The 144,179-nt window shown below is 46.3% G+C and overlaps 1 protein-coding gene across 1 annotated transcript; it reads left to right on the forward strand.

Moving 5' to 3' along the window:
• The first annotated feature begins 25,545 nt into the window (after positions 1-25,545).
• PLEKHO1 (pleckstrin homology domain containing O1) lies at positions 25,546-76,576 on the forward strand. The gene is made up of 6 exons (XM_073567060.1): positions 25,546-25,892; positions 44,554-44,700; positions 70,386-70,526; positions 72,616-72,720; positions 72,950-73,051; positions 73,950-76,576. The coding sequence occupies exons 1-6, from the start codon at positions 25,866-25,868 to the stop codon at positions 74,646-74,648; spliced, it is 1,221 nt and encodes a 406-aa protein (XP_073423161.1). The 5' UTR covers positions 25,546-25,865; the 3' UTR covers positions 74,649-76,576.
• The last annotated feature ends 67,603 nt before the right edge of the window (positions 76,577-144,179 follow it).

Below are 144,179 nucleotides of genomic sequence, written 5' to 3' on the forward strand. Positions count from 1 at the left end.
ACCGGCCTATAGTTGCCTGGGTCCACCTTCTTCCCCTTTTTGAAGATAGGAACAACATTTGCTCTTCTCCAGTCTTCTGGCACTTCTGTTCTCCAAGAATTTTCAAAGATTATGGAGAGGGGTTCAAAAATTTCTTCTGCTATCTCCTTCAGTACTCTGGGGTGTAATTCATCTGGACCTGGAGACTTGAATTCATTTAGGTTAACTAAGTGTTTCCTCACTACCTTTCTGTTTATAGATATCCTGGATTCTTCTATTCCCTTAATAGGACAGTGAATAACAGTTGATGTTACATTTCCTTTCTGAGAGAAAACAGATGCAAAATAGGAATTTAAAAGTTCAGCCTTCTCAACATCCTGTCTTACCATTTCATCATTTTCATCCTGTAAAAATCCTATAGCATCTTTGACTTTTCTTTTACTTTTGACATATCCCCAAAATCCTTTATTATTGCTTTTGACATCTCTTGCAAGCCTCAATTCATTTTCAGCTTTACATAATCTGATTTGTGCCCTGCAGGTTCTGCAGACAGCATTATATTCTTCTTTTGATATGCCTCCCTCTTTCCATTTTATAAACATTTTTTTCTTCCTTTTTAGCATGTGCTTAAGTTCTGTGTTCATCCATCCTAGCTTCCTTAAATGATTCCTATTCTTCCCTCTTTTCGGAATTGTTAACAACTGTGCTTTGAGAATTTCATTTTTCATGATTTCCCATCCTTCCTGGACATTTTTGTCTTTAAGGATATCCAGCCATTGGATCCCTCCAATTCTCTTTCTGAATCCCTTAGAATCTGCCTTTCTGAAATCTAACCTTGACGTCTGAGTCTTCACAGGTCTTCCGCCTCTAGTTATCCAAAATTCTAAAATAGCATGGTCGCTACCTCCTAGGGTCCCAGCCACTTTTACCTCCTCAACCATTTCCTCCCTGTTTATAAGGATTAGATCCAAGGTAGCAGTTCCCCTTGTTTTCTCCCTTACCTTTTGGAAGATAAAGTTGTCAGCAAGAGAGGATAAGAATTTCCTTGACCTGTTAGTTTTGCCTGAGAGAGATTCCCAACAAATGTCTGGATAGTTGAAATCTCCCATGACAACTATGTCATATTTTTTGGAGAACTTGGCCATTTGATGCATAAAGAGTTCATCCATATCTTCAGCTTGCACAGGCGGCCTGTAGTGAATGCCTACAATGGTGTCCTTTCCATTGTTCTGTCCTTGTATTCTTACCCAAACAGTTTCCACAGAACTCCCAGTCTCTGAAGCTTCAATCTCTGTGCAGATATACGCGTTTCTAACATACAATGCGACACCCCCTCCTCGTTTATCAAGTCTGTTTCTTGCAAATAAGTTGTATCCTTCTAGTCTTGTATTCCAGTCATGTGTATTGTCCCACCAAGTTTCAGTGATTCCAATGACATCATATTTCTTTTCCTGTGTTAGTAGTTCCAATTCTCCTTGTTTGTTGCCCATGCTTTGTGCATTAGTATAGAAACATTTTAGTTTGTGATTGGTTTCTCTTTCTCCAATATTTTTATTAATTAGATTCTTTTGTCTTTGTTCTTCCTTTCCACTTCTAATAGTAGAGTTCTCAATAGAATTTGTCAGGTGTATGGCTTTTTCTGGTCTTTTGCTTCCCTTCCCATGTTGTTCTAGTTTAAAGCTCTCCTTACAAGTGTAGCAAGGCGACTTCCAAATACATGCTTTCCAGTCTTCGTAAGGTGCACCCCATCTCTAGCAAGTAGTCCATCGTATAAGTAGTTCACTCCGTGATCCAGAAATCCAAATCGTTGCTGACGGCACCATCGACGTAGCCAGTTGTTCACCTGCAGAATCTTATTCCACCTCCTTGTTCCATGGCCATCCACTGGGAGGATGGAAGAGAAGACCACCTGTGCTCCCAGTTCTTTCACTTTCTTGCCTAAGTCTTCAAAGTCTCTGCAGATGGTTTCCAGGTCGTTTCTTGCGGTGTCATTTGTCCCCACATGTAGTAGCAGGAATGGGTAGTCATCTGTAGGTCTGAAGAGTCCTGATATCCCGTCAGGCACATCTTTAATTTTTGCACCTGGAAGACAGCACATTTCTCTTGAAGTTATATCCGGTCTGCAGATAGCGGCCTCTGTTCCTCTCAATAGGGAATCCCCCATGACCACCACTCTCCGTTTCTTCTTCACAACATTTTTCTTTCTCCATCCAGGAGGACTCTGAAGGCGTACAAGGTTGCTGTTTGTTGGCAAAGTCTTATCCTGATGTATTTCTTCATCGTTTTCCTGCGTGAGAGCCTGGTACTGGTTTCTGAGCAGTATGGGTGCTGACTGCCTCCTGATCCTCCTGCTTCTCTGGGTCACATGTCTCCATTGCGCTGTTTCTTCAGGTGCACTTCGAATTTCTTCTCTTTCTGTAACATGAAGAGATATTTCTGCTCTGTCCAAGAACTCTTCACCTTCCTTAATGATCTTCAACGTAGCTAACCTCTCTTCAAGATTTTGCAACTTTTCCTCCAACAGGGACACAAGCTTGCATTTGTGGCATGTGAAGTTTGGCTTTTCCACTGGTAAATCTGTGAACATGTAGCAAGAAATGCAGCTCACCAAAAGTCCATGGCATAGGGAAGGTGGATGGGGGGATGGGGCAGATCCAGGGTGGGGGCCATAGAAGTCCATGGCATATCATAGTTCTCTTTCTCACAGTCTATGACATTCGCTCACATACTGCGATGCTATCTCCCCTGCTCTCTCTTCTTCCCCCAGCAGGATATATGTTTTCTCTTAATCCTTCATGGTGATGAAATCCAGGAAGAGATGTGAGTCTCCTGAAGTGAGTGTCCCTCACTGCTGAGTATTTGGAGCAGTGTAGCAGGAAGTGGGTCTCATCCTCCAGGGCCTCCTGGTCACAGTGTTGGCACAGTCTTTCCTCCCTGGGCTTGTAGCTCTGCCTGTGTCGGCCGGATTCGATGGCCAGACTGTGGGCACTGAGTTGATATCAGCTCAGGATCTTGCGGTCTCTGGGGTCTGGGAGTTTCTCCAGATATGGGGCCAGTCTGTAGTCTCTCCGTAGACTCCGGTACATGGTCAGTTTCTGTGAGCTGATAATGTTGTTCTTCCAGTCACTTACGTACCTCTCCTGTCCTTCGTCTACCATCTTCCTGATTCTGGCTTTTGTCAGGTAGTTGTGATTGGTGTTCTGGTCAGGTTGGATTTGGGTGAGCTGTTCCAAGGGTCCTGGTTTTTCTGCTTCCCCTACATGTGTCAGGGCTTTAGAGCGATGGGAGCCTGGATTGCTCCTACGTAGGTGAGCCCGGAATGACAGTGCCCTCTTTAGAACCGTTAGGTGTAGAGGGAATCTGCCCAGCTCCGCCCGGCAAGCACTGTTGGAGGTGCTCCGATGGACTTGAAGACGGTGCTTGCAGAATTCCAGGTGGAATATTTCTGTTGGGCTGGAATCCCACCATGACCAGTCTGGGTAGGTGTGAGGACCCTTGACTTCGCTGCCATACAGGAGGATTGGGGCGATGATAGAGTCTAAGATTTTTAACCAGACCCTCACTGGTGGCTTCAGATGGTAGAGTTTCCTTCGGATGGCATAGAAGGTTTTGTAGACCTTGTCTTTCAGGGTCTCTATGGCTTGTTTGAAGCTCCCGGACCAGTGAATCTCTAGGCCCAGGTAGGTACAGTTAGGTCCATATATATTTGGACAGAGACAACATTTTTCTAATTTTGGTTCTAGACATTAACACAATGAATTTTAAACAAAACAATTCAGATGCAGTTGAAGTTCAGACTTTCAGCTTTCATTTGAGATTATCCACATTAAAATTGGATGAAGGGTTTAGGAGTTTCAGCTCCTTAACATGTGCCACCCTGTTTTTAAAGGGACCAAAAGTAAATGGACAGATTAAATAATTGTAAATAAAATGTTCATTTCTAGTACTTGGTTGAAAACCTTTTGTTGGCAATGACTGCCTGAAGTCTTGAACTCATGGACATCACCAGACGCTGTGTTTCCTCCTTTTAGATGCTCTGCCAGGCCTTCACTGCGGTGGTTTTCAGTTGCTGTTTGTTTGTGGGCCTTTCTGTCTGAAGTTTAGTCTTTAACAAGTGAAATGCATGTTCAATTGGGTTGAGATCAGGTGACTGACTTGGCCATTCAAGAATATTCCACTTCTTTGCTTTAATAAACTCCTGGGTTGCTTTGGCTTTATGTGTTGGGTCATTGTCCATCTGTAGTATGAAACGACGACCAATCAGTTTGGCTGCATTTGGCTGGATCTGAGCACACAGTATGGCTCTGAATACCTCAGAATTCATTCAGCTGCTTCTGTCCTGTGTCACATCATCAATAAACACTAGTGACCCAGTGCCACTGGCAGCCATGCATGCCCAAGCTATCACACTGCCTCTGCCGTGTTTTACAGATGATCTGGTATGCTTTGGATCATGAGCTGTACCACGCCTTCGCCATACTTTTCTCTTTCCATCATTCTGGTAAAGGTTGATCTTGGTTTCATCTGTCAAAGAATGTTCTTCCAGAACTGTGCTGGCTTTTTTAGATGTTTTTTTTAGCAAAGTCCAGTCTAGCCTTTTTATTCTTGATGCTTATGAGTGGCTTGCACCGTGCAGTGAACCCTCTGTATTTACTTTCATGCAGTCTCCTCTTTATGGTAGATTTGGATATTGATACACCTACCTCCTGGAGAGTGTTGTTCACTTGGTTGGCTGTTGTGAAGGGGTTTTTCTTCACCATGGAGATTATTCTGCGATCATCCACCACTGTTGTCTTCCGTGGGCGCCCAGGTCTTTTTGCAATGATGAATTCACCAGTGCTTTCTTTCTTTCTCAAGATGTACCAAACTGTAGATTTTGCCACTCCTAATGTTGTAGCAAGTTCTTGGATGGGTTTTTTCTGTTTTTGCAGCTTAAGGATGCTTGTTTCACCTGCATGGAGAGCTCCGTTGACCGGAGCAAAACCTTCCTAATGCAAGCACCACACCTCAAATCAACTCCAGGCCTTTTATCTGCTTAATTGAGAATGACATAACGAAGGGATTGCCCACACCTGTCCATGAAATAGCCTTGGAGTCAATTGTCCAATTACTTTTGGTCCCTTTAAAAACAGGGTGGCAAGTTAAGGAGCTGAAACACCTAAACACTTCATCCAATTTTAATGTGGATACCCTCAATTGAAAGCTGAAAGTCTGAACTTCAACTGCATCTGAATTGTTTTGTTTAAAATTCATTGTGGTAATGTCTAGAACCAAAATTAGAAAAATGTTGTCTCTGTCCAAACATATATGGGCCTAACGGTATATTTGTCCATTCCTGTAAGGGCGCAGTTGTTGAGGACAAATGAATGGTGCTGGTCTGATTTTCTCTTTCTCTTCTGGAACACCATGATGTTGGTTTTCTTTAGGTTGACCGGTAGTGCCCAGGTGGAGCTGAATTTCTCTAAGATTTTCAGGTTGTCTTGGAGGCCTTTCTCGGTTGGTGACAGAAGCAGCAGGTCATCTGCATACAGCAGGAATTTGACTTGAGCATCATGGAGGGTAAGACCTGGTGCTGTGGAAGGTTCCAGAGCGGTAGCCAGCTCCTTGATGTAAATGTTGAAGAGCGTTGGGCTTAGGCTGCAGCCTTGTCTGACTCCACGGTTCTGCTGGAAATAGGCTGTACTTCTGCCACTCACACTCACACTGCAGAGGTTCTTGGTGTAGGAGCTTTTGATAACATCGTAGGTCTTTCTTCCTATTACGCTCTCCAGCAGTTTCAGGAATAAGCATGGGTGCCACACCGAATCAAAGGCCTTTTTAAAGTCCACGAAACAGGCGTATATCTTCCCGTTCTTTGTATTGTGAACGTGGCTCTGAATGAGGCTGTGCAGGGTATAGATGTGGTCAGTGGTGCAGTGGTTTGGCATGAACCCTGCTTGGCTCTTGCTGAGGACGTTGTGCTCGGTGAGGAAACTGAGGATCTTCTTGTTCAGTATGCTGTTGAACAGTTTTCCCAGGTTGTTGCTGACACATATTCCTCTGTAGTTGGCAGGGCCAGACCTGTCCCCATTCTTGTGGATGGGTGTGATGAGGCCTTGATTCCAGGTTCGAGGGAAGTAGCCGGCACTTAGCACAATATTGAAGAGTTTTAACCATTGCGGCCTGTATTTCTGGTGTGCTGTACTTCAGCATTTCTGGTAGGATTCCATCCAGGCCACCGGCTTTTCTACATCTTATGGAAGAGATTCTCTCTGCTACTTCCTGTAATGTAATAGGTGTATCCACGGGGTTTTGGAATTTTTTTTACTTTTTCCTCCATTGCTTTTAGTTTTGCCATTATGCTTTCCTGTTCTTGGCTTAGTTCTTCCTTTGGAATGTCTTTATAGAGGTCTCTGAAGTACTGGAGCCAGATGTTGCCATTTTGGATATGGATGTTGTTTTCCTTGTCTTTTGTGCCCATGTGGTTCCATAGCGCCCAGAAGGAGTTGTCTTGGAGGGCATCTTGGAGTTGGTTAAGTTTGGTGGAGATGTATCTTGCTTCTTCCTCCTGATTATGGTTTTGTACTGCCTTTGTATGGTTTCATAGGCTTCCCTCAGACCTGGGTGGTTGGGGTCTCTGTGTTTCTTGTTTGAGGCTGTTCTCAGGGTCTTCCGTACGGCTTTACATTCTCTGCCAAACCATCCATTGATCTGTTTTTCTTTTGGTCTCTTGTAGTTGACTTTTTTAAGGTCGGACAGTCTGGCCATTGCATAGAATATATTGTTGAGGTCTTTTGCAGCTTGACTCACTCCCTTTGGGCTAGGCTGGTACTCGTAGATGTAGAAGTGGTGGAGCTTCCGCTGTATTTCATGTCTGCTGGGAGCCTCTTTATACTTTAATGCCAACATTTTGTGCCATTTATAGGATGGAGGCCGGGTGAAGAGGCCGCTCTGCTGTGGCTTTTGAGTGGATGGTTTCTCTGTAGATTTCAAGTACAGAAGTTGGCTGTGGTCTGACAGGTGCGTTTGTGGGAAGACTATGAAGGCGCTGATATTTGCCAGGTTCATATCTGTAATGGCATAATCTACTACACTTCTCCCTACATGGGAGTTTAGTGTACACCTCCCTAAGGAGTCTCCTTTGGTTCGTCCATTAAGAATATGAAGTCCTAAAGTTCTACATATGTTTAGGAGCTTTTTACCACTTTTGTTGACTGAACTGTCATAGCTGTTTCTCTCTGTGAGTGCTGAGTCTTGGCCGTCATTCTCTGCTCCAAATATGTAGATGTTCCCATCTGTGGTCAGGAAGTTGTTTTCTCTCCCTGTTCTTGCATTGAGGTCTCCAAAGATGAGAACTTTGCCCAGGCCCTGATAGTGGGAGGCTTCTCTTTGTAAGATCTCAAAGCAGTCTGGATTGAAGTAGAGTGACTCTGGTGGTGGTATATAGGTGGCGCAGAGATGGATATCAGACTGAGAGGTGAGGATTGAGCTGCTGATCATGATCCATATGTGGCTGCCTCCTATCTTCACCGGTCTGATGTACTGGTGGGTGCCTCTTTATACCAGATCAATATTCCTCCTAAGCTCCGGCCCTGTTTGATGTTTTTATTTTTCAGGGCAGGGGCAGAGATTTCCCTGTATCCGATGGGCACCAGAGATTCGTTTTCGGCTCTGGTCCATGTTTCCAGGAGGATCTGAATGTATATATTTCTCAGTCTTTGTATAAAGTCAGGGTCATTTGTTTTACATCCAAAGGCTGAGGTGTTGAGACCCTGAACATTCCAGCTGCTGATTGTAAGTGAAGTCATTTTTCTATATATCTTGGGTGTATATACCTTGTAATGAGTATGGCTATGTAGGACAAACTGGATTTCTGACTGTTTTGTAGATGTGCTTGGTTCCATCCTGTCACATTAGTTTCCTGCACACTGTGTTGAGCAGATTCAATAAACCATCTCAGACAGATGTCTGTCCAGCTTCTGTTTGAAGACTACCATTGAAGGAGAACTCACCGCCTCTCGTGGCAGCCTGTTCCACTCATTGATCACCCTGTCAAAATAGAATCATCTAATTTGTACCTATGAAGGGGTTCATTTCAAAGGACCTGCATGTACCCTTGAAGGGGTCCATTCTTGAGGACCTGCACGTACCTATGAAGGGGGTCAATTCTCGAGGACCTGGACATAGCTATGAAGGTGTCCATTCTTGAGGACCTGCACGTACCTATGAAGGGGTCCATTCACAAGAACCTGCACTTACCTATGAAGGGGTCCATTCTCAAGGACTTGCATTTATCTATGAAGGGGTCCATACACGAGGACCTGCACATACTTATGTAGGCATTCATTCTTAAGGACCTGCACATACCTATGAAGAGGTCTGTCCTCGAGGACCTGCACGTACTTATGAAGGGATCCATTCAAGAAGACCTGCACGTACTTATGAAGGCATTCATTCTCAAGGACCTGCACACACCTATGAAGAAGTTTGTCTTCGAGGCCCTGCACGTACCTATGATGGAGTCAATTCTGGAGGACATGCACATACCTATGAAAGGGGCAATTCTCAAAGGGCTGCACATACCTATGAAGGTGTCCGTTCTTGAGGACCTAAACATACCTATGAAGGAGTCCATTCTCGAGGACCTGAATGTATTTATGAAGGGGTCTATTCTCAAGGACCTGCATGTACCTACCAAGGGTTCCATTCTTGAGGACCTGCACGTACCTATGAAAGGGTCCATTATCAAGAACCTGCACGTACCTCTGAAGGGGTCCATTCCCAAGGGCCTGCACGTAACTATGAAGGGGTTCATTCTCGAGGACTTGCATGTACTTAGGATAGCATTCATTCTCAAGGACCTGCACGTACTTATGAAGGCATTCATTCTCAAGAACCTGCATGTACATATGAAGGGGTCCTTTCTCAAGGCCATGCACGTACTTATGAAGGCATTCATTCTTAAGGACCTGCATGTTCCTTATGAAGGGTTCCATTCTTGGAGGAGCTACACGTACCTATGAAAGGGTTCATTCTCGAGGACTTGCATGTATCTATGAAGGGGTCCATTATTGAGGACCTGCATTTACTTGTAAGAAGATGAGCCAGGACAGAGTCAGTGGTTCCCAGTACACTTTGGGGCCAGAATTATCAGGACTGTCACCACTGTTGCCAGGGACGATTCTTCTGAGTGAAGAGGACCTTTGCACTGGACAGCAGGGGGCGGGGGTGAGATAAAAGGTGCTGAGCATGGGAACGGGGGAGATTTAGCGGGAAGGCGACAAGAGAACAAGGAGAAGGTTGACTCCATCCCCACTGCTCCGACTGCGAACGCCTCAACTTCTGCGTATTGAGTTACCAACTGACTGTGTCCTTACTGAACTGTCCCCTGATGTTCCCATACCGGTCGGGTCCTTCTCGCTCCCAGTGAAAGATAATTTTACTCGCTCTGTTCATAGCGAGTCTGTCGGAGGTTCGCACGCTGCTGCAGCCTGCGAGCGTGCATGCTGTTCGTGTTCTGCGCCATTCCAGAGGAATCAACAAAAGAGACTGTTTCTACACTCCAATGACAGTCCATTTCATTCCTCCGTAACAGAGCCAGAGACATTGTCCACGATCTACGACGCCGGTGGGAGATATTCCAGCCTCTCCCCGACAAGAACTGCAAGCAATAAGTTACCTCTTCCGTACACCTTTTTCCCATATATTGTGTTCTTGTTCAAATTCTGTTGTTGCGCTCAGTGTTCCTGTGGTATTTCGTTTTTGATCTCATCTCCCTGTGTGGAGTATTCCTTGTACGTCAATAACCTGTTTTAGTAAATCCTGTTAACCCCTTCTCTGCATTGAATGAACTTCACTCCAGTACCCTTTACATTTTGGCGTAGTCGTCAGGATGCAGTCTAATAGCACGTAGGCGGCAGAATAGGCAGCTGGGCCCAGAACCAGTATCTCCCTGGGAGCCATGTTAAGTAACTTGCCTAAATTTACAGGGTCCAATACTATGCTGTGGAGCTGGACGGAGCGCATGAGGGGCATGATGAGAATTCACCCTATGACCCCTGCGCTCGAGGCCGAGGTGGCGTACCCCCGAGACAGTGATACATTTGCCAAAGTACTTCAAATCTTAGAGGCGACCCATGGGGACCCCACTGACGTAGAACTTAGGACTCGCCTGTTTAACCGCAGGCAAAGAGAGGGGGAGGCGATTATGCAGTACATGAATGCGCTGCAAGAGTTACCCACTGCCATTGCTAGAAAGGACGGAGTGGGGATAGGGCCGGCAGATGTCTTGTTGCGTGACGCTCTGACCAAGCAAACCCTGAGAGAGCGGGTGCACGCGGACCCTCGTATCACTTTTGCTGACATAGGAAAAGAGGTCCGCTTACATGAACAGGAGCAGAGGGTGACGGTCCCGGTAGGGAAGTTCTAGAGTGGTGAAGCAGCAGTGAAAATAGTTGCTGAACCCCAATGGGTTGAAGAGATGAGAAAGGAGCTGGTGAATATTCAAGGGGAATTGGCTCAGATGAAGGAGAAAGTTGAAACTGGTCAGTACGCAGCCGGGGGCCAAGGTGATGCAAATGCCTGTAACGATACCAGAAGGTTCCGCCGACAGAGGCCCTTCGCTTGCTATAACAGTGGAGAAGTAGGGCATATGGCTAGGGAATGTCCATGGAGGAATGGACCCTGGCCACGCCATCCGTTAAACTAGAGGGCTCCGAGCCTGGCGGACGTCGCTCGGAGCCAGAATGGAAAGTAAGGAATAGTGAAAGTCACACAAATCTGGCGTCTACGTGCCCGCTGGTCTGGTTTGAGCTCGATGGTCGAGCCGTGCGCTGCCTGGTGGGTACTGGGCCTCAAATAACCACGATGCCCAAAGCGTATTTCCGTCGACATTTCCCAGAGACTCTATGGCCTGAGTGGGGCCTGGTAGTAAAGCTGATGGTCGCAAATCACTTGCCCATCCCAGTCGCAGAGGTTGTGCGGGAGAGATCTTTGACTGAAGGGTATAGTGCTGACCCTGGGGGAAGCCGGTCATGGTCATACAGTCACCCTGGGGATGAACATCCTGAAAGAGTTTGGAAAACTGCTCATCAATGAACCTTCTTCATATTTGTCCCTGAAACAGTGGAGTCCGCATACCCCCAGAGACAAGTGTTTCAATGGCTGGTTCGTACAGCTGGAGCCCAGGAAGCCTCTAGTCATGGGGAAACGTTAGGGAAGGTGGTTGTGCTGACCTCCACTATACTCCCCCTACCTCCAGGACAGACCGTTCTGACTCTTCCAGTCCGAGCACATGCCCCGCTAGAGGGGGTAGAAGTACAGTTGGAACCCTCTATAACTGAACAATTGCCTGCAGGACTCTTAGTGGCATGGACACTGGCCGTTGTACGTGAAGGGACGGTGCCTGTATGCTGCGTTAATCTGATAGATCAGGAAATTGTCATCCCACACTGGGGTGAAGTGGCGCGGATAGTGGGTATGCCCGAAGAAATCATAGCATCCCAGGCCATACAGTTGGCAGTAAATCCAGAAGACCTGTGGTCAGTAAAGGTCACCACTTCTTCGACAACAGGACCTCAATATGTCCAGGAGGGTTGGCGCATACTAGATCAGATGCGCGCCGAACTATCTGAACTTACGCCCACTCAAGTACAACAGGTGGAAGCGTTACTGGGGCGATACAAGTCTGTGTTCGCGAATCATGAGGATGACTTTGGCTGCACTATGGCTATTACTCACGAAATACCAACAGGGGATACAGCACTCATTCGAGAACAGTATCGGCAGATTCCCCCTCAGTTATGTCAGGAAGTATGAGAGATGCTTGGACAGATGCTACAGGCGGGCGTCATCAGGGAGAGCTAAAGTCCGTGGGCAGCCCCCATTGTGTTGGTGCGAAAGAAGGATGGGACACTGAAGTTCTGTGTAGATTATCGTAAACTCAACGCTTGCTCCGTGAGGGATTCATACCTTCTGGCCCGGATTGAGGAATCTCTGTCTGCATTGGGGAAAGCCAAATTTTTCTCGATGCTGGATCTCGCCAGTGGCTACTGGCAAGTGCCCATGACGGAGAAGGACCGGGCGAAGACGGCCTTTATACTACCTATAGGCCTCTTTGAATTCAATAGGATGCCATTTGGCCTGGCCATGCCTCTCAGAAGACCCCATACAAGAGGAAGAAACACCTGAGATTCCTGAGGTGGAGCCTCCCATGATAGAGGAAGAGGAAGATGAAGAAAGTCCAGCGCAACAACCTGAGGATACGTCTGCTAGTCGGGGCCCTGAAACCCTGGAAGAAAACGTTACGGCGGGTACAGACCCAACTTTGCCTCCACTAGGACAACCTGGTGTGGTCACGCGGGAAAATTCCACTATTCCTTCCAATCTACCTCGCTCCGTACGCACCACAGCTGGACAACCCCCCAATCGTTACACCCAGGACCAATTCATTTGGCAACAAGTCGCTTAGACAAACAAGCAATGGTCTAGTGTTTCTCAAGATGCCTCATCCATGGAATGGTCAATGAAAAGAGAGGGGGTGTAAGCAGATGATCCAGGACAGAGTTAGCGGTTCCCTGTACACTTTGGGTATGGAACTATCGGGACTGTCACCACTGTTGCCGGGGGACGATTCTTCTGAGTGGGGAGGACCTTTGCACTGGACAGCAGGGGGCGGGGGGGAGATAAAAGGGGCTGAGTGCGGGAACGGGGGAGATTTGGCGGGAAGGGGGGAGATTTGGCAGGAAGGCGACAGGAGAACAAGGAGAAGGTTGACTCCCTCCCCACTGCTCCGAAGGCAAGCGTCTCATCCTGTAGTGCCCTGCGGATTGACTTACCAACTGACTGTGTCCTTACTGAACTGTCCCCGGACGTTCCCATACCAGTCAGGTCCTTCTAGCTCCCATTGAAAGATAATTTTACTTGCTTTATTCTTAGCGAGTACGTCGGAGGTTTGCATGCTGCCGCAAGCCTGCGAGCATGCATGCTGTTCGTGTTCTGCACCATTCAAGAGGAATCAACAAAATAGACTGTTTCTACACTCCATCGCACTCAAGCCAAGCGAGTCTGGATACATCGGCACGGTCGGGAGACAGTGCATTTCTTTCCTCCGTAACAGAGCCAGAGACATTGTCTACAATCTACGACGCTGGTGGGAGATATTCCAGCCTCTCCCCAACAAGAACTGCAAGTGATGTTACCTCTTCCGTACACCTTTTTCCCAAATGTTGTGTTTTTGTTCAAATTCTGTTGTTGCGCTCAGTGTTCCTGTGATAGTTTGTTCTCATCTCCGTGTGGAGTATTCCTTGTACGTCAATAACCTGTTTTAGTAAATCCTGTTAACCCATTCTCTGCCTCCGGCTCTTCACTGCATCCAACGAACTTCATTCCAGTACCCTTTACATACTTATTTAAGGGTCCATTCTCAAGGACCTGCACATACCTATGACAAGGTTCGTCCACGAGGACCTCCACATACCGATGAAAGGGGCAATTTTCGAAGACCTGCACGTAGCTATGAAGGGGTCCATTCTTGAGGGATATGCATGTACCTATGAAAGGGTCCATTCTTGAGGATATGCATGTACCTATGAAGGGTTCCATTCTCAAGGACCTGCATGTACCTATGAAGGGGTCCATTCTCGAGGACCTACATGCATCTATGTAGGGGTCCATTCTTGAGGACCTGCACGTACTTATGAAAGCTTTCATTGCTTTCAAACTCCTTGAGCAGTACGTCCATGCTGAACTTTCCTCTCACTTTGCATCTAACTCGCTTTTCGACAACCTACAATCTGGCTTCCATCCCCACCATTCCACTGAAACTGCCCTGACCAAACTTACTAATGACTTACTTACAGCCAAAGCTAACAGACAATTCTCTATACTCCTCCTTCTAGACCTTCCATCTGCCTTTGACACAGTTGTCCACTGCCTCCTACTACAGATCCTCTCTTCCTTTGGTGTCAAAGACCTTGCCCTATCCTGGATCTCCTCATACCTTACCAACCGCACCTTTAGCTTTTCCTACTCCCATTCTACCACCTCATCTCGCCCTCTCTCTGTTGGTGTCCCTCAAGGCTCTGTCCTAGGATCCCTTCTCTTCTCAATCTATACCCTTGGCCTGGGACAACTCAAAGTCTTATGGCTTCCAGTACCATTTATATGCTGATGACACTCTGATCTACCTCTCTGGCCCAGATGTCACCTATCTGCTGTCCAGAATCCCAAAGTGTCTATCAGCCATATCCTCCTTATTCTCCTCTCGCTTCCTCAAGCTCAATGTGGACAAATCTGAATTATCTTTCGTCTATCTCACATATCTTCCCTACCTGATCTATTTATCACAATAAATGAAATCACAATTTCCCCTGTCCCAGAAATCCGCTGCTTCAGAATAACCCTTGACTCTGCCCTGTTCTTCAATCCACACATCCAAGCTCTTGCCACCTCCTGTCGTCTCCAGCTCAAAAACATTTCCAGAATCCATCATTCCTCAACCCTCACTCTACCAAAATGCTTGTGCATGCCCTAATCATCTTCCGCCTCAACTACTGCAACATCCTCCTCTGTAGCCTACCTTCTCTCTCTCACCCTTCCAGTCCATCCTTAACTCTACTGCCCGACTAATTAATCTCTCTCCTCCCTACACTACTGCTTCCCTGCTTTGCAAATCCCTTCACTGGCTCCCAATTTCCCAGCTTATCCAGTTTAAACTACTAACACTGACCTACAAAGCCATCCATAAACTTTCACCTCCATATATTTCTGAACTAATCTCTCAATATCTTTCCTCACGTAATCTCCGGTCCTCCCAATCACCTCCAAGATTTCTCCTGAATATCCCCCATCCTCTGAAATTCTGTGCCCCAAAAGGTCCGGTAATCCACCACATTTGGATCCTTCAGACGGAACCTGAAAACCCAACTCTTCAAAAAGCTTACAACCTGTAACGACCACGCGGCCACCTCAACACCATAGGAGCTACTGCAACCCCCGAACTTCATTCCCCTTCCCCATAATCCTGTAGAATGTAAGCCCGCAAGGGCAGTGTCTTCTTCCCTCTGTACCAGTCTGTCATTGTTAGTTTGTTTACTGTAAGTGATATTTGTACTTTGATGCAACTCTGTCTCATGTACAGCACCATGGAATTAATGGTGCTATATAAATAAATAATAATAATTCTCAAGGACCTGTACGTACTTATGAAGGCATTCATTCTCAAGGACCTGCATGTTCATATGAAGGAGTCCGTTCTCAAGAATCTGCACGTACCTATGAAGGGATCCATTCTGGATTACCTGCCTATACCTATGAAGTGGTCCATTTTCAAGGACCTGCTCGTACCTATTAAGATGTCTGTTCTCGAGCACCTGCACATACCTATGCTTCTCACAAAATTAGATTATCATCTAAAAGTTAATTTATTTCAGTTCTTCAATACAAAAAGTGAAGCTCATATTTTATATAGTCATTACAGAGTGATCTATTTGAAGTATTTATTTCTGTTAATATTCATTATTATGGCTTACAGCCAGTGAAAGCCCAAAAGTCATTATCTCACTAAATTAGAATACTTTATAACACCAGCTTGAAAAATTATTTTACAATCTAAAATTTTGGCCTTCTGAAATGTATGTTCAGTAAATGTAATACTTGGTCGAGGCACCTTTTGCATCAATTAGGCCAGGTACATACTACGTTAAGGCAGCCCGTTCAACGCATAGTGCTGCAGCCCGCATCCGAGTCTCCGTCACTGAATGATGGATGCGCCCGACAATGAAGGTCAATGGCAGCGTTAACGGACTGCGTTACGCCGCGGTGTGACGCAGTCCGTCTAACGGACTGCTTAAACGCAGTGTGACCCCGGCCTTACTGCATCAGTGCAGCGTGACATAGAGGTGATCAGCCTGTGGCACTGCTGAGGTGTTATGGAAGCCCAGGTTGCTGCATTGTTGGGTCTGGTGTCTCCCTCTTGATAATACCCCATAGATTCTCTATGGCTGTTCTGCCTTCATACACGTTGATATGGTGTGCAATCTAGCATACAGCATAAACCACCTTCTATCTTCCAAAATAAGCAGACCGTTCTCTGTAGTCTAACTTGATTATTGGTGAAGAGTATAGAACATGCGGTAAAACTATAAAGAATACAAACGACATGGGTAAGTATTGGGCAGATGATCACACAGCTAACACAAGTACAGGAAGTATACAGTGTGATGCAAACTTTACATGGAATACACAGGTGTCTAATTGCATCTACTGAGCACTAGCTGCTAAACAGTTAATAACATCTCTGTGCAACACTACATTGCAAGAAAAGATATTACTCTTACCAGATATGCTTTAGCAGGATAATGAACTCAAGTAGGGGAGTTACAGGAGTACAAATAAACAACGTGTGTCCTATGAAATACACAGAAGAAAATGGCATCTTCCTCATTCCAGAATACATTGCTTCAATCCCACAATGCAAAACTCTGCTATTAAAGGGAATCTGTCACCCCATTTTTTGAGTATCAGCTGCCGGGACCGCCATTGAGGGCTTATCTACAGCAGTCTGTAATGCTGTAGATAAGCCCCCGATGTAACCTGAAAGATAAAGAAAATGAGTTAGATTCTACTCACCGGGGGGGGGGTCCAGTCTAGAAAAACCACAAAAGAGGAAAAAGTCCTCCAATATTCAAGAAAAACCAATAACATGCAGAGATGCTTACTTGTCTAACTAGGCCTCAATACAAATGCACTAACAGGGTGCAGCGGACCCAAGTAAAATGGCAATAGCACAGGTGCAATAATACCAAATGAGAAAGCCAGCCTTCAATCAGGGATTGGCCGTGTGGCACACCAGTGCAAAAAAATATAATCTGTATGTATCAATGTTCACACAAAGAATGCAGAGCATCTGGTTTGCAGCCTATGGCGGGCTGCCCAGTGCCAACTATAATGCATCCTGGGTGAACAGAGGCCACAGTTTACAGAACCATTTGGGCCCAACTGCACCCTGAAAAAAATATATAAAGTGCACAAAAATTTATCAATATATGTAAGGTATTGGTTGATATTCTGCCCATAATACGCAAGCTGGCAACTCGCGTCAAGGGTCCTTACACTTACCAGTCCAACTCTAACATAAAAACCACAAAAAGAGGAAAAAAATCCTCCATTATTCAAGAAAAAACAAAAAACAGGCAGAGATGCTTACCTGTCTAACTAGGCCTCAATACAAGTGCATTTGTATTGAGGCCTGCCTGTTTTTGTTTTTTTTAAATCAGGTATTGGTACTTTTGGCAGTGGGGACAGGTGCCAAGTCCTGCTGGAGAATGAAATCTCCACCTCTTAAAAGCTTGTCGGCAGAGGGAAGCATGAAGTGCTGGAAAGCTTCCTGGTAGATGGCTGCGCTGACTTTGGTATTGATAAAACACAGTGGACCTAAACCAGCAGATGACATGGCTCCCCAAACCATCACTGATTGTGGAAACTTCACACTAGGCCTCCAGCAGCTTGGATTGTGGCCTCTCCACTCTTCCTCCAGACTCTGGGACCTTGATTTCCAAATGAAATGTAAAATTTACTTTCATCTGAAAACAACACCTTGGACCACTGAGCAGCAGTCCAGTTCTTTTTCTCCTTGGCCCAGGTAAGATGCTTCTGGCGTTGTCTATTGGTCATGAGTGGCTTGACACAAGGAATGAGACACTTGTAGCCAGAGGCTTATCTAGGCTTCCTGGCACCCGGGGCAAGAATTTGGTTCGGCGCCCCCCCACTCCAAATCCCCCACACATTAACCCCATCCCCACTCCAAATCCCCCACACATTAACCCCATCCCCACTCATTAACCCCCATCCCCACTCCAAATCCCCCACACATTAAATAACCCCCATCCCCACTCCCAAATCCCCCCCACACATTATGTACCCCCCACTCCAAATCCCCCACATATTAACCCCATCCCTACTCATTAACCCCCCCAAACAATAACCCCCATCCCCACTCATTAACCCCCCCGTCCATACTCCCAAATCCCCCAACACATTATGTACTCCCCCACACATTAACCCCCATCCCCACTCATTAACCCCCCAGACATTAATTCCATCCCCACTCATTAACCCTCCACAAATTAATTCCATCCCCACTCAATAACCCCCATCCCCACACATTAACCCCATCCCCACTCATTAACCCCCATCCCCACTCATTAACCCCGCACACATTAACCCCCATCCCCACTCATTAACCCTCCACACATTAACCCCATCCCCACTCATTAACCCCATCCCCACTCATTAACCCCCCACACATTAACCCCATCCCCACTCATTAACCCCCATCCCCACTCATTAACCCCCCACACATTAACCCCCATCCCCACTCATTAACCCTCCACTCATTAACCCCCATCCCCACTCATTAACCCTCCACAAATTAATTCCATCCCCACTCAATAACCCCCATCCCCACACATTAACCCCATCCCCACTCATTAACTCCCATCCCCACTCATTAACCCCCCACACATTAACCCCATCCCCACTCATTAACCCTCCACAAATTAATTCCATCCCCACTCAATAACCCCATCCCCACACATTAACCCCATCCCCACTCATTAACCCCCATCCCCACTCATTAACCCCCATCCCCACTCATTAACCCCCCACACATTAACCCCCATCTCCACTCATTAACCCCCCCACTCATTAACCCCATCCCCACACATTAATCCCCATCCCCACTCATTAACCCCCCCACACATTAACCCCCATCGCCACACATTAACACCCCCCATCTTCGGTGGTTTCTTCAGCTCCACATTGGAGCACACTTACCACCAGTGCTGAGCGTTCACTCTGGGCGCCGGGAGTGACGTCAGCAGCGTGATCACATGACATGTCACGCTGCTGACGTCGCTCTGGCCCGGCGGTCAGAGCTACAATTGTACTGGCGTCTATACAGACACCAGTACAATTGTTCCCTGGGAGCCGGCACGCGCACCTTCTCTGCGCCAGCTGTCAGCTTGACAGCTGACACAGAGAACCGCCGACTCTCAGGCCAGGGGGGCGGCGGAACGCAGCCGCCAGGGAGGACACTGCGGACCGCTGCATTAGGCGGCCCGGACTGCGCCCCCTGCCGGCTGCGCCCGGGGCACCTGCCCCGGCTGCCCCCCCCAGATACGCCCCTGCTTGTAGCCCATGTCCTGGATACGTCTGTGTGTGGTGGCTCTTGAAGTAATGACTCCAGCAGCAGTCCCCTGCGGTTTTACACCTCTACTATGTTAAAGGTGTGAAACTGCAGCGGAATCCGCAGAAACAATTGACATGCTGTGTCAGCACAGCGGTTTTAAAACCCATAGGGTAACATGGTACTGTATCATGTCTGCGGAACCGCAGCAGAATCCGCAGCGTGTGCACATAGCCTAAGGGATAAACGTGTAAGAGAGCCAATGGCTGACATTATTGTGAAGAATATTCAGAATTGAGAGTCCTCAGGGTATGTGCACACTTTGCGGTTTCTGCTGCGTTTCCGCAGCGTTTTTGGCTCTGCAGAAACGCTGCAGATTCTGCTGCGTTGTACAGTACCTTTATTTCCTATGGAAATAAAAAAAAGCTGTGCACATGCTGCGTTTTTTTCCGCACGGTTTTGCTGCGGTTTTCAAAACGCAGCATGTCAATTGTTTGGTGCAGAAACGCTGCAGTTTTAGGCCATGTGCACACGATGCAGATTTGCAGCGTTTCCACAGCGGATTTTACCGCGCAGAAACGTTGCATATCCGCATTGTGATGTACAGTACCTTTAAGGCTGAGTGCAGACGGGGTTTTGAGCCCTGCGGATTTTTCCGTGCAGAATGGAAGAAATCCGCAGGTCAAATGACCTGCATTTTTCCTGCGGATTTCTTCCATTTTTCACGCGGTTTTCATGCGGTTTTCCATTGCGGTCTTCTCCCTGCGGATTTAGTGACAGGGGAGATAGAAAACCGCACAAAAGAAATAACATGCTGAGGATTTTGTACCGCAGGAAAACCGCGCGGAAAAATCCGCAGCGTCTGCACAGCGTTTTTTTTTTTTCATTCATTTTAAAGGTACGGTACATCACAATGCGGATATGCAACGTTTCTGCGCGGTAAAATCCGCTGCGGAAACGCTGCAAATCTGCATCGTGTGCACACAACCTTAAATGAATGAAAAAAAAAAACGCTGTGCAGACGCTGCGGATTTTTCCGCGCGGTTTTCCTGCGGTACAAAATCCGCAGCATGTTACTTCTTTTGTGCGGTTTTCTATCTCCCCTGTTACCAAATCCGCAGGGGGAAGACCGCAATGGAAAACCGCACAAAAACCGCATGAAAACCGTGTGAAAAATGGAAGAAATCTGCAGGAAAAATGCAGGTCATTTGACCTGCGGTTTTCTTCCATTCTGCACGGAAAAATCCGCAGGGCTCAAAACTCCGTCTGCACTCAGCCTTACACCTCATCCATTATGAGGTGAAAACCGCAGGGCAAAACCGCAGAAAAAACGCAGATAAACCGCAGATAAACCGCACAAAAACCGCAGCACTTTGTCATGCGGATTTCCTGCGGTTTTCTCTTCAAAATCCGCAGAGACAAAAAACTATGTGTGCACATACCCTCAGTGGTTGATACCTTTTAATGGCTAACTGAAAAGATAGACCTGAGTAGTCTGGAAAGCTTGCAATGTGTTACCATCTTTTCAGTTAGCCATTAAAAGGTATCAACCACTGAGGACTCTCAATCCTGAATATTCTTCTATCTACTGGCTAACACGGTACAAAGATATACATCTTTCCTGTGACGTTATTTTAGAGACAGTCTGAATATTTTGAGCCTCGACCTGCAGTTCATTGGGGGTATTCTTTCTCCCTAGGGTCAGGGTCGTGTGACCAGGCCCGGATTGGCAATATAACTAACCGGGCATTTTCCCGCTGGGCCGCTGTCACGTGGGCCGCGGGCATCTGGCCGCTTGCCAGCTGCTGCGGCCACTGTTGCTCCTGCCGCCGGCCCTCTGCGGGCATGGCGGTGATAGTTTCAAGTTCCTCCCGCACTGCAGGGAGATAAGCCGCCACGCCCCCCCACGCACCCCACGCACCCCACGCACCCCACGCACCCCATCCTCGCCTTAGCATGAGACCCCCCCCCAGCCACTCACAGCGTCGCACTCGCTTGCCTGCTCGCTCTGTTCGCAGGACCTGTGATGAGGTCACAGGAGGGGAGGAGTCAGGGGGTCACATGATCAGCAGGAGCCTTTGTCCAGACCCCCGATCATGTCACCCCTGACTCCGCCCCTCCTGTGACCTCATCACAGGTCCTGTGCGCTCAGCCTTGCCTCTACCGTCTGCAAGACTCTGCTTTGCTGTTGTCATGGTGCTGGTTGAGGTATGTATGTGTGGGGTCAGGATTTACAGTGTGGATGTAGCAGAGCTGTGTGTGTACGAGGTGTACGGAGCGGAGCCGTGAGTGTACGGAGCGGAGCCGTGTGTACAGAGAGGAGCCGCGCGTGTACGAGGTGTACGGAGAGGAGCCGCGTGTGTACGAGGTGTACGGAGCGGAGCCCTGTGTACGAGGTGTACGGAGCGGAGCCGTGTGTACGAGATGTACGGAGCGGAGCCGTGTGTGTGTACGAGGTGTACGGAGCGGAGCCGTGTGTACGAGGTGTACGGAGAGGAGCCGTGTGTAAGAGGTGTACGGAGAGGAGCCGCGTGTGTACGAGGTGTACGGAGAGGAGCCGCGTGTGTACGAGGTGTACGGAGAGGAGCCGTGTGTGTACGAGGTGTACGGAGTGGAGCCGTGTGTACGAGGTGTACGGAGAGGAGCCGTGTGTAAGAGGTGTACGGAGAGGAGCCGCGTGTGTACGAGGTGTACGGAGAGGAGCCGCGTGTGTACGAGGTGTACGGAGAGGAGCCGTGTGTGTACGAGGTGTACGGAGCGGAGCCGTGTGTACGAGGTGTACGGAGCGGAGCCGTGTGTACGAGGTGTACGGAGCGGAGCCGTGTGTACGAGGTGTACGGAGTGGAGCCGCGTGTGTACGAGGTGTATGGAGAGGAGCCGCGTGTGTACGAGGTGTACGGAGAGGAGCCGCGTGTGTACGAGGTGTACGGAGAGGAGCCGCGCGTGTACGAGGTGTACGGAGAGGAGCCGCGCGTGTACGAGGTGTACGGAGAGGAGCCGCGCGTGTACGAGGTGTACGGAGAGGAGCCGCGCGTGTACGAGGTGTACGGAGAGGAGCCGCGTGTGTACGAGGTGTACGGAGAGGAGCCGTGTGTGTACGAGGTGTACGGAGTGGAGCCGTGTGTACAGAGAGGAGCCGCGCGTGTACGAGGTGTACAGAGAGGAGCCGCGCGTGTACGAGGTGTACAGCGAGGAGCCGCGCGTGTACGAGGTGTACAGAGAGGAGCCGCGCGTGTACGAGGTGTACGGAGAGGAGCCGCGCGTGTACGAGGTGTACGGAGAGGAGCCGCGCGTGTACGAGGTGTACGAGGTGTACGGAGAGGAGCCGCGCGTGTACGAGGTGTACGGAGAGGAGCCGCGCGTGTACGAGGTGTACGGAGAGGAGCCGCGCGTGTACGAGGTGTACGGAGAGGAGCCGCGTGTGTACGAGGTGTAGGGAGAGGAGCCGCGTGTGTACGAGGTGTACGGAGAGGAGCCGCGTATGTACGAGGTGTACGGAGCGGAGCCGTGTGTACGAGGTGTACGGAGAGGAGCCGCGCGTGTACGAGGTGTACAGAGAGGAGCCGCGCGTGTACGAGGTGTACAGAGAGGAGCCGTGTGTACGAGGTGTACGGAGAGGAGCCGCGCGTGTACGAGGTGTACGGAGAGGAGCCGCGTGTGTACGAGGTGTACGGAGCGGAGCCGTGTGTGTACGAGGTGTACGGAGCGGAGCCGTGTGTACGAGGTGTACGGAGCGGAGCCGTGTGTACAGAGAGGAGCCGTGTGTACGAGGTGTACGGAGAGGAGCCGCGCGTGTACGAGGTGCACGGAGAGGAGCCGCGCGTGTACGAGGTGCACGGAGAGGAGCCGCGCGTGTACGAGGTGCACAGAGAGGAGCCACGCGTGTACGAGGTGCACAGAGAGGAGCCACGCGTGTACGAGGTGCACAGAGAGGAGCCGCGCGTGTACGAGGTGCACAGAGAGGAGCCGTGTGTACGAGGTGTACGGAGAGGAGCCGTGTGTACGAGATGTACGGAGCGGAGCCGTGTGTGTGTACGAGGTGTACGGAGAGGAGCCGTGTGTACGAGATGTACGGAGCGGAGCCGTGTGTGTGTACGAGGTGGAGCCGTGTGTGTACGAGGTGTACGGAGAGGAGCCGTGTGTATGAGGTGTACGGAGCGGAGCCGTGTGTGTGTGTACGGAGCGGAGCCGTGTGTACGGAGCGGAGCCGTGTGTACGGAGCGGAGCCGTGTGTACGAGGTGTACGGAGAGGAGCCGTGTGTACGAGGTGTACGGAGAGGAGCCGTGTGTACGAGGTGTACGGAGAGGAGCCGTGTGTACGAGGTGTACGGAGAGGAGCCGTGTGTACGAGATGTATGGAGCGGAGCCGTGTGTGTGTACGAGGTGTACGGAGAGGAGCCGTGTGTACGAGGTGTACGGAGAGGAGCCGTGTGTACGAGGTGTACGGAGCGGAGCCGTGTGTGTGTACGAGGTGGAGCCGTGTGTGTACGAGGTGTACGGAGAGGAGCCGTGTGTATGAGGTGTACGGAGCGGAGCCGTGTGTACGGAGCGGAGCCGTGTGTACGGAGCGGAGCCGTGTGTACGAGGTGTACGGAGAGGAGCCGTGTGTACGAGGTGTACGGAGAGGAGCCGTGTGTACGAGATGTACGGAGCGGAGCCGTGTGTGTGTACGAGGTGGAGCCGTGTGTGTACGAGGTGTACGGAGAGGAGCCGTGTGTATGAGGTGTACGGAGCGGAGCCGTGTGTGTGTACGGAGCGGAGCCGTGTGTGTGTACGGAGCGGAGCCGTGTGTACGGAGCGGAGCCGTGTGTACGGAGCGGAGCCGTGTGTACGAGGTGTACGGAGAGGAGCCGTGTGTACGAGGTGTACGGAGAGGAGCCGTGTGTACGAGGTGTACGGAGAGGAGCCGTGTGTACGAGATGTACGGAGCGGAGCCGTGTGTGTGTACGGAGAGGAGCCGTGTGTACGAGGTATACGGAGAGGAGCCGTGTGTACGAGGTGTACGGAGCGGAGCCACGCGTGTACGAGGTGTACGGAGAGGAGCCACGCGTTTACGAGGTAGACGGAGTGGAGCCGTGTGTATGGAGTGGAGCCATATGTGTACGGGATGTGCGGAGTGGAGCCAAGTGTATACAAAGCGGGCTTTTCCCACGGACACAGGAGTACACGGCGGAGCCCCGAGGAGCATTTTAAAACACACACATGACGTTCCACCTGAAGTGATGTGCTGGAAGCTGACCGGAAATGAGATAATTTCTTGAGGAGATTGTGACGCAACCAGGAATGCTTCAGATCCATCACCGTGTCCTCCTCCGACAGCGCAGACAGCAGGATCGCCTTGTAATCGGGGATGCCGGCCATGTGAGTGGATCATGATAGGTCCTGCACCGGGAGGCTCAGGTGGGCACTACAATGGGAGCCGGGCTGCTATAGTATCTTTGTAGAATCTTTCTTTATTTCTTTTTCTTTCTTTCTCTGTTCTTTCATTCTCTGTTCTGTCTTTCCCTCATTTTCTTTCTCTCTCTGTTCTTTCTTTCTCTCTCTGTTCTTCCCCTCTTTCTTTCTTTTTCTTTCCTCTCTTTCTCTGTTCTTTCTTTCTTTTCTTTACTTCTTTCTTTCTCTCTCTGTTCTTTCTCTGTCTCTCTCTGTTCTTTCTTTGTCTCTCACTGTTCTTTCTTTCTTTCCCCTTTCTTTCTCGCTCTCTGTTTTCTTTTTTCTCTCTGTTTTCTCTCTTCCTTAGTGCCAGTCAGTGTGCCCATAATGCCAGCCACTGTGCCCTCAGTACCAGTCAGTGTGATCAGCAGTGCTAAATGGGTGCGATTAGGTGTGGACATGGGTGTGACTAGTTGTGAAATGGGTGTGGCTGGGCGCGGCCAAAATTTGCAGCGGCGCGCTGCACGCAGTCTTTGTCCCTCTTTCCCTTCTTCAAAAGTTGGGAGGTATGATAGAGGCAGCTATGACCAGGGGGTCTGGTTGCCCAATAGAGAGCAGTTCTGCCAGGAATTCTGTCACCGTGCGTACAAAAGGGGACAGAGCTTTGGGAGGAGTACTGTACCTAAAAGCAATAAATAGGACTGAGCTGAAATACTGGGCACAGCTCTGACTACATGTTATATAGTCGTGTTAATCTCCTCTCACTTCTTGTAAACTACAAGTGTACAAAGATATTATATAGTCACCATGTGACTAGTGGGCCTGTGTAACTTCAAATGCCAGTGCTGAATTTTAGTCCCAGTCCGGCCCTGCTGTGACAGTCAGCCAGAGAATGATGCGTTTGTCGTAGTCACCGTGTGTTGGTGATCGATGGCATTGGTGGATGCTGAAGGGTTCCATGGGGCAGGTTGGGGAGGGGGTTTCTTCTTGTGGTGGGGATGACCGAGAGTCTGAAGGCATGAGGGGGCCTCTGGACTCCACAAGCCCCTCTCCTCCTCCAGTTTAGAAGAAGGGGAGGTGAAAATGAGAAACAAAGGAGGAAGCCTCCTCACGTGTGGTCATGTAGTGTGACATCAGAGCTGCCTTCCATAGCTGGAGCTGCTGCTGCACAGCGGAGCAGAGAGGGGGCTGTGTGCTGGGACAGCTCTGGCTGCTGGAGAGGCTGCTGCACGCACTGACACCAGATCCTCCTCTGTCTGATCTGCACAAGCCCAGGAGCCAGGCTGCATTACACCCACTCTGCAGGAGCCACACACCCTGCCCGCAGCCTGGCACCCAGAGCAGCAGCATGAAGAAGAACATCTCTGCAAAGAGGGTAAGAGGGGCGATGCAGAATATTGTGGGGGCCTCTCTGGCCTGCCACCAAGGGATGGATACCTGCACCCAGCTGTGTATGTAGCAGCAATGGAATCTCTATGTATCTGTGATCACTGCAAACAGCTGCACTGGAAGCGTGTAGGACTGGGGACAGAGCCGTGTATTCTGGGGTCTATATGTCTCTGGAGGAGCAGATCCTTGTATTATGGGGTCCCTATGTCTCTGGAGGAACAGATCCTTGTATTATGGGGTCCCTATGTCTCTGGAGGAACAGATCCTTGTATTATGGGGTCCCTATGTCTCTGGAGGAGCAGATCCTTGTATTATGGGGTCCCTATGTCTCTGGAGGAACAGATCCTTGTATTATGGGGTCCCTATGTCTCTGGAGGAACAGATCCTTGTATTCTGGGGTCTATATGTCTCTGGAGGAGCAGATCCTTGTATTATGGGGTCCCTATGTCTCTGGAGGAACAGATCCTTGTATTATGGGGTCCCTATGTCTCTGGAGGAACAGATCCTTGTATTATGGGGTCCCTATGTCTCTGGAGGAACAGATCCTTGTATTATGGGGTCCCTATGTCTCTGGAGGAACAGATCCTTGTATTCTGGGGTCTATATGTCTCTGGAGGAGCAGATCCTTGTATTTTGGGGTCCCTATGTCTCTGGAGGAACAGATCCTTGTATTATGGGGTCCCTATGTCTCTGGAGGAACAGATCCTTGTATTATGGGGTCCCTATGTCTCTGGAGGAACAGATCCTTGTATTATGGGGTCCCTATGTCTCTGGAGGAACAGATCCTTGTATTATGGGGTCCCTATGTCTCTGGAGGAACAGATCCTTGTATTCTGGGGTCTATATGTCTCTGGAGGAGCAGATCCTTGTATTATGGGGTCCCTATGTCTCTGGAGGAACAGATCCTTGTATTATGGGGTCCCTATGTCTCTGGAGGAACAGATCCTTGTATTATGGGGTCCCTATGTCTCTGGAGGAACAGATCCTTGTATTATGGGGTCCCTATGTCTCTGGAGGAACAGATCCTTGTATTCTGGGGTCTATATGTCTCTGGAGGAGCAGATCCTTGTATTTTGGGGTCCCTATGTCTCTGGAGGAACAGATCCTTGTATTATGGGGTCCCTATGTCTCTGGAGGAGCAGATCCTTGTATTATGGGGTCCCTATGTCTCTGGAGGAGCAGATCCTTGTATTATGGGGTCCCTATGTCTCTGGAGGAGCAGATCCTTGTATTATGGGGTCCCTATGTCTCTGGAGGAGCAGATCCTTGTATTATGGGGTCCCTATGTCTCTGGAGGAACAGATCCTTGTATTCTGGGGTCTATATGTCTCTGGAGGAGCAGATCCTTGTATTTTGGGGTCCCTATGTCTCTGGAGGAACAGATCCTTGTATTATGGGGTCCCTATGTCTCTGGAGGAGCAGATCCTTGTATTATGGGGTCCCTATGTCTCTGGAGGAGCAGATCCTTGTATTATGGGGTCCCTATGTCTCTGGAGGAGCAGATCCTTGTATTATGGGGTCCCTATGTCTCTGGAGGAGCAGATCCTTGTATTATGGGGTCCCTATGTCTCTGGAGGAGCAGATCCTTGTATTATGGGGTCCCTATGTCTCTGGTGGAGCAGATCCTTGTATTATGGGGTCCCTATGTCTCTGGAGGAGCAGATCCTTGTATTATGGGGTCCCTATGTCTCTGGAGGAACAGATCCTTGTATTATGGGGTCCCTATGTCTCTGGAGGAACAGATCCTTGTATTATGGGGTCCCTATGTCTCTGGAGGAGCAGATCCTTGTATTATGGGGTCCCTATGTCTCTGGAGGAACAGATCCTTTTATTATGGGGTCCCTATGTCTCTGGAGGTTCAGATCCTTGTATTATGGGGTCCCTATGTCTCTGGAGGAACAGATCCTTGTATTATGGGGTCCCTATGTCTCTGGAGGAGCAGATCCTTGTATTATGGGGTCCCTATGTCTCTGGAGGAACAGATCCTTTTATTATGGGGTCCCTATGTCTCGAGGTTCAGATCCTTGTATTATGGGGTCCCTATGTCTCTGGAGGAACAGATCCTTGTATTATGGGGTCCCTATGTCTCTGGAGGAGCAGATCCTTGTATTATGGGGTCCCTATGTCTCTGGAGGAACAGATCCTTGTATTATGGGGTCCCTATGTCTCTGGAGGAACAGCTCCTTGTATTATGGGGTCCCTATTTACAGGGGTCTATGTGTCTCTGTATGAGCATATGCTTGTATTATGGGGTCTATATGTCTCTGGAGGAGCAGATCCTTGTATTATGGGGTCCCTATGTCTCTGGAGGAACAGATCCTTGTATTATGGGGTCCCTATGTCTCTGGAGGAACAGATCCTTGTATTCTGGGGTCTATATGTCTCTGGAGGAGCAGATCCTTGTATTTTGGGGTCCCTATGTCTCTGGAGGAACAGATCCTTGTATTATGGGGTCCCTATGTCTCTGGAGGAGCAGATCCTTGTATTATGGGGTCCCTATGTCTCTGGAGGAGCAGATCCTTGTATTATGGGGTCCCTATGTCTCTGGAGGAACAGATCCTTGTATTCTGGGGTCTATATGTCTCTGGAGGAGCAGATCCTTGTATTTTGGGGTCCCTATGTCTCTGGAGGAACAGATCCTTGTATTATGGGGTCCCTATGTCTCTGGAGGAGCAGATCCTTGTATTATGGGGTCCCTATGTCTCTGGAGGAGCAGATCCTTGTATTATGGGGTCCCTATGTCTTATGGGGTCCCTATGTCTCTGGAGGAGCAGATCCTTGTATTATGGGGTCCCTATGTCTCTGGAGGAGCAGATCCTTGTATTATGGGGTCCCTATGTCTCTGGAGGAGCAGATCCTTGTATTATGGGGTCCCTATGTCTCTGGAGGAGCAGATCCTTGTATTATGGGGTCCCTATGTCTCTGGAGGAACAGATCCTTGTATTATGGGGTCCCTATGTCTCTGGAGGAACAGATCCTTGTATTATGGGGTCCCTATGTCTCTGGAGGAGCAGATCCTTGTATTATGGGGTCCCTATGTCTCTGGAGGAACAGATCCTTTTATTATGGGGTCCCTATGTCTGGAGGTTCAGATCCTTGTATTATGGGGTCCCTATGTCTCTGGAGGAACAGATCCTTGTATTATGGGGTCCCTATGTCTCTGGAGGAGCAGATCCTTGTATTATGGGGTCCCTATGTCTCTGGAGGAACAGATCCTTGTATTATGGGGTCCCTATGTCTCTGGAGGAACAGCTCCTTGTATTATGGGGTCCCTATTTACAGGGGTCTATGTGTCTCTGTATGAGCATATGCTTGTATTATGGGGTCCCTATGTCTCTGGAGGAGCAGATCCTTGTATTATGGGGTCCCTATTTACAGGGGTCTATGTGTCTCTGTATGAGCATATGCTTGTATTATGGGGTCCCTATGTCTATGGTGGAGCAGATTTACAGGGGTCTATGTGTCTCTGGAGGAGCAGATCCTTGTGGGATCCCAATGTCTATGGAGGAACAGCTCCTTGTATTATAGAGGTCTCTGGAGGAGCAGATCCTTGTATTATGGGGTCCCTATGTCTATGGTGGAGCAGATTTACAGGGGTCTATGTGTCTCTGGAGGAGCAGATCCTTGTGGGATCCCAATGTCTATGGAGGAACAGCTCCTTGTATTATAGGGGTCTCTGGAGGAGCAGATCCTTGTATTATAGGGGACACTGTGTCTCTGGAGGAACAGATCCTTGTATTGTGGGATCCCAATGTCTATGGAGGAACAGCTCCTTGTATTATAGGGGTCTCTGGAGGAACAGATCCTTGTATTATGGGGTCCCTATGTCTCTGGAGGAACAGATCCTTGTATTATGGGGTCCCTATGTCTCTGGAGGAGCAGATCCTTGTATTATGGGGTCCCTATGTCTCTGGAGGAACAGATCCTTTTATTATGGGGTCCCTATGTCTGGAGGTTCAGATCCTTGTATTATGGGGTCCCTATGTCTCTGGAGGAACAGATCCTTGTATTATGGGGTCCCTATGTCTCTGGAGGAGCAGATCCTTGTATTATGGGGTCCCTATGTCTCTGGAGGAACAGATCCTTGTATTATGGGGTCCCTATGTCTCTGGAGGAACAGCTCCTTGTATTATGGGGTCCCTATTTACAGGGGTCTATGTGTCTCTGTATGAGCATATGCTTGTATTATGGGGTCCCTATGTCTCTGGAGGAGCAGATCCTTGTATTATGGGGTCCCTATTTACAGGGGTCTATGTGTCTCTGTATGAGCATATGCTTGTATTATGGGGTCCCTATGTCTATGGTGGAGCAGATTTACAGGGGTCTATGTGTCTCTGGAGGAGCAGATCCTTGTGGGATCCCAATGTCTATGGAGGAACAGCTCCTTGTATTATAGAGGTCTCTGGAGGAGCAGATCCTTGTATTATGGGGTCCCTATGTCTATGGTGGAGCAGATTTACAGGGGTCTATGTGTCTCTGGAGGAGCAGATCCTTGTGGGATCCCAATGTCTATGGAGGAACAGCTCCTTGTATTATAGGGGTCTCTGGAGGAGCAGATCCTTGTATTATAGGGGACACTGTGTCTCTGGAGGAACAGATCCTTGTATTGTGGGATCCCAATGTCTATGGAGGAACAGCTCCTTGTATTATAGGGGTCTCTGGAGGAGCAGATCCTTGTATTATAGGGGTACCTGTGTCTCTGGAGGAGCCAATCCTTGAATTATATGGTCTGCTGTCTCTGGAGGATTATATTCTTGATTTAGAGGGTCCCTGTACCTCTAGAGGAGCAGATCCCTGTATGATGAGGGTCTTGAGCCTCTGGAGGAGAAGATCTATGTATTATGGGGGTCCCTATGTCTCTGAAGGAGGAGATCCTGGTACTATGGGGGCCATGTGCCTATGGAAAAGCAGATCCTTGTATTATAGGGGTCCTGTGTCTCCGGAGAAGTAGATCCCTATATTATGAGGTCCTGTGTCTCTGGAAGATCAGATCCTTTTATTATGGAGATTACTGTGTTACTGGGAGGACAACATACTTGTATTATGGGGGTCTCTGGAAGAGCACATCCCCGCATATGAGGGTTCTGTATCTATGGAGAGCAGATTCTTGTATTATAGGGGTCCGCTATCTCTGGAGGAACAGATCCTGGTATTATGGGGTCCCCTGCATCTCTGATGGAACATATGACTGCATTATGGGGTTCTGTATCTCTGGAGTAGTAGATCCTTGTCTTAGTGAGGCCCTGAGTCTTTGGAGGAGCACATCCTTGTATTATTAGAATCCGCTGTCGCTGGATGAACAGATACTCGTATTTTGGGGCTCCTGTGTCTTTGGAGGAGTAGATCGTTGTATTAATCGGGTCCCTGGATATCTGGGGGAGCAGATCCTTGTATTATGGGAGTCCTGTGTCTCTGGAGGAGCAGATCCTTGTGTTATGGTGCTCCTGTGTCTCTGGAGAAGCAGCTTCCTGTATTATGGGGGTCCCTGTGTCTCTGAAGTAGCATCGTATTGTATTTATTTGTGGGTCCTGTGTCTCTGAGCAGATCCCAGTAATATAGGGATCATGTGTCTCTGCAAGAGGAGAGCATTGTATCTTGTTGATCCTGTGTCTGTGAAAGAGCAGATCTCTGTATTATAGGGGGTTTCTGGAGCAGCAGAGCCTTGTATTATGGGGGTCCTGTGTCTCTGGAGGATGCGATCATTGTAGTATGGGGTCACTGTGTCTCTGGAGTAGTAGAGCATTGTATGTATTTTGTGGGTCCTTGGTCTCTGGAGGAGCAGATCCCTTTATTAAGGGGGTCTCTCTGCCTCTCGAGGAACATATCCTTGTATTATGAAGGTTCCTGTGTCTCTGGAGATGCAGATCCCTGTATTATGGGGTCCTGTGTCTGGAGGAGCAAAGCCTTGTATTATGGGGTCCCTATGTCTATGGTGGAGCAGATTTACAGGGGTCTATATGTATCTGAAGGAGCAGATCCTTGTATTATGGGGTCCCTATGTCTCTGGAGGAGCAGATTTACAGGGGTCTATGTGTCTCTGGAGGAGCAGATCCTTGTGGGATCCCAATGTCTATGGAGGAACAGCTCCTTGTATTATAGGGGTCTCTGGAGGAGCAGATCCTTGTATTATAGGGGACACTGTGTCTCTGGAGGAACAGATCCTTGTATTATGGGGATTCTGTGTTTCAGGAAAGCAGATTATTGCATTATGGAAGTCCTTGTGTCTATGGAGTAGCAGATCCTTCTATTATAGGGGTACCTGTGTCTCTGGAGGAGCCAATCCTTGAATTATACGGTCTGCTGTCTCTGGAGGACTGTATTCTTGATTTAGAGGGTCCCTGTACCTCTAGAGGAGCAGATCCCTGTATGATGAGGGTCTTGAGCCTCTGGAGGAGACGATCTATGTATTATGGGGGTCCCTATGTCTCTGAAGGAGCAGATCCTGGTACTATGGGGGCTCTGTGCCTATGGAAAAGCCGATCTTTGTATTATAGGGGTCCTGTGTCTCCGGAGAAGTAGATCCCTATATTATGGGGTTCTGTGTCTCTGGAAGATCAGATCCTTTTATTATGGAGATTACTATGTTACTGGGAGGACAAGATACTTGTAATATGGGGGTCTCTGGAAGAGCAAATCCCTGCATATGAGGGTTCTGAATCTATGGAGAGCAGATTCTTGTATTATAGGGGTCCGCTATCTCTGGAGGAACAGATCCTGGTATTATGGGGTCCCCTGCATCTCTGATGGAACATATGACTGCATTATGGGGTTCTGTATCTCTGGAGTAGTAGATCCTTGTCTTAGTGTGGCCCTGAGTCTTTGGAGGAGCACATCCTTGTATTATTAGAATCCGCTGTTGCTGGATGGACAGATACTCGTATTATGGGGCTCCTGTGTCTTTGGAGGAGTAGATCTTTGTATTAATGGGGTCCCTGGATATCTGGGAGAGCAGATCCTTGTATTATGGGAGTCCTGTGTCTCTGGAGGAGCAGATCCTTGTGTTATGGTGCTCCTGTGTCTCTGGAGAAGCAGCTTCCTGTATTATGGGGGTCTCTGTGTCTCTGAAGTAGCAGAGTATGTCACTGAAGGAGCAGATCCCAGTAATATAGGGATCATGTGTCTCTGCAAGAGGAGAGCATTGTATCTTGTTGATCATGTGTCTGTGAAGGAGCAGATCTCTGTATTATAGGGGGGTCTCTGGAGCAGCAGAGCCTTGTATTATGGGGGTCCTGTGTCTCTGAAGGATGCGATCATTGTAGTATGGGGTCACTGTGTCTCTGGAGTAGTAGAGCATTGTATGTATTTTGTGGGTCCTTGGTCTCTGGAGGAGCAGATCCCTGTATTATGGGGGTCTCTCTGCCTCTCGAGGAACATATCCTTGTATTATGAAGGTTCCTGTGTCTCTGGAGATGCAGATCCCTGTATTATGGGGTCCTGTGTCTGGAGGAGCAAAGCCTTGTATTTTGTGGGTCTATTGTATTGTAAGAGGAGAACATTGTATTTTATCTGTCCTGTGCCTGTGGAAGAGCTGATCTCTGTATTATGGGGGTCTCTAGAGCAGCAGAGCCTTGTATTATTGGGGTCCTGTGTCTCTGGAGGAAAACATGATTGTAGTATGGGGTCACTGTTTCTCTAGAGGAGCAGATCTCTGTATTATGGGGGTCCTGTGTCTCTGGAGAAAGAGAGTGTTGTATTTTGTGGGCCCTGTGTCTGTGGAAGAGCAGTTCTTTGTATTTTGGGGGTATCTGGAGCAGCAGAGTGTGTATTAAGGGGGTCCTGTGCCTCTAGAGGAGCAGATCCATGTATTATAAGGGTCCTGTGTCTCTGGAGGAACAGATCATTGTACTGCGGGGGTCTCTTGTGACTGTCGAAGAACAGATCCCTGTGATGTATCCTGAGGAGCAGATCACTGTACTAAAGGGTCCCTGTGTCTCTGAAGGAGCAGAACCTTGTATTCTGGGTGTTCTTTGTCTCTGTAGTAGCAGATATTTGTATTATGTGTGCCCTGTGTCTCTGGAGGAGCAGATACGTGTATTATGTGGGTTCAGTGCCTGTGGACAAGTAGATCCTTGTACTATGGAGGTCCCTGTGTCTCAGGAGGAGCAGATCCTTCTATTATGGTGGTCTCTATCTCTGGAGGAGTAAATCCTTGTACTATGGGGGTTCTAGGTCTCTAGAGGACCAGATCCTTGTATTATGAGGGTCATCTGCCTTTAGAGGAGCAGAACCTTGTATTATGGAAGTTCCTGTGTCTCTGTAGGAGCAAAACCTTGTAATATAGACGTCCTGTGTCTTTGGAGGAGCAGATCCTTTTACTATGGGTGTCTTGTGTCTCTGGAATAGCAAATCACTGTATTAAAGAGTCCCTGTGTTTTTGAAGGAGCAGAACCTTGTATTACGGTATGTGGATCGTGTCTCTGGAGGAGAAGATCCTTGTACTCTGTGGGTTCTGTTTCTCTGGACGTGCAGATCCTTGTACTATGGAGGTCCCTGTATGTTTGGAGGAGCAGATCCTTGTGTTGTGGGGGGTTCTGTGTCTTTGGAAGAGCAGATGACTGTATCAAAAGGGTCCCTGTGTCTCTAGAGAAGCAGATCCTTGTTTTATGGGGTCATGTGTCTCTGGAAGTGAAGATCCTTTTAAAATGGAGGTCCATGTGTGTTTGGAGGAGCATATCCTTGTATTATGGGAGCCCTGTGTTTCTGGAGGAGCAGACACATTCATTATGAGGGTCATGTGTCTCTGAAGGAGCAGATCACTGTATTAAAGCTTCACTGTGTGTCTGCAGGAGCAGATCCTTGTTCAGTGGTGTTTATGTGTCGGAAGAGCAGATCCTTATATTATGGGGGCCCTGTGTCTCTGGAGGAGCAGACACTTTCATTATGAGGGTCATGTGTCTCTGAAGGAGCAGATCCTTGTACTATAGGGACCATGTGTCTTTGGAGGAGCATGTCCTTGCATTATGGTCGTCTCTGTATCTCTGGAGGAGTAGATCCTTGTATTATGGGGGTTCTATGTCTCTAGGGAGGGGCAGATCCTTGTATTATGGTGGTCCTGTGTCTGTGGAGGAGCAGATCCTTCTATTTTGGTAGTCATGTGCCTCCTGAGGAGCAGATACTTGTATTATACATGTTCTGTATCTCTGGAAGAGCAGATCCTTATATTCTGGAGGTCCTGTGTCTCTGTAGGAGCAGATACTTGTATTGCGGTTTATGTATCTCTGGATGAGTAAATCACTGTAGTATAGGGGTTTTGTGTCTCTAGATGAGCAGATCCTTGTATTATGGAAGTCGTGTATGCCTCTGGAGGAGTAGATCCTTGTATTTTGGGGGTTCTGTGTCTTTGGAGGAGCAGATGACTGTATCAAGAGGGTCCCTGTGTCTCTAGAGGAGCAGATCCTTGTATTATGGGGATCATGTGTCTCTGTAGGAGCAGATCCTTGTTCTATGGGGTCCTGTGTCTTTGCAGGAGCAGATCCTTGTACTATGGATGTCTTGTGTTTCTGAGGGAGCAAATCACTGGATTAAAGGGTCCCTGGGTCTGTAAAGGGGCAGATCCTTGTACAGTGATGGTCCTGTGTCTCTGGGGGAGCTCATACTTGCATTATGGGGTCCCTGTGTCTCTGGAGGAGGAGATCCTTTTATTATAATGGTCCTGTGTCTCTGGAGGAGCAGGCCCTTGTATTATGGGAGTCATGTGTTTCTGTAAGAGAGGATCCTTATATTATGGAGGTCTCTATCTCTGGAGGAGTAGATCTCTGTATAATAGCGGTTCTATGTCTCTGGAGGAGCGGATACTTGTATTATGAGGGTAATGCATCTCTGAAGGAGCAGATCTTTGTACTATGGTGTCTTTTGTCTCTGGAGGAGCAGATCACTGTATTAAAGGGTCCCAGTGTCTCTCGGTGAGCAGACCCTTGTATTATGGTGGTCCCGTGTCTCTGGAGGAGCAGATCCTTGTATTATGGTGATCTCTGTATCTCTGGAGGAATGGATCCCTGTATTATGGGAGTTTTATGTCTCTGGAGTAGCAGATCTTTGCATTATGAGTGTCCTGCACCTCTGGAGAAACAGGTCCTTGTATTATGGGGGTCCTGTGTCTCTAGAGATGTAGATCCCTGTATTATGGAAGCCCCTGTGTCTCTGGAGAAGATCTTTGTACTATGGGTTTCTTTTGTTTCTGGAGGAGCAGATCAATGTATTGAAGGGTCCCTGTGTCTCTGAAGAAGCAGAACTTTGTATTATGGGGTCCTGTGTCTCTGGAGGAACAGATCATTTGTCACGCGGCGGCTGCCGCACACTCCTTCCCTTACCTCCCCCCGGCCCCAGCTCACCCGCTCGCCGGTGGCCTCCTCGCTTCGGCGCCGGCTGCTGCGGGCCACGACGCGGTCTCTCCCGGCCATCCTTCCTCGGCCGGCGACCGTCTCCGTCCGGCCCTCTGGATCGCGCCAGGTGCGCGCCCCCGATCCTCCTCCTCGGCGGGCGCGCGTCCACTCTATGGCCGGGCGCGCGCTCTCCTCCTCCTGAGGACGCGCGCCTCCTCCTCCAACTGGAGGTCACGAACCGGAAGGCCTCCCACTTCCCTATATCAGGCCGCCTCCTCCTGCGGGCGATGCCTGACTATCACTAGACCTTGCTAGTGACTCTGGCCCGCTCTCCTTGTGCTTCCCTGCCTCCTGACCTTCCGTTACTAATTCCTCCTTGTTGTCTCTCCTAGGCTCAGTGTCTCCAAGCCGTGCCCGTCACTTCAGTGTCTCCAAGCCGTGCTTGTCACTTCAGTGTCTCCAAGCCGTGCCCGTCACTTCAGTGTCTCCAAGCCGTTCCCGCCACTTCAGTGTCTCCAAGCCGTTCCCGCCACTTCTGTGTCTCCAAGCCTTGCCCGTCACTCCTGTGTCTCCAAGCCGTGCCGTCTCTCCTGTGTCTCCTAGCCGTGCCCGTCTTTTCTGTGCCGCCAAGCCGTGCCCGTCTGTCCTGTGTCTCCAATCCGGATCTACCTGTCTGTCCGCTGAAACGTTCCCTGGGTACCAGCTGCCGTGGTGATAGTTACCCGCGGGCTTGCCCCATACACTCCCTGTATAGGGGGTGGTCCACCTGGTCAGCTCGCCCTCGGGAGGTTCGTTGCCACGGTCTAGTGGGTCCACCCCAGGAGTACCTTACAGTATAGTCAGGCCATGGATCCCGCTGGTACCTCGACCCCGACCCAAAAGGAACTTTTGTTCCTTCGTGAGAACCAGGCGAGGATCATGTCGTTCCTCAAATCGATGGAGTCCCGACTGTCGTCTTTGCAAACCTCCGATCCGGGAATTGCCTCCCAAATCTCCGGCTTACAGCATGAACTGGCTCAGCAGCGCGACACCCAGGCCCATATTTTGAATTATATAGCCTCTGTAGATAACCGCTTACTAGCCCTACAGACGGCAGCCGCTGTCCCGGCGCCTGTGGCAGTTCCACACTCCTCCCCCCGATTGGCCAAACCCCCACGCTATAGCGGAGATCCCAAACTCTGTCGGGGGTTCATTAACCAGTGCCAGTTGCATTTCGAGTTGGCACCCCAACAGTATCCTTCCGACCGGGCCAAGGTGGCCTTTATGATTTCCCACTTTGAGGGTGAGGCACTGGCCTGGGTAAATCCCTTGTGGGAGCGTGATGACCCGATAGTCTCCCAGCTCGCGACCTTCTTGGAGACCTTTCGTAAGGTCTTCGATGAGCCCGGTCGCCTGGTCTCCGCCACCGATTCTTTATTTTGCCTTCGCCAGGGTACCCTCTCGGTGGGACAGTACGCCATCCAGTTCCGTACGTTATCCTCTGAGCTTGGGTGGAACAATGAAGCCCTGGTAGGGGCTTTTTGGCGTGGCTTGTCGGTCCGAATCAAGGACGAGTTGTCAGGCAGGGATACACCCACGTCTTTGGAGGATCTCATCTCGCTGGCAACACGAATTGATCTGCGTTTCCGGGAGCGTTCCCGCGAGGTCGCCAGGGAGAGAAGGCCCACTCGTTTTTCCCCTCCGACACACAGCCCTCCACGCTCGCGGTCCTCCGCCTCGGCCGCAGCTCCCGAACCCATGCAAGTGGACCGACTCAGGCCCGCGGAGCTACGCCGCCAGGAGAGACTCGCTCATGGTCTTTGTCTTTATTGTGGCAGCGCCTCCCATCTCCTGCGTTCCTGTCCTGTGAGACCGGGAAACTCCTCCGCCTAGGACAGGTAAGAGAGGCCTCCCTAGGTGTCGTTGATACCTCTCTACCCCTGACCCTTTCTGTTTTGTTTCTCCTGGGCTCCAAACGTTTTTCGGAGATAGCCTATATTGACTCAGGGGCTGCTGGAAATTTTATCCAACTCGAGGCGGTGAAGAGATTAGGGATACCTGTCAGGTCCTTGGAGGTTCCCCGGCAGGTAGCCTCTGTCGACGGCGTTCCCTTGCGCGAGGCCGTTACCCTGGTCACTGAAGAGCTGGAGTTACAGATCGGGGTTCTGCACTGTGAAAGGATAGCCTTCTTCGTGCTGCCGTCTTTGTCCCACACCGTGCTCCTGGGCCTTCCGTGGTTGCGGATGCATGAACCTGTCCTGGATTGGCGGTCCGGAGACATTCTTCGCTGGGGCCGCTTCTGCCAGACTAGATGTCTCCGTCCAGTACAACCCCTCAAATGCTCGTCTCCTGTCTCGGGCCCTGCGGAGTTGCCTTCGGCTTACTGGGCCTTTGTGGACGTCTTCGATAAGAAGGAAGCAGAGGTCCTTCCACCGCACCGGCAATATGATTGTCCTATCGAGCTTGTTCCTGGTTCAACCCCGCCCCGGGGGCGGATCTATCCGTCGAGTCCACTCGAGTCCCAGGCCATGACCGAATATGTACAGGAGAATTTGGCTAGGGGCTTCATCCGGAAGTCATCTCCCGCTGGAGCTGGGTTCTTTTTTGTCAAAAAGAAAGACGGGTCTCTGCGCCCCTGTATTGACTATCGAGGTCTCAACGAGATTACCGTTAAGAATAGATACCCTCTACCTCTCATCCCCGAGTTGTTCGACCGGCTACGTGGGGCGCGAATCTTTTCTAAAATGGATCTCCGTGGAGCCTACAATCTCATCCGTATTCGCTCCGGAGATGAGTGGAAGACCGCCTTCAACACCAGGGATGGACACTACGAGTATCTCGTCATGCCCTTTGGGTTATGCAACGCTCCCGCGGTCTTTCAGGAATTTGTGAACGACATTTTCCGAGACCTTCTGTATTCCTGTGTGGTCGTGTACCTCGACGATATCCTTGTCTTCTCTCCTGATCTGTCCACCCACAGAAGAGATGTCCGCCGAGTACTGTTCCGTTTGAGGGAGAATCGCCTGTACGCCAAATTGGAGAAGTGCGCCTTTGAATAGTCTTCTCTTCCATTTCTAGGCTATATCATCTCCGACTCTGGCCTGCGTATGGATCCTGAGAAGGTCTCTGCCGTGCTTAACTGGCCACGTCCTCAAGGGGTGAAAGCCATTCAGCGCTTTCTCGGCTTCGCAAACTACTATCGGCAGTTCATCCCTCATTTTTCCTCTTTGACTGGCTCTATCTCGTCTTTGATCCGTAAAGGAGCCAACCCGCACGTCTGGACCCCTGAAGCAGAGGGAGCCTTTCTATCTCTGAAACGAGCATTTGCCACGGCTCCCGTACTCCATCGCCCTGAGGTCAACAAACCATTCGTCCTCGAAGTAGATGCATCCGCGACTGGAGCTGGAGCGGTTTTGTCTCAAAAGTCTTCTTCTGGTAGGCTCGTTACGTGCGGTTTCTTTTCCAAGTCATTCTCCACCCCAGAGCGGAATTATTCCATCGGAGACCGAGAACTGCTTGCCATCAAGTTAGCCCTAGAGGAGTGGAGATACTTACTGGAGGGTCCGCACATCCCTTCACAATCTTCACAGACCATAAAAATCTAGCTTACCTTCGGTCTGCACAAGGACTCAACCCTCGGCAAGCCAGGTGGTCTCTGTTCTTCGGTCGATTCGATTTTGACCTGCATTTTCGTCCAGGTAACAAGAACCTCAAAGCCGACGCCTTGTCCAGGTCCTCTCTTTCCACAGATGTCGAGGAAGAACCCGCGCATATCTTGGACCCATCCAGGTTCATCACCGTGGCACCGCTTTCTCTCCTCGCAACCCCACCAGGCAAGACTTTTGTTCCGGAGAAGGACCGAAGACGAATCCTCCACTGGGGTCATGCTTCCAAGCTGGCTGGTCATCTCGGCCATAAAAAGACACTTCTCCTGGTGTCCCGCTATTACTGGTGGCCGACTCTTTCCCAGGATGTCCTGGATTTCGTCGCCTCCTGCCTCTCGTGTGCCAAGATCAAGGTGCCTAGGCAGCTGCCTTCTGGTCTTCTACATCCGCTTCCAGTTCCCTCGTCTCCTTGGCAACACATTGCCATGGACTTTATTACGGACCTACCCTCGTCTGCCAACTGTACTGTCGTCTTAGTGGTGGTAGATAGGTTTTCTAAGATGGCACACTTCATCCCTCTTCCCGGCTTGCCATCGGCCCCAGCCTTGGCGAAGATTTTCGTTCAGCACATCTTCCGTCTTCATGGACTGCCCCAACATATTGTTTCAGACAGAGGAGTCCAGTTCACCTCTCGCTTCTGGAGAGCCCTATGCAGATCGATGCATGTCACCCTCGACTTCTCCTCTTCTTACCACCCACAGTCCAACGGTCAGGCTGAACGAACGAATCAAAGTTTGGTGAATTACCTCCGGCATTTTTCTAACATCCACCAAGATGACTGGTCTGAACTACTCCCGTGGGCTGAGTTCGCCTATAATAATCACGTCAGTGAGTCTTCTGGCAAGTCCCCTTTCTTTGTCGTCTACGGTCAACATCCTGGTGTACCTCTATCGGTTCCTCCGGCCTCGGGTGTACCGGCGGCTGATCTTCTGTCCGGTGAATTCTCCAGGATCTGGCAGGAGAGAAAGACCGCTTTAGAGTTGGTACGTAACAGGGTTAAGAGACACGCAGACAAGAGGCGTCTGGATGTCCCGCCATATCACCCAGGTGATAAAGTTTGGCTAGCCTCCAAGTTTATTCGCCTCAAAATCCCGTCCCATAAGCTGGGTCCCCGCTATATTGGACCTTTTGAGGTCTTGTCCCGTATTAATGATGTCTCCTACAAACTACGGCTTCCCGCCTCTCTCCGCATCCCTAATGCTTTTCATGTGTCTTTGCTTAAGCCAGTCATCTTCAATCGTTTCCTTTCTAAGGCCCCTCACTCACCTCCGCCTGCCTCTGCAGACGATGTATTTGAGGTTAGAGATATTTTGGCCATGAGAAAGCAAAAAGGCAAAACCTTTTTTTTGGTTGATTGGAAGGGTTTTGGCCCTGAGGAGAGGTCCTGGGAGCCCCAGGAGAATATCCAAGCTCCTCGAATCTTGGCTAAATTTTTTTCCGCTCTGCGGAGGGGGGCGCGTAAGGAGGGGGGTACTGTCACGCGGCGGCTGCCGCGCACTCCTTCCCTTACCTCCCCCCGGCCCCAGCTCACCCGCTCGCCGGTGGCCTCCTCGCTTCGGCGCCGGCTGCTGTGGGCCACGACGCGGTCTCTCCCGGCCATCCTTCCTCGGCCGGCGACCGTCTCCGTCCGGCCCTCTGGATCGTGCCAGGTGCGCGCCCCCGCTCCTCCTCCTCGGCGGGCGCGCGTCCACTCTATGGCCGGGCGCGCGCTCTCCTCCTCCTGAGGACGCGCGCCTCCTCCTCCAACTGGAGGTCACGAACCGGAAGGCCTCCCACTTCCCTATATCAGGCCGCCTCCTCCTGCGGGCGATGCCTGACTATCACTAGACCTTGCTAGTGACTCTGGCCCGCTCTCCTTGTGCTTCCCTGCCTCCTGACCTTCCGTTACTCATTCCTCCTTGTTGTCTCTCCTAGGCTCAGTGTCTCCAAGCCGTGCCCGTTACTTCAGTGTCTCCAAGCCGTGCCCGTCACTTCAGTGTCTCCAAGCCGTGCCCGTCACTTCAGTGTCTCCAAGCCGTTCCCGCCACTTCTGTGTCTCCAAGCCTTGCCCGTCACTCCTGTGTCTCCAAGCCGTGCCGTCTCTCCTGTGTCTCCTAGCCGTGCCCGTCTCTTCTGTGCCGCCAAGCCGTGCCCGTCTGTCCTGTGTCTCCAATCCGGATCTACCTGTCTGTCCGCTGAAACGTTCCCTGGGTACCAGCTGCCGTGGTGATAGTTACCCGCGGGCTTGCCCCATACACTCCCTGTATAGGGGGTGGTCCACCTGGTCAGCTCGCCCTCGGGAGGTTCGTTGTCACGGTCTAGTGGGTCCACCCCAGGAGTACCTTACATCATTCTATTATGGTGGTTCTGTGTCTCTGGAGGAGCAGCTCATTGTGTTAAAAGGTCCCTGTTTCTCTGAAGGAGCAGAACCTTGTATAATGGGGGTCCTTGTATTATGGGGTTCAGTGTCTCTGAAAAAGCAGATGTTTGTATTATGGGGGTCCTGTGTCTCTAGAGATGTAGATCCCTGTATTATGGAAGCCCCTGTGTCTCTGGAGGAGAAGATCTTTGTACTATGGGTTTCTTTTGTTTCTGGAGGAGCAGATCAATGTATTGAAGGGTCCCTGTGTCTCTGAAGAAGCAGAACTTTGTATTATGGGGTCCTGTGTCTCTGGAGGAACAGATCATTGTATTATGGTGGTTCTGTGTCTCTGGAGGAGCAGCTCATTAAAAGGTCCCTGTTTCTCTTAAGGAGCAGAACCTTGTATAATGGGGGTCCTTGTATTATGGGGTTCAGTGTCTCTGAAAAAGCAGATGTTTGTATTATGGGGGATACTGTGTCTCTGGAGGAGCACATCCTTGTATTATGTGAGTTATATGTCTTTGGAAAAGCTGATCCGTGTATTATGAGGTCTCTGTGTCTCTGGAAGAGCAGATCCTTGTATTATGAGGGTCCTGTGTACCTGTATGAGCAGATACTTGTATTATGGAGTCTCTGTGTCTTTTGAGGAGCATATCCTTGTATTATGGGGTCTTGTGTCTTTGGATGAGCAGATCTTTTGAGTGTCTTGTGTCTCTGGAGGATCAGTTCAACGATTAAAGAGTCCCTGTGTCTCTGAAGGAGCAGAAACTTGTATTATGGGAGTCTCATGTCTCTGGAGGAGTTGATCCTTGTATTATGGGGTTCTTTGTCTTTGAACAAGCAAATCTTTGTATTATAGGGGTCCAGTGTCTCTGGCGGAGCAGATCTTTGTATTGTGGTGCCCTGTGTCTCAGGAGGAGCAATTCCTTTTTTATGGGGTTCTGTGTCTCTGGATGAGCAGATTCTTATATTATGGGGATCTCTGTGTCTCTGGAGAAGTAGATCCATGTATTATGGGGGATACTGTGTCTCTGGAGGAGCAGATGTTTATATTATGGGAAGCCGTATGTCTCTGAATTAGCAGATCTTGTTTTATCAGGGTCGGGTTTTATGTCTCTGTAGGAGCAGATCCTTGTATGGAGGTCCAGATCCTTGTATTACGGGGGTCCTGTTTCTATGGAGGTACATATTTGTATTATGGATGTCCGTGTGTCTCTGGGGGAGCAGATGCTTTTATTATGGGGGTCTCTGTGTCTCTTGCAGAGTAGATCATTGTGTAATTGGGTCTCTGTGTTTCTGGAGAAGTAGATCATTGTATAATGGGGGTTCTGTGCCTCTTGCGGAGTAGATCCTTGTATTATTGTGGTCTTTGGAACTGGAGGAGAAAATTCTTGTTCTATTGGGGTATTGTGTCTCTGGAGGAGCAGATCGATGCGCTATCGGGGTTCTGTGTCTCTGGAGGAACAGATCTTTGTGTTATGTGGGTCCAGTGTCTCTGGAGGAGCACGTCTTTGTATTAGGCTAAGTGCACATGTTGCAGAAATTTTCTGCTCAAAAACCTGAATCCCTTCCCAGAAACCGCACGTATTTTTCCGCTTGCGTTTTTTGCGCGGTTTTGCTGCGTTTTTGATGCGTTTTTTTTCCACAGCGGTTTAAAACCGCATGGAAGAGGCCTAAAACGGGGAAAATCCGCAAAATTAATGAGCATGCTGCGTTTTTTACCGCGATGCGGTTTTTTCGCGGTAAAAAGCGCATCAATGTGCACAAAAAGTGCAAAATGCATAGAAATGACTGTGCAGCTTATTTTTAGCGGTTTTATAGCGAAAACCGCGGTAAAAACCGCTAAAAAAACGCTGTGTGTGAACACAGCCTTACTGTATGTTGATCCTGTTTCTCAAGAGGAGAAGGTTCTTGTACTATTGGGTCCTGTGTTTCCGGAGGAGCAGATCCTTGTATTATGGGGATCATGTGTCTCTAGAGGAGAAAATTCTTGTTCTCTGGGGATCCTGTGTCTCTGGAGGAGCATATTCTTGTGCTATCGGGATAAGTAGATACTTGTATTATGGGGGCTGCAGTTCCTTGCACTATGGGAATCTTGAGTCTCTGGAGGGGAAGGTCCTGTTATTATGGAGTCCTGTTTCTTGGTGGAGCAGATCCTTGTAGTATGAGGGTCTTGTGTCTCAAAAGGTGCAATGCCTTGTATTAGTAGGGTCCTGGCCTAACATCTTCATTATCTATTTGTCTATACACTGCTTCTCCTGTGTTATAATCTCATTTTGTCTCTCATTTTTTTTAATTAATAATCTCATTATAGCCTTATTTTCTCTCTTCTATGTGTAGGGCCCTCTGGATGGGAATCAGGCCCCCAGCCAGCCGGAGAAAGTGGGCTGGATTCGAAAATACTGCGGGAAAGGTATCTTCAGGGAGATCTGGAAGAACAGATATGTGGTGATAAGGGGAGATCAGCTCTACATGTCCGAGAAGGAGGTAAAGACTTTATATGATCTTCAGAAATTAATGGACTGTCTATGTGCCATGGTAATGACTGCCTGGTGGGCTGATACAGGATTTGGATTATTCTGTGTTCGGTGACACTTTATCTTCCCTATAGATTGTAAATTCTTTTGGACTATGTTGGTGGTCCAAAATGACTGATGGTTGCTATGACCTGAATACTTTGGTTATTGTCGTGCCTTGTAATAATTTAGATATGGTTTCATGTGGCATTGCTACTGCATTATGATAAAGTATAGGAACTGAATATGGCTCCGTGAGCTCGTCGTCTGTGATGTAATAGGTTTACGGATTTTTATATTTGATGTTTATTTGGAGGGGATCAATGCTAATTGTCCTTATGCTGCTTTTTCTGGAAATTAAAATGAGATTAGATTACAGGATGAGAGACAGGGATGGGGAGGTTGACCACACATGGTAAAAAAGATATGATTCATTCTTTATGTCCATATTAGGTGGCGCTCACTTTAGTTTTGTGACTGTGCCATCACAATCAGTACAATAGAATATGCGAATAGTACATTGTTCTTGGGGTGCAGTGAAAAACACGCAAAAACGAGGACAATATGCAAACTCTTTGGAGATGTCATCCATAGTAGGATTCGAAACCAAGACCCCAGTACTACAAAATCATGCTGAATGAGTGGGCCACAGTGCTGTGGTCTGATGCTACCTTAAGGCCTCTCAGCTGGAAGGAGACAATCTAATTTTATCCCCGGTATCGCCATGAGGCTTGTTTTTATTAAATCTAAAACCCCCTTTTGCATTAGAGAAAAAGTTGTCCTTACTCATCAATTCCGGTAGGATTGTCTGCCAAATTTCTATTGGGGTCTCCCGACTCTACCTCAATAGATGATCGAGCATGTTGAATTTGAATGCCCAATCTTTTTTTGCTTCTCACTTCCCATGCAGAATACAAGCATGATTAGCAGAACTGAGTGTTCATGTTTAGGTCAGGAGTGATAGCTGGCTATGGAAAGAATGTTCATGGAACAACCATCATAGGTTTATGTGCACCTTCAGTGTGCCATTCGTTGCAGTGTATGAATATTTACAGTTGAGTCCGAGTAGGCACCTTTGCCGTATTCATTTTCTATGTGACTGCCAAAAACAGCTGAGTATAGTGCTCTGCTGACACCACTAGCACCATAGGGAATGAATCGAGTGGAGGTTCATATGGTCGTAGTTTGCACATTTACGATGATTGGCCCTTGTGAATTTAGCTCTGATTGACTTCTTATAGTGAAATCCTACAAAAAACGGAAGCATATGCCAAATTTTCAGAAAAAACTTTAACACATTCACATTTATTAAACATTCATATTACTATACACTTAAAATGGTAAGGATACAGAACAAAAAACTGCGAGCACAGGGTATTTTCTTGTGGAAACCCCCCCCCAGGAAGAAGTTTACGCGAAACACGCGTCGGGGCACCGTGCAGCAACCACAGGTCATGCATTGCCTACCCTATTAAGCCTCCCTTCTTGATTGTACTATCTGTTCATCTGCACTGCGCAGTATTACATGCCTTCATATCATGCCTACTATATGAAGCACATAGCACTTTAGTAACCTAGACTAAGTGTTTTTGTATTGGCTTGGCTTTCTGCACTCTGCAGCATCTATTGTCTGTTTCCAGGCTGGGGTATTTAACCCTAATGTAGCATTATTTGCATTTTTCAACTTGGAACAAAAGGATTTGCCAACTAACCCTAGTGCCTATATATTTGTACTATTAATCCTAGTATATATATATATTTTTTTTTTTTTTTTCCCTTACATCTTTTTCTTCCATATTGTTGAATCTATATCAGTGCACTAGGAACTTTAACAGGCTATGAGAATATGATTGGTCGATATCCCATATTTGCACTTTGCAGTTTTACTCTCCTCTTAACCTGTGGTATTCAACCTTTTGTATGTACTTTGACACCTTTCTTGCACTATGTACTAATCAGCTAAAGACAACAGTTTAATACTTTAATATGAATAACATGATCATTAATAGGATGGCATGAGATCAGTCGAGGGGTCTTCCATGGGTTTAATTAAATTAATAATGGCTACCAACTAATTCACTCTCCCTTGGAATACCGAGTACTATTTACTGTTTTTGTGATCTATTAACTTTTCATATAGAGTTCAGACTCATCTAAAAACTTTTTTTGACTTGATTACAATACCCTGTGCTTACAGCTTTTTTGTTCTGTATCCCCACCATATTAAGTGTATTGTAATATGAATGTTTAATAAAATTTGTTAAAGTTTTTTCTGAAAATTTGGCATATGCTTCCTTTTTTTTGGAGGATTTCATTATTTCGAAATGCAAGCATTCAAGGCCTGTTAATTGGTGACTTCTTATAGTGTTTAGCACTGCGTTCCTGACCTGTGTAGAAGAACCATTTCCCTAGAAAATTGCTGCTATGCCTTTATTTAGAAACTTGTTAGAGTTTGACTAGCTTAGGAATTGGTGGCAAATTTCAAGAGCATTAAAATTTGTCCTTTGTATTGATTGGAGATGGCACAAAAAGGAAGCAGTGAATGAAACCACTTATCTTGACCTTCTGATAACATTTCAGACAAATGTATATCTGTCAACATTGGCAGGGCAAATTTGGAAAGCAATGTGAGAAGAATTTGATTGGAAGTCAATGTCCATGTTGTTCAACAATGTTAAAGGGAATCTGTCACCTATTTTTTGGCCTATAAGATGCGGATGCTGTAGATAAGCCCCCAATGTAACCTGAAAGATAAGAAAAACGAGTTATATTATACTCACCGGGGGCGGTGTGGTCCGGGTCCGATGGGTGTCGCGGTCCGGTCCGGCAACTCCCATCTTCTAGCGATGATGTCCTCTTCTTTGCTTCCCGTCCCGGCTCCGGTGCAAGCGCACTGCTCTGCCCTGTTGAGGGCAGAGCAGAGTACTGCAGTGCGCAGGCGCCGTGAAAGGACAGAGAAGCTCAGCGCCTGCGCACTGCAGGTCTCTGCTCTGCTCTCAACAGGGCAGAGCAGTCCGCCGGAGCCGCGACAGGAAGCAAAGAAGAGGATGTCATCGCTAGAAGATGGGAGGCGCCGGACCGGAACGCGACACCCATCGGACCCGGACTGCCCATGGGTGAGTATAATCTAACTCGTTTATCTTATCTTTCAGGTTACATCTGGGGTTTATCTACAGCATTACAGAATGCTATAGATAAGCCCCTGATGGCGGTGGCCACATCTTGTAGGCCAAAAAATAGGTGACAGACTCCCTTTAAGTAGAGCCTTCACTAGTCAATAATAGTCCGATATGTTGGTAGTTGTGAAAATTTCACTTATGATCCAGGAAAGATGTATATCTTTGTACCGTGTTAGCCAGTAGATAGAAAAATATTCAGAATTGAGAGTCCTCAGTGGTTGTTACCTTTTAATGGCTAACTGAAAAGATGGTAACACATTGCAAGCTTTCCAGACTACTCAGGTCTCTTCATCAGGTATGCCAAACCAGACATCCGCTTTAAGACTGTGAAAGTAGTAAACTTCCTAATCTTAGTGGTGGAAAGGGAGCGTGGAGTGATGGGGTGACACGTGTTGTTTGGGGTTGTCAAAATTGAATTGAAGCATACTGTATCATTACCCTTCCAATTAATAACTTCAGGTGACAGTGTGCCCATGCTTTTTATTCAGACAGGGGATTGCCCTCTTGATGAAACCTCTCTTCTATAGTCAGCGTTTTTTTATATTTGTAGGAACGCCCACATTACTGGCTCCTGCAGTGCGCCCTTTCGCTTAGTTGAATATAATGTTCTCTTTCGCTCGGCATTGTGCTTGTGAATGCATGGTGCCTTGGCACATTAAGCCGTCTTTTATTTCAGGTACTTGGAAACCGTCCAGAGTATGTGCAGGTGTGTGTAATAATTTGTGCAGGGTACCGGCCTTGTACATTGTGAATATGGGAAAGTGGTACGAGTCAGCAGATTTTGAGGGACTCCATTTCTGGTGGTACTGGGTAATTGCACATAAATCTATTCATACAGTGGCATGTAAAAGTTTAGGCACCCCTGGTGACATTTACTGTTATTGTGAACAGTTAGGCAAAAAATATATATTTTCATTTTTTTTATTTTAAAAATTACAAAATGGAAAATTAACCAATGCAAAAGTTTGGGTACCCTGCATGGTTAGTACCTAGTAACACCCCCTTTTGCAAGTATCACAGCTTGTAAATGCTTTTTGCTGCCAGACAAGAGTCTTTCAGTTCTTGTTTGAGGGATTTTCATCCATTCTTCCATGGACAATTCTTCCAGTTCTGTGAGATTCCTGGGTCATTCTCCATCTTCTGCTATTTTGAGGTCTAGCCACAGATTTTCAGTGTTCAAATCAGTGTACTGTGAGGGCCAATGTAAAACCTTCAGCTTGCGCCTTTTGAGATTGTCTGTTGTGGATTTTGAGATGTTTAGGATCATTATTAGTGATGAGCGAGTTTGCTCGTTGCTCAGGTGGTCTCCGAGTATTTGGATATGATCGGAGATTTAGTTTCAGTCGACGCAGGTGCATGATTTGTGGCTACTTGACAGCCTGAATACATGTGGGGATTGCCTGTTTGTTATGAAATTCCCACATGCATTTAGGCTGTCAAGTAGCCACAAATCATGCAGCTGCGGCAACAGAAACTAAATCTCCGTGCACTTCCAAATACTCAGAGATCACCCGAGCATGCTAGGGAAAACCTGAGCAACGAGCATGCTCGCTCATCACTTATCATTATCCATTTGAAGAAGCCATCCTCTTTTCAACCTCAGCTTTTTTACAGATGGTGTTATGCTTGCATCAAGAATTTGTTGAAATTTCATTGAATCCATTCTTTCCTCTACTCATGAAATGTTCCCTGTGCCACTGGCTGCAACACAACCCCAAAGCATGATTGATCCACCACCATGCTTAATGGTTGTCATGATGTTCTTTTCCTGAAATTCTGTGCCCTGTTTTCTCCACTATAGGGCAGCGGGGTGGGTGCAGTGTGACAAGCAGTGACCACAGGGAAAGTTCACAGCAAAACGTGTTTAATGTAAAAAAACTCACACAAGTGTACAGCACTCGGAGGATCGCAGCCGGGAAACGAGACAGTCCATAAATGCATCCGGTTACCGAGGGCAACTGCACCACCGTATCCCGCTGTGGGGCGCCAGGAGTTCACTCTGCTGGGCTCTGTGTGACTCTCATACAGGCTGAGCTTTTACAGAGCCGGCTGCTCTGCTCGCTGCAAAATTCCACTTTCACTGACACACCCAAACCCTGCTTCAGGGGTATTTACAAACAACCTGTGGTCGTAGGCCCCATGGAAAACCTGACACGGAGGAGGAAATGGACCAACCCCACTACCTTCCTGTAGTCCGTTTCAAAAATAAAAGCCCAGGACAGGTTTTCCTAAATCTGCCTTGGACAAATAGCTTAAAGCCAACACTCTCTTTTATTCTGCATTGCAACCACATCTATACCTGTGACTGCAATGCACTTCCATGGCCTTAATACGCTTCTGATCGCATTTTGGGAACACATAGCGACATTCGCAAATAACACCGGTCGCTGACTCACACCACACATACCTTTGATGATTGTGGCCAAAGAGTTCTATTTTAACCTCATCAGTCCACATGACTTGTTTCTAAAATGCACCATGCATGGTGAGGATGCAGGAAAGGTTTTCGTCTGATGACTCTTCCATGAAGGCCATATAAGTCTCTGAACAGTAGAACAATGTACCACCACTCCAGATTCTGATGCATCTTTCTGAAGGTCTTTGGCAGTCAAGCGGGGGTTCTGATTTTCGTCTCTAGAAATCTTACAAGCAGCTTTCACTGAAATTTTGCTTGATCTTCCAGACCTTATTTTGACCTTCACTGTTCCAGTTAACTGCCATTTCTTTCTTTGCTATCTTATTATTGCCTTCTATTTTGTGGGCCTCCACCACTTTCATTTAAACTGCTATATAGCAGTTTAGAAGAACCCATGGCTTCTGTTTTTTGGCACAAGGTTAGAGGAGGCTGGGCTTTTATAAAGCTGGGAAATTTGCATCACTAGGCCTTTCCTAACGACGATAGTGAACAAACCATAACCCTAACAGACTAATTAAGGTCTGAAAGCTTGGTCAAAGTTATGAGTACACAAATATCCAAGTGTGCACAAGTTTTTGCTTTGGCCCATTTTCCTTTTTGTAATTTTTTAAAATGAAAAAAAGTTAATCTTTTTTTGTTGTTACATAAAATACAAAGGAAACGTGTGTCATCTTTAACTTTGGATGGCCTTTTAGAAATCATTTCATCTTCAACTTTCTTAACTGTTCACAATAACAGTAATTTTGGGCAGGGGTGCCAAAAATCTTAGATGGCACTGTAGATACTGCAACCAAAGATGGTTATTGTCTTGACGAGACTGAGACTTGGTGTTTATTATCCCCTTTTCACAGTATAGCCACTAAGGATACACTCCCTATCACCTACATTTCTTTCATTGGGATTTTTGTTTCCATATCCAATTTGTCTCTGGAGATGTGATTTTTGTTTTGCGAGTGGTGCCCATGAGATATCGGCTTGTGGCACATTAACTTCATAGAAGCTGTGGCTCATTCATACTCATTCTCCATGTCCTTCTTGCCTCTCAAATGAGTGATTAGACAATGAGGTTCATCTTAGGACGGAGCATGATGTTATAAGAAACCTTTTCAAGCGTTGGATCTTGGTGATTTCAGCAGTGCCCAGAAGATTTGCTAACTTTTCCAGAAGTTTTGGACGTCTTCATTTTTTCCAGATATCTTCCTTTTTGTTATAAACGGTTTTAGTAAAACCTTTGTAGTGTTATTTCCTATTCTTAGAGGTTTATTTGTTTATTTTTTCTTGATATCAAGACAAAAATTGGTCACTATAAATGTTTTTGTGTTTTTATTTCTTGCTTAATATAAAATGCTCAATCTAGACCTGTGGGTTGATGTGTTAGTGAGCTAGATCTGCTGTCGTGTAGTCCTTCTTTGTGCACCATAATATCATCCAAGTCTTTGATTTTAACCTTCAAAGGCCTGGTGTGCTTGTCTACAGCGTTTCTATAAATTCTCAAAACCCTCCAGAATGCAAATCAGGGAATATGTAGGTGGGGAATTACTCACTGTGTAATTGAAAGAGGATTATGGGAAATCTGAAACCTCACTTGAAGCAAGAAAATTCCCAAGTGTCTATGTGAGTTTCCTTTTAATCTAGGGATTTGTGCAAATCAGTTGCTTTCGTAATCCTGTTTCTTCACGTTAGTATTATCGCAATCTATTATTTTGATATACCACCATATATAATTAAAAAAGGCATGTCAGGGGTCTTATATGGAAATTCAAGATGTCTATCAAGACATTTAGCCAACCAGTTCTTAGGTACAGTCACTCACTTCGATCAATAGTATTCACCTGTTGTACCTGTTTATAGACAGGTGACATCCTATATGGTCCCCATTATGGTTCCCCAAAGGCCATCACCAGTTATTACATGAAAGGCGCCAAATGAACATACGGCACACGGTTTCTCCCCTACAGCCCTAAAAACTGCATTTCGTAAGTAAATCTTAACCAAAAGTTTTTTTAGCAGTATTCATCTAATGCTGAAGAGCCCCTTCAAATTTTTTTTAAGCACCCTAGTTCTATCTTTATATAGTCATGTTTTTCCCACCATGGAAGGGCAAGGCCAGTAATATCCCGCTTTGGAAAGGAGACGTCCTGCTCGTTTACAAATCTACCAGCCGCCGCTGTTTTCTGAGTTCAGGGCTTCAGGCTTGAATGTTCCCACATGTACCTCACTTAATCCGTATGTGAAAGCTTCTTTGCACTGCGATGACATCACCTGTCACTCAGCTATAGATAGTTACTGCACGCTGTGACTTTCTCATGTGACCTAGTTACTAATGGATGTCTGCTTTTTTGTCTTAATGCGTGACTGACAACAAATGCAACGCACAAGGTTTATTAACATGAGTACTATAAAAAACTACAGGACAATAAAAATATAAAAAAAGTAAAAAAAAAAATACAATAAAAATACAAAACGTGCTTGAAAGCAGTTATATTGGAGCCTTTATTTCTATTTCCTGGTTTAGATTTTTTTCAGTATATTATAGTATTTATTGCTTTCTCGTTTTTTGTTGTAAAAAATAGATGATTTCCAAAAGTTTTAAAATATATATATATATACATTTACATTTTTAGTCTATGGGGTGAAATGCATTGTAAATCCACAACACAATCTATAGCAAAGTTTTTTTTTATTGAGTTGAGTAACTTTCCCAAGTAAGCCTGAGGAACACATTAGATTAAATTTAGATGAATTTTCCATTTTTGGTTGGACCATCCAACCTGATTCACATGAGGGGTCTCTCGAATCTCCCACAACAGAAACGAAGAGAGAGGGTTTTGGCAGCTTAAAATTAAACATCTGATCCTTTTCTTTTCAGGGAAATTAACCTGTCAACCAGCAGTATCTGGCAGCGACTTTCTTTTCTCTCCCCTTTGAAAACATATGAACGCTTGGCTGAGCGTTCTTGTGTATGGAGGGGTCATAGCTATCTCATACAGTGGGGCAAAAAAGTATTTAGTGAGTCAGCAATAGTGCAAGTTCCACCACTTAAAAAGATGAGAGGCGTCTGTAATTTACATCATAGGTAGACGTCAACTATGGGAGACAAACTGAGAAAAAAAAATCCAGAAAATCACATTGTCTGTTTTTTTTTCATTTTATTTGCATATTATGGTGGAAAATAAGTATTTGGTCAGAAACAAAATTTCATCTCAATACTTTGTGATATATCCTTTGTTGGCAATGACAGAGGTCAAACGTTTTCTGTAAGTCTTCACAAGGTTGCCACACACTGTTGTTGGTATGTTGGTCCATTCCTCCATGCAGATCTCCTCTAGAGCAGTGATGTTTTTGGCTTTTCGCTTGGCAACACGGACTTTCAACTCCCTCCAAAGGTTTTCTATAGGGTTGAGATCTGGAGACTGGCTAGGCCACTCCAGGACCTTGAAATGCTTCTTACGAAGCCACTCCTTCGTTGCCCTGGCGGTGTGCTTTGGATCATTGTCATGTTGAAAGACCCAGCCACGTTTCATCTTCAATGCCCTTGCTGATGGAAGGAGGTTTGCACTCAAAATCTCACGATACATGGCCCCATTCATTCTTTCATGTACCCGGATCAGTCGTCCTGGCCCCTTTGCAGAGAAACAGCCCCAAAGCATGATGTTTCCACCACCATGCTTTACAGTAGGTATGGTGTTTGATGGATGCAACTCAGTATTCTTTTTCCTCCAAACACGACAAGTTGTGTTTCTACCAAACAGTTCCAGTTTGGTTTCATCAGACCATAGGACATTCTCCCAAAACTCCTCTGGATCATCCAAATGCTCTCTAGCAAACTTCAGACGGGCCCGGACATGTACAGGCTTAAGCAGTGGGACACGTCTGGCACTGCAGGATCTGAGTCCATGGTGGCGTAGTGTGTTACTTATGGTAGGCCTTGTTACATTGGTCCCAGCTCTCTGCAGTTCATTCACTAGGTCCCCCCGCGTGGTTCTGGGATTTTTGCTCACCGTTCTTGTGATCATTCTGACCCCACGGGGTGGGATTTTGCGTGGAGCACCAGATTGAGGGAGATTATCAGTGGTCTTGTATGTCTTCCATTTTCTAATTATTGCTCCCACAGTTGATTTCTTCACTCCAAGCTGGTTGGCTATTGCAGATTCAGTCTTCCCAGCCTGGTGCAGGGCTACAATTTTGTTTCTGGTGTCCTTTGACAGCTCTTTGGTCTTCACCATAGTGGAGTTTGGAGTCAGACTGTTTGAGGGTGTGCACAGGTGTCTTTTTATACTGATAACAAGTTTAAACAGGTGCCATTACTACAGGTAATGAGTGGAGGAAAGAGGAGACACTTAAAGAAGAAGTTACAGGTCTGTGAGAGCCAGAAATCTTGATTGCTTGTTTCTGACCAAATACTTATCTTCCACCATAATATGCAAATAAAATGAAAAAAAAACAGACAATGTGATTTTCTGGATTTTTTTTTCTCAGTTTGTCTCCCATAGTTGAGGTCTACCTATGATGTAAATTACAGACGCCTCTCATCTTTTTAAGTGGTGGAACTTGCACTATTGCTGACTGACTAAATACTTTTTTGCCCCACTGTATATATGAGCAAAACAAGTTATCTGCTATCAGTTGGAGAGCGGGCAACTTGCAGATCGCTGAGAGTCACCCAATTGGAACCTCAGTGATCCTGAGATCTGGGCTCTAAATTCCTTAGTTGGAACACGTTCAACTTCTGTACCATTCATTGTCTATGGGACTACCAGAGGAAGCCGAGCGCAGTATGAATTGGTAAGAAAGAAAACATCTGCACGCTTTCGTAAAAATGGGAGGTATATTATGGGGCCATAGATTTTTATGAGCACTGTAATAAGGATGTGTGCATGAAACCTTTCGGTCTGTTTGAGACGCTCTGCTATAGTTGTGACATCCGTGTAATGATGCTTAAATTTGGAACAGTAGATTTCTGCAGTTGGAGCTTTACCGAGGGGCATTTCAATGTCATCCTGTCCTCCCTGTTTTTGCAGATTATCGAGGATTGTGGTTATGTAACATACTGTAGACCCTGGAGCTAATCATGGTGGCACTTGCGGAAAGGAGTTGTCCTGTCCAGTCTAAAAGCGAGGGACAATTTTCAAATTGCTTTAGAGGTCTTCCTTTTGGTGCATGTTCCTGTCTAAACCCTTCCACGTATCATTGCACCTACGATTCCTGCTGATAGTTAATCTTATAATCTCAGTGTACAATACCGAATGAGATTACTCTCTATAGAGGAGTAATGTGAAATGAAACCTTGCTTTTAAGTCTCTTTTCCTTCCCGTTCAGCAGCTTTGCTCCCTGTTGTGCAGGATGACTAGATCAGTTGAGTGGGCTCCTTAATGAAAACATATTCTCCCTTCATACTGACTGTTGTATAAACTTCCCAGCCCCCTGATGGTGACTAATACGAGAGATTCTGTTCTCTCAACCGGGCAGGGTTTACATTCATTCTTCATCAGAAAATAAGAAATTAAGAGGCTGCAAAACATGATGACTATTTCTCCACAAATAATATAGTCATCGACCCTAGATACCACAAGAGTCCATTATGTGGTCCAGAATTTAGGACCGTGATTATTAGCCCAAATGCATTCAAACCTATTTCTTTTCATCTCCTTAGAAACAAGGCCCGCTGTTGGGAATCGTTAAAGACACGATCATACACTTCCTAGGCTAAGTTTCCTTGACTAGTTTAACAATATTTCCACTGCATAGTGGTCCAAGGAGTGGTGTGAAGAATTTCCAACAGGTCACTTATAGCATTTTTCATGAAATGGTGTTTAGGAAGAAAAAGTTCTATGGTCTTGGAAATTGGCAGAGATCCAATTTCAAGGACTCGACCACCATGATGTTTTAATGAGTTCCAACCTAAGAGATTTCACCACCCAGAACGTCACTGCCACAATCTTTTAATAAGGTCCAACCTCAAGAAAATCACCACCCAGGTCTGTTGTTAAAACTCAAGCACAAGAACTTCACTGGCATGATCTGTCGAGTTCCAGTCTAAAGGACTCCACCGCCATCATCTGATAAGGTCTGACCTAAAGGAGTTCACCACCATAATCTGCAAGCACAAAAACTTCACTGGCATGATCTGTCGAGATCTAGTCTAAAGGACTTCACCGCCACCTTCTGATAAGGTCCGACGTAAAGGAGTTCGCCACCATAATCTACAAGCTCAGAAACTTCACTGGCATGACCTGTCGAGGTCTAGTCTAAAGGACTTCACCGCCACCTTCTGATAAGGTCCGAAGTAAAGGAGTTCACCACCATAATCTACAAGCTCAAAAACTTCACTGGCATGATCTGTTGAGGTCTAGTCTAAAGGACTTCACCGCCACCTTCTGATAAGGTCCGACCTAAAGGATCTCACCACCATAATCTACAAGCTCAAAAACTTCACTGCCCTAATATTTCAATGAGGTCCAAACTTATGGATTCTTCTTCATGGAGTAAGTATCTCCAAGTACTTGGTTTTGGCCATCCTTATTAGACAAAATATCTGTAAAGGAATGAGATTTTATATTCTCCTGTTCCTGAATATGTAAACGAAATATAGGAAGTGTTTGCTTCCGTTCTCAGCTTGAGTACCAGATGAGAATTCCCCTAGAATGTACACTTGCTGGATAACATTTTCTGATACTTTCTATAGAGTTAAAACAAGAGGATGGAAGTGTCCCGGGACTGACGCAACTCCAGCGCTGTTACTATTTTTTTTCTCCAAAATTACTTCCCAGAATGAAGCTGCTCTGTGCCATATCAGATGGTTACACTTATTTTTCAGACATTTACAATTCTTTACCTCCAATCTGCCAGGTTATCTTTGGAGAAGACATTATTTTTCAGACACGTTGAGCGATAACAAAAATTACTGGCAATGGTTGACACTAGGGTATCCCTGTAGCGTAGCAGGGTCCTGACTGGGGCTCTAAATAGTCTCTTGGTCAATAATGGATCCCAGATTTTCATTAGACGGAAATAGGACAGATCAGTGTCTTCTGGGCTTATATGACATTATTGACCGTTTCTGAGAGCCTTTTCCCTACTGGGGCTGTACAGAGGGTCACCAAAGGTCATGAGCCTTAGCAGGCCTTTTGGTGGGGCCAAATAAGGTATAACTTTTATCGGGTGTTTTTTACTTGTACAGTACATTATGCATTATCAGTTTGCTATTTTTGACTTCCTATGAAACGTACAATTTTTTAGTCACCAGTTGAACACATTGTGATTTGCCAAATACACGTTTGCAAAAATCTTGGTAACTTAGAAGGCAACAACCACTGATTTGAGGCTTAGTAGAAAAGTAGAAGTCAAAAGGAGGACATAAACAGATCCAGCATTTTGTGGGTTAAAAGCTATACAGTTGATAATGGGCCCCCCAGGACTGTCTGCGGCTGACAATTTGAAAAGTCTGAGCTCCCAGAGGCCAATAAAGGGTTCCTACTGCCTTCCCAAAGGTCGAGCAGTCAGAGAGGCTTGTCACGTCTCAAAGCATGTCCTACAACAGCTGTGGTCACAATGGCTGCATTGTATGGTGACAGAGACACCACATTGCTATCTCGCGGTACCCATCTTCATGATGTCATATAATTACTATCACTCTGATGATGTCATGCATATACCAACATGGCTCCTTATTATAATATTAGATACCCAAAGATTAGTCATTGTTCTATGGGAGGACGTTTTCACCAGTTCGTGACGTGTACCGAGCCTTGTATTTTAGGCAATGCTCCCTCAGAAAATTAGCGCTCATTCAAATTAGCTTTCATCCAGAGATAGATACCCAACAAGGATATTAGCCGAGTGACATTCGCAGATGTCTGTCTTTTAGTTTATTTTTGCAGCAAAATCTTCCTGCGTCAAAGGAAAAATCACAGCAAAAATGTGAATTTACATGTGGAAAATAAGCTAAAGAATTGACAGGATCATTTTTCATCTTCTCCTTGACTATTTAGCCTGAACATATACAAAACAAAGTGGTTTTACAATAGAAATAAATAGGATTTTTTGAATGAATAGGTTTCTGAAAAGATTTTTCAGACTCCTTTTTTTTTTATGACGATCCATTTTAAAAAAAAAAACTGTGTGAATGTACCCTAACTAACCCTCAGCTGTGGGAAGCATTAGGTCTTCAGACCCTGGAGGTAAAAGTTAGATTTGGAGGCTGCGGCATAGAAGGAGCTGGAACTGAACCATGTTTTTCAGCCGTTCACTGCAGATTTTCTGAGATGCTTTGCGGATTTGTTGAATCCTAAAATTACTCGGAGCATTTTGTCCCATCCCTGCCTGTAATGCAGCACTTTTATATAATAATACGCCTCGTCCTTCTTGCATTCTCCATTTGTAGCATACAGTTTCTATCTTTTGTTCCTCATTCACATGCTAGCAAGGTCAGGGTAACTGGATTTTTCTTTCTTTAATAGATGAACAGAACCGAGATGTGGGGGAGGGGGAACCTTCAGCTCATGAGAAATGACCGGGGAAGGATGCTACCCGGATTCCAGTGAATTTGTTTTGTCCTATTAAGAAATGGGGGGTTGAAATGTCTTCTGGAGTCTATAGGCGACATTGCTATACTTCCAGGTTGTATTATGTTATGTAGGGGGCTGGGAGCCTGAGTATATATGGTAGTAGCATTTAAGACTGTGTGTCGTAAGCAGTGCCTTCCCGCCTCCCACCAATCCCGTAATAACAAAACACCGACAAGCATGGATGGGTTGAACAGGTCGGTCACAGTTTATTAATAAGCAGAGAGAGGCAAGTACAATTCGCAACGGACTCAAAGCTGTGGGCCCACGACCGCTGGGCACGTCGGCTGATGAGAGGTTACGAACCTTGCCGCCCTCTACACTACCGCTGTGACAGAATAACAAGATAATGTGAATAATAAATTTGCACAAAACCAAATATGTATATATATAATTTTTTTTTTAAATATACATTTTAACAACAGTCGCTCCGCACCTCTGCTAATCTACAGTATAAGGGAGGGAGGGTGGGACAAAAGCTTCTAGGTATCACCCGGGGAGGAAAGAGAAAGACCCCCACCCCGGCACCTGAATTTATCCCCTGAGGGTGTGGCCGGACGCCCCTTCCTCTCTCTTCCCGTTGGTCAGTGGGGCGTCCTAATTATGGCATCACCTGGGGGGGGAGTAGTGGGAGGGGGAGGCACTGCACGGAGTTCGCTTCTAATCAAATCCATGGGGGCTCTACAGTCAGAGGCACGATCCTTAAGCAGTACCGTGCCTGCCAGACTGCAGTGCCCCATAAACACTATGAGGCAGAGAGTGCTACATACATACTAGCCTACCAGACATTGAGTGCCTTTATTAACAGTTTCAGAGTGCCCCATAAACACTACGAGGCAGAGAGTGCCACATACATACTAGCCTACCAGACATTGAGTGCCTTTATTAACAGTTTCAGAGTGCCCCATAAACACTACGAGGCAGAGAGTGCCACATACATACTAGCCTACCAGACATTGAGTGCTTTTATTAACAGTTTCAGAGTGCCCCATAAACACTACGAGACAGAGAGTGCTACATACATGCTAGCCTACAAGACATTGAGTGCCTCCATTAACAGTTTCAGAGTGCCCCATAAACACTATCATATAGAAGGTTCACTTATAAACATTGTGAAAGTACCCCATAAACCCTACCAGTACTCTTCTAAATAGTGTCAGTGTCCCAGAAACACACCTAGATAGAGAGTGCCCTTCTAAACAGTGGCAGACTGCTCCATAAACACGTTTTTTTTTTTTTTTAAAGATCTTAGATATAAATGAACAACATATGCTAAACATTTTTTTTCTTCTAATGGTTTGCAGTTTTCCTTGAAAACCAAGCATTTCCTCACTTTTGGAGTACGCTTTCCGATCTTGCTAAAAATTGTAGCTGAGGCGTACGTCTCGTGAGATATACGGCGGCTGCGAGCGTCTCCCCAGTGACGCGGGGCTTCACAGGCCGCTTTGATTATGTCTGGCGGGAGAGCTTTGTTCTGAGGTTCACACCATGGAGAGAGATCACAATGTTCTGCATTTTAATCAGATGGATTGGGATGGTTATCTTTTCGCTGCCCTACTTTACCAAAGAACAGTTCACTTCACTTGCTATAAGCAAACCACATTAAACAAAGTAAAAAGAAAATCGCGGATGGTGCAGCTTCTATAGGTCCCTGGTGTGTAGAAACCCTACTGATCCCTTTCTACTAAGCGGCGCTGAGGATTCACCTACCCATATTATCAAGGAAATCATGATGCGTGTTGATTTACGAAGCACCAAAGCCAATGACCCTAATCTTCAGGACAATCCCAGGGTCCAGACATGCCTGACTGAGAAGGCTGTGTGGTCCTCTGAGGCGTATTACACAAGGATATATCAGCTCCATGGGCTGCATCACACGTGAATGGCTACAAATCATTTTTTGGGGGATTGGTATTCTGTTAAAGATTGCTGTTTGTCCTAATTTTTTTGCAGCGGGTTTAGGGACTTCCATATTAGGCTGAATGAGGGATTTCATTTGCAGACGACCAGTGAAGCGCTGTTGATGCTTGCGTAACGGTTTCCGAAAGGAAAGGATCAACTTTTGGGAAAAGTAAAGAGTGGACTGTGGAAAACCCACAACAATAGCTGTATAAATTAGACTAAGGCTGTGTGCACACGCTGCGGAAAAGGTGCGGATTCATCCGCGCGGATTTTGTACAATCCGCAGGTGAAACCGCAGGTCAAAAGACCTGCGGTTTTACCTGCGGATTGCTCTGCGGTTTTGCCCTGCGGTTTTTCATCTCCTCAATGGAGGAGATGGCAAACCGCAGGAGAATCCGCAGAAAGAATTGACATGTCAATTCTTTCTGCGGATTGAAAACCGCAGATAATCCGCGCGGAAAATTCCGCACCGTCTGCACTGCGGTTTTTGATTCCCATAGGGAATCATTGTACTGTACACCGCAGAAAAAACTGCTGCGGGTCCGCAGTGGCCAAAACCGCTGCGGAACCGCAGCAAAATCCGCAGCGTGTGCACACAGCCTAAGGTGAATGGCCTATTTTTTTATTCTTTATGTCTGACAGTTTGGTTGCTTTTTTATAATCTGACGAACAAATTGCCTTTGCCATGTGCTTGTCGACCAGTAAGTCAATAGCAACAAATGAACACAATTTGTTCCCTACAGTGGCTGTCCAAAAATAATTTTTAAAGAGCTAAGACCCCCCCCTAAAAATAGAAGTGATAGAAACCTTCACCGGTCCCCCACAGCTTTGGTTTTGACACCTACCAAGTCCCCACTAGTTCTTTGTCCCAGAAATGCACTCTCCGCCGATCACAATCCACTTCAGCCACGGATTATCAATGTGTGGAGATCAGCGTTCTCCGAGTAAGCCTAAAAATTAGTGGTGTTTGGGATCAGGGAGAGTCAGCAGTGTTTATTTTATTTTATTTTTTTTTTCAGTGTGAGCCCCTTTGAAAAGGTTTTCAAGTTTCAGCAAACCATTTTTCCCCCACTGCTGTTTAAAAAAATGTAAAAAAATTCTGTGTTTTACTCTACCTCCCTGGTTCCAGTGCCGAGTCTACACCACTGCTCCCAAAAATTGGGTTCACTGGATGAGCTGCTGTCCCGTGATCGATGTCAGCCCTGGAGAAACTGCAGCAGTATTTTGTGAAAGTGGAAAACCCCTTTTATCCACTAGAAATCCCCTTTTAAAGGTTTTTTTTTGTTCATCTCTCTGATTGACTTTAGTCTTCTTACGTCTTGTAGGATTTATGAGATATTTCCTGAGTTCTTACTTTACACACAGTTCAAAGAAGGAAGTTAACTGTTGCACAAAGTTGCCCACAAATCATACTATCGTCCAAAAATAAACTGTTTGCCCATTGCCTTCCTGAAATCTGACAGAAGAGACTTCCCATTTCTATGCGTGTGTCGGTCTATTACAAGTAGCTCCATTGATTCCATGGTGCTGTACATCAGTCGGGGTTACATCAAAATACAAATATCACTTAGAATAAACAAACTAACAATCACAGACTGGTACAGAGGGGAGAGGACCCTGCCCTTGCGGGCTTACATTCTACAGGATTATAGGGAAGAAGACAGTAGATTGGAGGTTGCAGTAGCTCCGATGGTGTTGAGGTGGCTGTGTGGTCATTACAGGTTGTAATCTTTTATGAAGAGATGGGTTTTCGGGTTCCGTTTAAAGGATCTAAATGTGGGGGATAACCGGACGTGTTGGGGCACAGAATTCCAGAGGCAGAGGATGGGGAATATTCGGGAGAAATCTTGGAGGCGATCAGGTGAAGAGCGAATAAGTGTGGAGGAGAGAAGGAGGTCTTGGAAGGACCGGAGATTACGTGAGGGAAGATATTACGAGATTAGTTTGGAAACATACGGAGGAGAAAGGGTATGGATGGCTTTATAGATCAGTGTTAGTAGTTTAAGCGTGATACGCTGGGAAATTGGGAGCCAGTGAAGGGATTTGCAAAGAGGGGAAGCAGGAGTGTAGGGAGGAGAGCAGCGCTGTGGAGTCGGTAAGCTAAACCTGCGACTCCGACTCCGCAATTTCCCTTACACCTGCTTTACGACTTCAACTCCAACTCCCACATATATTGCTTATATTTAAGTGAAAAATTTATTGTAGTAAAATGTGAACATCAGACATTTAATCATTTCTATGATATAATAATCAAGATATTTAGATAGAACATAATATTTATTGGAATACAACTTTAGAACACAAAAAACTAATAAATTGTAAATATGTAATACGCTATGTAATATCGATTACATATAGATATATATATGTTGTGTGTATGTATATATATATATACATAAATATATATAACACTATGTAATAAACTATGTAAGTGGCAAAAAACAGTTTTCAACAAAAACATACTAAATAACATTTGTGCAGTCTATGAATTTGTCCTAAGAAATAGAAATGCCTCCATCAGATCCTCCTTCATAGTTGACCTAAAATCTGACCTAATAATTTTAAGGCCAGAGAACAACCTCTCTACACTAACTTGGGTTGGAGGCAAAGCCATAACCACATGGGCAACATCTCTAACAATTTCCAGGTGTAAATTAATTGCCTCGTGCACAGTCAGTTTTGATGAACGGTTGAATATTTCTATTTCTTTGAGAGCAAGTGAAACATTTTGCTGAAATATGGTCAATCTGCTTGCTATAGGAGATGGAGTGAAATCTTTTTCCTTGCGGCAACGCTTTGCCTGCTCCATGTCATGCAAATACTTGTCAAAGTCAAACACCTCATCTGATGAGGATGAAGATATGGCAGCAGTAGCACTGTCAGGACCCAAGTCCTCTTGCGCCTGGCAGTCCTCCTGTAAGCCACTCATCTTAACTGCTACCTCAGTCAGAGCTTCTTTTCCTTTAGTAAGCTGTTGATCATCAAGCAGTATACGATAACTTGGGTCCGCATAAACAGCTGGCAGAAGAATTTTATTTTCCAATAGCTGTGTCTCTCTCCGTTTCATTGCAGCAGAAATGCCATCTGCGATTAAACCTCCTCTTTGGGACAGGCAAAATAGCAAGTTCTTCCACTCCCTTATGAAAATGTCAGGAGTTAAATCCTCATCTTGTAATTTTTTAGTCACTGTAAAGGGGTGATTAAGCAATTCCTTCAATTCAGCCACCTGTGTCCATTGACCTTCATTTAGGGTTACCTGAGGGTTCGTCATATCTATAAGAAACGGTTTTAGTTCAAGCAATCGCTCAATCATTAAATAAGTGCTGCCCCACCGAGTGGATTGATCGACAATTGCCCCTTTCCCAGCACGTCTCTTCAAGATGGAATCAATTTTAGGGGTTCTGGCGGCAATAACCAATTTCCTCACTTTTCCAATCAGGTTTCCAGCATGTCCCTCTTGCAGACTATAGGCCCCGTCACACAGCCATATCACCAGCGATATAGCTGATTTTGTGACGCCACAGCGATCTCGCCAGTGAAATCGCTGTGTGACATGGATCAGCGACCGGCCCCCCTGCCGGGTATCGCTGATCGCGCTTGAACGTTCTGGGCCATTTTTTGATCGTTGGTCTCCCGCTGGCCAGTGCGCATCGCTGCATGTGGCAGCGAGAGACCAGCGATCAGCGACGCTGGTTTCCAAGTTAAACAGCGGGTAACTAAGAGCCACGCGGCTCTTAAATACCCGCTGTTTACATTGGAAACCAGCTTGCTCTCTGGTCCTGATCGCTGGAGGGGCTGTCTATGTGAAAGCTCACCAGCGACCAGCTAATGATGTCCCAGCGATCCCATCCACGTCGGATCGTTGGTGGGATCGCTGGGACATTGATACGTGTAACGGGGCCTTATCTCTTATTGCCAGTTGCAGCGTGTGCACAACACAACACCTGTGATGAATATGAAAGTGTTTTGAAGCACCTTCAACAAGATCATCTATTTCTAAAGTATAATTTTGCTGTTCTTCTGTTGTAATATCTGTTTGTTCCTCAGTTACATGAACAGCACTGTGGCCTTCCATCTCAAACATACTGAATCCTAAATTTTCTTCTAGCTATTCTTCATTACTCTCATTCATCAGTTTAATTGTACTTATCATGTTAGAAGCATTGTCCGTTACAATAGTAAGAACCTGTTCTTGTGTGAATGTAGCCTTAGATCAGGAATAGAACAGCCATTTATAGGACATTTCATAACTTTCCCAAATTCCTATGAAAAAATATTCTGCACATTCTGCATTGAACTACTGTACCCAATTTATTATATATTTTAGGAGTCGGAGTCGGTCCATTTTATACCGACTCCTACTCCACTAAAATGAGCACGGACTCCGACTCCACGACTCCGACTCCACAGCCCTGGAGGAGAGAGATTAATTAGTCGGGCAGCAGAGTTAAGGACGGACTGGAGGAGTACAATATTAGAATAGTATTAGAAGGTAGGCCACAGGGGAGGATGTTGAAGCGGGAGATGATTAGGGCATGCACAAGCATTTTAGTAGATTGAGGAAAGGACAGATTCTGGAAATATTTTTGAGCTGGAGGCGACAGGAGGTGGCGAGAGCTTGGATGTGCGGTTTGAAGGACAGTGCAGAGTCAAGGGTTACTCTGAGGCAGCGGATTAGCGGGACAGGAGAAAGTGAGAATTCATTTATTGTGATAGATAGATCAGGTAGGGAAGGTATGCGAGTTGGATGAAAGATAATTAGTTCAGATTTGCCCCCATTGAGTTTGAGGAAGCGAGAGGAGAAGGAGGATATGGCTGATAGACACTCTGGGATTCTGAAGAGCAGAGAGGTGACATCTGGGCCAGAGAGGTAGATCTGAGTGTCATCAGCATATACAGTATATGGTACTGAAAGCCATAGGACTTCATGAGTTGTCCCAGGCCAAGGGTATAGATTGAGAGAAGGGGTCTAAGGACAGAGCCTTGAGGGACACCAGCAGAGAGGGGGTGAAATGAAGAGGTAGTATGGGAGTAGGAAACACTAAATGTGCGGTTGGTAACGTATGAGGAGATCTAGGATATGACAAGGTCTTTGACATCAAACGAAGAGAGGAGTAGTAGGAGGCAGTGGTCAACTGTGTCGAAGGCTATGAATCAAGATGTCACCATTGGCACCTGTTATTAGGGTGTCTAGATGTGTAGGACCCACCCTCTAAGATAAGAACAAATCTCCAATAAAAATAAGTCCCTGTGTCATTGTTTTTTGTCAAATTTTTGAAAATGCAATTCGGTTATATTAGTGTTTGGAAAAGCTGAGTGAGCAGGTAATGTTTTGGTGCCAGATATCTCCTCTAGAGTCAAGGACTAGAGCTGTTTTGATGGAACGAAGGAGCTCTACGCTGGTGGAAGTAGTGTAGTGAATGATTTGTCATCCCTCGATCTTCTTCTCGGGAGCAGTTTTTATTTATTTTTCACACATCTTAATCTACTTCCTCTCCTTGTAGTGTTCATAAATAGCATCAGATAATCTTGCAGTCTTTAAAGAAGGAATGTAAAGCTCCATATAGCAGCTGACATGGGTTTATCACCACATTTACTGTTCAGGAGTGAAGCAGGATCTGACAGTAGCTTTGTGACTAGAAAAGGTAAATCATCTAGCACTTCACGATAAGAATATATAGTGGTCAACACATCCTGAGCCTTTTCAGTTGGTGTTGATTGAAGACCATCTCCAAGTATGTTCTCTGTGATTAGGTAGTCTGTTATTCACAGTCTCTGAGTAAACTTTGATTCCTGCTTGTCTTTTAATCTATACAATGTCCTTTTGCATCTGATACAAAAATATTTCTCAAATTTGCCCTTTCCTCAACTTTGAGTGACTGAAAATGTTAGCACATGCCCTTATCATCGCCCTTCCAAACTATGGCAACATCCTTTTTTGTGGTCTTCCTTCTAAAACTCGTTCACCCTTCCAATTCATCCTCAACTCTCATCTACTACCAGTTAGTCTTAATAATGGCTCCTTTTCCTGTATCTTGCCATGAGATAACTGTTGTTTGCCCACACCTTTCTCCCCTAGTCTGGTTGAATAAGCTGAACAATTGTTGTTTTTTTGATGGCACCACTTATTTTGGAGGAACCAAAATGATCTCATAGTAAAAAAAAAAGGGAAGAAAGTTCCAGCGCCAGGAATGGAAAATTAAAAATCCATTTTATTGTGCCAATGCATATTAAAATTCCAGCAGGTACAGCATATCAGTCGGATGACTGCAGAACAACGCGTTTCGACGCCTCAGGTCGAAACGCGTTGTTCTGCAGTCATCCGACTGATATGCTGTACCTGCTGGAATTTTAATATGCATTGGCACAATAAAATGGATTTTTAATTTTCCATTCCTGGCGCTGGAACTTTCTTCCCTTTTTTTTTACTATTGATTGACTGCCTAGTCAAATCCGTGCGCAGGATTTGGATCCTACCAGCAAGGCAGTGCGGTGAGCTGGATTATTCTGTTCTTTTACTTCAAAATGATCTCATGGTTGAAGTTGAAACCTGTCATATTTCATTTTCCGCTTACAGTTATAGACATTTATTCTTGGGCCAGCCATTAAAGTCCAATGGCTGTCTTTCATATACATCTCTTCAAAATCAGTATTTCTGGCTGTTGTTTGAACGATTGTTTAGTTTTCGTAGGACATGTTATCTACAACAGTAAACTTGCCCATATACAGTATAGTAGATAAAAGTCGGGGCAAAATGTGTCAAGACATGCTTAGGTGGGTCCCAATTTTCCCCCTATATCAGATATCAGGGTAAAGTATGAGAAGACATGGATTTCAACATGGATTTTTGTTCTTAAATAGGCTGTTCAATGAGCAGCATTTATAACTTTTCCATGGGCTAGGTGGTAATTGAATTGACTAGGGTCACTTGCAATGGAGCAAAAGTATGAATTCATGACTACCACTCAATTCACTGTCTTTAGGAATAGTTGCTGAATTTCACCAAAGGCTACATCTACGTTTATGTGGCATTCTATGGTTTTCTCTTTCCCTGTTAGATACGTGGTGTAGGTGGGAGATAGGGAAATCAGATAGTAAACCCCATAAGAAACAGCTACTGATAGGAATCATGAAGAAAATCTGTATATCGCTGCTGGATATACCTGCGCTATACAAAAAACTGGAAAAACATACTTGGTGGTAATTAGGTTCTTCCAATGGGTATCCAGGGCAGCACGGTGGCTCAGTGGTTAGCGCTGCAGCCTTGCAGCGCTGGGGTCCTGGGTTCGAATCCCACCAAGGACAACATCTGCAAGGAGTTTGTATGTTCTCCCCGTGTTTGCGTGGGTTTCCTCCGGGCACTCCGGTTTCCTCCCACACTCCAAAGACATACTGATAGGGAATTTAGATTGTGAGCCCCATCGGGACAGTGATGATGATGATGTGTGCAAACTGTAAAGCGCTGCGGAATATGTTAGCGCTATATAAAAATAAAGATTATTATAAAGATTATTATCCTGTGGATTGTATTAAGGCTTTAACCTCCCACTACTCCATAATAGCTTAGGCAGAATACTTTGATCCATTTAAAGCCATAGCATCTCCAAGTAAAACCCGTCTCCGACTAATATTTGTAGCCGGGAAGGAAGAGGTTAACACGACATGTGCTTTCTCGGAAGCTCCATTTGGAAACAAATGCTTTATTGATGGACTATTGACTGGTACCCCAGACATACAGCTGTGCTATCATGAGATCAACAAGGGGAGGGGAAGTTTCCCAGGATGCTCTGCTTCCTCCTATCCCAGCACACTAATTATCTAGCAAAGCTTGTTTATACAAAAGACTGCGTCCCGCAATCAAGGATGGAAACTGATGATTACCTTGTCAGGTCCTGTCATTTTTCATTTTGTCTTCTACATTAGGGCAGGAATAAGAATTATCTTGAAGGGCATGCTTGGCGCTCGTTGGTGGGTAGGTAGCGTGCGAGCGTTCATGACTTCAACTGATGTTTTTCTGAGATATATTTTCTAGGATAGGTTATCCACGTGTGACCTATAAGTGTCCACGTCGCTGCCAAACCAGACAACGTCACAGGATATGTATTAGTTGATATGTGGGGTAACAGGGGTCGGACCTCCTCAAACTTAGATCTCAAAAATCTTTTCTAAACACTATGACTCTATACAAAGGCATGCGCAGATTGACATGTTATCTCAATAGACCACCAATCTCTGGGGCGGAAAAAATAAGGGCTAAAATTCAGGTTTCCTCAGACTGACCATGGACTCAGTAGTCATTAGACTATGTCCACAAGATATGCTGGAAGTGAAAAGACTAAAAAACCTTGTAAACATTACATGAAAGTCGGTCAAAATTGCAGATTTCAGGAAGGTGGAGCACTGACCATCTACTGTGTTAGAGGGCCTCCCAACTCAATGGGCAAAGGGGAGAAAGGGAAGAATCCTGAAAACAAAAGGATTGGGAGTTTGTATTTCAACTCTCAGATTCTTTTGGTTTCATAGAAGATAAGCCGCTGATAGAGAAGTCTGGCAGTCATTTTCCCCTTTCTGCCTATTAAAAACACTTGAATGGTCAGCTGAACCGAGTGTCCATGTGCATTGGAAAGTTTTGGCCAAAAATGCAATTTCAATAGGATGGTCCACTGACCAACGAATGTCTCTGGGTATAGGTATTGGAGCCTCCCAAATGAATAAGGGGAAAAAAGCTGCCAGTGGCTATGTGCTCACTAAGTTTTTTTGAGGGGTTTTTGGAGTAAGTAGAAAGTGAACAGGAACTCTCCGTATCCTCATTAGAACTCCACAAAAACTTGGAGTTTCTGCTCCAAAGAAATAAAAAGTCTCCCTTCATGAAGGGATTTGCATCTCGTCTCGTAAACTTGAATGGGTCTGGCTGCAGCCGTCCTGCACAGTGGGTAGTCAGGGCATGCCACCACTTTATAAGATGGAAATATCCCTTTAAGTTTGCAGTTAGAGACAACAATGTAGGTGGAACAGGTGGTCTATTATAAAAATGTGCTTTTTAATATCTCCTCAGTGAATTGTATAGAATTTAGTCTAGTACAACATTTTTTTTACAGATTTAACCCAAACTCTTGTTTGGTGATTCTTGCCAGGCCACACAAGGAATAGAAGCATGGGCGTCATACAAATGGGCCACACACCGCCCTGTAATGAGAATTCCTGTGGCTGACTACCAAGACCTTCAGGGAGACAGAAACCAGAATACGCCGATATAGTCACAAATTACAGGGAAATCTTCATTGGGGCCAGTGGGATCTAAATACATGATGGGAACCCTGAATGAAAACAAGTACAGATCAAGAATGGAGCAGATGTCTGTAGTACACATGGACACTCAGCCCAGTCAATCGTGCATGTGTTCACAATAAAGAGAGGGGGAGAAAGTTGCGATCAGAACCTTCAGTCGAGAACTTCCTCTGTAAAGCCAAAAGGATGAGGCATGTAGAAATCCATAGGATAGGAGAAAAATGTCTGATAGCCGAGCTCTGAGCAGCTTTCTCCACTCTCCTCTACAGCCTCTGCTCCTCTGATAAATCTTATGATGTCTTCTTAGGTAAAGGATGAAAAAAACGGACAAGAAATTTTTGATCTGAGCGATTACGAGAAGTGTGAGGAACTGCGGAAATCAAGGAGCCGATCTAAGAAGAATCACAGTCGTTTTTCACTTGTTCGATCAAAGCAACCGGGAAACACGGTACGTAATGTCGCTATGTAACTCACTCACTGCAACTTTTCAATATGTTTTTCAGTTGTTCACCTCCATGAGTATGGGACTGCATCCGAGTGCAGTCTGATTTTTTTTCATGCACCCGACTCTTTCTGTCCTCAAAAAATCACGGACATGTGAGCAAGCCCTATAGACTACCATAAAAATAGTGGAACATGGCACTCCTATAGATGGTGCTCAAGTAGGATTCTATCCAATCCAAATTTATAACCGTTCAGTGTGTGGCTCCCCCCGCAGTGTTTACTGCTTTACTACAGCGTTGTCGTGCACATTTAACCTTTTACATGTTTATTGATTTGGATTGTCTGCACTAAATAAGAACTGGAAGCAAAAAACACAAATATCCTGAGCTAAAAAGTAAAAAATATACTGCAAATAATGCATAAAGGTAATAATAATAATAAGGGTATTTAGTAAACATAATTTTGATCTAAATAATGCACAAGCCATCCCGCCACGTCACAGCAACCCTTGTGGGACAGTCCCTACTCTAGTATTTAAAACCTTTTCACTTGCCAAGTGGCGTGAATGTGAACAAGGGTCGAGCGGCTGAACCACTAGTAACAGTTTAGGCCAGACTGGATGGCTTTCCCAGCTCAGAAAGAGGGCGGTCACACCCATATATGCACTGAATGCACAATGAAATGAATAAAAAACAAATCTGAACTGAGAAAAGTAAGTTAATGTGTATGCACAATGTAAGTGCATATTAACACATGACCATTAACCAGAGAAAACACTACATAAAAACTGTTTATTGCATTTACTATCTCAGTGGCAAGTTATCTATATTACTATAGATTACCATAGGCACGAAGAAAAACACAGATATCACTCGTACACAAAAAACGAACATGTGAATCAGCCCTTAGTAGGGCTGCAGTTTGTTGCAGCTCTTGTGATGGCGATCACTGCAGACATCTATCAGCACTGTAGGACGTGCTTTCCACAATCGGCACTGTTCGCTCTGTTTTGCTGGTGGTTATTCTGTGGGAGGAACACTCCCGTCTCTGTATTGTCCTTTTTTCTAATTAATTTGCTGGATAATATCTGCCGTAGTCAGCACACGAGACAGAACGGGCAGCTGTTGTTATTGCTGGATCATTTCTTCAGTCGGGCGCTCTTATCCCTTTTGGCTCTCTTCTTGTTGGAATTATTTAACTCCTTTACCACTGACTGACGGTGTCCATCTGGTTCTCCATGATTCTTTGCAGGATAATGTACTATAGATATCATACTTGTGATGGTTTCAGTGACGCTAAGTGTGTTGTTTGCGAAATAGGATATCCACCTTTGAGATCATGGACGTTAACGGAAAGCGAACCCATGGGAGTGCCCTTTTCGAAACACCTTTCCCTATCCCAGTAGTCAACCTTGATACAAATCATAGATGGCATTAAAAAGCTGTTGAATCCTTCCCGATTTACAGGCGCCATGGAGTACAAACTGGCTCCTTCATTACAGAAAGTCATGTTTACTTTGAAATGCTATTCTAAAAAAAACCTGAAAAATGAACCAGGAATGGGGAGTAGACTCCAGTGGGACTTTGTCTTGCCAACCTTAGCTTCATCAACAGGTCTCTCCCTTTTCACAAACAGGGAGAGACCTGTCAATTAAGATGAGCTGGATCGGAGGATCTTGGAAGGAGCTGCCCACTGAACTGCGTTCCCCGTTCCTACCATGTTTTTCTGCAGCATTTCAGAGAAAACAAGGATTTTGTAATAAGGGAGGTGGTCATCATTTCATGTTGTCCGTAGATCACTTTAAAGAGGTAGTATCGCAAGTAGAATAAAGAAGACCTTAGCTAGGACTGTTACATTGAATAGCCATCTACTAAATACATTAGTGATTGTCTGTTCATAAGGGGAACCACAAGCGGGGTACTTTCCTTTATGATGTTCATATGGCCTGGAGGGGCAAACGGACAGATTACATCCTTTTAAGACCATGTCTTTAACGTATCCCTAATTCATCATCTGATGTTGTTGTATCGTGTCCTCTTACATTAAACCACCAATATTTCAAGTAAAATAACGGGAGCTCTTATTTTTATCAGGCACCAAATCTGATCTTCCTTGCTGTCAGCCCCGAGGAAAAAGAATCTTGGATCAATGCCTTGAACTCTGCGATCACGCGAGCCAAGAACCGCATCTTAGATGAGGTAAGCAGTATCCACCTGGGCTGCGTCCATGCAGATGGCTTCTCTATGTGCTCAGTGTTAACAATCCCTACATCTGCGCTGGACCCCACACATGGAAAATAGGAATAAAAAAAGGCAAGATTTTCCATTATTTCTTTAACCCTTAGGCATAATCCAACGCCAGCTTTTGTCACTTTGGGGTTTGGTATTGTTATGTATCCTAAAGGAATTTTTCATATTGTTACAATAGGTCACAGTAGAAGAAGATAGTTATTTGGCCCATCCAACCAGAGACCGAGCGAAGATACAACACACCAGACGTCCGCCGACCAGGGGTCACCTCATGGCTGTGGTATGTATTAAAATTAAGGATGTGACTATTTTATAAAGAGACCCCCCACCAATCGCTAGAATGGGGGGACCTAAGACACCCTTTTGAATGGAGAAGTGGTCAAGCATGGGTCAGATGAAGATATCCGAGCACCGTACTTAGCTATCTCCATCAGTTGTTGGATTCAAATGGTGTTCATGAGACCCCTGTGTTTGTGATGGGTGAAGGTCCTAGATTTATGTAAGCGATATGATAGTGTAAAAATAAACAGGTTGGGGGATAGGAATAATCTTATTAATCATAGGTAACATGGTCTCCGTGAACAGTCCCCTCAAATATCTTGGCGTGCAACCATAAAAAAATTATGGTTATGAGTCTCTGTCTACTAGCAAAGAAGAAGACCCTCATTACTTAGCATTATGACTGCAAATAACTTGGCAGATTGTCACTAGGAAATCACAACTAATTATTAATAATGAGGAGATTATTAGGACTTTTTTACTGCATGTTTTTGTCTATGCTTGATATTCTGTATGTGAGTTTTGCACCTTCTGCTTTTCTCTTTGAGCTGTCCACATAGCATAATAACTCATCCCAGGTCTGAAGGGTCAAGTGGTATTAATGCTTTATCTAAAACAAGTGGCCTCCTAGGTCAACACGTGTACAAATTGGGGTCATTAAGGCTTACAGTGGCCTCTGACCTGTCATTTGGCCTTTGATGCAGATGCCCTCTCATCTGTAAATACAGAAGTCTCCACTTCTCATGTACTCAGTGTCATTGTACATGGCAGGTGTCTGGTCTGTTTAATACATGGACAAGCCAAACAACCCTATTCTAAGAAAATCAGCAACACGCAAGTTTAGGTGTAAATTGTAAGGTCCACCATTGCGCTGATGATGTCTGTACGTTTGTTTGCAGGCATCTACCTCAACGTCAGATGGAATGCTGACCTTAGACCTCATCCAGGAAGAAGATGCCTCTCCAGAAGATCAAAGCTGTGATCAGAGCTTCAGAGTGGATCTAGATAAGTCTGTGGCACAGCTGGCTTCAGTCCGCCGCAGATCAGACTCTGAAAACCTCAAGTGCCCAGAAAAAGGAAGGTCGGAAAACCTTCAGCAGGGAAGAGACCAAATACCCTGGGATAAATGGGCTTCACACTGCGATTCATTTGGAAAGGGCACAACCTACACACCTCAGGTTCCAAAAAAATTGTCCTATTCTGAGAAGAACAAATGTGCCTCTATGGAGGAGATCTTGTCCCGTTCGGACTCTTCTGGACAGCGACCAATACCAAAAAAGGTACCGGAGTCAGATAAACTGACACGAATACAAGAATTGATCGCTCAGAAGATTGATAAAACTCAGGAACTTCTTACCGAGGTGACAGAATGTGGGGATGGAAATAAAAAGGGAAAGGAATCTTCTGGAAAGGTGGACTCTGAAAATGCTCTCCAAGAGGTGGAGAGGCTATTAGAAGAAGCCTCTTCCAACTGGAAGCAGGCCAGGAAGGTTCTGCAGGAAATTAAGGAGCTGAGGGACCTATGTAAACAAGCAGACCTTCAGTCCTCAGACCCGAAACAGAAACTGAGCAGTCTTTACAGAAAAAGCCTCATGTGAAGGGTGTAAGCCTTTTTTTAATGTCCTCATCTCCAAAAAGGAATATTTCCTGCTTTCTGGCTTCACGGTGCAACGCAAAAGACCATGGAGAGCTGAGGTATCCAGAAGCGGGGAGAAGTTGGTCTGTCTCTGGGAGGGTCCCTTGGCTTTGTAATTTCTTTACCAACCTACTCAACTTGGGGTTTCTGTACATGCTGTAGAACGCAGCAAGCTGTTGATATATATGCAGGGAGCCCCATGAAGGTGCTTGGAATCCAATAACACTTGCTTGCAACCTGTCCATCCTGAATCATTAGGCTCTGCATTGTTAACAGTGAGCGCTGTCTAGGAGGTTGCTATGAGTCGTGGGGCAACTGGACCAGGCACGTTTTAAACTGTATAGTCTTGTAGAATGTGCTATCCAATACAAGTTATCCCATCTCCATTGTTCCATGTGTTTACATCTGCTTAGTTATAGTGCATTTTACCTTCTTTTTTCTGTAGGCACCATAACAGTCAAGGGCAATCACTCTCTAACCACTTCAAGCCACCAGCTGCATTAATCTGTAGCATAAATAGGTACTGCGTATGACTATGCACTTTTGTATGCAGGTGTGTTTATCCTCTTTGACAATTTGATATGCGCTTTCCTTTTGGCTGCACCAGTAGTGATTGTGATGTCATGCATTAGTTGGTGTGATAATCTTGACATCATATTGGCAGGAGGCGCCTTAATGATGTCACTAGATGTTAATGAATCACCCTGATCCTCCTTTTTTTACGGCCTCATTCCAGTCTGTCCAACAATTAAATATGGACGATAGACACCTCTACCCAAAAATCGGACATCTGTGGTTGTTTGGACATCACATAGGCATGAGGCACCTTGATGATGTAATTAGATGTTAAGTTGACTATAGGGATGAATCTGTTACCCCTCTGTATCACTTTTATTCCATTTAATCTCGCAGACTTAAAAAAATAAGACGTGGATTCCTCCACCCAAAGATCAGACAAATGGGGTTGCTTTGACATCACATTGGAAGGAAGTACTTTGATGATGTCACTAAATGTTAAATTGACTATAAAGAAGAATTATTAGCTCCAATTTCCCTTTAAACCTCTTTCTAGTTGGACTAAAAGGCTTGAAAATCAAATATGGATGATCATACCTCTGTTCCTATACAAGGATGGGATAACTAGGGATGATATGACATCACTTTGGCAGGAGGCATCTTGATGTCACTAAATGTTGGATTGACTACAACAATGATCTATTAGCCCTAAAGTCCTTACCTTATTAACATTCTCATTCCAGTGAAGTATGGTTGATCAAAGACCTTCAACACAAACAGTTGACACCTAGATCTACTTTTACATCTCATTTGCATTAGTCACCTTGATATATCTAGATCTTAAGTTGACTATAGAGATGATTTATTAGCCCCGACCCCCTTTTAGCTCTCATTCCAATTGGTGTACAAAGCTTGAAAATTAAACATGGCAGATCATAACTCTATCTTCCTTCCAACTCAAGAATAGCATAATCTGTGGTGATTTAACATCACATAGGCAGGAGGCACCGTGGCGACATCACCAAATGTTAAGATGACTATTAGTATGATCTATTGGTCTTTGTCTCCTATCCCATTAATAATCTCATGCTTGTAAGTCATACAATCAAATATGGTTGATCATAGACACCCTCTCACCCAAAGATCAGTCAGCTTGGGTTCACATAGGCAGGAAGCACTTTGGTGATGTCTCTAGATGTTACGTTGACTATAAGGATGATCCATAAGCAGTTGTCTTCTACCCCATTAACATCTTCATTCTAGTTTGACTGACCATTAGTGATGAGCGAGTATACTCGTTACTTGAGATTTCCCGAGCTTTGGATGAGCTTGGAGATTTAGTTTGTGTCGCCGTAGCTGCATGATTTGCGGCTGCTGGACAGCCTGAATACATGTGAGGAATGCCTGTTCATTAGAAAATCCCCACATGTATTCAGGCTGTCTAGCAGCCGCAAATTATGCAGCTACGGTGAGAGAAACTAAATATCCGAGCACATCCAAATACTCGGAGATCACCTGAGCATGCTCGGGAAATCTTGAGTAACAAGTATACTCGCTCATCACTACTGACCATCATATACAGTTGATCACAAACCACAACTACCCAAAAATCCAACAGCGGGGTTTGCTGACATAATGTAGGCAGGAAACACTTTAGTGATGTTAATAGATGTTAAGTTGACTATGAGGTTTATTAGAGTTGATCCCCACATTAATACTCTCATTTACGTTGGTGTAACAGGGGTCAGAATCAAATATAGACGATGATACTCTCAATTATCATGTTACACGTCATCACAGTATCTGACTTACAAAATAGTTTCAGATTAACTTTTCTTTTGAGAATTTTTCTTTTACAATATTCACCAAATTTTCAGATTGGGGCTTTCAGGTGAAGATAGAATTGGTTACCGCTTTGCTTCTACTGTGAACAGGTTTCATCTCAAAGTCAGGAATTAAAATATGGAGTTCATCAGTCTCCTACCTTAACATTTACTAAAGCCAAACATGTTAAGTAAAACTTGAGACATCTGGCAATTATTTTCATTATTTTGTGACGTCCCGTCCCTTGCTTGGGAAGAATGCCAGTCTTAAATGTTAAAAGGTAGCTGGCTCCTAGAAATCAGAAGTTATAACATCGCTGCTTTAAGATTTCAGCTGGAAAATTCCAGTGACAGGTGAGTCGTTATTATGCGTTGTGTGGAGATGGACTTGATGTATTGTAGCATCGCTCAAGGACGTCTACCCACAGTGCCATGAGCAAGCCTTGCAAGAATAATATTAATCAGCATCTGCATTGCAGGAAGTGGGCTGAAAAAGCTAAAACTACAACCCCCATGAATCTGAGGCAGACAGTGTGTATTGTGGGATATATGGTTTAGCTTTTGCTGACGAGCCCTCAATTGTGAGGATTCCATCCCTCGGAAATATATGGATTTGTATAGGGAGATTACATGTAAAATCTGCAGCCAATTAAAGCAGGAGTGCTGCCATTGACCAATAATCAAGGTCCAGTTGTCAGGATCACACGATATAAGGGAATTTGCTGAGATCGACACACAGTCCCTACTATATCTAGGCTTATTGATCATGTGGCTATATAGAACCAGTATTTAATTATTTTTAATTACTTATCCTGTACTGATCCTGAGTTAATCCTGTATTATACTCCAGAGCTGCACTTACAATTCTGCTGGTGCGGTCACTGTGTACATACATTACATTACTGATCCTGAGTTATATCCTGTATTATACTCCAGAGCTGCACTCACTATTCTGCTGGTGCAGTGACTGTGTACATACATTACTGCTCCTGAGTTACATCCTGTATTATACTCCAGAGCTGCACTCACTATTCTGCTAGTGCAGTCACTGTGTACATATATTACTGATCCTGTACTGATCCTGAGTTACATCCTGTATTATACTCCAGAGCTGCACTCACTATTCTGCTAGTGCAGACACGGTGTACATACATTACATTACTGATCCTGAGTTACATCCTGTATTATAGTCCAGAGCTGCACTCACTATTCTTGATGCACTATACAGTAATCTGATGTTGGGAAATCTACCTGCTCCCTCCCCACCCCCAGCATAATGTAAGATCATCTAGTCAAACAAATGTATATCAACAAGGATTTGTCCTGTTTCCAATACCAACCAGCAGAATATTGAATTCAGCTCTAGAGTATTATACAGGCTGTAACTCAGGATCAGTATGATAAATGATGTAACACGTTTTTATAGTTACTCAACTTTTTAAGTAGCTTATAAAGGATGAAGAAGTTTTCAAAAGTGAGCCAGTTCTAAAGCAATCCTCCAGGCTAAACTCATTGCCTGATAGCCGTTATTTTTCTGTAACATAAATCTGCCATGCACTGATGTCCTCTTGAGAGTGGGATGTTCTGCAGGGGAGGGATTAGCAGTCTGATCCAATAGGGGATGGAGTTTAGACTACCACAGACTTCCATTAGGCATCAGAGGTGAACTGTAATCACAGCTCTGCCCTAATTGAGCTAAGCTAATAAACAAGTTAGGGGAAACAAATCTCAAGTAAGCATCCCCTGTAAGTACTAGGTGGTCAGCCGCTTTAAACCTGAAAAGATCACATAGGAAAACATATAACTTTAACAGACAGTGCAATGGTGGTCTTATCACTTGCATGATAGCAGTCTCTTTAACTGGGTGGATATTTATGCTGTACGTTTCTAAGGAACCCAGATTTTCAAGGAAAATGGCAGTTCATTGGCTAAAATATTGCATTTTAAAGGGAGATATTTTGAGCCAAGGAGTATCTAATAGTGTTTTTTGTACATCCAATGGAGGAAGTTCTTCTCTCTAAATATTGGTCCACATCTGTAGCTGGCAGAATTGTGTTCCTTTACTTTAGATGGTCAACTTTGTCAAACCGATAGCTGGTGGGTCTTCAAAAGTGACAACCATGTTTCTAACCCAGAAATAAGCTGAAAGCCGTTGGCAGGTTCTCATTTCTCCTCCACAGATAATTATGACTTGATGCCACCTTCTCATCCATAATGGGAGGGAAGATTAGTGTACAAAAAGTTATTTGTGTAGAACGATGACGTTGTCTTTGTATCGACTGGCTCAAATTGCTCCTTAATTGGAAAGTACAGTAGGAGACAGATTGGTACGGCCTCTGATCCATGACCTGCGAGAGGGTAATGGGTCATGTTATGGCCTCAGCTCTTTCTTCACACGCTCTCGGTAAATCATACACTTGGCTCATTGTCTCGACTTTCCGTAAGCCCTATATTTGCAGGAAGGGGAAAAATAGTTTCAAACTTGCTCTGAAAAACAGCTGTACCAGGCGTAATGTCGAGAGGTTTCCTGATTTTGGCTTTGAGTCCCTACAGCTGCACAACCTCATATGTGATTCGTAAGGAGAAAGGTGTTATTGGCTTCCTGTGGTGAAGAACTGCAACTTTTTTTCATTTTCTGCCATCATTTTGTTTGCTGTTGGCTCTTTTTATATATTATATTTTATGCTGGAAGAACTGAATTAGGGTAAGGAGAACCAAACTTGGAGTTCTACTGCCCCTTTATTCCTCTTTTTGACCATAACTAGGACCTTCCCCAATTACCTCTCCAAAGTACAGGCCTTCAAGATTATGATTAGTGCAATATGGTGATGCCGTATCCCAATTTACACCTGCCAGATATTGACTAACCCTATTGTCCAAGAAGCCCGACACTGGTTTATTCTTGAAATATGGTGACAAGAAGCGAAAAGCTACCGTCTCATATTTTTGCGTTTGTGACACAAACTCCTCACTCTAGATGTTGATTCATCGTCTACAAATAACAAGCCTCCATTTATCGATCTGTCACGTAATTACTATTTTTAGTACCATAATTAGCATAAAAAAAATTATAAAAAAAACCTCTGTCATGGAAACCGTAAAAAAAAAAATCATAAAATTGGGCCTAATGAGTTTTGATAAAGGGTTCTTACATTTTTATCTCACTTTTAACACTGTAAATCTCGCCCTCCTGCAACTTCAGACATCTAAAGGGTAACTAAACTTTATCAAAAAGGTTTCATTTAAACTTGGCCCAGATAAAGGATATATTCTGATTAGTTGTGGGCTTTGCAGTAGCCCCCTGTGGGGAAATCACTGGCATTTCCGGAGACTTGGCCGGGCATGTAACCACAGTACCGTCTCATTTATCGCTCTTGTTTTTACTGAATTTGTTAGGCAAAACCACAGACGTGTGTAAGCTCCGGGCTTATTTTAGCCCTCATTTGGTTGATCTTACAACTCGCTGCACTGGACTTTTCGGCTGTTTCCAGTCATGACTGGCTGTGTACATATATATATTGGTATCTTTTCTATCGATTTTCCTATGTTGCCACTCTCCTATGCAAAACCTATTATTGGCAGCCTTGTAAGTCCTATCATGGGAGTGACAAAAAGACAGACTAATGTATTGACCCCTTTTCTTGTTTATTTTTTTTTTCTTGTGTGACTGGTTAGCCAAAAAAATGCATCAAAATTAGGTAATAAACTTATGGTTGCTGTTTTAATTTTCCAAAACGCCTATGAGAGGTAAAAACTGGACACTGGAGAAATTGGGCAAAAAGGATCAACATTGGCCTCAGTCTCTCGGGAGGTACTGGTTCTCCTTATGGAGATCCAGCTGGTGCTCGCTGGGAAAAAAATATGCAAATTAGCTCTACTCTAGAAGAAAACTGACTCTTTAGTGCCACCTACAGGTAGCTACCATGTAACTCCATGCCTCACCCATGAAAAATCCTTGAAACCAGTAGTGATCTCCGAAACAGTTGATGGGTGTCTCATGTTTCTTCCTTTTGAGAAAGCGCTAATTTGAATAAGCCCCAACAGGCAACCAATCAGGGTCCATATCGCATGGGCTCATCTTTCTGATTAGTCGGTATGTCAAACTATGTCGACACGTGATTCATGAGGCCCTTTGTGTTGTTGCACAGATATACAGGTGTGTTATATACTATGCCTTGTTTTATATCAGATGGTGATTTTTTTGTACAATTCCTCACATTATATGTAAAGGATAAGATTATTTTCAATAGGATAAAAGCTGATTTGTGCTTTTTTGCATCTTTTGCCGCCTCTGACGCTGTCCTGATGCTCTGAGACTTGACCCTTGTGACTGTTTTATGGTGCTTACGATGGACCTGTCACCTTTATCTAGCGGAAGAAAGCAACATTTCCTATATCGGTGCCTCGCGCCTCCCTTTGCGATGCTAGGTTGTGTGGCTTTCACTGGATCTAGGCGATGGGTTGACTTTTATGGTATTTTTAATGCAACTTGACATAATGGTATAAGTTGTTTTTTTCCCTTCTGTTAAAAAGTTTGTACTATGTGTCAAACTTTCTCTTCTTCCGCTGGGGAAGATATCTGCACTGATATTTTTGGGCTCTTGGTCTTTCCCTGGCCAGCCGCCGATAGCAGAAATGTTACAGATTAAAAGCTGTGATTCTAAATAAACAATATGAAGATTTTACAGAAAACCTTCTTGTCTGTGATTATTCTATTTTTTCCCCTTTGGAACTTAACGGGGGCCGTCTTTTTTTTTTTTCAACATATCACTAACCCTAAAATGGAAAATGAAGCAACTTTACAATGGGTGTCCCTTAAAAAAAGTGGTACTGTTTTGTTTCTACAGCTGTACTGTTTCCTCTTCAAAAGGTACAGTATGTGTCTCCATGGTAACAGACTACAAACAATAACTTTATAGTCTGACCCGGCAATCAGATTTCCTTGGAATTCAGCAGTTGGGCTTTACCTTACAATAATACATTTCTCACATTTTCTGTGAATAAATAATGTTTGGTACGTCACTTGATACAACCATTAGATATTTTTTTTTCGTTTTCTGACTGGTATAAATCTACTTTGGCCTCAGGCGCAGCATCCACCGTCCTGTGAAATCTTTCTGGTTTAGCTAATGGAGACGAGTGAGGAACTATTAATAGGCCCAGTAAAAAGGAATGAAGAGGCAGGTTTTCGGTCCTCTGATGGAGCGCTCTCAAGGTTATCTGGTCTATTAAATCACGGTTTTGGCACTTCTGATGGAGCCGGAATAGAAACATTGTCCATTCAGCCCTATGTAAGTAGGAAGATAAACTGGGGAGAATCACTGGTAAGAAGAACAATTTGAGAGAGCGAAAGAGGAATTCCTTCCCAATGAAGTGATGTTACTCCTGTGGGAAACAGATATTATCTATCTACCATCTCCTCGGTCCCTACTTACACTCTCCACCAGCCAATTCCATATCTAGTATAATTAGCTGAGATGCTGCTGATCCTGTTATAGAGGGACAAGAGGAAGGTAGATATCTGCCCTTCTGCCTTTAATATATATATGTTCAGCTGCAAGACCACCAGGGGTATTATAATTTATTTTTTAGTATCCTAAATCTACATGGATATTATCAATATCCTTTTACCACCAAAGCAAACATGGATATGAACCTTTAACTACCCAGATCAACAGAGATATTGACACTGCCCTTTAACCACTTACACCAGAAGGGATATTGGCAGTGCCCTTTAACCACTTTCACTAGCAGGGATATTGCCAGTGCCCTTTAACCCCTCACACAAGTAGGGATATTGGCAGTGCCCTTTAACCCCTCACACAAGTAGGGATATTGGCAGTGCCCTTTAACCACTTACACCAGAAGGGATATTGGCAGTGCCCTTTAACCCTTCACACAAGTAAGGATATTGGCAGTGCCCTTTAACCCCTCACACAAGTAGGGATACTGGCAGTGCCCTTTAACCCCTCACACAAGTAGGGATATTGGCAGTGCCCTTTAACCCTTCACACAAGTAAGGATATTGGCAGTGCCCTTTAACCCCTCACACAAGTAGGGATATTGGCAGTGCCCTTTAACCCTTCACACAAGTAAGGATATTGGCAGTGCCCTTTAACCCCTCACACAAGTAAGGATATTGGCAGTGCCCTTTCACCCCTCACACAAGTAAGGATATTGGCAGTGCCCTTTAACCCCTCACACAAGTAGGTATATTGGCAGTGCCCTTTAACCCCTCACACAAGTAGGGATATTGGCAGTGCCCTTTAACCCCTCACACAAGTAGGGATATTGGCAGTGCCCTTTAACCCCTCACACAAGTAGGGATATTGGCAGTGCCCTTTAACCCCTCACACAAGTAGGTATATTGGCAGTGCCCTTTAACCCCTCACACAAGTAGGGATATTGGCAGTGCCCTTTAACCCCTCACACAAGTAGGGATATTGGCAGTGCCCTTTAACCCCTCACACAAGTAGGTATATTGGCAGTGCCCTTTAACCCCTCACACAAGTAGGGATATTGGCAGTGCCCTTTAACCCCTCACACAAGTAGGGATATTGGCAGTGCCCTTTAACCCCTCACACAAGTAGGGATATTGGCAGTGCCCTTTAACCCCTCACACAAGTAGGTATATTGGCAGTGCCCTTTAACCCCTCACACAAGTAGGGATATTGGCAGTGCCCTTTAACCCCTCACACAAGTAGGGATATTGGCAGTGCCCTTTAACCCCTCACACAAGTAGGGATATTGGCAGTGCCCTTTAACCCCTCACACAGGGCTATTGGCAGTGTCCTTTAACCACTTATACCAGAAGGGATATTGGCAGCGTCCTTTCATTCTCTCAGCCCCGTAGTGATGACCAGTTTTTAGAAACTTTATGTTGCTTGTTTAATAAAGGGGTGTTATTCAGCTTATTTTTTGTCTAAGTCACGTCTCTACACACTTTAATCTGACTGTACACCACCTATTGGCTTGCTTACTTAAAAACTAATTTTTTGCTGCAAAGTTTCGACACCCACCGATGCACTTTTGTCACTCTCCCACAATACCACATCCACTTGCCTGAAAAAGTGTCTAAAACGTGTTGCAAGTGTGCCTCAAATGTGGGGCAAGACAGAGTCCGAAATATGGTGCACTTATCTTACTAAACCACATCTACTGTGAAAAATGTGACGCTTCGCTTTGGGATTGGAGATCACTGCATAAGTGACGATTCTCGAATATATGGCTAAGACCAGAACGGTTCCCTTTAGCGGTTAGGGTGGATTTTGAAATCGTAGTGGCCTTATATTTTTATCCGCACTGTACAGACCATTGTTTACATCAAAACAGGCAGAGATGCTTACTTGTATAGACAGGCCTCAATACAAATGCACTAACAGGGTGCAGCGGACCCAAGTAAAATGGCAGCTGCACAAGTGCATAAATACCAAATGAAACAGCCAGCCTACAATCAGGGATTGGCCGTGTGGTACACCAGTGCAGAAAAAATAATCCGCATGTGGCAGTGTTCACACAGGGAATGCAGGGCTTCTGGCTCACAGCCTCTTAGTAACACCATATAGGGGGGCTGCATTTGTATTGAGGCCTGTCTTTCCTCTTTCTGTGGGTTTCATGTTAGAGTAGGCCTGGCAAGTGTAAGGAACTTTGTTTACATCAGACTGCGGTCTGGAGTTGTAGATGCATAGTCGGGGCAGTCTGGGATCTCTGAATCCCCCTCCCGCAGTGACAGTCTGGAGAGTAATTGTGCTCCTTTTTTATTGCAGATAGTACATGGTTATGACATGAACCTGAGACGTCTCCTTCTATAAGTAGAGCATTAATACATGTAGACAGATTTTCCAGGCTGTGCTCATTCATCCCGCCACCCTGCTCTGCCTCCCCATGTAGCCCTCCTTCCCCAGCTCCGCCAATCTCAGGCCGCCGCTTGCTTCTCTCCATATAAGGCCAGGAAGCAGCGAGGCAGTCCTGGCCTCCAGATTGTCAGCTGATGTCAGGGATTGCATTACTAGGCCTCATTACCAGGCTCCCCTGTGCCACCGCTCAGTGCCACCTACACCTTGCAGTACCACAGGGAACAATTAACCCCCTCACAACCTTCTAATGCAGCACACTATATTTACGTTTTATTTATTTTATCATAAAGTACACTAGCGTCATCAGGTTTAATCTTTTATAGAATTTGTATTGTATAAATCCAGTGTACCACATAACATGAGCAGGACGAGTATTTACGTTGATTTCAGTCTAATGCTTTAACGGTCCAGACCTGCATGACAAGTTGTAATCCTCAGGAAATAGGAATTTCCTCTTGTTTGTGCCAGTGTGAATGGGCTGCCAGCTGCCCATGTCTTTGAGGCGGGTCGTGCCCCGCTAAGTGTAGCATTCCTAGCGGGGAACACGCTGCCGACTTACACAAAGCTTTATTTAGGTTTTTCACTCCTCTGCCGCTGCAAAAAAAGTCATGAAGCTCTTAATTATAGCACTTCATCCTTCATCCCGTGTGACGCCTACGCCCCGCCGAGCTATGGGATCCAGAACTGAACCTCAAAAGAGGATCTGGGCGTAGAGATCCAGCCTGGATGTTATAGGCCCATTGTTCCCAACGCTACAAAAGCCCCATGTGTGTTTTCAAGGGGAATTATTAGGATTACCTTGCCTTAAAGAGAAGCTTCTGAAAGGGCAAGGCCTGAAAACACTTTTATTAGGCCAGGTGTTATTACGTCTGTTCCCAAAAGTGTCGGTCCTGTTGAGTTTTAACCCTTTTCTCTACTTTCAGTGTATTTATACACCAGGGCAGTGTATGAGTTAACAAAAAAATATATATTCACTTGACATACAGTATGTTCACAAAATATCCTCGGCTTCACTGCTGACAGCAGGGTATGTGCACTCAGAATTTTTTTTTTCATAAACTAGTTTATTTATTAATTAAAACAGCATATAGTTACAACATTTCTAAATACAGCCATAGAGGTAGTTTTCATTATAGTGGTACAGATCATAGTGATACTGTCAAAAAGTTTCAAAAATACCAAGATAATATGTTAGCGTTAAATCACATATCAGAATACCCCTTTTTTTAAGAAAAGTATGAGTAGATTTAAAAGACCCTGGTATCATAGAAAGAAGTCCGATCTTGGGGAGTTCTGGGTGTTTGTGAACATCAAAGACTTTGCTCCAGAGGCCACTTATTGGAGGGCATTCCCACCAGATATGAAGTATAGTGCCTTCAGCATTTTCATATCTCCAGCATTTATTGGAGACAGAGGGTAATATCTTATGAAGATCTGCTGGGCAACGATACCATCTAGTCATGATTTTTGTAATTTTTTTATTGAGCTTTGCAAGCCAATGGAAGTCTTGTGTGTGAAAAAGAAAGTTTTCTTTCATTGCTCCTCCCAAGGTCATCCCAAGATCTCTCCCACTCTTTCTTGAACCATAGGAGCTCTGTATTAGTCTGAGATGACAAAATATAATATATTTGGGATATTGTATGCTTGGGTGCAACTTCTCCGATCAGCAACGACTCAAACTGAGAAGGGTCAGACTTGAGCACCGAGAACAGCTGAAGGGAATCAATGAATGAATGGAAATGGAGGTATGAAAACCATGCTATGGTTTGATCGGGGTAGAGAGCGTTAAGCTCATTTATCGATGGTACATTAGTGAAAGTTGCAAGGACCTGATGGAGTCTAGTTTTATAGTCGAAGATCAGGAATTTACTCACTTCAACTCCATTGTGGATTGTCAATGATTGGTGTCAAAGGTACTGGAACCTTAGAAATCTTACGTTTCTTTACCAATTGGTCCCAAACTCTGAGAAGATCAACTGTTAATGGGGGGAGTGGTCCCTTTAAAGAACAAAAGTGCTTAGAAATCCAGGGTAGAGAAATTAAGACTAGGCACGATAGTAATGACTCTAGTGTGACCCAACGCTTCTGATTCTCACCATGAAACCAGTCCACCATCTGCTCCAGCACAGCCGCACCATGATAGAGTTGAGATTTTGGGATGCCCCCCATCCTTGAGATTAGGAGCTAGCAGGGGAGCAGCTATAATGAGGACATTTGAGCCTGTCGCCTCAGGCGGCAGGCAGCTGCTGTGCACAGGGGGTGGCATTATGCGCTCTGCTACCCGCAGCACCTACAATTTAGCCTCTGCATGCAGGTGCTGCTGGTAGCGTGCAGAGGCTTGTAATTGATGAGGTCACAGGAGGGAAGGGGTCAGGGCCCCCTGATCACGTGACCCGTGACTCCTCCCCTCTTGTGAACATAAGGATGAGTGACCTCATAGAGATCAACATCCAACACTGCGGAGACACCATCACATGTTTCTCAACGCAGTGATCTAGAGCAATGCCCCCATCCCTTATGGGAAATATGCAAAAGCATGTAAATCAACAGCCGCGGAGACACCATCACATGTTTCTCAACGCAAGCAATGACTAGCCAGGTCTTTCCCCGGGAAGGAACAACCACGGGAAGGGCAGTCTCCAATGAAGGAAACCACCTATGCCAAAACATGGTATCCATCCACAGACAGCTGTTTCGGGGTATTGCCCCTCATCAGTGTGGAGTAGGAAACTGGCTAGTAGGAGCAATGCCTAGTGAAAGGCTATGAACATAAGGATGAGTGACCTCATAGAGATCAACATCCAACACTGCGGAGACACCATCACATGTTTCTCAACGCAGTGATCTAGAGCAATGCCCCCATCCCTTATGGGAAATATGCAAAAGCATGTAAATCAACAGCCGCGGAGACACCATCACATGTTTCTCAACGCAAGCAATGACTAGCCAGGTCTTTCCCCGGGAAGGAACAACCACGGGAAGGGCAGTCTCCAATGAAGGAAACCACCTATGCCAAAACATGGTATCCATCCACAGACAGCTGTTTCGGGGTATTGCCCCTCATCAGTGTGGAGTAGGAAACTGGCTAGTAGGAGCAATGCCTAGTGAAAGGCTATGAACATAAGGATGAGTGACCTCATAGAGATCAACATCCAACACTGCGGAGACACCATCACATGTTTCTCAACGCAGTGATCTAGAGCAATGCCCCCATCCCTTATGGGAAATATGCAAAAGCATGTAAATCAACAGCCGCGGAGACACCATCACATGTTTCTCAACGCAAGCAATGACTAGCCAGGTCTTTCCCCGGGAAGGAACAACCACGGGAAGGGCAGTCTCCAATGAAGGAAACCACCTATGCCAAAACATGGTATCCATCCACAGACAGCTGTTTCGGGGTATTGCCCCTCATCAGTGTGGAGTAGGAAACTGGCTAGTAGGAGCAATGCCTAGTGAAAGGCTATGAACATAAGGATGAGTGACCTCATAGAGATCAACATCCAACACTGCGGAGACACCATCACATGTTTCTCAACGCAGTGATCTAGAGCAATGCCCCCATCCCTTATGGGAAATATGCAAAAGCATGTAAATCAACAGCCGCGGAGACACCATCACATGTTTCTCAACGCAAGCAATGACTAGCCAGGTCTTTCCCCGGGAAGGAACAACCACGGGAAGGGCAGTCTCCAATGAAGGAAACCACCTATGCCAAAACATGGTATCCATCCACAGACAGCTGTTTCGGGGTATTGCCCCTCATCAGTGTGGAGTAGGAAACTGGCTAGTAGGAGCAATGCCTAGTGAAAGGCTATGAACATAAGGATGAGTGACCTCATAGAGATCAACATCCAACACTGCGGAGACACCATCACATGTTTCTCAACGCAGTGATCTAGAGCAATGCCCCCATCCCTTATGGGAAATATGCAAAAGCATGTAAATCAACAGCCGCGGAGACACCATCACATGTTTCTCAACGCAAGCAATGACTAGCCAGGTCTTTCCCCGGGAAGGAACAACCACGGGAAGGGCAGTCTCCAATGAAGGAAACCACCTATGCCAAAACATGGTATCCATCCACAGACAGCTGTTTCGGGGTATTGCCCCTCATCAGTGTGGAGTAGGAAACTGGCTAGTAGGAGCAATGCCTAGTGAAAGGCTATGAACATAAGGATGAGTGACCTCATAGAGATCAACATCCAACACTGCGGAGACACCATCACATGTTTCTCAACGCAGTGATCTAGAGCAATGCCCCCATCCCTTATGGGAAATATGCAAAAGCATGTAAATCAACAGCCGCGGAGACACCATCACATGTTTCTCAACGCAAGCAATGACTAGCCAGGTCTTTCCCCGGGAAGGAACAACCACGGGAAGGGCAGTCTCCAATGAAGGAAACCACCTATGCCAAAACATGGTATCCATCCACAGACAGCTGTTTCGGGGTATTGCCCCTCATCAGTGTGGAGTAGGAAACTGGCTAGTAGGAGCAATGCCTAGTGAAAGGCTATGAACATAAGGATGAGTGACCTCATAGAGATCAACATCCAACACTGCGGAGACACCATCACATGTTTCTCAACGCAGTGATCTAGAGCAATGCCCCCATCCCTTATGGGAAATATGCAAAAGCATGTAAATCAACAGCCGCGGAGACACCATCACATGTTTCTCAACGCAAGCAATGACTAGCCAGGTCTTTCCCCGGGAAGGAACAACCACGGGAAGGGCAGTCTCCAATGAAGGAAACCACCTATGCCAAAACATGGTATCCATCCACAGACAGCTGTTTCGGGGTATTGCCCCTCATCAGTGTGGAGTAGGAAACTGGCTAGTAGGAGCAATGCCTAGTGAAAGGCTATGAACATAAGGATGAGTGACCTCATAGAGATCAACATCCAACACTGCGGAGACACCATCACATGTTTCTCAACGCAGTGATCTAGAGCAATGCCCCCATCCCTTATGGGAAATATGCAAAAGCATGTAAATCAACAGCCGCGGAGACACCATCACATGTTTCTCAACGCAAGCAATGACTAGCCAGGTCTTTCCCCGGGAAGGAACAACCACGGGAAGGGCAGTCTCCAATGAAGGAAACCACCTATGCCAAAACATGGTATCCATCCACAGACAGCTGTTTCGGGGTATTGCCCCTCATCAGTGTGGAGTAGGAAACTGGCTAGTAGGAGCAATGCCTAGTGAAAGGCTATGAACATAAGGATGAGTGACCTCATAGAGATCAACATCCAACACTGCGGAGACACCATCACATGTTTCTCAACGCAGTGATCTAGAGCAATGCCCCCATCCCTTATGGGAAATATGCAAAAGCATGTAAATCAACAGCCGCGGAGACACCATCACATGTTTCTCAACGCAAGCAATGACTAGCCAGGTCTTTCCCCGGGAAGGAACAACCACGGGAAGGGCAGTCTCCAATGAAGGAAACCACCTATGCCAAAACATGGTATCCATCCACAGACAGCTGTTTCGGGGTATTGCCCCTCATCAGTGTGGAGTAGGAAACTGGCTAGTAGGAGCAATGCCTAGTGAAAGGCTATGAACATAAGGATGAGTGACCTCATAGAGATCAACATCCAACACTGCGGAGACACCATCACATGTTTCTCAACGCAGTGATCTAGAGCAATGCCCCCATCCCTTATGGGAAATATGCAAAAGCATGTAAATCAACAGCCCCTCTTGTGACCCCCATCACAGGTCCTGTGCGCATAGCCCTCAGTGTGTGCACTGTGCAGAACTCTGCTGTGCTGGTTGTCATCGTGCTGAATGAGGGAAGTTTATGTGTGGGGTCAGGTGGGGGTTTACAGGGTGGATGTAGCAGAGCCGTGTGTGTACGAGGTGTACGGAGTGGAGCTGCGCATGTGCGAGGTGTACGAAGCGAAGCTGCGCGTGTGCGAGGTGTACAGAGCGGAGCCACGCATGTGCAAGGTGTACGGAGCGGAGCCGCGCATGTGCGAGACGTACGGAGCGGAGCCGCGCGTGTGCGAGATGTACGGAGCGGAGCCGCATGTGTACGGGTTGTATGGAGTGGAGCTGTGTGTGTATGGGGCGTAGAAAACGGAGCCCTGTGTATATGAAGTGTACAGAGCTGAGCCGTGTATGTACGGAGCGGAGCCATGTGTGTGCGAGGTGTACGAAGCAAAGCCGCATGTATACAAGGTTTATTGAGTGGAGCCATGTGTGTACAAGGTGTACAGAGCGTGGCCACGTGTGTAAAAGGTGTCCGGCGCAGAGCCGAATGTATACAAGGTTTACGGAGAGGAGCCATGTGTGTACTGAGTGGAGCCGTGTGTGTGCGCGAGGTGAACAGAGCTGAGAAGCATGTGTACAAGGTGTACGGAGCGGAGCCGTGTGTGTTCGAGGTGTAGGGAGTGGAACCGCGTGTGTACGAGGTGTATGGAGCAAAGCCGCATGTGTACAAGGTTTACGGAGCGGAGCCGTATGTGTACGAGGTTTACAGAGTGGAGCCATGTGTGTGCGCGAGGTGTACAGAGCGGAGCCGCATGTGTACGAGGTGTACGGAGTGAGCCATGTGTGTGCGCGAGGTGTACAGAGCGGAGCCGCGTGTGTACGAGGTTTACGGAGTGGAGCCATGTGTGTGTGCGAGATGTACAGAGCGGAGCCGTGTGTGTACGAGGTTTACGGAGTGGAGCCATGTGTGTACTGAGTGGAGCCGTGTGTGTGTGAGGTGTACAGAGCGGAGCCGTGTGTGTACGAGGCAGAAAAAGCGGAACCGTGTGTGTATGAGGTGTGCGGAGCCATATGTGTACAAGGTGTATGGTGGGGAGCATTCATACCTCACAGCGGGACAGTCCTGATTTTGAGAGAGAGTCTGCCCCACTTCCCTGGCTGGGAGCTTACTTTTCTCGCGGACACAGGAGTGCACGGCGGAGCCCCGAGGAGCACTTTAAAATACACACGTGACGTTCCACCGGAAGTGACGTGCTAGAAGCTGACCGGAAATTCGGTAATTTCGGGAGGAGATTGTGACGGAACCACGGAGGCACTTCAGGGAATGCTTCAGATCCATCACCGTGTCCTCCTCCGACAGCGCGGACAGCAGGATCGCCTTGGATTCGGGGATGCTGGCCATGTGAGCGGATCATGATATGTCCTGCATCGGGAGGCTCAGGTGGGCACTACAATGGGAGCCGGGCTGCTATAGTATCTTTATAGAATCTTTCTTTCTCTCTCTAATCTTTCTTTTTTCTTTCTGTCTCTCTCTGTTCTTTCTTTAATCTCTTCTTTCTTTCTCTCTCTTCTTTCTTTCCCTTCTTCCTTTCTCTCTCTGTTCTTTCTTTTGCTCTGTTCTTGTTTTCTTTCCCCTCTTTCTCTCTCTAATCTTTCTTTCTTTTTCTGTTTTTTTCTTTCTCTGTTGTTTCTTTCTCTCTCTCTTCTCTTTCTTTCCCCTCTTTCTTTCTCTCTCTGTTCTTTCTTTCTCTCTCTCTGTTCTTTCTTTCCAAACTTTCTTTCCCATCTTTCTTTCTTTCTCTGTTCTTTCTTTCCCCTCTTACTTTCTCTCTCCCTCTCTGTTCTTTCTTTCCCCTCTTTCTTTTTTTTCTCTCTCTGTTCTTTCTTTCCCCTCTTTCTTTCTCTTTCTCTCTGTTCTTTCTTTCGCTCTGTTCTTTCTTTCCTTCTCTCTCTAATCTTTCTTTCTCTCTGTTCTCTTTCTTTCCCCTTTCTTTCTATTCTTTCTTTCTCTGTTCTTTCTTTCCCCTCTTTCTCTCTCTGTTCTTTCTTTCCCCTTTCTTTTTTCTCTCTCTCTTCTTTTTTCTGTCCCTTCTTTCTCTCTGTTTTTTCTCTCTCTGTTTCTTTCTTTCTTTCCCCTTCCTTCCTTCCTTCCTTTCTTTCTTTCTTTCTTTCTTTCTTTCTCTCTCTCTCTGTTCTTTCCCCTTTCTTTCTCTCTCTGTTCTTTCTTTCCCCTCTTTCTCTTTCTTTCTTCCTTTCTTTCTTTCTCTTTCTGTTCTTTCTTTCCCCTCTTTCTTTCTCTCTCCCTCTCTGTTCTTTCTTTCTTTCCCATCTTTCTTTTCTCTCTCTCTCTCTCCGTTCTTATTTTCTGTCCCCTCTTTCTTTCTTTCTCTCTCTGTTCTTTCTTTCTTTCTTTCTCTGTTTCTCTTTCTTTCCCCTCTTTCTTTCTCTCTCTCTTCTTTCTTTCTTTCTTTCTTTCTCCTCTTTCTTTCTTTCTTTCTTTCTCTTTCTTTCTCTCTCTGTTTTCTTTTTTCTCTCTCTCTCTGATCTTTCTTTTCCTCAGTACCAGTCAGTGTGCCCACAGTACCAGTAGAATAAGAGGGGTAGGAAACTAGGTGGCACTGGTCACATTGAGCCTCTCATACTTTTTACTGGTGTATAATCATATGCCCTGAGCACCCCCCATAAAGTAGGCCAGCCCCAGACAACCGGGTACAAACAAATCAGTATTACTATCTGTCCAAGTGGACAATTATATACTTAAAGTTAATGATGTCCCTGTGCCAAGCTGTGAGGAGGATCAGAATACACTGAGGAGACCAGAGCAGCAGGGTATGGGGAGAATTATATGGGGCCCATTATGCTGTGTGAAGTAATATATGGTGCCCATTATACTCTATGAAGTAATATATGGTGCCCATTATGCTGTATGAAATAAAATATGGGGCCCATTATACTCTATGAAGTAATATATGGTGGCCATTATGCTGTATGAAATAATATATAGGGCCCATTATACTGTAATGAAGTAATATATGGGTTCCAATGTACTGTATGGAGCATCATATGGGGCCCATAATACTGTATGGAGCATTATGTGGGGATAGGGGATGACTTTCTGTTTGTTGTGGATCTGACCGCTAGGACCCCCATGATCCTGGGAAACGTAGCTTTTAAGAGCACCATGTAAATGGAGCTGTGGTCAATCATACGCACCGTGGTGCCATTCACATGTGGCTCTTCAAATAACTCCTTTAAGATAGTGATGAAGGGATGACAAAGTATAGCAAAAATTCACTGATCGGGGCTGATGAGTGTTAGTTTATGGGCTGGTGGGATTAGTGTGGCAGGGCTGCATTTTTGTCCCAGTCCGGCTCTGTGCCAGGCCTACCATTGCCATTAATGACCCCTGTTCTGTATACTTCTGTGTTGTTCTTGTATGTGCGTGTGATGGCGCTGACATCCTTGTGTTTGGATACCTTTTTTTTTTCTATTTATCTAAATTAAAATGTCCACTATTGTACTCAGTTTTACAATATAGATGTAAAAATGTACTTTATGTGCGGGGGGGGGGGCGTCATTTTGCTATTCGCCTCAGGCAGCAGAGAGGCTAGGTTCACCCCTGGGAGCTAGACAAAAATGTAATGGTCAGTCTCATTCTTTTTTATCTCCAAATGAAATTGTTACAGACTGTTTTTAGTTGCTTAAAAAGGAACAGAGGATGCAATTGCAACCACTTGAAATACATGAAGCAGTTTCAGAACAATGTCCGTCTTTAATACATTATTTCTATCGAACCAAGATAATTGTGTTTTGTCATAAGCCTTGAGCTCAGTTTTGCCATGACTGAGCAAAGGCTCATGATTCAGATGGAAGAGCTGGGACAAGTCTGAGGGCAATTGTACCCCAAGATATTTCCTAGAACCATTACACCAACGGAAAGGACCCCTTTAACAATTGTGTCTCCTCCTGTGGGATATTGATGTTCAAAATCTCTGACTTAGAAAGATTTACCTTAACCTATATGTCTCAAATTCTTTCAGAATCGACGGCAATGATGTTTTAAGCTTGGTGATGTACAATAGGAGGCCATCTGCGTATAGCGCCAATTTATGAGATTTGTGCATGACTGGGATTCCTTGAGTACTGGAGTTTTTCCTGAGGGTCATTGACAGATATTCAATCACAATAACGTAAAATAACGTGGAGAGTGGAGTGTCTTGTTCCATTCAACACTTAAAAAGATTATGAATAGGTGCAATTGCAACCGACATTGGCAGAGGGGTCTTAATATAAAGCCAAAAGTATATATCTAAGTACTTATGCTATGAATCAAACTGTATACAATGAAGCATGGGTTAATATGAAGTACCTGTTAGATGTAGATGATTTTTCATAGGCGTGCAACAAATAGTCAGGGTCAGGTATAGGACATGGTATATCAAACTATAGTGAGAAGAGAAGGGGACGGTTAATATAACAATATGCTAAAAATGCCTTATGTAAAATACGTTATGAGTTGATCGGTATCCCCTATTACCCCCTAGTATAAATGGCCCAACAATACTAGGTGATTTATCGTGGGGTTAATAGACAGTGCATAAAATTAATAGCAATCTATTCCAGTAATGTGCCAGTGCAAAGACACGGTGACGATATGTAGCTAAGGCTACTTTCACACATCAGGTTTTCGGCGTCAGGCGCGATCCGGCGTCGTGCCGGAACGCCGGATCCGGCAAATGTTTCGTAAAACCGGATGTGACGGATCCGGTTTTCTGCCGGATCCTTCTTTTTCTTGACAGACAAAACCGGATCCGTCTCATCCGGTTCATCCGTTTTTCTATCCGTTTTTCGACGGATTACGCCGGATCCGGTTTTTAAAATTGACCCTTGTGGCCTTCCGAACGGGATTGGCTACTGGAAAACTATATATAGCATGTTCCTACAGCCCTTCTTTGACAGGTTGTAGAGGAGAAAGTGCAGGTTGGAGAGAAGAGCAAGTTACTGGCGAAGATGGATGTTGTCATTGGAAATATTTTGAAGAATTTGGCGGATTTTACAGCGGAGGCAAATCGTTTGAGGGTGATTGTTCTGGAGAAGGAGAGAGCGAGACAGCAGCGCATCAGGCATCGTAGACGACGTTTGTGGATCCACCCCATCACAGCCAAGAGAATGACGCGTGGGGTCTATTCTACACTATGCATGGACCTTCGACGAAACCCGGATAAATTTTTTGGATATGTTAGGATGAAAATGGAGAATTTTGATTACTTGGTGGAGCGCATTGCACACCTCATAAGAAAAGCGGACACCTATTGCCGCTTCTCTGTTTCACCCGCAGAGCGTCTGATGGTGACTTTAAGGTAAGCCACATTTATTGAATATGATCGCATCAGAGCACACTTTCACTGCAGTCTTGTTGGTGGTAATTTGTATCTCCAAGTGTTATAGGTCAGTTTTGGTATGTAATGCTGTGATTTAAAACTAATTTATTGTTTTTCAATTCCCCACAGATTTCTTGCAACTGGAGAATCCCTTTCGTCACTGCATTTCCAGTACAGACTCGGGATTTCCACCATATCTGGAATTGTGAAGTACACATGCCGTGCACTGTGGGACTCCTTAGCTGAAGAGTTTTTACCAGAGCCCACAACAGAGAGGTGGATTGAAATTGCTGACAAGTTTCAACAGATATGTCAGTTTCCAAACTGCTTGGGCGCTGTGGACGGGAAACATATCCGCATTGTAAAGCCAGCTAGATCGGGATCGGAATATTTCAATTACAAGAAATATTTTTCAATTGTCCTCATGGCCATCGCTGACGCGGAATACAAATTTATTGCGGTTGATATTGGGGCCTATGGCCGCTCCAATGACTCTCAAGTTTTCAAACTGTCTGCCATGGGGCGTAAATTGTATGGAAACACCTTCCAGTTCCCACCACCTAGACCGCTGCCGCAAACATCTGGTCCACCTATGCCATTTGTCTGTGTAGGGGATGAAGCCTTCCAGCTGTCAGAACACCTTTTGAAACCGTACTCTAGCAGAGGATTGACAAGACCAAAACGCATTTTTAATTACCGCCTCACAAGAGCAAGAAGAATGGTTGAATGTACCTTTGGTATTCTGACAGCCAAATGGCGGGTCCTATTGACTGCGATCAACTTCAAGACAGAAACTGTGGACGAGGTGATCAAAGCGTGCGTGGTACTCCACAATTTTGTTATCTGCAAGGAACCCATTTCCATTGAGGACACTGCTGAAGAAACCACCTTGCAAGATTACCATGACATTACCACTAGAAGTTCTGTGACGGTTTCAGTAATGAGGGACAATTTTGCACTATACTTTATGTCACCTCAAGGCAGAGTACACTGGCAGGATGACAGAGTGTGAAAGATTTGTGCCCTAACCAAACTTGTGTACCTTCTGTACCAACAGTATATACCTTTGCCAACCAAAGTTGGCTATCTTGTCATGGTCTCTATTTTTAGCTTTAGGCCACAGGTGTGTACCTGGTTGTGTTTTATGCAAAGTATTTCACCTTTTAACAAAAGTTGTGTACATTGTTAGGAAATCACCAACAATAAACACAACTTTTTAGGTGAAATACTTTGCTTCAAACACAACCAGGAACACAACTGTGGCAAAAAGCTAAAATTTACCCACAGTTATATACCTAGTTTTGAATACCATTTCACCTTTTAAATACCCTGTATTTAACCTTTTTCGCCGCAGAAAGAAATGACAGACAACCAGTGTAAAATAATTTAACTTTTATTGAAAAATGTTTTTTTTAGTAAACTTTTTTAAAATTTTAATAAACTTGTTTAATAAAACTTTGAAACTATAAAACTGAAACCATAAAACTGGTCATTTTTATTTAAATACACACATTATAATTCTGTGTAGTGTGTGGTGGAAATACTGCTGTAGGGGCTGCGGGACACTTCGACACTGGGAGTGTGGAGGGAGGACTGGGATCGTGGTGGGGAAGGAACAGTTAGAGGTGAAGGTGTGGAAAAAACTACAGAATGGGTGGACATGTGGGAAGCAGAAGAGGTGGTGGGTGGTTTAGTGGAGGGTTGGGCAGGGACTGTAGGAGCAGATGATGTTGATGGCAAGTTGTATGGGGAAGGAGTTTGGTACGGGGCAGGTTGCTGGAAGTGGGGAGATGTCTGGTACGGGGCAGGTTGCTGGAAGTGGGGAGATGTCTGGTACGGGGCAGGTTGCTGGAAGTGGGGAGATGTCTGGTACTGGGGAGGTTGCTGGTACTGGGGAGTTTGCAGGTACTGTGGAGGTTGCTGGTACTGGTGAGTTTGCTGGTGCTGGGGAGGTTGCTGGTGCTGGGGAGGTTGCTGGTGCTGGGGAGGTGGATGGTGCTGGGGAGGTGGATGGTGCTGGGGAGGTGGATGGTATGTAATAGGAGGGGGAGGATGGAAAGTGGCTGGAGGTGGATGGTATGTAATAGGAGGGGGAGGATGGAAAGTGGCTGGAGGGGGTGTAGATGTAATAGGAGGGGGAGGATGGAAAGTGGCTGGAGGGGGTGTAGATGTAATAGGAGGGGGAGGATGGAAAGTGGCTGGAGGGGGTGTAGATGTAATAGGAGGGGGAGGATGGAAAGTGGCTGGAGGGGGTGCAGGTGGAGGAACTACTGTGGTGGGAGGAGGAGGAGGTTGTGAGGTAACTTGCTGGAGAGCAGCGTGGCATGAATGCATTACATGCATCTGCTGGGCAGGAGAGAGCGTTTCCATGCACTCCACAACAGACCTGAAAAAGGTGTGGTTTGGCGAAGATCTTGCTTCTGAATGCATGGTTTGCAGAAGTGTCTTCACCTCCAGAATGCTGGAGTTGATCTGCTGATAGCCTGCGGAGATTTGCTCTGACAAGACTTTTAGACAGTTCTGGAAAGATGCATTCAGATGCAAGAACTCTGGCGCATAAGTCTTTTCCTGACCCCTCTGCCGCTGCCGCCCAGTACCCGCAGGTGTACTAGAGGTGGCAGGGGCAGAAGGGTGGGGTAAAGGGAAAGCGATCTCCTCACCAGCAGCTTCATGTAATGTAGGCGGCCACGATGCTCCTGTGCTGGTGGATGGGACAGATGGGTCGAATGTGTGGGAAGGCTGGGAAGGTGCAGATGTACCGGGGCGGTCGAAGTGTCCCTCGGTGCCGGTCTCCTCAGGGATCGCCTCAGAAGGGTCCAATCGTGCCGGCTCCCGAGTGCTGCTCACCGTGCTGTGGAATAAAGAGAAAAAAAAACAATTAAAATACTGACATGGTATGGCCCTGGCTGAAAAAAAAATTTACATATAACATTTTTTTTCACATGTGGTGTGTAATATTTACCTTCTGGTGACCATTGTTTCCCGGAGGAACGACAGGGCTTCTGCGTACTTGTACTTGCTCCTGCGTCCTCCAGATCCACTCGGGGCCCGCATCTCTTTATTGAACTCCTTCTTGAAACGATCTTTCACAGACCGCCACCGATTCACAATTCTGTTCCCTGAAACGAGAAAGGAGTGGTTAGTATACAACATCAGTGTTTCCCAAACTCCAGTCCTCATGGTCCCCAGGGGTCATGTTTTCAGGATTTCTATAGTAAATAGAAATCCTGAACACATGATCCGTGGGGACGACCACGAGGACTGGAGTTCGGGAAACACTGGTTTACATCAAGCAACCGGTACTGTATATACTTACGCTCTTTAATCTGGGCCCGAACATCGAGGTCCTCCCAGCGGCCAACAAGGAGCGAACAGATTTCCTCCCAGAGTCGTCGGGTAACGATCAGGTCAGCGTGGCGGCGGTCAGCCATATTCCAGAGCGGCTCCCTTTCTCTGACGAGATCGATGAGGCGGTCCACATCAATCCCTCCATCCTCACCGTCAGAGTCGGGAGCACGCTGTGAAGGCTGTTAAAGAAAAAGACAAAAATAACATAATTAGCCTCCACAAAAGAAATGAAATAAAAAGTGCAAAAAAACAAAGCAAAAATATTTATACTTACACGCTGGTGACCGCCGCGTTGCTGTCGCCGACGACCCTGGGAGGCACTGCGAGGACCTCTTGGCCAAGCACCAGATTGGGAAGACTAGAGAAGAAAACAAAAAATGTTATGTCTTTGGATGTAGGCATTTGTTTGCTGTGTGTGGTCTGCAGAACATTGTTTTCTATGTGTTGTGTGTAGTGTGATGTTGTGTTTCTGCGTTTGATGCAAAAAACTTACCAATTGTGAGCCCACTCCAGGTGTCTGTCCACCCCTTCCTTCTTCTTCTGGGAGCTCCTCTTCATCTTGTGATTCCTGTTTTGAAATAAAAGGCAATGAATAGACATATATTACAGAGAAGATGGATTTTGGAAATAAAAACTTACCGTCAAACGCTGACGATGCGAGGGAGGGCTCCCAGAAGATGATGTGCTGTCTTCCTGGTGGCCACACTCCATGCCTGTGGGTGGTGTTCCAGCTGCTGCCATTGCTGCTGCTGCTGCTGCATCTATTGGGCGGCTGTTGAATAAAGAGAAACAAAGGGCCAATGAATATCTTGATATTCAATAGCCCTAGTTTGGAGGAATGGGTTATTTGATAATTACCGTCTCTCATCTGCTGCTGGCCTCCCCTCCTCAGCATGTTCTATTTGCTGCTCCATTTGGGGTGGTGGTGGTGCGGATGGTGCTGCAGTGGTCTCCTGCCTTCTCCTGCGCCTGGTTGCTGTCTTGGGTGGCATGTTGGGTGTGGCTGTGGGTCCCACTGTCTTGCTTTTATATATGTCTTGTGGGCAGAGCTACTGAGCATGCTCAGACCAAAAAACCGGATCCAGCCGCCGGATCCGGCTTTCGCCGGATCCGGCGCATTGCGGCGCTCATAGGCTTTCATTGTGTGAAAAAGCCGGACGCGCCGGATCCGGCTTTTTCGCCGGAGACAAAAAACGTTACAGTCGCCGTTTTTTCCAGACGCCGGATCGCGACACATTGCCGGATCCGGCGAAAACCGGATGAAACGCATGGCCATCCGGCGCGATCCGGCGCAAATGCAAGTCAATGGGGGGGAAACCGGATCCGGCATTGCATTTCGCCGGATCCGGTTTCTGTCAAAAGCGCCGGATCGCGCCTGACGGCGAAAACCTGATGTGTGAAAGAGGCCTAATCGTGGCAAAAAATAGATTCTAAATAAGGAGTGCAGTACCTACTGTCACGCTGGCGCCTTAGCAGGTTGTCACGAGCGACGGGGTTGTGGCCCCAATGTGCCACAAACCAGACTCAGCTACCTCGGTCTTCACTGGAGCCTCTGATGGTGAGGCCAGGCTTGTACGGCAGGTAGCTGCCAGATGCTACTCCAGGGTGGTGTCTGGCTGTGGCTGCTGATCCCACTGGGGAACAGGACACTAGGGCAGGTGCGACTGATAGACAGGCAGGTGAGCACGGCTGGCACCACTGGTACTCTGGCAGGCGCAGGCAAGCACGGCTAAGACACAGGCAGGCGGGCACGGCTGAGAAAGGCAGAGGGACATGGGCAGGAAGGAGTGGTGTATGGAATACATTAGGTAGAGACCTGTTCACACAGGAGTTGCAGGTACGGATACTGGCAGGAAGGAGTGGAGTATGAAGGAACAGGTTTGGACCTGTTCACACTGGAGGAGAACCGCAAGGCTGTGGAGAGGAGCTGCAGCAGAACCGGAAGGGGGCAAAGCACAGGCAGAGCCGCAAGTGCGCGGAGCATAGCCAGAGCCACAAGGGTGAGGAGCACAGGAGGACGGAGAGGACACAAGGATAGACACTGCAAGGAAAGGAGCCACAGACAAGGAGACCAAGAGACAGAGGTAGGACAGAGTTCAGACAAGGTAACGGTGCGAGATAAGGTACTGGAACAAAGACACAGATATACTGCCTCCTGGAGGGCAGAGCAGACTGGTGCGAGACAAGGCAAGGAACAATAGCACAGAGACTAGGATAATCTGCCTCCTGGAGGGCGGATGGACAGGTGCAAGACAAGGCAAGAAACAATAGCACAGGGACCAGGATATTCTGCCTCCTGGAGGGCAGATGGACAGGTGCAAGACAAGGCAAGGAACAATAGCACAGGGACCAGGATATTCTGCCTCCTGGAGGGTGGCAAGACATGCACAGACACAGGACTACACTGTGTTCCAAATTATTATGCAAAAAATATTTCCTCATATTTTCTCTAAATTACCTAAATGAATTGCAGTCATTGTTATTTTCCAGTCATCTAATATTCTAGTATAATTGCAATGTTTTTGAACAAACTGCCTATGAAAACAGTATATTTTTAAAAATAAGAAACACTCAAAATGCATGTTCCAAATTATTATGCACAGCAGAGTTTTCAACCTTTTTATTTTTATTTTGAACAAAAAAATGGTCAATTGTGAAATTATAAGCATTATCAGCTTATTACAAAATGAAATCAAACAGTTTTCAAGTCAAAACTTTATTCTAGGTGATGTTACATTTGCACATAGGACCCCTTGTTCGAAATAAGCTTCTGAACTCTCTCGTCCATTGAATTTGTCAGTTTTTGGATGGTTTGTGCTTCAATTGTTTTGCATGTGGACAGAATACCCTCCCAGAGCTGTTGCTTAGATGTGAACTGCCTCCCGCCATCATAGGCACTCCTTTTGATGATGCTCCAGAGGTTCTCAATGGGGTTGAGGTCAGGGGAAGATGGTGGCCACACCATAAGTTTGTCCTCTTTTATGCCCATAGCAGCCAGAGATGCAGATGTGTTATTTGCAGCATGAGACGGTGCATTATCATGCATGAAAATGATCTTGCTGTGGAAAGCACGGTTCTTCCTCTTGAACCATGGCAGGAAGTGCTGTTTTAGAAACTCCACATTGATTATGGAGTTCATCATTACCCCTTCAGGGATCCTAAAGGGGCCGACAATCTCTCTCCCCATGATTCTAGCCCAAAACATTACTCTACCTCCTCCTTGTTGGCGCCTTAGCCGTGTTTTCATGGGGTGTCCATCAACCAGCCATCCTCCACTCCATCCATCTGGACCATCGAGCGTTGCACGGCACTCATCGGTGAACAAAACAGTTTGGAAGTCAGTCTTCATGTATCGTTTGGCCCTCTGGAGCCATTTCTGCTTGTGTGCAGTGGATAGAGGTGGTCCACAGGATGACTTACGCACAGCTGCAAATCTCTGAAGGACCCTGCATCTTGTTGTTCGGGGGACGTTGGAGGCACCAGCAGCTTCAAAAACTTATCTGCTGCTATGACAAGGCATTTTTGCAGCTGCTCTTTTAACCTGATGCAATTGCCTGTTGGAAAGAGTCCTCAATTTTTCCTTATCAGCACGCACACGTGTGTGCTGAGAATCAGCTACATACTTCTTGATTGTGCGATGATCACGATGAAGTGTCTTGGCAATGTTGATTGTAGTCATGCCTTGACCTAAATACTCCACAATTTGTTGCTTCTCAGCAGCCAACACATCCTTTTTCTTTCCCATTTTGGCAAAAAATGTAGGCTGCTTAATAATGTGGAACAGCCTTCTTATTTGCCGTTATTTGGACACACCTGCCGAACTAATTTGCACAGGTATCTGCAATTGCTTTCAGTGATATAAAGAGCCCTGACACACATCACCATCAATGAGTTTAAATGACAAACAAAAAAATACTAACCTTATCACTCCTAAACTCTTTTTGCATAATAATTTGGAACACAGTTTAGGAATCAAGCCTCCAGAGAAGGCGAAACACAGGACAGGACCTGGCAACTAAGCAGCAAGACATTAACTGAGTTAAGACATTGCTCAGGCAGCTATCACCGGTTAGGACTGCCCTAAATACTAGAGACCTCTTGGTAATTGGCCAGGGATACATTAGGCAGGTGCACCCTGTTTCCATAAGAATCAGAGAGTTCTGGCGCCGCCCCCCTATGCACACAGCCAGGAAGCATGCAGAGAGCAGGCAGGCATCAAGAGGCACACAGCATGGAGCCGGCAGCAGACAGAAGTCACAGCATGGCCTGGAGCAGTGAGTAAGTTGCTTTGTTGGGGATGGGAGGCTATGCAGTGATGCTGGCAGGGTTGTTACACCTGTGTTAAACAGAGGGGTATGTTGCTCAGGCAATGTCAGCAACTTCCCGAGGAGGTTAGCACAAAAAATTATTAATGAGTTTGTGGTTTAAAAAGATACTTAGCATATTGTTATATTAACTATCCCCTTCTCTTCTCACTATAGTTTGACATACCATATCCTATACATGACCCTGACTATTTGTTGCACGCCTGAGAAACATCATCTACATCTAACAGGTACTTCATATTAACCTATGCTTCATTGTATGCAGTTTGATTCATAGCGCAAGTACTTAGATATATACTTTTGGTTTTAATATTTCCCTTTATGGTCTGGGGCTCTACTTGCAGCTGAATCGAAGTGCTGACACTAGCACCGCTATACACCAAGTCTAACTCTCTTAATATACAGCCATTACTTTGCTGAGAATGTTGGGACCTAAATTGATTTGTTTAAGAGCACTATGTAGAAATGGCCAGCTAACCCGGTCAAATGCTTTTTCAGCATCAACCAATAAAATGTGTGGCGCCCCTGAGGCTCAGTCGCCACAGAGGTACTGCACCTCCTCCTGAGGTGTGGTGCCCCACCATCCAGGTAAGTTGGAGGCTCCTGACTAGGCTCCAACACCTGCATCCCACACAACACAGTAGTTTAGCAAAGCAACATTGCGGCTCTCTGCTTGGAGTGTAGCAGAGCACCTTTGGTGGCTCCCTGCTTGGAACACTAAACGTGCTGGGAGGCGGGTGGAGTTAGAATACATAAAAGCGTGGGAAGGTTTAGAATTTCAGGGAGTTAGAGGTCAGTGAGTGAGGAGAGAAGATCCCTGGGAGAGGGATGGAGGAAGGAGGTGCTGCAGCAGATCTCAGTGACCTGGGTCTGCTGGCACGGGAAAGGAAAGAAGGAGAAAGACACTGAACAGAAACCTGATCTTCCATAAGAAGGAAAGACTAGCATGGAACGTAGGAGTAAAAGGGAACAGAGGACGTGGGTTAGAGGAAGAACCCTGCCTAGAAGTTCTAAGCGCAAGGCCGGGGCCCGGTCCCCGAGGATGTATGGACACTAATGGTTCTCCAGCAGACAATGGTGGAGTAGTGGGCTGTAAATGCACTACTCCCATCTAAGACTTGGGGGCACAACAGCAACATTGATAGTGAGCCGGGACTCAGGAGTAAGGAGTCCCTGAAGCAGGCTACAGCTGTCTGCCATACAAGTAGAGTTCTTGGGAACATCTGTCAGGAGGCACTCCAGTGTAACTCAGTACTGGGAGTACTTCACACTTAAAGGCGCTTTAGAGGAGACGTTCAGAAAGGCACATGTTGGTGGAGCGTTGGAAGGGAGCATTCCATCTTGCTTGGAGGTTGACTGAGTCCCTGACCCGGAGGACACGGCACGGAGGCAGGCACCAGTGTGTACTACAGACTGTGAGTAAAGCTTTGGAGCTACAAGCCCTGGTGTCCTCCATTCATTCTTGCGCCAACGCACCCCGTACCGCTACATCTGGGTACCAGCTTCTACACCGCTTGCGCCTCTCCTCTCCCCCTACATCTACACTGCCCTGGGGCCACAGCTCCACCTGTGGGGAGCTTCACCATCTTGGCTGCAACACACCACCAGCCCCAGAGGATCTGCATGCAGCGTCGGCTCAACATCTCACTTGCCAAACACTACAGGTGGCGTCATGAACTATTCATTTAACCACATTCCACCATTTCAATTCCCCTTTTTACATTGGGCGCCCAGGGCCACGGACCGGGTCACCGCTGCTGTGACACATCCCGCCGACACCGGCCCGGTACCGAGTAACCCACAGCCCTGGGAGGGCGACCCAATTTGGCCATCGGGTTCTGTGTGCCTGAGATTTACAGTTTTTGAAAATGTGCAGAAGACCCAATTTAATAGACTGTAAAATGAACATTAAAAATGGCCGCTGGCGCGGTGAAGAAGGGCATGACAACATGGGAGGTCCTAGGAAAAGACCGCGAACTGTCCTGGGCCTCTCCTGCCTGAATTACTATGCAACGGCGACATGGCCCACCCCCCGAGGGGTTCGTATACTGGCTTGGTATGGAGGAGTTGGAAGAAGACGCCGTCCCCAGAAGGAGGAGCCGAAGCCAGTGTCGGGAAAAGAGCCGAGACAGGAAGAAGAACGCGAGAACGCCATCTTGGAAGGAGACGGGAGGAGGCCTGCGGCGCGCAAGGAGGTTATGCTGGATCTCCCCGGCGCCATGGCTGAAGGCTCTAACCCAGTGTCCGAGATGAACCGCCAGCAGCTGGAGGACGAAATAGCCCAGCTGATGCACCGGCTGCAACTGAGGCAGGAAGCGCTATGGACTTTAAAGCTGCAGCGCTCCCAGGAGGGGCCTACACCTGCGGTACCCGCATCACCGGTAGCCGCCGCTGCTGCACCGGATCTTTTCCAGGCAGACTCTGTGGAGCCTGCGACCGCTGCCATATCACCGGCAGCATCCATTGTCCCCTCTCTGCCGTTACCAACTGAAGAGTTGTCTGAGGTCTTGGGAGCCGAAGCAGAAAAAGAGAAGCTCCCGTCCGGACCTGATGCGGCCGCGCAGGTCCCCCCAGAGACTCCTGCGGACCCGGAGCCGCCGTTAGCTCCACCGCCGTCCCCGGTGTCCCACTGAACAGCGTCCACCGCCACTATGCCTGTACCGGAGCAGAGACCACACCACCAGGAGGCCCCTGGTATGTCTGACGCCCCTACACCTGGGAAGGCCCTGGGGTGTACCGCGGTCACGGCGGCTGGCCAGGTCGTGTTGGATCTGGTCTGGGACCAGGATACCTGTCCCCGGGGGGAACCATCTGAACCCCTGACGGTGTTGCAGCGGTACACCACGAGCCGGGATCGGTCTCGGGAGGAACGGGAGGAAGATGAGAACTGGGCTAGCTGCCAAGTGACCATCTGACAACTGGCAGCTGAACACCGAGAGAGGGAGCAGCGAAGGTTAGCTGTACTGGGCCCTGATTTGGACCGGAAGGAGCAGGTCCGTGCCGGTCGCTATGGTCCCCGGGATTCAGCAGGTTGGGGACACGTCCTAAATGTAAATCATGAGAGGGGATTCGGCTTCATCCATGACCCTAGCCGAATCTCCGATCTGTTCTTTAATCGGCCGGACATGGAACCCCACTTGAGAAAAGGGCACCCTGCCAGAAACCTGCATCCGGGAGATCATGTAACGTTTACCAGACATGAAGTATTGAGAGGCTGGTATGCGATGAACATCAGACGGGTCCCGGAGGATCTCATCAAGTCCTGCAGGCAGAAGCCGCCTACTGCCACTTCATTCCCAGTGACCATTCCAACAGTGTTTGTGCCTACCCCCACATGCCAAGCTGGATCAACACAAGTCCCGCAGCCAAGCGTACAGAAAGCCACAAGTTTGACTCCGGTGGAGAAGGAGCACTTGCAGACTGCTAACGCGTTTTTCACCCCTGGAAGCAGTTTCAGTCCAGAAACCCCAGGAGGGGACAACAACTAGTCAAGATGCTTCTTTAAAGTAACTCTCGTTACCCAGGAGGGTATTTGCACCGTTGTGCCTTTTGTTTCCTATTTTTGACCATCATGGTTTAGTTTTGTTTTCCAGTTGTTGCCCAGTTGTATTGGCAGCCTTCCCACTTGAACTGCAGAGATCATGAACGCTGAATGGTCCAGAACTGTTATTGTATATAGTTTGCACCTCTTTAGGTGCTCTCTCTTGGTTTTACATAGGACTAATTCTTCTTGAAAGAAGAATTACCTCAGCATAAGGACATTTCCAGACATGTTGGCCAGACCCGTGTCTATTATTTACACTTATTGATAATGGTTAATATATTCTTGAAATAGAAAGCTAGAAAGTGATAATGCTTAATGACAGATTTTATAGGGTATAGTTGAGAAAGGAATATAGTGAATGTTTTACAAATGTAGAAATTTAGTAAACGGTATACTAAAGAAATCTTGAAGTACAGATGCCTTGAATGTGAATAAAGAATTGAAGTTACAGGTGATGAACCAGACACCAGCGGTTGTCATATCAGAAAGTAAGAGAATGTGAAAAGTAACAGAACAGAGATGTGTTGCTAGAAAATGTGAATTGATATTGAGTTGCTTCCATAGCACTTTAAATTAGGTAGCATAATTTTGAATTTAGATAGCTAGTTAAAACTGTTTGCAACGTTCAAGAAACCGTGCCTCCCACATTGGGAAGTTTAGTATGAGAAAAGTTTATTCAGCATTACAACATTTTGCATGTTCCTGTATTGTCAACTTTGTTTGCCTTGCAGCCCGCGGACGTGCGGTGTTTAATGGAGGGTATGTGGCGCCCCTGAGGCTCAGTCACCACAGAGTTACTGCACCTCCTCCTGAGGTGTGGTGCCCCACCATCCAGGTAAGTTGGAGGCTCCTGACCACGCTCCAACACCTGCATCCCACACAACACAGTAGTTTAGTAAAGCCACATTGCGGCTCCCTGCTTGGAGTGTAGCAGAGCACCTTTGGTGGCTCCCTGCTTGGAACACTAAACGTGCTGGGAGGCGGGTGGAGTTAGAATACATAAAAGAGTGGGAAGGTTTAGAATTTCAGGGAGTTTGAGGTCAGTCAGTGAGGACAGAAGATCCCTGGGAGAGGGATGGAGGAAGGAGGTGCTGCAGCAGATCTCAGTGACCTGGGTCTGCTGGCACGGGAAAGGAAAGAAGGAGAAAGACATTGAACAGAACCCTGATCTTCCATAAGAAGGAAAGACTAGCATGGAACGTAGGAGTAAAAGGGAACAGAGGACGTGGGTTAGGGGAAGAACCCTGCTTAGAAGTTCTAAGTGCAAGGCCGGGGCCCGGTCCCCGAGGTTGTATGGACACTGATGGTTCTCCAGCAGACACCGGTGGAGTAGTGGGCTGTAAATGCACTACTCCCATCTAAGACTTGGGGGCACAACAGCAACATTGATAGTGAGCCGGGACTCAGGAGTAAGGAGTCCCCGAAGCAGGCTACAGCTGTCTGCCGTACAAGTAGAGTTCTTGGGAACATCTGTCAGGAGGCACTCCAGTGTAACTCAGTACTGGGAGTACTTCACACTTAAAGGCGCTATGGAGGAGACGTTCAGAAAGGCACATGTTGGCGGAGTGTTGGAAGGGAGCATTCCATCTTGCTTGGAGGTTGACTGAGTCCCTGACCCAGAGGACACGGCACGGAGGCAGGCACCAGTGTGTACTACAGACTGTGAATAAAGCTTAGAAACTACAAGCCCTGGTGTCCTCCATTCATTCCTGCGCCCACGCACCTCGTACCGCTACATCTGGGTACCAGCTTCTACACCGCTTGCACCTCTCCTCTCACCCTACATCTACACTGCCCTGGGGCCACAGCTCCACCTGTGGGGAGCTTCACCATCTTGGCTGCAACACACCACCAGCCCCAGAGGATCTGCATGCAGCGTCGGCTCAACATCTCACTTGCCGAACACCACAGGTGGCGTCACGAACTATTCATTTAACCACATTCCACCATTTCAATTCCCCTTTTTACATTGGGCGCCCAGGGCCACGGACCAGGTCACAACTGCTGTGACACATCCCGCCGACACAAGCCCGGTACCGAGTACCCCACAGCCCTGGGAGGGCGACCCAAATGCATGCTGGGATTATTTTCGATTTCATATAGGACATAAGCAGCCTCATTTTAATCGTGTTGTCTCTTGCCTCCCTATGGGGCACAAATCCTACTTGATCTTTGTGCATGATATGAGACATCAGGGGGGCAATGTTAATTAAGGCTATTGGCATGTAACTTGAGCATAATGTTTGGTCTTTCCCAGGTTTCGGTATCACCGAAATATGGACTTCCAGCGTTTGTCTGGGAATAGAGTTTGAAGTCGAAACTGAATTAAATACTTTGGTTTAGAATAGTGTTAATTGTGAAGCAAATGTTTTATAAAATTTGGCAGAGTAACCATCTGGAGCACTCAGAATTGTTTTGAAGATTTTTTTTTGCGAGCAAGTCCACTCCAGAAAACATGAAAAATCACTTAAAAAAGGCTTGAAAGATTTTTTCCTGTTCATAATTATTCTAAAGAGTTTTTTCCCAGTTCAGGTATCTAAGAAAGCCTGGTAAGAAAAAAGGTAAGTGCATTTCACTTCACTGAGGTGAATAGTGATTGAATCCGCTCCAAACTAGATACTGTCCAATCAGCAAGCTGTAAAACAAAATTATGTAACATTCCTCAAAAATTCTTCTAAAAACTGGAGCTGAAGCTTTTTTTTTTAATAGAAAAAAACAAACATTTTTTGCTGCCTTAAAAACCTACTTGTGCTTTATATGCATCTGAGACAAGTTCTTCAAGAAATGCAGAAATGCAGCTATTTTTTTCTTTGGGTGTGTGCACACGCTGCAGATTCTGCTGCGGATTGATCAGCGTGGATTTAGCAAAATCCGCAGGTAAATCCACGGTTCAAAAGACCTGCGGTTTATCTGCGGATTAGGCTGCGGTTTAGCCCTGTGGTTTATCACCTCTACAATGGAGGAGATGGTAAACCGCAGCGGAATCCGCAGAAAGAATTGACATGTCAATTCTTTCTGCGCATTAGAAACCGCAGCAAATCCGCGCGGACAATTCCGCACCGTCTGCACTGCGGTTTCCATTTTCCATAGGATCTGATGGTACTGTACCCCGCAGCAGAAACTGTTGCGGATCCGCAGGACCAAAACCGCTGCGGATCTGCAGCGTGTGCACACACCCTTAGATGTTGGGAATCTTTTTTCTCATCTCAGCCTTGATGCTTCTTTTTTTTCCTTTCCATGGCGATATTTTCAAAAGCTCACTGGAAAAAAACGTTTAAAAAACTTGTAAAGTGAATTGTCTATTGATATGAATAGGAAGAGTGTTCAAAGATTATTTGAAGTGGATTTTGCAGTAGATCCGGTTCAATATCCTCCTTGAAAACCTTCTTGTGAACCTAGTGTTTAGGATATGTTGACATGAGGCGAATATGACGCGCCCCAGAGGCTGTGGGGAACTTGGCGCCTGGCCCGTTGATTTCAATGGGAAATGTCACAGTGGCTGTGACCCGGTCCGTGGCCTCAGGCGGTCATGTAAAAGGGGTAGAGTGATGGGGACAAAGTTTATGAAGTGATTCGTGACGCCACCTGTGGTTTCTGGTCAGAGTGACCAGCGCTGCAGTGTTGCTTCTCTGGGACAGATGTTGTGGTGCAGCTGAGATGCAGAAGCCCTCCACAGGTAGAGCTGTAGTCCCAGGGCAGTAAAGATGAGGGGTAGATGGTGTGGTAGTGGAGAGAGGTGGATGTAGCAGTGACGGATGAGTGGCGCAGGAATAAGTGGAGGACACAAGGGCTTGTAGTTCCAAAGGCTTTACTCACAGTCTGGTGCACACAGATGCCCGCTTCAGTGCTGAGTCCTCCAGGAAAGGGGTCAAGATAACTTCCAGATAAGATGAAATGCACCTTTCCAGCCTTCCCTGTCAGTGTGTTCCTTTCCTGGCCGTCTCCAAACTATACTCTGCCTAAACTCCTTCTTCCACCCCAGCGCTTCACAATTATCGTTCCGGGCCAGCAGCTGCGTATCCTGTTCGGGCAACGACCCACCGTTCCCGTGACTCTATATAGCCGCCTTTCCGGTCGGACTAACTGTGGAAGGGGTGATGGTCCATAAAGCAACCAAAGCTATTGGCTTGCTAGTGGCATCCAGAGGAATGCGAACTAGGCTAGGGGCCATTCCCTTTGCGACCAGTCCGGTTCCTTCCTCCTTCTGACAGCCGTCAGCGTGGAACGGGACCCACGGGATGACTTTCCAACAGTGTCCCTGGAAGAACCAATCTTTCTGCGAAGAATCTGCTGTTTCTTTAGTCCAAATCGTCTGGCACTCCCCATGTAGTTGGGAGCTGCGCAGACTACGTCCTTCTCCTTCCCTCCCTCTCAGGGGATCTCACAATCTAACCTCAACCTAGACTCTCCCGCCTTGCTATGCTCCGCCCACCTCCCAGCACACTTCATGTTCCAAGCAGGGAGCCATCTGCTACACTACTGTGTGTGTGTGGGGTGTGAATGTTGGAATCTGGTTGGGTGCATCCATCCTACCTGGTCGTGGGATACCACACCTCTGGTTGAGGTGCAGTACCTCTGTGGCGTCTGGACCCGCAGGGGCGCCACAAATATACTGTACATTTTTCTTTCAGATTTTTCTGAAGACCTACTGCATGTTACAGTAGCAGGAAAGAAACCAAATGTCCTTCACACACAGATTCTTGCCTAAATTTTCTGCAGCAATTTTGTAGCATGAGTATTCCCTAAGAGCAGGTGCAATGTATACACAGCTCTTGGGTTTCCCTGTCTCTGATTATGTGACTGAAAAACAAGATCAAAGTTGGAGAGATTTTGGAGATCAAAACGTTAAATGGTAGAAAGCTATGGTTCCTTAAATCCTGGTAACTCTTTGGCAGCATGAGACAGGGATTATTCTTCCTCACCTTCAGAACATGACACTAGAAAATAAGGTATATTAATAACTGAATTAGAAAAGTGAATTAGCGGTCATTTAGGGTTTAAGAGAAAATATATTGTAACCTATTTCCCTTGTGATTCATTCATGGAGCTCAAAGCTCGCATGAGTTGGATGGGTTGCAGAAAAATTCATTGAAAATTTGCAGGTACTTAACAGTAATCTTAGACTGACTTGAAATCTTGGATCTTGACTTTGGATATCTCTCTTTTTATTGGTAAAGGATTACCCCATTCTGCAGCAGAATAGACTTTGAAAATCCACAGAAAGACCTGAAATGTGTGCGATTTGTTCCGATTTGCACAAATGCAGTTTTAGAAGCTCAATAGACCTGCTGAGGATTGTCAGAAAATTTGCAATAAGTCTCATACAGTGAAGGAAATAATTATTTGATCCCTTGCTGATTTTGTAAGTTTGCCCACTGACAAAGACATGAATAGTCTATACTTTTAAGAGTAGGCTAATTTTAATATTGAGAGATAGAATATCAAAAATAAAATCCAGAAAATCACATTGTATAAATGATCTATTCTATTATTTCTAAACATTGTTTTTCGGTGATTCCTTTGTATCCCCGTTCATACTGCACCCACACACACAAATGATACACCATTTGAAAGGTAAACTTGCCCCCTTCAGCAAGAAAATAGCCAAACAAACCACACATCCACGATTTGATCACAAAATACAGTTTAAACATTCATTTTCATAAACCTGCAGTAAGGAAAAATGACTTGCAGGTGGCACAACAGTACCCCAAAGCACACTACCAACACACTGTAAACATGCACGGCTTTTTCGCTGATTACTTCGCCCCACACACACACGATACACCATTTGAAAGGTAAACTTGCTCCCTTCAGCAAAAAACAGCCAAACATACAACACATTCACGATTTTATCACTAAATTCAGTTTAAACATTCATTTTCATAAACCTGCAGAAAGACACAATGAGCTGCAGATGGCACCTCAACTGGAAAACATTTTTTGGCCTCTACTTATCAAAACAATTTATTGTATTACCAATCTACATATTTAAATACCTGTCTGTGTTCATCAGCTCATGAAATACATTTACATTTGACCAGCTTGCTTTTTGTGAAATTGCCTGCGCCCCCAACGACCAATGTGTGAAAATTTCACATGGGCCAAGCTAGTATAAATTTATTTGCATTTTGCAGTGAGAAATAAGTATTTCATCCCCTACCAACCATTAAGAGTTCTGACTCCCACAGACCAGTTAGACGCTCCTAATCAAATCGTTACCTCCATTAAAGCCAGCTGTCTTACATAGTCACCTTTATAAAAGACTCCTGTCTAGAGTTGAGGGACTTTTGGTTCTTTAGGGTCGCGTTTCGTTTCGTGAAACCCGACTTTTCCAAAAGTCGGGTCGAGCAAGATCGTCCGATTATAGGGAAAAGTCGGGATCGTCCCGAAACACGAAACCCAATGTAAGTCAATGGGGAATAAAAGTCGGCAGTGAGAGGAGGACAGGAAACACACCAACAGTGCCCATTTGAATGCCAAAAGCATCAATTCTTCTTACTTAAGCTTGTCAACCTTAATTAACTTCATAATATAAGTTACGCACTGAAAAATGGGTGTTATTTGGCTAAAGTTGTGGGGGGGGAGGGCTGGCTGCAGGTTTTCATGTGCCCTGGGCGAAAGAGCGCCCCTTTAACACATACCACAACTCATCATGCTCCGATACGGCAGATAAATAGCGGTATAGTACAATGAAAAATACCTCACTTTTTACATCTCATGACGAGGCCCATCTATTTCTCCATACAGAATCATTGGTCCCATATAATGTTTGAAACAGTATATGATGAGCTCCACATAATGCTACAGTATATGTTGGTCCCCATGGATGAAGCTCCACTGTCTTATGGGCCCAAATAATGCTCCAAACATAATGGGCCCCATTTCTAATGCTCTAGTGTATAATGGGCCCTGTAAATGCTGCTCCAGTGTCTGATGTCCACCTTTGGAATGTTCCAGTGTATGGTGGGCCCCATCTATCATTCTCCAGAGTATAGTGCTCCCCAAAAATTGCTGTCCCAACATTGAAAACAATCAAATAAGTCTCCTCGCTAGGGAATCCCTGTACTTGTCTGGACAGGTGCTGTAGCTTGCTTAACAGCTCGCCAGCCGTTCTCACGCCCAGTATGGATTGCACGTGATTGCACAAAGGTTAGAAAGGGTACCGTATCCCTGGATAACATGTATGGATAGCGTACACATTCAAAATATATGTCTATACAGCATGAGGCAGGCTCAGACGGTGTTAGGCCCAGTATGGATTGCACGTGATTGCACAAAGGTTAGAAAGGGTACCGTATCCCTGGATAACATGTATGGATAGCGTACACATTCAAAATATATGTCTATACAGCATGAGGCAGGCTCAGACGGTGTTAGGCCCAGTATGGATTGCACGTCATTGCACAAAGGTTAGAAAGGGTACCGTATCCCCGGATAACATGTATGGATAGCGTACACATTCAAAATATATGTCTATACAGCATGAGGCAGGCTCAGACGGTGTTAGGCCCAGTATGGATTGCACGTGATTGCACAAAGGTTGGAAAGGGTACCGTATCCCCGGATAACATGTATGGATAGCGTACACATTCAAAATATATGTCTATACAGCATGAGGCAGGCTCAGACGGTGTTAGGCCCAGTATGGATTGCACGTCATTGCACAAAGGTTAGAAAGGGTACCGTATCCCCGGATAACATGTATGGATAGCGTACACATTCAAAATATATGTCTATACAGCATGAGGCAGGCTCAGACGGTGTTAGGCCCAGTATGGATTGCACGTCATTGCACAAAGGTTAGAAAGGGTACCGTATCCCCGGATAACATGTATGGATAGCGTACACATTCAAAATATATGTCTATACAGCATGAGGCAGGCTCAGACGGTGTTAGGCCCAGTATGGATTGCACGTGATTGCACAAAGGTTAGAAAGGGTACCGTATCCCTGGATAACATGTATGGATAGCGTACACATTCAAAATATATGTCTATACAGCATGAGGCAGGCTCAGACGGTGTTAGGCCCAGTATGGATTGCACGTCATTGCACAAAGGTTAGAAAGGGTACCGTATCCCCGGATAACATGTATGGATAGCGTACACATTCAAAATATATGTCTATACAGCATGAGGCAGGCTCAGACGGTGTTAGGCCCAGTATGGATTGCACGTCATTGCACAAAGGTTAGAAAGGGTACCGTATCCCCGGATAACATGTATGGATAGCGTACACATTCAAAATATATGTCTATACAGCATGAGGCAGGCTCAGACGGTGTTAGGCCCAGTATGGATTGCACGTCATTGCACAAAGGTTAGAAAGGGTACCGTATCCCCGGATAACATGTATGGATAGCGTACACATTCAAAATATATGTCTATACAGCATGAGGCAGGCTCAGACGGTGTTAGGCCCAGTATGGATTGCACGTGATTGCACAAAGGTTGGAAAGGGTACCGTATCCCCGGATAACATGTATGGATAGCGTACACATTCAAAATATATGTCTATACAGCATGAGGCAGGCTCAGACGGTGTTAGGCCCAGTATGGATTGCACGTCATTGCACAAAGGTTAGAAAGGGTACCGTATCCCCGGATAACATGTATGGATAGCGTACACATTCAAAATATATGTCTATACAGCATGAGGCAGGCTCAGACGGTGTTAGGCCCAGTATGGATTGCACGTCATTGCACAAAGGTTAGAAAGGGTACCGTATCCCCGGATAACATGTATGGATAGCGTACACATTCAAAATATATGTCTATACAGCATGAGGCAGGCTCAGACGGTGTTAGGCCCAGTATGGATTGCACGTGATTGCACAAAGGTTAGAAAGGGTACCGTATCCCTGGATAACATGTATGGATAGCGTACACATTCAAAATATATGTCTATACAGCATGAGGCAGGCTCAGACGGTGTTAGGCCCAGTATGGATTGCACGTCATTGCACAAAGGTTAGAAAGGGTACCGTATCCCCGGATAACATGTATGGATAGCGTACACATTCAAAATATATGTCTATACAGCATGAGGCAGGCTCAGACGGTGTTAGGCCCAGTATGGATTGCACGTCATTGCACAAAGGTTAGAAAGGGTACCGTATCCCCGGATAACATGTATGGATAGCGTACACATTCAAAATATATGTCTATACAGCATGAGGCAGGCTCAGACGGTGTTAGGCCCAGTATGGATTGCACGTCATTGCACAAAGGTTAGAAAGGGTACCGTATCCCCGGATAACATGTATGGATAGCGTACACATTCAAAATATATGTCTATACAGCATGAGGCAGGCTCAGACGGTGTTAGGCCCAGTATGGATTGCACGTCATTGCACAAAGGTTAGAAAGGGTACCGTATCCCTGGATAACATGTATGGATAGCGTACACATTCAAAATATATGTCTATACAGCATGAGGCAGGCTCAGACGGTGTTAGGCCCAGTATGGATTGCACGTCATTGCACAAAGGTTAGAAAGGGTACCGTATCCCCGGATAACATGTATGGATAGCGTACACATTCAAAATATATGTCTATACAGCATGAGGCAGGCTCAGACGGTGTTAGGCCCAGTATGGATTGCACGTCATTGCACAAAGGTTAGAAAGGGTACCGTATCCCCGGATAACATGTATGGATAGCGTACACATTCAAAATATATGTCTATACAGCATGAGGCAGGCTCAGACGGTGTTAGGCCCAGTATGGATTGCACGTCATTGCACAAAGGTTAGAAAGGGTACCGTATCCCCGGATAACATGTATGGATAGCGTACACATTCAAATTATATGTCTATACAGCATGAGGCAGGCTCAGACGGTGTTAGGCCCAGTATGGATTGCACGTCATTGCACAAAGGTTAGAAAGGGTACCGTATCCCTGGATAACATGTATGGATAGCGTACACATTCAAAATATATGTCTCAGGAGGCAGGCTCAGACGGTGTCAGGCACAGTATGGATTTGACGGCCCAGATTACACAGCGGAGGAGCAGGGAGAGGTAAAGATTGCAAATGCTGGGGCCCTGCCCAAGCAAGGGGGGCCCACTCTTGGGCGTTGGTACTGGCACTGGGCCCCTCATAGTACAGCGGTGTGTCTGACGGCGGGTGTGCACCACCACCGTCAGAGACACTTGATTGCACTATGAGGGACCCTGTGCCAGTGCCCGCGCCCAAGAGTCGGCCTACCCACCTGTCCAGGGCAACGGCACTCGCACGGTGTCGTGCGCTAGGTGGTTACCCCGGCCATGGGGGGGGGAGGCAGCACAGTTAGGGAGTTTTAGAAAGTGGCATATGTTGATGTTGGACATTCAGCTGATGCAAAAGGCGAAATAGGTGAAGTACCAGGAAGAGGTGGACCAAAGCAAGCCATTTTTCTGTCACCCTATGTGTCATCAGGGGAAGGTGGGACAAAATCCTTGGAAACCCATGCGTGGTTCATTTTAATGAAGGTTAGATCATCCACATTTTGGGTTGACAGACGGGTCCTTTTTTCTGTCAGGATTGATCCAGCTGCACTGAAGACTCTTTCCGATAGCACACTTGCAGCTGGGCAAGCGAGCTCCTGTAAGGCATATTGGGCCAATTCAGGCCAGGTGTCCAGTTTAGCGGCCCAATAGTCAAAGGGGAATGACCTGTGTGGGAGAACATCGATATGGGAGGAAAAGTAGTTTGTAACCATAGTTGACAACTGCTGTCTCCTGTCACTTTCCATCGATGCAGTATTACCAGTTGTGTGAGCGGTATTTGAAAAATCAGTCCACAACATTGTCATGAAACCCCTGTCTCCAACGCCACTTCTGCTGTGTGCACCACGAACACCTCTGCCAAGCTGCCCCCGGCCCGTACGGCTCGTGTGAGAACCATCACCGCTGCTGTGTGCTGGGAATGCCTCAAGCAACCGATTTACCAGAGTTGCTTGTTTATTAGCCAATATTAGGTCAAGGTTCTCCTGTGGCATGATGTTTTGTAATTTGCCTTTATAGCGTGGATCCAGGATGCTGGCCAACCAGTAGTCGTCATCGTTCATCATTTTGGCAATGCGGGGGTCCCTTTTTAGGATCCGCAAGGCATAATCTGACATGTGGGCCAATGTTCCCGGTGTCAATGATGCACTGCGAGTGCTGGGTGGAGGAGCACTTTCTGGCAAATCCACATCCCTCCAGTCACGCACAAACCCTGTACCAGACCTTGCCACGCCAACATTTTCACTTGCCCCACGAGATGCATCCTCCTCCCCTAAGTAATCATCCCCATCATCCTCCTCCTCCTCCTCCTCTTCTTCCTCCACCTCGTCCAGGAGAGGTCCCTGAGCAGACAATGGCTGAATGTCATCAAGGATTCCCTCCTCCTCTTCCTCCTCATCAACATTGGCTGCAGACGCCTGCTCCTTAAGGTGCGTCAAAGTTTGCATGAGCAGACGCATAAGTGGGATGCTCATGCTTAGGATGGCGTCGTCTGCGCTTACCAGCCGTGTGCATTCCTCAAAACACTGAAGGACTTTACAAAGGTCTTTCAGCTTCGACCACTGCACGCCTGTCAACTCCATGTCTGCTCTCAAAGTGCCTGGCCGTGTATCCTCCCACAAATGCATTATGGCCTGCCTCTGCTCGCACAGCCGCTCCACCATGTGCAGGGTGGAGTTCCACCTTGTTGCAATGTCGATAATGAGGCGGTGGTTGGGAAGGTGGAGCAATCGCTGCAGCTTCTGCATACGAACGGAGTGTACAGGCGACCGGCGGATGTGCGCGCACAGTCTTCGCACCTTCTGGAGCAGGGCTGTTAACTCCGGATAATTTTTGAGGAAGCACTGCACCACCAGGTTCAAGGTGTGAGCCAAGCAAGGTATGTGGCTGAGTTTTGAAAGGGCTATGGCTGCCACAAAATTACGGCCGTTATCACTAACTACCTTGCCTGCCTCAAGATGTACACTGCCCAGCCATGACTCAGTTTGTCGCTTCAAGTACTCGGCCAGCACCTCGGCGGTGTGTCTGTCGCCCAAACACATCATCTGCAACACAGCCTGCTGACGCTTTCCACTAGCTGCTCGATAGGGGGACACATCGTGTGCAACAGTGGCAGCTGCAGATGGAGTGCTCGTACGACTGCGCTCTGTGGACGAGCTTTCGCTTCTGGAGGAGGAGGAGGAGGAGGAGGGTCGAACGCCTACAGCCAACTGTTTCCTATACCGTGGGCTAGGCAGCACTGTCCCACCACCGCTGTCCCCTGTGGACCCTGCATCCACCACATTAACCCAGTGCGCAGTGATGGACACGTAACGGCCCTGGCCATGCCGACTGGACCATGCATCAGTTGTGAGGTGCACCTTTCCGCTCACTGACTGCTTGAGTGCATGGACAATGCGGTCTTTCACATGATGGTGGAGGGCTGGGATGGCTTTGCGAGAGAAGAAGTGGCGACTGGGTAGGTCATAGCGTGGTACTGCATAGGCCATGAGTTCGCGGAAAGCTGTGCTTTCCACCAACCGAAAGGGCATCATCTCAAACGAGATTAGTTTGGCAATGTGGGCGTTCAAACTCAGTGTACGCGGATGAGAGACTGAGTACTTTCTTGACCTACTCATAGTGTCTGGGAGGGTGAGCTGGACTTGAGAGCTGCATATGGTGGAAGTAGCGGTGGACAGGGCGGACTGAGAGAGGGTTGATGATGGTGATGGAGTTGGTGTTCTTTCTGATGGCCTAGAATCAGTCTTTCGTTGATATAACAGTGGGATTCCCTGACTGCTGTGGCCTTGCAACGACACCTCAACATTTGCTGCTGTGCTAACCGGTGGACTTACAGTGGGGGAAACAATGTAGCGTTGCTGACTACCTTCGTTGTGATCAGTTGCACATGTGGCACTTGAGGTTTGGTGTTGTGTCCACGCTTGCAAGTGCATGCTGGTTAAATGTCTAAGCATGCAACTGGTATTCAAATTTTTCAGATTTTTCCCTCGGCTAAAGGTCTTTGCGCACTTCTTACAGATAACCTTGGCCTGATCATGAGGATTTTGTTCAAAAAAGTGCCACACTGCACTCTTCCTACTTTGGCAGACATTTTGCGGCCTAGCACGCTGTGATCTTTTGACCCTCTGGACAAGCTGTCCAGCAACTCTTTTGATGTTTGGAACCTGTCTTTGGAGTGCTCCGGGCCTGCCAGATAACAGCTGTTGCGATGTCGATGTCTGCTGTGGATGCTCCTCATCTGAGCTATTGGAAGCAGCACCCTCTTCCCCCAATGGATGCCAATCTGGGTCAACAACTGGGTCATCCATCACCTCCTCTTCTATGTCATGTGCACCTTTCTCTGTGTCACCGTGTATGGTGGTATAGTGTGCGGGAAGGGGCACCTGAGTCTCATCAGGGTCAAAATCTGGCTCTGTACACTGCGAGGACAATGTAGTGCTCTGAGTGAATGTACCAGCAGAATCATCCATCAGCGGCTGTGCATCAGTGCACTCCATGTCAGATTCATCTTGGCCTGGGTAATTCACCATTTGACTTGATAATCCAGGCATGGTATGTGAAAACAGCTCCATGGAGTAATCAGTAGTATGGCCTGTGTCATCCTTCAATCTTGGTTGGGGTGAAGGACACAAGGAAAGGTGTGGTTCATGAACATGAGCCTCCAATGACGACTCAGTGCTTTTACTTTTTACAACTGAAGAAGAGGAGGCAATAGAGCTGGAGGCTGAGTCAGCAATGTAAGACAAAACTTTTTCCTGATGCTCTGCCTTTAAAAGCGGTTTGCCAACTCCTAGAAAACTAAGCGTTCGAGGCCTTATGTAGCCAGACGATGACGCAGGGTCAGCACCTCCTGCATTCGGTCCTATTTTGCTCTTGCCACTACCATCAGATCCACCACCAACACCATCATTACTAGCTGCCAACTCCCGCCCAATTCCACGGCCTCTTCCACCAGCCTTCCTCATTTTTGGTAGAAATGTAGACAAAATCCAACAAACTATATAGTAATGTAAAACAAGGTACAAGGTGTCTATAGGACAGGGGAGATTTAGAATTTCTGCACACACTTGTGGACAGTGGACACTTTTGGATTGTGTGAGGCCCACTGATATCTGAGCGCTATGTGACACGCTCGATGGCACAGCTGCCTGTGACCAAAGTGACGAGAGGATAATGGAGATTTTGAATATCTGCGTACACTTTTGGACACTGGACACTTGTGGATTGTGTGAGGCCCACTGATATCTGAGCGCTATGTGACACGCTCGATGGCACAGCTGCCTGTGACCAAAGTGACGAGAGGATAATGGAGATTTTGAATCTCTGCGTACACTTTTGGACACTGGACACTTGTGGATTGTGTGAGGCCCACTGATATCTGAGCGCTATGTGACACGCTCGATGGCACAGCTGCCTGTGACCAAAGTGACGAGAGGATAATGGAGATTTTGAATCTCTGCGTACACTTTTGGACACTGGACATTTGTGGATTGTGTGAGGCCCACTGATATCTGAGCGCTATGTGACACGCTCGATGGCACAGCTGCCTGTGACCAAAGTGACGAGAGGATAATGGAGATTTTGAATCTCTGCGTACACTTTTGGACACTGGACACTTGTGGATTGTGTGAGGCCCACTGATATCTGAGCGCTATGTGACACGCTCGATGGCACAGCTGCCTGTGACCAAAGTGACGAGAGGATAATGGAGATTTTGAATCTCTGCGTACACTTTTGGACACTGGACACTTGTGGATTGTGTGAGGCCCACTGATATCTGAGAGCTATGTGACACGCTCGATGGCACAGCTGCCTGTGACCAAAGTGACGTGAGGATAATGGAGATTTTGAATCTCTGCGTACACTTTTGGACACTGGACACTTGTAGATTGTGTGAGGCCCACTGATATCTGAGTGCTATGTGACACGCTCGATGGCACAGCTGCCTGTGACCAAAGTGACGAGAGGATAATGGAGATTTTGAATCTCTGCGTACACTTTTGGACACTGGACACTTGTGGATTGTGTGAGGCCCACTGATATCTGAGCGCTATGTGACACGCTCGATGGCACAGCTGCCTGTGACCAAAGTGACGAGAGGATAATGGAGATTTTGAATCTCTGCGTACACTTTTGGACACTGGACACTTGTGGATTGTGTGAGGCCCACTGATATCTGAGCGCTATGTGACACGCTCGATGGCACAGCTGCCTGTGACCAAAGTGACGAGAGGATAATGGAGATTTTGAATCTCTGCGTACACTTTTGGACACTGGACACTTGTGGATTGTGTGAGGCCCACTGATATCTGAGCGCTATGTGACACGCTCGATGGCACAGCTGCCTGTGACCAAAGTGACGAGAGGATAATGGAGATTTTGAATCTCTGCGTACACTTTTGGACACTGGACACTTGTAGATTGTGTGAGGCCCACTGATATCTGAGCACTATGTGACACGCTCGATGGCACAGCTGCCTGTGACCAAAGTGACGAGAGGATAATGGAGATTTTGAATCTCTGCGTACACTTTTGGACACTGGACACTTGTGGATTGTGTGAGGCCCACTGATATCTGAGCGCTATGTGACACGCTCGATGGCACAGCTGCCTGTGACCAAAGTGACGAGAGGATAATGGAGATTTTGAATCTCTGCGTACACTTTTGGACACTGGACACTTGTGGATTGTGTGAGGCCCACTGATATCTGAGCGCTATGTGACACGCTCGATGGCACAGCTGCCTGTGACCAAAGTGACGAGAGGATAATGGAGATTTTGAATCTCTGCGTACACTTTTGGACACTGGACACTTGTGGATTGTGTGAGGCCCACTGATATCTGAGCGCTATGTGACACGCTCGATGGCACAGCTGCCTGTGACCAAAGTGACGAGAGGATAATGGAGATTTTGAATCTCTGCGTACACTTTTGGACACTGGACACTTGTGGATTGTGTGAGGCCCACTGATATCTGAGCGCTATGTGACAGGCTCGATGGCACAGCTGCCTGTGACCAAAGTGACGAGAGGATAATGGAGATTTTGAATCTCTGCGTACACTTTTGGACACTGGACACTTGTGGATTGTGTGAGGCCCACTGATATCTGAGCGCTATGTGACACGCTCGATGGCACAGCTGCCTGTGACCAAAGTGACGAGAGGATAATGGAGATTTTGAATCTCTGCGTACACTTTTGGACACTGGACACTTGTGGATTGTGTGAGGCCCACTGATATCTGAGCGCTATGTGACACGCTCGATGGCACAGCTGCCTGTGACCAAAGTGACGAGAGGATAATGGAGATTTTGAATCTCTGCGTACACTTTTGGACACTGGACACTTGTGGATTGTGTGAGGCCCACTGATATCTGAGCGCTATGTGACACGCTCGATGGCACAGCTGCCTGTGACCAAAGTGACGAGAGGATAATGGAGATTTTGAATCTCTGCGTACACTTTTGGACACTGGACACTTGTGGATTGTGTGAGGCCCACTGATATCTGAGCGCTATGTGACACGCTCGATGGCACAGCTGCCTGTGACCAAAGTGACGAGAGGATAATGGAGATTTTGAATCTCTGCGTACACTTTTGGACACTGGACACTTGTGGATTGTGTGAGGCCCACTGATATCTGAGCGCTATGTGACACGCTCGATGGCACAGCTTCGACAAAAGTGACTAGAGGATAAGGGAGATTGGATTGCTTTTAAAAAAGCAGTTTGCGGAGCAGTGGGTAAACAGCAATGCCAGCGTGTCAGGAAGCCTTAAAAGGCAGCCCAACAACCAACACCACTGATACACCACAATATAGCCTCCCCTTGCACTGCACACACAGTGACTTGTGTGTTGTGCAGGCCAAATCGCTAGCAGCAGCAGTTTTTTTGTCTTCTTCCCTGCCTAACGCTCTCCCTACAGAATCAGCAGCAACCTCTCCCTATACTAAGATCGGCAGAAGTAAGATGGCGGTCGGCGTGCACGCCCTTTTATACCCCCTGTGACGCCCACCAAAGCAAGCCAATCACTTGCAGGCCCTTCTGAAAGATGGTGGTGACCCGTGCCTAGGTCATCACGTTGCCCACAGTGTCCGTGGATCCTGATTGGCTGAAAAAGAGCGCAAAACAAACTTTTGAAACGCGACTTTGGCGCGTAAGTCGCCGACCTCGTGGCCGACCTCATCCTAGGGTCGGGTTTCGTTTCATGAAACCCGTCTTTGCCAAAAGTCGGCGACTTTTGAAGTTTTTCGACCCGTTTCGCTCAACTCTACTCCTGTCCACAGACTCAATTAATCAGTGAGACTCTGACCTCTACAGCATGGGCAAGACCAAAGAGCTTTCTAAGAATGTCAGGTACAAGATCATAGACCTGCAAAAAGCTAGAATGGGCTTCAAAACCATAAGTAGGATGCTGGGTAAGAAGGAGACAACTGTTAGTGCAATAGTAAGAAAATGGAAGAAATACAAAATGACTGTCAATCGACATCGATCTGGGGCATCAGGCAAAATCTCACCTCGTGGGCTATCCTTGATCATGACGAAGGTGAGAGATCAGCCTAAAACTACACAGGGGGAACTTGTTAATGATCTCAAGGCAGCTGGAACCACAATCACCAAGAAAACCATTGGCAACACATTATACCGTAAAGGTTTAAAATCCTGCAGTGCCCGCACTGTCCCCCTGCTCAAGAAGACACATATGCAGGCCCATCTGAAGTTTGGCAATGAACACCTGGATGATTCTGTGAGTGATTGAGAGAAGATGCTGTGGTCAGTTGAGACAAAAAATTATGCTGCCTATGACCCAAAGAACACCGCCCCCACTGTCAAGCATGGAGGTGGAAACATTATGTTTCTCTGTTAAGGGCATAGGACTACTTCATCGCATAAATGGGAGAATGGATGGAACCATGTACTGTAAAATCCTGAGTGACAACCTCCTTTCCTCCACCAGGACATTAAAAATGGGTCGTGGCTGGGTCTTCCAGCAAGACAATGACCCAAAACATACAGCCAAGGCAACAAAGGATTGGCTCAAAAAGAAGCACATTAAGGTCATGGAGTGGCCTAGCCAGTCTCTAGACCTTAATCCCATAGAAATCTTACGGAGGGAGTTGAAGCTGTGAGTTGCCAAGGGACAGCCTCAAAATCATAATGATTTAGAGATGATCTGCAAAGAGGAGTGGGCCAAAATTCCTCCTGACATGTTTGCAAGCCTCATCATCAACTACAAAAAAATGTCTGACTGCTGTGCTTCCCAACAAGAGTTTTGCCAAGTATTAAGTCTTGTTTACCAGAGGGATCAAATACTTATTTCTCAATGCAAAATGAAAATACATTTATATAATATACAGTTAGGTCCATATATATTTGGACAGAGACAACATTTCTCTAATTTTGGTTCTAGACATTACCACAATGAATTTTAAACAAAGCAATTCAGATGCAGTTGAAGTTCAGACTTTCAGCTTTCATTTGAGGGTATCCACATTAAAATTGGATGAAGGATTTAGGAGTTTCAGCTCTTTAACATGTGACACCCTGTTTTTAAAGGGACCAAAAGTAATTGGACAGATTAAATAATTGTAAATAAAATGTTTATTTCTAGTACTTGGTTGAAAACCCTTTGTTGGCAATGACTGCATGAAGTCTTGAACTCATGGACATCACCAGACGCTGTGTTTCCTCCTTTTAGATGCTCTGCCAGGCCTTCACTGCGGTGGTTTTCAGTTGCTGTTTGTTTGTGGGCCTTTCTGTCTGAAGTTTAGTCTTTAACAAGTAAAATGCATGCTCAATTGGGTTGAGATCAGGTGACTGACTTGGCCATTCAAGAATATTCCACTTCTTTGCTTTAATAAGCTCCTGGGTTGCTTTGGCTCATTGTCCATCTGTAGCATGAAACGACGACAAATCAGTTTGGCTGCATTTGGCTGGATCTGAGCACACAGTATGGCTCTGAATACCTCAGAATTCATTCGGCTGCTTCTGTCCTGTGTCACATCATCAATAAACACTAGTGACCCAGTGCCACTGGCAGCCATGCATGCCCAAGCCATCACACTGCCTCTGCCGTGTTTTACAGATGATGTGGTATGCTTTGGATCATGAGCTGTACCACGCCTTCGCCATACTTTTCTCTTTCCATTATTCTGGTAGAGGTTGATCTTGGTTTCATCTGTCCAAAGAATGTTCTTCCAGATCTGTGCTGGCTTTTTTAGATGTTTTTTAGCAAAGTCCAGTCTAGCCTTTTTATTCTTGATGCTTATGAGTGGCTTGCACCGTGCAGTGAACCCTCTGTATTTACTTTCATGTAGTCTTCTCTTTATGGTAGATTTGGATATTGATACGCCTACCTCCTGGAGAGTGTTGTTCACTTGGTTGGCTGTTGTGAAGGGGTTTCTCTTCACCATGGAGATTATTCTGCGATCATCCACCACTGTTGTCTTCCGTGGGCGCCCAGGTCTTTTTGCATTGAGAAAGCACTGGTGAGCTCATGTCTCAGGATGTACCAAACTGTAGATTTTGCCACTCCTAATGTTGTAGCAATTTCTCGGATGGGTTTTTTCTGTTTTTCCAGCTAAAGGATGGCTTGTTTCACCTGCATGGAGAGCTCCTTTGACCGAATGTTTCCTTCACAGCAAAACCTTCCAAATGCAAGCACCACACCTCAAACCAACTCCAGGCCTTTTATCTGCTTAATTGAGAATGACATAACAAAGGGATTGCCCACACCTGTCCATGAAATAGCCTTGGAGTCAATTGTCCAATTACTTTTGGTCCCTTTAAAAACAGGGTGGCACATGATAAGGAGCTGAAACTCCTAAAACCCTTCATCCAATTTTAATGTGGATACCTTCAAATGAAAGCTGAAAGTCTGAACTTCAACTGCATCTGAATTGTTTTGTTTAAAATTCATTGTGGTAATGTCTAGAACCAAAATTAGAAAAATGGTTTTCTCTGTCCAAATATATATGGACCTAACTGTATACAATGTAATTTTCTGGATTTTAGTTATGATATTCTATTTCTCAATGATAAAATTAACCTACCCTTAAAATTATAGACTGTTCATGTCTTTGTCAGTGGGTAAACTTACAAAATCAGCAAGGGATCAAATAATTTACTTCACTGTATGTGAATAAATTAAGTCGGTCCGACACATCGTAGAAAGCTCTATTGATGATCTGATGTGTAGGGTGGAACCCTCATCGCACCCCAAACCAAAAACAGATCTCAGGGATCAGTCAGGAAAAATAGCTTGCTGCAGAACAAGTGAGGCTAGGCTCATAGGAACCAGATCTACAACCATTGGGCAGCACATTGTTCATAGCTTTGGATGCATCAGATGCATCACATGTATGCGATCACCCTATTACTGGTGTCTAGGGTAAACGGTTGAAATGTCAGATGCAATAGGCTAAACTAGCTGTCAATCAATATGAAATCAGCAGTAATGATGCACTGAGAGAGCAGATTGGAAGGGAAGGAGCTGCTCTGTCGACATGAGTCAAAAGAAATTGTCGCACGGCAGAACAGGAGGTTATTAGCAGCTACCTGCCAAAAAGTGCTTTGAAAAAATACCGTAATAAAGTGAGCCCTGTTCTGTGTCACAATGGGTCCACGAACCCAACTTGCAAGACAGATACCATAATCAATAGTAACCTAGAATCTAAAGCGTTTAACAGAGGTAGAGGACACCTTCTGTCAACCCAACCACTACACGGTCAATAGGGCCCAATGCTTCAGGAATAAAAATACAACACATGCTTTCAAAAATGAGTGCCCATAATGTCACTTCATTGGGAAAGTTAAAATGTCTATCTCTGAAAGTGGCATCTTATTATTATTTTTCTTAAATAGGTGGAAACAAAAGGGGTTAAACATTAAAGGTAAATGCCGTTTTCTAAGCATGCGGGAGATGTATGAGAATGAGCAGGCACTGTGTGTGCCGTCTACACTGCTGTCATCCTGACTGACCCCTGACAGTGTCCCCATCTGGTGTAATAACTCTAACGCACGTGTACAATTAGTATCTTCCCGACTCCTGGAGAACCCAATCTCCATATGAATTATTGACCTAGCAATTTATTACCTCCTTACACATGCTCTGCTGCACTCAATCCACCGCAGGCCACAGAGTGACACCGGATAATGTTTGCTATCACAGGATGCTACTACAGTATGGATCGTGGCTGACATCTTCATAACCACTCACAGAATCCATCAAGAGGCTGCAATGCCCAAGACTTTTCCATTACAGTCATCTTTGCTTCATCTGTCTGGATGATGACCAACTCTATATCATCTCTCCACACTAGTATCCTCTTAATGTGCTGCTAACCCTTCATTCCGGTGATCGGCATGGCTGGCAGAAATCAGACTTCCGCTCTTATATCACATCCTACAGATATCGGTCTATCAAGTCACCGGTCGGTCCAAGTAAACAAAAACTAACAATTCCACATAATACCAGGTGGCATCCTTCCTGGATACTTGTCACGGTCCATTCCTGGATCTGTGGCAGACTTGGTTTTTCATATTAAAACTTTTTTCCTTTCAGGCCATCGGGGGTTAATGTCAGTTTTTTTTTCCCCCAGTGGCCACTGGTGTAATTACATTGCTTTTGAGTTTGCTGATGCAGGTGGTGACCACTCCCACCATCCTTTAAAAGGTCACCTGACAAGAAGAGAGACACCATTGCCGAGTGAGTTACCTGTCATGTCATGTGAGGCAGCCAGTGAGGAAGATCATTGAAACGCCGCGGAGGTGGATGACCTTGAGCCAGAAGGAGCAGTCGAGAAAGCGGAAGTGGTGGAAAGAGGGACGCTTACCTTCACCCCAGTCCCTGCACCTGTTTTTGCCCAGAGGACTGTATGCTGTTTCGGTCACAGTGGTCTCTGATACCGATACCGAGAAAAGACAGGCGCAGGAGCAACGACCGCAGCTCCTGCAGTGAGACAGAGGGCAGAGGCGCCCTTTAAGAAATCGGTGGCCACAGTTGGGTCACGGGAGTGGTAGGCTCTAAGTTTGCTGAGCCGGCTGTTGCCGGAGGAAGGAAGATAGTGATCCAGAGCTAGGATGCGGTTCATTATGCTATGCAGCGGCACTGTGTTGACTGATGTGGCCCCTTTAAGAGAGTTGTGCTGGTTGCATGGAAGTAATAGCAAAATGTTTGAAGAGACTGTTCCACCTCTCTGGAAGGGCAGGGAGCCCTGGACACACCAGGACTGAGTGTCGGTGGTGACCCGAATGGTCACAAATAAGAGACTGTGTTTTTGTTTTCCTCCTTCTTCATCCAAGTTATTTGTGCAAGTTTGCACATCCCTTGCTGGACCACAGGCCAGACAACCCTATGAGGGACAACTGACTGTGTGTGGCTGTGGAAAAGACTCCCTTTACCTTGGACTGGCCCCTGTTGAAGCCCGGCACATTTATTTGCTGCTAGGCTCATGGTCTGGTCAAGGGGGGGAGGGGGAGGGGGAGAGCCTGGTCTGGCAGACCCGTTTTAAGAAAGAGACTGGGACTCTTACGTTTGCTGTAACAGAAATTTGTTACTCTGATGTTTTATTACTGTTTTACCCATCCAGAGGTCATCATGGCCGAGGACGGCCATGTTTTAGGAGGGAGGACTGTAAGGAGGTGGCGGAGAACCTCTTTGCTTCCCTTCTCCCCCTTGTGCCAGTCCTGTGTACTTTATGCAGCACCCAAATGGTGTATTTATATACATGAATGTTTTGCTGGTGTTAATGCAATGTGTGATGCCCCTTTCACTCTGTATTGTTCTCTGTGCTTTACACTGCCACATTTGTATGCGCATGCTAGAAGCAGGGACAGAAGGGGTTAATTTAGGGGGCTGAGCCAGCAGCATCTATGGAAAAGGAAGCTCCCGATTCCTGGTCACAGCCCAGGCAGGATGACCAGAGGCAGGGTATGTGTATGTGTATTCTGTATGGGACAGAAGGAGCCCCCATCTGAGGCATATGTGCGTCCCCATCTGGGACAGAAGATACTCCCCCATCTGGGATATGTGTGTTCACGTCTGGAAGTGAGGATCCCCATCTGGGACAGAAGGGACCCCCAGTTGGGGAGAATATTGTCTGCCAGGACTGTCAGGCGCAGGGACTGAGTGGTGCCCCGCCGAGGACTGTAAGCGTCCAGGAATAATCTTGAGGACTGTGACTGAACTGCGGCTGCTGTTGCTGCCGCCATTGCTTCTGCCGCTGCTACGACAGTGAAAGAATTAGGGAAAGAGCAGGAAGTTTACCTGAATTATTGTAACTACCTTTCTCCACCTTTTTCTACTTTTATTGCCTTTTCTCTACTCTATAATAAACTGCTATCTCTGTTGGATTTTATCCGTGTACCTGGATTCTGATTGCCCATGTTGCAGTGACTGTGGAGCAAAGGTAAATCGCCTGGGGTTCTAAGCTGAATTTGTATGCCCTTGTCAGCTTGCAGCTGCTAAGCAGCTTGAGGCTGGGACAGTACTGGCATGGGAGACTGGCTGGGAATCCTTGGTCCTGTTGACATTTTGTACGTTTTTTTTCCCAAACTTGCCCTTCCGAGTTTATTCTTCTTGAAAAGACCGTCAGAGATATGCCACTTCCGTCAAAAGCCATTCTTAGCTGAATTTGCATGCCCTCGTCAGATCGCAGCCGCTAAGCAACTTGAGGCTGGGCCAGTACCAGCATGGGAGACTGGCTGGGAATCCCTGGTCCTGTTGACATTTTGTACGTTTTTTTTCCAAGCTTGCCCTTCCGAGTTTATTCTTCTTGAAAAGACCGTCAGAGATGAACCACTTCTGTCAACAGCCGCTCTAAGCTGACTATGCATTCCCTCGTCAGATTGCAGCTGCTAAGCAGCTTGAGGCCGGGCCAGTACCAGCATGCGAGACTGGCTGGGAATCCCTGGTCCTATTGACGTTTTGTACGTTTTTTTTCCAAGCTTGCCTTTCCGAGTTTATTCTTCTTGAAAGGACCACCAGCGATTGGCCACTTCCTTCAACAGCCATTCTATGCTGAATTTGCATGCTGTCGTCAGATCGCAGCTGCTAAGCAGCTTGAGGCCGGGCAAGGACTGGCATGGGAGACGGGCTGGGAATCCCTGGTCCTGTTGACATTTTGTATGTTTTTTTTCCAAGCTTGCCCTTCCGAGTTTATTCTTCTTGAAAAGACCGTCAGAGATAGGACTCTTCCGTTAACAGCCATTATAAGTGGAATTTGCATGCCCTCGTCAGATCACAGCTGCTAAGCAGCTTGAGGTCTGGCCAGGACTGGCTGGGAATCCCTGGTCCTGTTGACATTTTGTACGCTTTTTTTACAAGCATTCCTTCTGAGTTTTCTCTTCTTGAAAAGACCGTCAGAGATGGGCCACTTTCGTCAACAGCCATTCTAAGCAGAATTTGCATTCACTTGTCGTATCGCAGCCGCTAAGCACCTTGAGGCCTGGCCAGTACCGGCATGGGAGACTGGCTGGGAATCCCTGGTCATGTTGACATTTTGTACGTTTTTTTCCAAGCTTGCCCTTCCGAGTTTATTCTTCTTGAAAAGACCGTCAAAGATGTGCCATTTCTGTTAACAGCCATTCTAAGCTGAATTTGCATGCCCGCGTCAGGTCGCAGCCGCTAAGCAGCTTCAGGCCGGGCCAGTACTGGCATGGGAGACTGGCTTGGAATCCCTGGTCCTGTTGACATTTTGTACGTTTTATTTCCAAGCTTGCCCTTCCGAGTTTATTCTTCTTGAAAAGACCATCAGAGATGGCTCACTTCCGTCAACAGCAATTCTAAGCTTAATATGCATGCCTTCGTCAGATTGCCGCCACTAAGCAGCTTGAGGCTGGGCCAGTACCGGCATGTGAGGCTGGCTGGGAATCACTGGTCCTGTTGACATTTTGGACATTTTTTTTCCAAGCTTGCCCTTCCGAGTTTATTCTTCTTGAAAAGACCGTCAGAGATAAGCCACTTCCTTCAAAAGCCATTCTAAGCTGAATTTGCATGCCCTCGTCAGATAGCAGCCACTAAGCAGCTTGAGGTCGTGCCAGTATCGGCATGGGAGACTGGCTGCGAATCCCTGGTCCTGTTGACATTTTGTACGTTTTTTTTTCCAAGCTTGCCCTTCCGAGTTTATTCTTCTTGAAAAGACCGTCAGAGAGAGACTGCTTCTGTCAACAGCCGCTCTATGCTGAATTTGCATGCTGTCATCAGATCGCAGCCGCTAAGCAGCTTAAGGACTGGCATGGGAGACTGGCTGGGAATCCCTGGTCCTGTTGACTTTTTGTATGTTTTTTTTCCAAGCTTGCCCTTCCGAGTTTATTCTTCTTGAAAAGACCGTCAGAGATATGACTCTTCCGTTAACAGCCATTATAAGCGGAATTTGCATTCCCTCGTCAGATCACAGCTGCTAAGCAGCTTGAGGTCTGGCCAGGACTGGCTGGGAATCCCTGGTCCCGTTGACATTTTGTACGCTTTTTTTTACAAGCATTCCTTCCGAGTTTTCTCTTCTTGAAAAGACCGTCAGAGATATGCCATTTTCGTCAACTGCCATTGTAAGCAGAATTTGCATTCACTCGTCGTATCGCAGCCGCTAAGCACCTTGAGGCCTGGCCAGTACCGGCATGGGAGACTGGCTGGGATTCCCTGGTCCTGTTGACATTTTGTATGTTTTTTCCAAGCTTGCCCTTCCGAGTTTATTCTTCTTGAAAAGACCGTCAGAGATGGACCACTTCTGTCAACAGCCATTCTAAGCTGAATATGCATGCCCTCGGCAGATCGCAGCCGCTAAGCAGCTTGAGGTCAGGCCAGTACCGGCATGGAGTCTGGCTGGGATTCCCTGGTCCTGTTGACATTTTGTATGTTTTTTTCCAAGCTTGCCCTTCCGAGTTTATTCTTCTTGAAAAGACCGTCAGAGATGGACCACTTCTGTCAACAGCCATTCTAAGCTGAATTTGCATGCCCTCGTCAGATCGCAGCAGCTTGAGGCCGGGCCAGTATCGGCATGGAAGACTGGCTGGGAATCCCTGGACCTGTTGACATTTTGTATGTTTTTTTTCCAAGCTTGCCCTTCCGAGTTTATTCTTCTTGAAAAGACCGTCAGAGATGGGCCACTTACATCAACAGCCATTCTAAGCTGAATATGCATGCCCTCGCCAGATTGCAGCCGCTAAGCAGCTTGAGGCCGGGCCAGTACCGGCGTGGGAGACTGGCTTGGAGTCCTTGGTCCTGTTGACAATTTGTACGTTTTTTTTCCCAAGATTGCCCTTCCGAGTTTATTCTTCTTGAAAAGACCGTCAGAGATGGGCTACTTCCGTCAACAGCCATTCTGAGCTGCATTTGCATGCCCTCGCCAGATTGCAGCCGCTAAGCAGCTTGAGGCCGGGCCGAGACTGGCTTGGAGTCCTTGGTCCTGTTGACATTTTGTACGTTTTTTTTCCCAAACTTGCCCTTCCGAGTTTATTCTTCTTGAAAAGACCGTCAGAGATGGGCTACTTCCGTCAACAGCCATTCTGAGCTGCATTTGCATGCCCTCGTCAGATCGCAGCCGCTAAGCAGCTTTAGGCCGGGACAGTACCGGCATGGGAGACTGGCTGGGAATCCTTGGTCCTGTTGACATTTTGTACGTTTTTTTTCCCCAAACTTGCCCTTCCGAGTTTATTCTTCTTGAAAAGACCGTCAGAGATGGACCACTTCCGTCAACAGCAATTCTAAGCTTAATATGCATGCCTTCGTCAGATTGCAGCCGCTAAGCAGCTTGAGGCTGGGCCAGTACCGGCGTGTGAGGCTGGCTGGGAATCACTGGTCCTGTTGACATTTTGTACATTTTTTTTCCAAGCTTGCCCTTCCGAGTTTATTCTTCTTGAAAAGACCGTCAGCGATAAGCCACTTCCTTCAAAAGCCATTCTAAGCTGAATTTGCATGCCCTCGTCAGATCGCAGCCACTAAGCAGCTTGAGGCCGTGCCAGTACCGGCATGGGAGACTGGCTGTGAATCCCTGGTCCTGTTGACATTTTGTACGTTTTTTTTTTCCAAGCTTGCCCTTCCGAGTTTATTCTTCTTGAAAAGACCGTCAGAGATCGACCGCTTCTGTCAACAGCCGCTCTATGCTGAATTTGCATGCTGTCGTCAGATCGCAGCCGCTAAGCAGCTTGAGGCCGGGCAAGGACGACTGGCTGGGAATCCCTGGTCCTGTTGACATTTTGTATGTTTTTTTCCAAGCTTGCCCTTCCGAGTTTATTCTTCTTGAAAAGACCGTCAGAGATAGGACTCTTCCGTTAACAGCCATTATAAGTGGAATTTGCATGCCCTCGTCAGATCACAGCTGCTAAGCAGCTTGAGGTCTGGCCAGGACTGGCTGGGAATCCCTGGTCCTGTTGACATTTTGTACGCTTTTTTTACAAGCATTCCTTCCGAGTTTTCTCTTCTTGAAAAGACCGTCAGAGATGGGCCACTTTCGTCAACAGCCATTCTAAGCAGAATTTGCGTTCACTCGTCGTATTGCAGCCGCTAAGCACCTTGAGGCCTGGCCAGTACCGGCATGGGAGACTGGCTGGGAATCCCTTGTCCTGTTGACATTTTGTATGTTTTTTTCCAAGCTTGCCCTTCCGAGTTTATTCTTCTTGAAAAGACCGTCAGAGATGGGTGACTTCCATCAACAGCCGTTCTAAGCTGAATTTGCACGCCCTCGTCACATCGCAGCTGCTAAGCAGCTTGAGGCTGGGCCAGTACCGGCATGGGAGACTGGCTGGGAATCCCTGGTCCTGTTGACATTTTGTACATTTTTTTTCCAAGCTTGCCCTTCCGAGTTTATTCTTCTTGAAAAGACCGTCAGAGATGGACAACTTCTGTCAACAGCCATTCTAAGCTGAATATGCATGCCCTCGGCACATCACAGCCGCTAAGCAGCTTGAGGTCAGGCCAGTATCGGCATGTGAGACTGGTTGGGATTCCCTGGTCCCGTTGACATTTTGTATGTTTTTTTTTCCAAGCTTGCCCTTCCGAGTTTATTCTTCTTGAAAAGACCGTCAGAGATGGGTGACTTCCATCAACAGCCATTCTAAGCTGAATTTGCATGCCCTCGTCAGATCGCAGCAGCTTCAGGCCGGCCCAGTATCGGCATGGAAGACTGGCTGGGAATCCCTGGACCTGTTGACATTTTGAATGTTTTTTTTCCAAGCTTGCCCTTCCGAGTTTATTCTTCTTGAAAAGACCGTCAGAGATGGGCCACTTCCGTCAACAGCCATTCTAAGCTGAATATGCATGCCCTCGCCAGATTGCAGCCGCTAAGCAGCTTGAGGCTGGGTAAGTAGCGGCATGGGAGACTGGCTGGGAATCCCTGGTCCTGTTGACATCTTGTGAGTTTTTTTTCCAAGCTTGCCCTTCTGAGTTTATTCTTCTTGAAAAGACCGTCAGAGATGGGCAACTTCCATCAACAGCAATTCAAAGCTGAATTTGCATTCCCTCATCAGATCACAGCAGCTTGAGGCCGGGCCAGTACCGGCATGGGAGACTGGCTGGGAATCCCTGGTACTGTTGACATTTTGTACGGTTTTTTTCCAAGCTTGCTTTTCCAAGTTTATTCTTCTTGAAAAGACCGTCAGAGATGGACCACTTCCGTTAACAGCCATTCTAAGCTGAATTTGCATTCCCCCATCAGATCGCAGCCGCTAAGCAGCTTGAGGCTGGGCTCGTACCTACATGGGAGACTGCTTGGGAATCCCTGGTCCTGTTGACATTTTGTACGTTTTTTTTCCAAGCTTGCCCTTCCGAGTTTATTCTTCTTGAAAAGACCGTCAGAGATGGGCCACTTCTGTCAACAGCCATTCTAAGCTAAATTTGCATTCCCTCGTCAGATCGCAGCCGCTACGCAGTTTGAGGCTGGGCCAGTACCGGCATGGGAGATTGGCTGGGAATCCCTAGTCCTGTTGATATTTTGTACGTTTTTTTTCCAAGCTTGCCCTTCCGAGTTTATTCTTCTTGAAAAGACCGTCAGAGATGGGCCACTTCCGTCAACAGCCATTCTAAGCTGAATTTGCATTCCCTCGTCAGATCGCAGCCGCTTGAGGCTGGGCCAGTACCGTCATGGGAGACTGGCTGGGAATCACTGGTCCTGTTGACATTTTGTGCGTTTTTTTTCCAAGCGTGCCCTTCCGAGTTTATTCTTCTTGAAAAGACCGTCAGAGATGGGTCTTTTCTGTCAACAGCCATTCTAATCTCCATTTGCGTGAGGTCGTCAGATTGCAGCCGCTAAGCAGCTTGAGACTGGGCCAGTACCGGCATGGGTGACTGGCTGGGAATCTCTGGTCCTGTTGACATTTTGTACGTTTTTTTTCCAAGCTTGCCCTTCCGAGTTTATTCTTCTTGAAAAGACTGTCAGAGATAGACCTCTTCTGTCAACAGCCATTCTAAGCTGAATGTGCATTCGCTCGTCAGATTGCAGCCACTAAGCAGCTTGAGGCAGGGCCAGTACCGGCATGGGAGACTGTCTGGGATTCCCTGGTCCTGTTGACATTTTGTACGCTTTTTTTTCCCAAGCTTGCCCTTCCGAGTATATTCTTCTTGAAAAGAACATCAGAGATGGGCCACTTCCGTCAACAGCCATTCTGAGCTTAATTTGCATGCCCTCGTCAGATTGCAGCCACTAAGCAGCTTGAGGCTGGGCCAGTACCGGCATGGGAGACTGGCTGGGAATCCCTGGTCCAGTTGACAATTCGTATGTTTTTTTCCAAGCTTGCCCTTCCGAGTTTATTCTTCTTGAAATAACCGTCAGAGATGGGTTACTTCCGTCCATAGCCATTCTAAGCTGAATTTGCATGGCAATATAACTCCGCAGCATCCTGACCCTGGTTCAAAGCCAATAAGGTTTTCTCAGCTTGATCAATAGCATTATGTTCCTCATACAACAAACCGAGTTCCTGAAAAAACGCATCTACTTTAGCCAGAATAGGATCTCCAGGTGTCAGAGAAAAAGCCCAATCCTGGGGATCGCTGCGCAGCTGGGAGATGGACAATTTTAACCTGCTGCACAGAGCTCCCCGATGAATTAGGTTTCAAAGCAAGAAATAGTTTACAGTTATTCTTGAAATTCAAAAATTTTGACTGATCCCCCGATAACACATCAGGAGTAGAGATCTTTGGTTCTACAGCAGATGATTGAGCGAGATAGGCAGAAATTCCCCCCACCTCAGCTGCGAGCTGCTCAACACGATAGAACAATTGTTTAGTCTTAAGGAAAAAAATCCTCCTATGGCCCCAGAGAAAAAGAGGAAAGAATACATTAAAAAATTCTGACCCTTTTTTTTTTTACAATTCTTTCCTTCTTTTGAGTACCATAGAGTCTACAGTTTGGCTGGTGATTCTGTTATGAATGGGTCACCGAGGAGGATGGCAGGAACAGGCTAAGCCACCAGAAAACCAGAGAGGTTGGTAACTAAGCGGATTGTAGACCCCTGATCATATCATCACAACTAGCAGTAGCCGTGGAGCGATTCCTACGATGCCCTAGACACCTCAGCACAGCTGGAGAACTAACTAAGCCTACAGCCAGAAAGGTGAGCACATCCCCAAAGGAATAGATAGCCCCCAAACATATATTGTCGGTGAGACAAAATGAAAACACAAACGCAGGCAGGAAAATAGACTGAGCAAATGATTATGGGGCCCACGCTGACTAGACAGGACAGGAAAGGAAAGACACTGTCTACAATCATGCAAAAAACCCTGCAAAAAGTCCAACATGTCTGATGCACAAAAAACACTGAAGTCGCACGACTTCGCCCCCACTATATCAGCACTCTGGTATATTCTGAAAGCAAAGCAAAAAGAGACCAATATAACAGGGGACAAAACAAAGATGAGACACAAACACAGGCAGAGAACAGACTGAGCAAACGGTGGGGCCCAAGCTGTCTAGACAGGACAGAAAAGATATTGTCTGCAATCACGCACAAAACCCTAAAAAAATCTAACACATCTGATATACAAAAAACCTGAGGCCACACGACCTCACCCCGCTAGATCAGCACTCTGGTATGAACTGGAAGCAAAGCAAAAGATACTAAGATAACAGGGGACTGAACAAACTGACACAAGCTGTAACATATGAGTGGGGCCCAGTGCTGCCCCCAGCAGGGAATACGCTGAACTCTAGCAACAAAGCAGAAAGCAAAAAAAAAGGCACAACCAGATTAGATGCAAAGGATTAGCAAAAGAATCACTTAACTGAACCATGCAGATCAGTCAGGAGACAAAAGAACTCCAAATGCACACGGAGGAAATCTCCAGCAACCACCAAGGGAAGCCTGCTCAATTATATGCTCCCAGCCAGTAATCCCAGATTCCCAATTATCATCGTCAGGTGGCAAACTTCCATCAACCTGGCCAGCTCCACTACTCCCAGTAACCACCAGAGGGAGCAGAGGGAGCTCCGGCTCAGAAGTCCGAGCAAGGGAATTCACAACAGGCCCCTCATGATTCATACTGTATAATGGCCCCACATGATGATGCATACTGGATAATGGCCAACACATGATGCTGCATACAGTATAATGGCCCCATATGATGATGCATCCTGCATAATGGCCCCACATGATGATGCATACAGTATAATGGTCCCACAGGATGCTGCATACTGTATAATGGCCCCACATGATGCTGCATACTGTATAATAGCCCCACATGATGATGCATGCTGTATAATGGCCCCTACATGATGATGCATACTGTTTAAAGGCCCCATATAATGATGCATACAGTATAATGGCCCCACATGATGATGCATATAGTATAATGACCCCACATGATGATGCGCACAGTATAATGGCCCCACATGATGCTGCACACAGTATAATGGCCCTACATGATGCTGCATACAGTATAATGGCCCAACATGATGCTGCATACAATATAATGGCTCCACGTGATGCTGCATACAGTATAATGGCCCCACATGATGCATACAGTATAATGGCTCCTCATGATGCTGCATACAGTATAATAGCCCCACAGGATGCTGCATACTGTATAATGGCCCCACATAATTATGCATACTGTATAATGGCCTTGCATTAAAAAAAAAACAAAAAACTATTCACTTCTGCCCGTTCCAACGCTGATCTGGTCTCTTCATCTATCAGTCCTACCTGTGGGCACGCTCGCCATCTCGGCAATAGCGCCGCTGCCACTCTCCTCAGCCGCTGTCTGATGGGAAAGTTAGGAGAAGAGGAGAGTGGCCCCGGCGCTAGTGATGAGGCTTCGGGAGATTACGAGCGGGCTGAGGAGAGTACAGGGGCAGACTTGGCACATTATTAAATGTAAAGTGGACACTTATTTTTATAGGGGAACAAATGTGGGCACTGTTTTCTAGGGCACGAGCACCCGGCATTACTATATTTTAGAGGGTTGCTTTAGAATTTAGAGGCCACAGAGAACCACACAGCAAGTACAGTAATAGGGACACATAGGGCAGCAGCATTGGGGTACCAGCAGGATAAGGGGTTTGTGCAGGTTGGGAATAGTCCCATTGGGGACAGTGCTGAAAACATTATAAGTGAAATGTGTCTTTGTTGTAATCTCTGCAGACGAGTCCTGGCTGGAAGAAGTTGTCATGTCGGTCTGGGCCAGATGGAAAAGACGTGAAAAGTGAACGATTCCATCAGAAAGAACATCAGTGGTAAGTCACCAACTATAACTGTGCAGTAATCACTTATATGTTTTGTAGAACTGTTATTTACCACTGACCATATGGCGGTAATATCCATGTTGGTCTTTATATAGAGACTAGCTGAAGAGCCAGGCGTTGCCCGGGCATAGTACTAACTACGGTTAGTTATAACAAATTATAATGATTATATCTATATATATAAAGCTGAGTGTAGAGCCCCTCCCACTCCGCATAGCCACATTCACGCTAATGTCCCAGAGCTACTGGACTACTACCCCTAATATCCCATATCCTCCCGTCAGCCAGAGCCACCGGACTACTACCCCTAATATCCCACGTCATCCCATCAGCCAGAGCCACCGGACTACTACCCCTAATATCCCACATCATCCCGTCAACCAGAGCCACCGGACTACTTCCCCTAATATCCCACATCATCCCACCAGCCAGAGCCACCGGACTACTACCCATAATATCCCACATCATCCCATCAGCCAGAGCCACCGGACTACTATCCCTAATATTCCACATCATCCCGTCAGCCAGAGCCACCGGACTACTTCCCCTAATATTCCACATCATCCCATCAGCCAGAGCCACCGGACTACTACCCATAATATCCCCCATCATCCCATCAGCCAGAGCCACCGGACTACTACCCCTAATATCCCACATCATCCCGTCAGCCAGAGCCACCGGACTACTTCCCCTAATATCCCACATCATCCCGTCAGCCAGAGCCACCGTACTACTTCCCCTAATATCCCACATCATCCCATCAGCCAGAGCCACCGGACTACTACCCATAATATCCCACGTCATCCCATCAGCCAGAGCCACCGGACTAGTACCCCTAATATCCCACATCATCCCGTCAGCCAGAGCTACCGGACTACTACCCCTAATATCCCACATCATCCCATCAGCCAGAGCTACTTCCCCTAATATCCCACATCATCCCATCAGCCAGAGCCACCGGACTACTACCCCTAATATCCCACATCATCCCGTCAGCCAGAGCCACCGGACTACTTCCCCTAATATCCCACATCATCCCGTCAGCCAGAGCCACCGGAATGCTACCCCTAATATCCCACATCATCCCGTCAGCCAGAGCCACCGGACTACTACCCCTAATATCCCACATCATCCCGTCAGCCAGAGCCACCGGACTACTACCACTAATATCCCACATCATCCCATCAGCCAGAGCCACCGGACTACTACCCTTAATATCCCACATCATCCCGTCAGAGCCACCAGACTACTACCCCTAATATCTCACATCATCCCGTCAGCCAGAGCCACCAGACTACTACCCCTAATATCCCACATCGTCCCGTCAGCCAGAGCCACCGGACTACTACCCCTAATATCCCATATCATCCCATCAAAGCCATCGTACTACTACCCCTCATATCCCACATCATCCCGTCAAGGCCACCGTACTACTACCCCTAATATCCTACATCATCCCGTCAGCCAGAGCCACCGGACAACTACAATTAAAATCCCACTTCATCCCGTCACAACCGCCGGACTACTACCCCTAATATCCCACATCATCCCGTTAGCCAGAGCCACCGGACTACTACTCCTAATATCCCACATCATCCAGTCAGCCAGAGCTACCGGACTACTATCTGTCTGCTATCAATGGTATGTGCCTCGGCTGCAATACCATCATCACCCATCTTTCCTGAACCTCAATCAAGCAACCCTGTAATTGTCTGCTATCAATGCTTTATCTGTCCTTTTAGATCTGACCTTTTTTATTTTTTTTTTACTACTGGTATTTCTACTGTGTAGGATTTTTTTCTGTTTTATTTTGGAAGAGACCATTAATATGGATTATAGAAATAGTGAAACTAATTGGATGTCACAAATATCCTCAATTTTCAAAGATGCGGGAAATAATGGAACTAATGGGAATCCTGATGGTATCCATGAGGATAAAGCAACTCTGAAGGAGATACTATATAAAAGAACAAAGTCATGGTGGTATAAGAATTCACTTGAACATTATATGCAACGTAATTTAATTCTACGTGGTTTACGGATACAGGTATTTCCGTCCTTCCCATTAGAGGATGACACTTTATTGAAAAAATGGGAAGATGCCTGTAATACATGTTCCTGCACTTTTATGGAAATATTGATTGAAGTTGATAAGAAGAATATAGAGTCTATGGAAAATAATATTAAAATGTTACAAGAAAAGCTTCAAAGAATCTCACTGCTGAACAACTAACTAAATTTGATGGTGATCTGAACACATCATTTTCTAAATGGGAATCTGAAATTCAGAAACTCAAGGTAACAAAATTTCAACGTGACCTTCAAGATTATCAAACCAATAAGGTTTACAAATGGCGTGGTCGATCTATCATGAAAAGATCTGGATCTGTAAGCTCCTTAGCAAGCACTAGTTCCTGGAGTTCTACAACTATCCCTAATGGTGACTCTTCTAAGGTTTTGAATAGATACACTACGAGATTTACAACTGGAAACAGAAAATCCAACTATTGTGATCAGGAATCCAATAATGATGGGAATTTAAAGGTAATTAATTTGTCAGATGTGCAATTAACTCATAATCACATTTCTGTATTATCTTTGGGTTTGCGCTTTTGCCCTACAGCAAAAACTGACCATTTTGTGGCTAGTAAGGATACCTTTTTATTTGCATGAAAGTTATTGTTAAAAAAGTATCACGCTGATAAGTCATCTCCAAATTCTTTTTCCACCGAAGAGGAATGGGCAGCGCTACAGGCGCCAGAAGCTCTTATTGCAGAGGAAGAAGAGACACCAGGGAAATTCCCTGATTATATTAAAAAGAAATCAAAGTCCTTCCCTCCTATGTCACAAAACTCATCTATTGAGGTGTTTGTGAAGATGGTTTGTGATGAGGTACGCCAACTACCACCTACTAGGCCTTTTGATAATCTCAATTCTGAACAGAGATTAGCATTGGAACATCTTAATGAGATGAAAAATGTTTATAAGCCATCTGATAAAGGCGGTAACATTGGTGTGTGGCCATGTATTCAACATGAAAAGGAGGCACTTAGGCAGATCCACAATGTTATGAGCGGTTGCCACAGGATCCAACTTTTTCATATCAAAAAGAATTATTTAGTATTCTAGAAGAAGCTTTGGAGGAAGGGATAATTTTGAAATCTATCTGGGAAGGACTAAGAGTCGATTCACCATCTGTTCCAACATTATATTTACTGCCAAAAGTCCATAAGGATATGAAAGAACCAGGAAGGCCTATAATTTCTGGAAATGGTAGTTTATTGGAACCCATTTCAAAATTTTTAGATTTTTATTTAAAACCTATATAAAGGATACCACGGAGGCACTGCAGAGACTGGATGGGATATACATAAATGCCAATATGTGTATTGTAACATGCGATGTGGAATCGTTATACACATCAATTCCACATGAGCAAGGTCTTTTAGCAGTGAAGCGGTATTTATCCAGTCGTGGGCTTGATGTTTCATTAGTAGGTTTTTTAATGCAATTGTTGGAGTGTGCTCTTTTACATAACTATTTTGTTTGTAAGGATCGATTTTATGTTCAGAAGAGAGGCGTAGCCATGGGTGCGGCTTTCACACCCTCCTATGCAAATGTATTCATGGGGGCATGGGAGCATGAATATGTTGAAAATGGGGATTATATTTCATCAGGTTCAGTTGTATTATGGATGAGATTCATCGATGATATTTTATTTGTCTGGCAGGGTTCCAAAGCGCAATTGGAAGGATTCCTTCAATATTTGAATGAAAACAGTATTAATATTAACTTACCTGCACGATTAAACAGGATTCCATAAATTTTCTGGATCTGAAGATATTGGTTGATGACACAGGATTTCTTCTCACTTCCATCTACCGGAAAGAAATGAGTGTTAATGCATTGCTCCATGCCAGTTCATCACATCCAGCGCATATCATCCGTGCGATACCAACAGGACAATTCTTAAAGGGAATCTGTCACCCCTTTTTTGAGATATCATATAATGATATCATTCAATTGTGTGTCACATAAGGATTCTCTTTGTACTTTTGCTTCCCCCTGACCCCGCACCTTTCATGCATAAATACCTTTTTTATATCGGTTCAGATGTATGTAAACTGCCACGGTCCGGTCCAATGGGCGGGGCTTATTCACCTGCTCCCCCCTCCCTGTCTTGCTCTACACAAGAAGAAATGCGTAGAGCAAGACAGGGAGGGGGGAGCAGGTGAATAAGCCCCGCCCATTGGACCGGACCGTGGCAGTTTACATACATCTGAACCGATATAAAAAAGGTATTTATGCATGAA

The sequence above is a fragment of the Dendrobates tinctorius genome, unplaced genomic scaffold (assembly GCF_039654945.1).
Source record: "Dendrobates tinctorius isolate UK_male_01 unplaced genomic scaffold, ASM3965494v1 ptg000019l, whole genome shotgun sequence".
NCBI classification, from domain to species: Eukaryota; Metazoa; Chordata; class Amphibia; order Anura; family Dendrobatidae; genus Dendrobates; species Dendrobates tinctorius.

Bases quoted from the DNA above. Each gene is read 5' to 3' on its own strand.
- PLEKHO1 (XM_073567060.1), top strand. From the start codon at position 25,866: ATGAAGAAGAACATCTCTGCAAAGAGG. The intron at 25,893-44,553 runs GTAAGAGGGGCG...TTCTATGTGTAG, and splicing joins AGAACATCTCTGCAAAGAGG to GGCCCTCTGGATGGGAATCA. The intron at 44,701-70,385 runs GTAAAGACTTTA...ATGTCTTCTTAG, and splicing joins TCTACATGTCCGAGAAGGAG to GTAAAGGATGAAAAAAACGG.